This window comes from Phyllobates terribilis, unplaced genomic scaffold (assembly GCF_046119375.1).
Source record: "Phyllobates terribilis strain yellow unplaced genomic scaffold, ASM4611937v1 Scaffold_51__1_contigs__length_9155689, whole genome shotgun sequence".
NCBI classification, from domain to species: domain Eukaryota; kingdom Metazoa; phylum Chordata; class Amphibia; order Anura; family Dendrobatidae; genus Phyllobates; species Phyllobates terribilis.
Genome location: NW_027362811.1, coordinates 27,364 through 171,542, shown reverse-complemented (window position 1 = coordinate 171,542; position 144,179 = coordinate 27,364).

The window sequence follows — 144,179 nt, the reverse complement described above, 5'->3', positions numbered from 1 at the left end:
CGCCACTTTCCCGTTGGCTTGCCACCGGAGCACGCCACTTTCCCGTTGGCTTGCCACCGGAGCACGCCACTTTCCCGTTGGCTTGCCACCGGAGCACGCCACTTTCCCGTTGGCTTGCCACCGGAGCACGCCACTTTCCCGTTGGCTTGCCACCGGAGCACGCCACAGTCCCGTTGGCTTGCCACCGGAGCACGCCACTTTCCCGTTGGCTTGCCACCGGAGCACGCCACTTTCCCGTTGGCTTGCCACCGGAGCACGCCACTTTCCCGTTGGCTTGCCACCGGAGCACGCCACTTTCCCGTTGGCTTGCCACCGGAGCACGCCACTTTCCCGTTGGCTTGCCACCGGAGCACGCCACTTTCCCGTTGGCTTGCCACCGGAGCACGCCACTTTCCCGTTGGCTTGCCACCGGAGCACGCCACTTTCCCGTTGGCTTGCCACCGGAGCACGCCACTTTCCCGTTGGCTTGCCACCGGAGCACGCCACAGTCCCGTTGGCTTGCCACCGGAGCACGCCACAGTCCCGTTGGCTTGCCACCGGAGCACGCCACAGTCCCGTTGGCTTGCCACCGGAGCACGCCACTTTCCCGTTGGCTTGCCACCGGAGCACGCCACTTTCCCGTTGGCTTGCCACCGGAGCACGCCACTTTCCCGTTGGCTTGCCACCGGAGCACGCCACTTTCCCGTTGGCTTGCCACCGGAGCACGCCACTTTTCCCGTTGGCTTGCCACCGGAGCACGCCACTTTCCCGTTGGCTTGCCACCGGAGCACGCCACTTTCCCGTTGGCTTGCCACCGGAGCACGCCACTTTCCCGTTGGCTTGCCACCGGAGCACGCCACTTTCCCGTTGGCTTGCCACCGGAGCACGCCACTTTCCCGTTGGCTTGCCACCGGAGCACGCCACAGTCCCGTTGGCTTGCCACCGGAGCACGCCACAGTCCCGTTGGCTTGCCACCGGAGCACGCCACAGTCCCGTTGGCTTGCCACCGGAGCACGCCACTTTCCCGTTGGCTTGCCACCGGAGCACGCCACTTTCCCGTTGGCTTGCCACCGGAGCACGCCACTGTCCCGTTGGCTTGCCACCGGAGCACACCACTGTCCCGTTGGCTTGCCACCGGAGCACGCCACTGTCCCGTTGGCTTGCCACCGGAGCACGCCACTTTCCCGTTGGCTTGCCACCGGAGCACGCCACTTTCCCGTTGTCTTGCCACCGGAGCACGACACAGTCCCGTTGGCTTGCCACCGGAGCACGCCACTTTCCCGTTGGCTTGCCACCGGAGCACGCCACTTTCCCGTTGGCTTGCCACCGGAGCACGCCACTTTCCCGTTGGCTTGCCACCGGAGCACGCCACTTTCCCGTTGGCTTGCCACCGGAGCACGCCACTTTCCCGCTGGCTTGCCACCGGAGCACGCCACTTTCCCGCTGGCTTGCCACCGGAGCACGCCACTTTCCCGTTGGCTTGCCACCGGAGCACGCCACTTTCCCGTTGGCTTGCCACCGGAGCACGCCACTTTCCCGTTGGCTTGCCACCGGAGCACGCCACTTTCCCGCTGGCTTGCCACCGGAGCACGCCACTTTCCCGCTGGCTTGCCACCGGAGCACGCCACTTTCCCGCTGGCTTGCCACCGGAGCACGCCACTTTCCCGCTGGCTTGCCACCGGAGCACGCCACTTTCCCGTTGGCTTGCCACCGGAGCACGCCACTTTCCCGTTGGCGTGCCACCGGAGCACGCCACTTTCCCGTTGGCTTGCCACCGGAGCACGCCACTTTCCCGTTGGCTTGCCACCGGAGCACGCCACTTTCCCGTTGGCTTGCCACCGGAGCACGCCACAGTCCCGTTGGCTTGCCACCGGAGCACGCCACTTTCCCGTTGGCTTGCCACCGGAGCACGCCACTTTCCCGTTGGCTTGCCACCGGAGCACGCCACTTTCCCGTTGGCTTGCCACCGGAGCACGCCACTTTCCCGTTGGCTTGCCACCGGAGCACGCCACAGTCCCGTTGGCTTGCCACCGGAGCACGCCACTTTCCCGTTGGCTTGCCACCGGAGCACGCCACTTTCCCGCTGGCTTGCCACCGGAGCACGCCACTTTCCCGTTGGCTTGCCACCGGAGCACGCCACTTTCCCGTTGGCTTGCCACCGGAGCACGCCACTTTCCCGTTGGCTTGCCACCGGAGCACGCCACTTTCCCGTTGGCTTGCCACCGGAGCACGCCACTTTCCCGTTGGCTTGCCTCCGGAGCACGCCACTTTCCCGTTGGCTTGCCACCGGAGCACGCCACTTTCCCGTTGGCTTGCCACCGGAGCACGCCACTTTCCCGTTGGCTTGCCACCGGAGCACGCCACTTTCCCGTTGGCTTGCCACCGGAGCACGCCACTTTCCCGCTGGCTTGCCACCGGAGCACGCCACTTTCCCGCTGGCTTGCCACCGGAGCACGCCACTTTCCCGTTGGCTTGCCACCGGAGCATGCCACTTTCCCGTTGGCTTGCCACCGGAGCACGCCACTTTCCCGTTGGCTTGCCACCGGAGCACGCCACTTTCCCGTTGGCTTGCCACCGGAGCACGCCACTTTCCCGTTGGCTTGCCACCGGAGCACGCCACTTTCCCGTTGGCTTGCCACCGGAGCACGCCACTTTCCCGTTGGCTTGCCACCGGAGCACGCCACAGTCCTGTTGGCTTGCCCCCGGAGCACGCCACTTTCCCGTTGGCTTGCCACCGGAGCACGCCACAGTCCTGTTGGCTTGCCCCCGGAGCACGCCACTTTCCCGTTGGCTTGCCACCGGAGCACGCCACTTTCCCGTTGGCTTGCCACCGGAGCACGCCACTTTCCCGTTGGCTTGCCACCGGAGCACGCCACTTTCCCGTTGGCTTGCCACCGGAGCACGCCACTTTCCCGTTGGCTTGCCACCGGAGCACGCCACTTTCCCGTTGGCTTGCCACCGGAGCACGCCACTTTCCCGTTGGCTTGCCACCGGAGCACGCCACAGTCCCGTTGGCTTGCCACCGGAGCACGCCACAGTCCCGTTGGCTTGCCACCGGAGCACGCCACAGTCCCTTTGGCTTGCCACCGGAGCACGCCACTTTCCCGTTGGCTTGCCACCGGAGCACGCCACTTTCCCGTTGGCTTGCCACCGGAGCACGCCACTTTCCCGTTGGCTTGCCACCGGAGCACGCCACTTTCTTGTTGGCTTGCCACCGGAGCACGCCACTTTTCCCGTTGGCTTGCCACCGGAGCACGCCACTTTCCCGTTGGCTTGCCACCGGAGCACGCCACTTTCCCGTTGGCTTGCCACCGGAGCACGCCACTTTCCCGTTGGCTTGCCACCGGAGCACGCCACTTTCCCGTTGGCTTGCCACCGGAGCACGCCACTTTCCCGTTGGCTTGCCACCGGAGCACGCCACAGTCCCGTTGGCTTGCCACCGGAGCACGCCACAGTCCCGTTGGCTTGCCACCGGAGCACGCCACTTTCCCGTTGGCTTGCCACCGGAGCACGCCACTTTCCCGTTGGCTTGCCACCGGAGCACGCCACTTTCCCGTTGGCTTGCCACCGGAGCACGCCACTGTCCCGTTGGCTTGCCACCGGAGCACGCCACTGTCCCGTTGGCTTGCCACCGGAGCACGCCACTGTCCCGTTGGCTTGCCCCCGGAGCACGCCACTGTCCCGTTGGCTTGCCACCGGAGCACGCCACTTTCCCGTTGGCTTGCCACCGGAGCACGCCACTTTCCCGTTGGCTTGCCACCGGAGCACGCCACTTTCCCGTTGGCTTGCCACCGGAGCACGACACAGTCCCGTTGGCTTGCCACCGGAGCACGCCACTTTCCCGTTGGCTTGCCACCGGAGCACGCCACTTTCCCGTTGGCTTGCCACCGGAGCACGCCACTTTCCCGTTGACTTGCCACCGGAGCACGCCACTTTCCCGTTGGCTTGCCACCGGAGCACGCCACTTTCCCGTTGGCTTGCCACCGGAGCACGCCACTTTCCCGTTGGCTTGCCACCGGAGCACGCCACAGTCCCATTGGCTTGCCACCGGAGCATGCCACTTTCCCGTTGGCTTGCCACCGGAGCACGCCACTTTCCCGTTGGCTTGCCACCGGAGCACGCCACAGTCCCATTGGCTTGCCACCGGAGCACGCCACTTTCCCGTTGGCTTGCCACCGGAGCACGCCACTTTCCCGTTGGCTTGCCACCGGAGCACGCCACTTTCCCGTTGGCTTGCCACCGGAGCACGCCACAGTCCCGTTGGCTTGCCACCGGAGCACGCCACTTTCCCGTTGGCTTGCCACCGGAGCACGCCACTTTCCCGTTGGCTTGCCACCGGAGCACGCCACTTTCCCGTTGGCTTGCCACCGGAGCATGCCACTTTCCCGTTGGCTTGCCACCGGAGCACGCCACTTTCCCGTTGGCTTGCCACCGGAGCACGCCACTTTCCCGTTGGCTTGCCACCGGAGCACGCCACTTTCCCGTTGGCTTGCCACCGGAGCATGCCACTTTCCCGTTGGCTTGCCACCGGAGCACGCCACAGTCCCGTTGGCTTGCCACCGGAGCACGCCACAGTCCCGTTGGCTTGCCACCGGAGCACGCCACAGTCCCTTTGGCTTGCCACCGGAGCACGCCACTTTCCCGTTGGCTTGCCACCGGAGCACGCCACTTTCCCGTTGGCTTGCCACCGGAGCACGCCACTTTCCCGTTGGCTTGCCACCGGAGCACGCCACTTTCCCGTTGGCTTGCCACCGGAGCACGCCACTTTTCCCGTTGGCTTGCCACCGGAGCACGCCACTTTCCCGTTGGCTTGCCACCGGAGCACGCCACTTTCCCGTTGGCTTGCCACCGGAGCACGCCACTTTCCCGTTGGCTTTCCACCGGAGCACGCCACTTTCCCGTTGGCTTGCCACCGGAGCACGCCACTTTCCCGTTGGCTTGCCACCGGAGCACGCCACAGTCCTGTTGGCTTGCCACCGGAGCACGCCACAGTCCCGTTGACTTGCCACCGGAGCACGCCACTTTCCCGTTGGCTTGCCACCGGAGTACGCCAATTTCCCGTTGGCTTGCCACCGGAGCACGCCACTTTCCCGTTGGCTTGCCACCGGAGCACGCCACTGTCCCGTTGGCTTGCCACCGGAGCACGCCACTGTCCCGTTGGCTTGCCACCGGAGCACGCCACTGTCCCGTTGGCTTGCCACTGGAGCACGCCACTTTCCCGTTGGCTTGCCACCGGAGCACGCCACTTTCCCGTTGGCTTGCCACCGGAGCACGCCACTTTCCCGTTGGCTTGCCACCGGAGCACGACACAGTCCCGTTGGCTTGCCACCGGAGCACGCCACTTTCCCGTTGGCTTGCCACCGGAGCACGCCACTTTCCCGTTGGCTTGCCACCGGAGCACGCCACTTTCCCGTTGACTTGCCACCGGAGCACGCCACTTTCCCGTTGGCTTGCCACCGGAGCACGCCACTTTCCCGTTGGCTTGCCACCGGAGCACGCCACTTTCCCGTTGGCTTGCCACCGGAGCACGCCACAGTCCCATTGGCTTGCCACCGGAGCATGCCACTTTCCCGTTGGCTTGCCACCGGAGCACGCCACTTTCCCGTTGGCTTGCCACCGGAGCACGCCACAGTCCCATTGGCTTGCCACCGGAGCACGCCACTTTCCCGTTGGCTTGCCACCGGAGCATGCCACTTTCCCGTTGGCTTGCCACCGGAGCACGCCACTTTCCCGTTGGCTTGCTACCGGAGCACGCCACTTTCCCGTTAACTTGCCACCGGAGCACGCCACTTTCCCGTTGGCTTGCCACCGGAGCACGCCACTGTCCCGTTGGCTTGCCACCGGAGCACGCCACAGTCCCGTTGGCTTGCCACCGGAGCACGCCACAGTCCCGTTGGCTTGCCACCGGAGCACGCCACAGTCCTGTTGGCTTGCCACCGGAGCAAGCCACTTTCCCGTTGGCTTGCCACCGGAGCACGCCACTTTCCCGTTGGCTTGCCACCGGAGCACGCCACTTTCCCGTTGGCTTGCCACTGGAGCACGCCACTTTCCCGTTGGCTTGCCACCGGAGCACGCCCCTTTTCCCGTTGGCTTGCCACCGGAGCACGCCACTTTCCCGTTGGCTTGCCACCGGAGCACGCCACTTTCCCGTTGGCTTGCCACCGGAGCACGCCACTTTCCCGTTGGCTTGCCACCGGAGCACGCCACTTTCCCGTTGGCTTGCCACCGGAGCACGCCACAGTCCCGTTGGCTTGCCACCGGAGCACGCCACAGTCCCGTTGGCTTGCCACCGGAGCACGCCACTTTCCCGTTGGCTTGCCACCGGAGCACGCCACTTTCTCGTTGGCTTGCCACCGGAGCACGCCACTTTCCCGTTGGCTTGCCACCGGAGCACGCCACTGTCCTGTTGGCTTGCCACCGGAGCACGCCACTGTCCCGTTGGCTTGCCACCGGAGCACGCCACTGTCCCGTTGGCTTGCCACCGGAGCACGCCACTGTCCCGTTGGCTTGCCACCGGAGCACGCCACTGTCCCGTTGGCTTGCCACCGGAGCACGCCACTGTCCCGTTGGCTTGCCACCGGAGCACGCCACTTTCCCGTTGGCTTGCCACCGGAGCACGCCACTTTCCCGTTGGCTTGCCACCGGAGCACGCCACTTTCCCGTTGGCTTGCCACCGGAGCACGCCATAGTCCCGTTGGCTTGCCACCGGAGCACGCCACTTTCCCGTTGGCTTGCCACCGGAGCACGCCACTTTCCCGTTGGCTTGCCACCGGAGCACGCCACTTTCCCGTTGGCTTGCCACCGGAGCACGCCACTTTCCCGTTGGCTTGCCACCGGAGCACGCCACTTTCCCGTTGGCTTGCCACCGGAGCACGCCACTTTCCCGTTGGCTTGCCACCGGAGCAGACCACAGTCCCGTTGGCTTGCCACCGGAGCACGCCACAGTCCCGTTGGCTTGACACCGGAGCACGCCACTTTCCCGTTGGCTTGCCACCGGAGCACGCCACTTTCCCGTTGGCTTGCCACCGGAGCACGCCACTTTCCCGTTGGCTTGCCACCGGAGCACGCCACTTTCCCGTTGGCTTGCCACCGGAGCACGCCACTTTCCCGTTGGCTTGCCACCGGAGCACGCCACTTTCCCGTTGGCTTGCCACCGGAGCACGCCACAGTCCCGTTGGCTTGCCACCGGAGCATGCCACTTTCCCGTTGGCTTGCCACCGGAGCACGCCACTTTCCCGTTGGCTTGCCACCGGAGCACGCCACAGTCCCATTGGCTTGCCACCGGAGCACGCCACTTTCCCGTTGGCTTGCCACCGGAGCACGCCACTTTCCCGTTGGCTTGCCACCGGAGCACGCCACTTTCCCGTTGGCTTGCTACCGGAGCACGCCACTTTCCCGTTAACTTGCCACCGGAGCACGCCACTTTCCCGTTGGCTTGCCACCGGAGCACGCCACTGTCCCGTTGGCTTGCCACCGGAGCACGCCACAGTCCCGTTGGCTTGCCACCGGAGCACGCCACAGTCCCGTTGGCTTGCCACCGGAGCACGCCACAGTCCCGTTGGCTTGCCACCGGAGCAAGCCACTTTCCCGTTGGCTTGCCACCGGAGCACGCCACTTTCCCGTTGGCTTGCCACCGGAGCACGCCACTTTCCCGTTGGCTTGCCACTGGAGCACGCCACTTTCCCGTTGGCTTGCCACCGGAGCACGCCCCTTTTCCCGTTGGCTTGCCACCGGAGCACGCCACTTTCCCGTTGGCTTGCCACCGGAGCACGCCACTTTCCCGTTGGCTTGCCACCGGAGCACGCCACTTTCCCGTTGGCTTGCCACCGGAGCACGCCACTTTCCCGTTGGCTTGCCACCGGAGCACGCCACAGTCCCGTTGGCTTGCCACCGGAGCACGCCACAGTCCCGTTGGCTTGCCACCGGAGCACGCCACTTTCCCGTTGGCTTGCCACCGGAGCACGCCACTTTCTCGTTGGCTTGCCACCGGAGCACGCCACTTTCCCGTTGGCTTGCCACCGGAGCACGCCACTGTCCTGTTGGCTTGCCACCGGAGCACGCCACTGTCCCGTTGGCTTGCCACCGGAGCACGCCACTGTCCCGTTGGCTTGCCACCGGAGCACGCCACTGTCCCGTTGGCTTGCCACCGGAGCACGCCACTGTCCCGTTGGCTTGCCACCGGAGCACGCCACTGTCCCGTTGGCTTGCCACCGGAGCACGCCACTTTCCCGTTGGCTTGCCACCGGAGCACGCCACTTTCCCGTTGGCTTGCCACCGGAGCACGCCACTTTCCCGTTGGCTTGCCACCGGAGCACGCCATAGTCCCGTTGGCTTGCCACCGGAGCACGCCACTTTCCCGTTGGCTTGCCACCGGAGCACGCCACTTTCCCGTTGGCTTGCCACCGGAGCACGCCACTTTCCCGTTGGCTTGCCACCGGAGCACGCCACTTTCCCGTTGGCTTGCCACCGGAGCACGCCACTTTCTCGTTGGCTTGCCACCGGAGCACGCCACTTTCCCGTTGGCTTGCCACCGGAGCACGCCACAGTCCCGTTGGCTTGCCACCGGAGCACGCCACAGTCCCGTTGGCTTGACACCGGAGCACGCCACTTTCCCGTTGGCTTGCCACCGGAGCACGCCACTTTCCCGTTGGCTTGCCACCGGAGCACGCCACTTTCCCGTTGGCTTGCCACCGGAGCACGCCACTTTCCCGTTGGCTTGCCACCGGAGCACGCCACTTTCCCGTTGGCTTGCCACCGGAGCACGCCACTTTCCCGTTGGCTTGCCACCGGAGCACGCCACAGTCCCGTTGGCTTGCCACCGGAGCATGCCACTTTCCCGTTGGCTTGCCACCGGAGCACGCCACTTTCCCGTTGGCTTGCCACCGGAGCACGCCACTTTCCCGTTGGCTTGCCACCGGAGCACGCCACAGTCCCGTTGGCTTGCCACCGGAGCACGCCACAGTCCTGTTGGCTTGCCACCGGAGCACGCCACTTTCCCGTTGGCTTGCCACCGGAGCACGCCACTTTCCCGTTGGCTTGCCACCGGAGCACGCCACTTTCCCGTTGGCTTGCCACCGGAGCACGCCACTTTCCCGTTGGCTTGCCACCGGAGCATGCCACTTTCCCGTTGGCTTGCCATCGGAGCACGCCACAGTCCCGTTGGCTTGCCACCGGAGCACGCCACTTTCCCGTTGGCTTGCCACCGGAGCACGCCACTTTCCCGTTGGCTTGCCACCGGAGCACGCCACTTTCCCGCTGGCTTGCCACCGGAGCACGCCACTTTCCCGCTGGCTTGCCACCGGAGCACGCCACTTTCCCGTTGGCTTGCCACCGGAGCACGCCACTTTCCCGTTGGCTTGCCACCGGAGCACGCCACTTTCCCGTTGGCTTGCCACCGGAGCACGCCACTTTCCCGTTGGCTTGCCACCGGAGCACGCCACTTTCCCGTTGGCTTGCCACCGGAGCACGCCACTTTCCCGCTGGCTTGCCACCGGAGCACGCCACTGTCCCGCTGGCTTGCCACCGGAGCACGCCACTTTCCCGCTGGCTTGCCACCGGAGCACGCCACTTTCCCGCTGGCTTGCCACCGGAGCACACCACTGTCCCGCTGGCTTGCCACCGGAAGCACGCCACTTTCCCGCTGGCTTGCCAAGGGAGCACGCCATCATCCATTTAATAAAATGGGCCACACTTAGCTTTTTCTTTTATATAATGGGTCCATATAGTTTTTCATTGAATATATTGGGCCCTACATAACCTTACATTTAATATATATAATCGTCTTATCATGTCTGTCTGTCCTTCTGTCCAGGAAGTCCTGCGTCGCTGATTGGTCCGAACGTGGTCAATCAGCGACGTGGGATTTCAAAAAAAGATGGCGGCCATTAGCAGCTCATCTGCCGCACGGAGGTCAGCGGCGATGTAGCCGGGAGATGACCGGCGCTAGCAGCAGAAGTACCCCGACCAGCGGCGCCGCTGACCTCCATGCGGCTACCGTCGGGAGATCAGCGGTTAGGGCCGCTGATCTTCCGACGGAAAGTGTGAAGGGAGAACCGGGGAGCGGCGCCACCGGTCGGGATACTTCTGCTGCGAGCAGCCGGTCATTTCCCGGCTGCTCGCAGTGGAAGTACCCGCACAGGCAGCGACGCTCCCCTGTCCTCACTAATACGATTCGGCGGCCACGACCAATCAGCGATATTGGCTCCAAATTTAAACACCGCTCTGCACAGAGGTCAGTGGCGATGCAGCCGGTCATCTCCCGGCTGCTCGCAGCAGAAGTACCCCGACCTGCGGCGCCGCTGACCTTCATGCGGCTACCTTCGCTAGATCAGCGGCTAGGGCCGCTGATCTCCCGACGGCAAGTGTGAAGGGAGGACCGGGGAGCGGCGCCGCCGGTTGGGATACTTCTGCTGCGAGCAGCCGGTCATCTCCCGGCTGCTCACAGTGGAAGTACCCGCTCCCCGGTTCTCACTAATACGATTCGCTGATTGGTCGTGGCCGCCAGCCGTGACCAATCACCGGTTTTGGCGCCAAATTTAAACATGCTCTCCGGTCCTCACTAACACGGTTCGCTGATTGGTCGCGGCCGGCCGCATACATATTCTAGAATACCCGATGAGTTAGAATCGGGCCACCATCTAGTTTAATATAATGGGCCACAAATTGCCTTCTAGTTATTACAAGAGGTCCTGCATAGTCTTCCATTTATTTTAATAGGCCCCATATAACCTTTCAGCATCTGAAACAACGGATACTGAAAGCCTGTGCTAGCATTTCTTCTGCGGTGTTGCTATCAGTGTGTCAAGAGTGGGAGAAGAGGGTTGCATTGACAATCCAACACAATGGGCAGCACTTTAAACACATTTTATAAGTGGTCATAAACTTGTAAAAAATTCATGAAAGAATAAAGTTATGTTAAAACCAAGCACACCATTGTATTTTCTTATGAAATTCTCAATGAGTTTGATGTGTCACATCACCCTCTTCCCATTGAAAAAAATAAAGTTAGATCCAAAATGGCCGACTTCAAAATGGCCGCCATAGTCACCACCCATCTGGAAAAGTTTCCCCCTCCCATATACTAATGTGCCATAAACAGGAAGTTGACATCACCAACCATTCCATTTAATTTAGGTGTATCCATATAAATAGCCCACCCTGTATTATTACCATTTTTATTATTGCTGTACATACTGTAGCTTTTCATTTAATTTATTGGGCCCCATATAGGCTTCCATTTAATATAATGGGCCCCACATAGCCTTCCATTTAATTTAATGGGGTCCACATAGCCTTCCATTTAATTTAATGGGGTCCACATAGCCTTCCATTTTATTTAATGGGGCCCACATATGTTTTTATTTAATATAAAGAGCCCCACATAAGCCCCTAATTAATATAATGGGCCCCACCTTGCTTTCCATATAAAATAATGGGTCCCACATAGCCCTCCCTTTTGTTATGATGAGCCTTACATATCACACCATTTCCCGATGGTCTGCCACCGAAGTACACCATTGGCTGCTGGGGTGCCACTGGAACACACTCTTTACAGTTGGGGTGCCAAAAGAGCACACCTTTCACCATTAGCATGCCACCGGAGTACACTTTTTGCCACTGGCATGCCACTGAAGCACACCCTTTACCATTGGAGTACCATCGGGCACACCCTTTACCGTTGGTGTGCCATCGGAGAACTCTATTTCCCGTAGGCCTACCAGAGGGGCCCAATATGTGACCTTTTTTGCTTACCACCGGGGCACCCATCTTGGGCTTTTTAGCTTACACCGGGGTGCACTCTTTGGCCTTTTAGCTTACCACTGGGGCACCCAACTTGGGCTTTTTAACTGCGACCGGGGTACACTCTGACCATTTTGCTTACCACCGGTTCACTCATTTTAGGCTTTTTTAGCCTGCCACCGGGGTGCACTTTTTGGCCTCATTGCTTACCACTGGGGCGCACTCTAGGGCTTTTTAGCCTACCACCAGGGTACATTCTTTGGCCTTATTGCTTATCACTGGGGTGCACTCTAGGGCTGCTCAGTCTGCCACCAGAGTCTACTCTTTGGCCTTTTTGCCATTGGTGTGCCACCAGAGCACACCCTATGACGTTGGAGTGCCACCGGAGCACACCCTTTACCTTTGGAGTGCCACCGGAACACACAATTTGCCATTGGCAAAAGTATAATGGACCCCCACATAGAATTCTATAAAGTATAATGGCCCCCACATAGCCCTCTATATAGTATAATGAGCCGCACATTGCCTTCCATGTACTATAATTTAATTTATTGGGCTCCACATAGCTTTTCATTTAATCTATTGAACCCCACATAACCGTCAATTTAATATAATAGGCCGCACTGGACTCCATTTAATATATTGGACCTGACATAGCCTTCCATTTAATAAAATGGGGCCAAAATATCCCTCTATTTAATATAATGGGCACCAAAAAGCCTTCCATGTTTTATATTGGGCACCACATAGCCCTCTATTTAATACAATTGGCCTCACTTAACCTTCCATTTAAAATATTGGGCCCCACATAGCTTTACATTTAATTTACTGGGCTCCATATAGGCTTCCATTTAATATAATGGGCCCCACATAACCCTCCATTTAATATAATGGTCCCCACATTGCCTTCCATTTATTATAATGGAGCCAAGATACATCTCTATTTAATATAATGGACAAAACACAGGCTTCCATTTAATATAATTGGCGCTACATAGCCCTTTATTTGATAAATGCGCCTCACATAGCCCTCCATATAATATTATGGGCCCCGCAACGCTTTCCATTTAATTTAATAGGCCTCACATAGCTTTAATATAATGGGCCCCACATAGCTTTCTCTTTAATATAATGGGTCCCACATAGCTTTCTCTTTAATAAAATGGGCCCCACATAGCTTTCTCTTTAATATAATGGGCCGCACATAGCTTTCCCTTTAATATAATGGGCCCCACATAGCTTTCCCTTTAATATAATGGGCCCCACATAGCTTTCCCTTTAATATAATGGGTCCCACATAACTTTTTCTTTAATATAATGGGCCCCACATAGCTTTCTCTTTAATATAATGGGCCGCACATAGCTTTCTCTTTAATATAATGGGCCCCACATAGCTTTCTCTTTAATATAATGGGCCCCACATAGCTTTCTCTTTAATATAATGGGCCCCATATAGCTTTCTCTTTAATATAATGGGCCCCATATAGCTTTCTCTTTAATATAATGGGCCCCACACAGCTTTCTCTTTAATATAATGGGCTCCACATAGCTTTCTCTTTAATATAATGGGCCCCACATAGCTTTCTCTTTAACATAATGGGCCCCACATAGCTTTCCCTTCAATATAATGGGCCCCACATAGCTTTCTCTTTAATATAATGGGCCCCACATAGCTTTCTCTTTAATATAATGGGCCCCACATAGCTTTCCCTTTAATATAATGGGCCCCACATAGCTTTCTCTTTAATATAATGGGCCCCACATAGCTTTCTCTTTAATATAATGGGCCCCACATAGCTCTCTCTTTAATATAATGGGCCCCACATAGACATCCATTTAATATAATGGGCCCTACGTAGATGTCCCTTTAAGATAACGGGCCCCACATAGCTTTCCCTTTAATATAATGGGCCCCACATAGCTTTCCCTTTAATATAATGGGCCCCACATAGCTTTCTCTTTAATATAATGGGCCCCACATAGCTTTCTCTTTAATAAAATGGGCCCCACATAGCTTTCTCTTTAATATAATGGGCCGCACATAGCTTTCCCTTTAATATAATGGGCCCCACATAGCTTTCCCTTTAATATAATGGGCCCCACATAGCTTTCCCTTTAATATAATGGGTCCCACATAACTTTTTCTTTAATATAATGGGCCCCACATAGCTTTTTCTTTAATATAATGGGCCCCACATAGCTTTCTCTTTAATATAATGGGCCCCACATAGCTTTCTCTTTAATATAATGGGCCGCACATAGCTTTCTCTTTAATATAATGGGCCCCACATAGCTTTCTCTTTAATATAATGGGCCCCACATAGCTTTCTCTTTAATATAATGGGCCCCATATAGCTTTCTCTTTAATATAATGGGCCCCATATAGCTTTCTCTTTAATATAATGGGCCCCACACAGCTTTCTCTTTAATATAATGGGCCCCACATAGCTTTCTCTTTAATATAATGGGCCCCACATAGCTTTCTCTTTAACATAATGGGTCCCACATAGCTTTCCCTTTAATATAATGGGCCCCACATAGCTTTCTCTTTAATATAATGGGCCCCACATAGCTTTCTCTTTAATATAATGGGCCCCACATAGCTTTCTCTTTAATATAATGGGCCCCACATAGCTTTCTCTTTAATATAATGGGCCCCACATAGCTTTCTCTTTAATATAATGGGCCCCACATAGCTTTCTCTTTAATATAATGGGCCCCACATAGCTTTCCCTTTAATATAACGGGCCCCACATAGCTTTCCCCTTAATATAATTGGCCCCACATAGCTTTCCCTTTAATATAATTGGCCCCACATAGCTTTCCCTTTAATATAATGGGCACCACATAGATTTATTATAATATAATGGGCCCCACATATCCGTCCCTTTAATATTATGGACCCCACATAGATTTATTATAATATTATGGACCCCACATAGATTTATTATAATATAATGGGCCCCACATAGATTTATTATAATATAATGGGCCCCACATATCCGTCCCTTTAATATTATGGACCCCACATAGATTTGTTATAATATAATGGGCCGCACATAGATTTATTATAATATAATGGGCCCCACCTAACCCTCCAGTTTATACACTGCAGTCGCTCTCTTTCTTCTCTTCTTTACCTAGTCCAGTCTTTCGTGACGACTTCCCGCCATGATTCGTCTTTGCAGTTTGCTGTCCAGGTTTCGGCACCTCCGCACTTTTCAGCAGATCACCGCACTCCTGAAAAACAAAAATGTTACAAATATAAGCGACTTAAATAAATAATGCCGCCCACTGTGCCACCAAATGCAAATATGTGCCACACTGTGCCCATGAGTATTTCATTCACCACAATGAATCCTGCTCCACTGAGAATATAAATCAGTCACTAGCTTGTGCCCCCGTTATAAATAGTGTTGAGCGAGCACTAAAATGCTCGGGTGCTCGAAGCTCGGCCCGAGCTCGCCGTGATACTCGGGTGCTCGACCTGAGCAACGAGCCCATGTTAGTCTATGGGAGACCCGAGCATTTTTGCGGCGGCACCCCCGGCAGTCTGTAGAAAGCCTAAAAAGTGCCCAAAATGATAGTGACAGTGCTCAGATGACATTGGGACAGCATGGGGATCGCCCCAGGAAGCATTTCTGACCCCCAAGGTCACTGTTGTCAACAACGTGGTCAGAGGTATTAAGCCACTTTTACAGGCTCATAAGAAAATGTTCAAAAACGAAAGTGAAACTTTTTTCCTGTGAAATATGTTAAGGAATTTCTTTTCCAGGGTAAAGACTTGTGTATAAGGTAAAATAAATAACCAAAAACAAAAATACTCCTCCACACCTTGGGCTATGTTCACAAGTAGCATTTTTTATGCGTTTTTGCACTTTTGTATTGCTTTCAACTGTGACAAATGCATTCACCGGGAAATGTCATTTTAACATTTTACAACCTTATCTGGCCATGTGCTGTGTGACACATGCATATAGTGCTGAAAAGACATGGGAACAGCATGGGGAAGACCCCTGGAAGGATCTCTGACTCCCAGGTCACTGCCTAAAAGTGTGCCCATCAGAAGTGATCCTTGCCGCATCAGAAGATGCAGACTTGCAACTATCCCCGTGCAAGTCCTTGTCCCAGGGCAGTGTTCAATTATACCTCCCCCATTCCTTGCAATGCAAGCGCAAATATGCAGCCAACAACCCACCCACCCCCAGGCTGCAATACCATACTGCTAGCTTGCAGTTGAAATTGGGCCTTTTAGTTTTGAGGAGGCCGAAGCTGGCCACTACCTCATGGCTGCTTCGGCAGCGAGGTATCCATACTCAGTCCCCAGCCGCCCGGCGGCCGGGTTTCCATGCTCGGTCCCCAGCCGCCAGGGGGCGGCCGGGTGTCCACACTCGGTCCCCAGCCGCCCCGCGGCCAGGTGTCAATAAACGGTTCCAAGCCGCCCCGATTTCTCCGCGGAACATCCCCACACACTTTTCTTAGACTGGCCTGCTTTAGGGCAGCATTGGACGAGCCCACCAAAGAACCCGACTTCTCCGGTGGGCCCTGGCTTCTTTATCAGGGGAGTTGAGAGTGCCAAGGTGAGGAGCATGATGAGGATGATAGAAGTTAGCATCTGCTTTGTTTTCAAGGAATGCAAGCGCATGTATGTAGTAGCGGCTAGGCCTGAGGTGGTCATATCCTACCTCCTCCGAGGATTGCTGGATGTTTTCCTGCTACTATCCAAGTTCTATGACTCTCGTTAAAACAAAGCTTCAAGTGATAAATGATGGATGAGGTAGTGGCAAAGGAGAAAGAGCAGGAGGAACAGGGACCATTCACATCAATATCAGGCCAGTCAACCACATATGTCTTGTAGGATATGTTTCTGTAACAAAAGGAGCGGTTTGGCTACACAGTTATAGGGCATACAGTGAGTGCAATGCCTACCAAAACTTTTGAGGCACTCCAATGCCCCTTGGAAATGACATGGAGGTCAGAGGGCCTTAACTAAACCTTTTTTTCCATTTATGGCAACTGGGTCTCCTGTGCACTGTTGGCCTAAGCAGTGAATGGAAGGCTTTCCAAAAATTATAAGGAACTGCAATGCCCCTGGAAACAGATGTGGATTACAGCGTACTAAAAACCTTCTACCCATTATTGGGGAGTGTGTCTCCCTTAGTTTTCACCTTTGCATTGAAAAGCAAAAGCTGACTAAAATTAGGAGGAAATGCAATGCCCGTTGGAAGAGTCATGGAGATTAGAGGTAAGGTAATTAAAAACAACATTTCAATGCCCCTTGGAAGAGCTGTGGAGTTCAGAGTGGCTTAAGAAGACGCTTTTAATGCCCCTTTGAAGAGACATGGAGGTCACAGTAGCTTAACAAGACGGTTTTAATGCCCCTTACAAGAGCCATACAGTACAGCATCTTAAAAACATTATTCCCATTATTGGGGAGTGGGTCTCCCATAGTATTTGCTTATGCCTTCCAAGCAAAAGCTTCCAAAAATTATGAGGAAATGCAATGCCCGTTCGAAGAGTCGTGGAGGTCCCAGTAGCTTAACAAGACGCTTTTAATGCCCCTCAGAAGAGACGTGGAGGTCAGAGTGGCATAACAAGACGGTTTTAATGCCCCTTACAAGACACGTGGAGGTCAGAGTGGTATAACAAGACGCTTTTAATGCCCCTCAGAAGAGACGTGGAGGTCAGAGTGGTATAACAAGACGGTTTTAATGCCCCTTACAAGAGACGTGGAGGTCAGAGTGGTATAACAAGATGGTTTTAATGCCCCTCAGAAGAGACGTGGAGGTCAGAGTGGTATAACAAGACGGTTTTAATGCCCCTCTGAAGAGACATGGGGGTCAGAGTGGTATAACAAGACGGTTTTAATGCCCCTTACAAGACACGTGGAGGTCAGAGTGGTATAACAAGACGGTTTTAATGCCCCTTACAAGACACGTGGAGGTCAGAGTGATATAACAAGACTCTTTTAATGCCCCTTACAAGAGACGCTCATTATTCTGGCATTTGGCAAATATTAAAAATGATGGTAATCCTAATTGACCTAAAATGGGAAAGGTTTATTCTGATTTCATGTCAGATATTGAGAAAAACCTGCAGATGTGTCTATTTATACAGTGTATGGAAACTTCTGATTTCAACTCTGTATATATATGTATATGTGTGTATATTATATACACGGCGAAGCTCACACACCACAACACCCACAGCAGAGGAACGGGCTGCACACACACCTGCTCCTGTCAGTGCTGTGAGCGCTCCTCATGTCGCTGCTGGCTCCGCCCCTCATATCGCTGCTGGCTCCGCCTCTCATATCACTGCTGGCTCCGTCCCTCATATCGCTGCTGGCTCCGCTCCTCACATCGCTGCTGGCTCCGTCCCTCACATCGCTGCTGGCTCCGCCCCTCACATCGCTGCTGGCTCCGTCCCTCATATCGCTGCTGGCTCCGCCCCTCACATCGCTGCTGGCTCCGTCCCTCATATCGCTGCTGGCTCCGCTCCTCACATCGCTGCTGGCTCCGCATCTCATATCACTGCTGGCTCCGCCCCTCATGTCGCTGCTGGCTCCGCCCCTCATATCGCTGCTGGCTCTGCCCCTCACATCGCTGCTGGCTCCGCCCATCAGCCGCTCACAGTCCTCAGCAATATGGAGACATCCGCACTGATCAGAATCCTCGGGGGCGTGGCCTGTCACTGTAGTCACACAAGGGTTGTCATGGAGATCTCAAGGGAAGGCAGGTGGGCGGGGCTTAGAGCAGGAAGTAGAAGCCGTGCAGTGTGATTGGCTCCTTACCTTCTGCCAGTAATGGAGCAGATATATGGCTCCTATATACTGGAGGGGGCTCAGGAGGGGTTCCCCACCCTAAAGGTCAGGGGATAAATAATACTGGACATGAGCGAGGGCAGGAGGACATTATTCTATATTGTAAGAAATCTGATTTCTTCTTTCCTCACAGTTTTTCCTGTGCAAGGCCACATGTATTGTGCGATAATCTGTGAATATGGGGGGGATCTGCTCCTCACATCCACATCAATCCCCCCACGTCTGAGCTCTCCCTTACAGGGGTCTTCTGCTCTGCACATTGATGGCGTATCCATGGAGATGACATCATGGCCGGTACATGCGGATCTCCCCGATGGGACCCTCATGTATCTGGAGGACGAGGCACTGCTGCTCCTCGGGGAGAGGGGGCACAATTCCTGTACACATGATACAGGGGCTTCTGCCATCTCTGGGCTGAGAATAATGCTGGCAGCGCGCAGTCTACATGATGTGAGGATTACAAGTCTGCAGTCACAGAGAGTCACACAGATGACTGCAGCCTTCAGCTTCACACCGGACAATCCCTTTAAATACATGTATATTGGTCTAAAAAGACTTTTTACTATTTTGCTTCTTGTAACATTTGCTCTGTTCGGCCTTTACCAGCTTTTTGTTTCCCAGCAGCACATTGATGGCTGCAGAATGAGTTAACTTGAGATTCAGTCAGTGAGCTCCTTATGATGTGGAGTTTCTAGCGCTTTTATTTCTGCGATGATTTATGACCGGATCAGAGATCAGCCCAACTTTCATGCTGGTCTGTGAACATAATCAGCACAGAGAAGGTCAGAATGAGCTCACTGATAAATTCTCAGTGAGCTCATTCTGCAACTAGCAATGCAAAGGAAATAAAAAAGCCAAATTGTTTATGAAACGTTATTGAAAAAATATTTGTATGTATATATTTAGCCCAAAATGTCTGAGTGTCCATATCCTTAGTACCAGCACAGCTGAGGATTTGGTATAATCAGGGGCGTACATAGGACGCAGAAATTCTAATTGGGCCCCCCACCCCAGCAATAAAAATGTAAATAATTGTCGGGGTCGCAGAAGATCAGATCTCACAACCTTCCAGCCTTTACATAGTAATTTTCCTCCTGCTGAAGTCCTAGATCCCTTTTTCATTGCCCATAAAGTGTGGTGCCAACAAAAGTGCCCCCCAAACACGGTATGATACCCCCATGGTGAATTCCTCCATATGCGCAGTACAATCACCCTACTGTACCCGACCTCAACTCCCAGGGTAAAGTATGATCCCCCAACTGCCCCACACCTCTCCACACTCCATAGAGTATAATGCACTCAGTATAAGACTCTCGCCATGGTTCTCCACACAGTATAAGGCACTCGCCATGGTCCTCCACGCAGTATAATGCACTCCCTCGTGGTCCTCCACACAGTATAATACACTCCCACGTGGTCCTCCACACAGTACAATGCACTCCCCGTGGTCCTCCACACAGTATAATGCACTCCCACATGGTCCTCCACGCAGTATAATGCACTCCCACGTGGTCCTCCACACAGTACAATGCACTCCCCGTGGTCCTCCACACAGTATAATGCACTCCCCCATGGTCCTCCACACAGTACAATGCACTCCCCGTGGTCCTCCACACAGTATAATGCACTCCCCCATGGTCCTCCACACAGTACAATGCACTCCCCCATGGTCCTCCACACTGTACAATGTACTCCCCCATGGTCCTCCACACAGTATAAAGCCCCCGTCTCACATAGCAATATCGCTAGCGAGATCGCTGCTGTGTCACGGTTTTGGTGACACAACAGCGACCTCACCAGCGATGTCGCTATGTGTGACACTTTGCAACGATCAGGCCCCTGCTGTGAGGTTGCTGATCGCTGCAAAGTGTCCTGGACCATTTTTTGGTCGTTGGCCTCCCGCTGGCCAGCACACATCGCTGTGTGTGACCAGCGGGACCGACGATCTGGCTGGTAACCATGGTAAACATCGGGTTACTAGGGGCACGCGCGCACTTAGTAACCCGCTGTTTACCATGGATACCACTCTGCTACGGTGCGCGGAGGCTACCGTTCACCTTAGCAGAGTGGTATCCATGATAAACAGCGGGTTACTAGGGGCACACGCGCACTTAGTAACCCGATGTTTACCATAGTTACCAGCCTGCTCCTGCTTAAGCAGCAGGCTGGTAACAGGAGCAGGACATCGTGGAACGATTCTTTCCACGATATCGCTGCTCCCCTGATCGCTGGTGAGCCTGCCTGTTTGACAGCTCACCAGCGATGTATTAGCGATGCAGCAACGATCCCTGACAGGTCGTATCGTTGTCGGGATCGCTGCTGCATCGCTTAGTGTGACGGGGCCTTAAGACACTCGCCATGGTTCTCCACTCAGTATAATGCATTCCCCCATGGTCCTGTACGCAGTATAATGCAGCCCCCCATAGGGTAAAATGCAGCCCCCCCCACCCGTAGGGTAAAATGCAGCCCCAGTCCTCCAGTATTATCAGTACACAATGATTTAAAAAATAAATACATACTTACCGCTCCTCGTTCCCCGCTGCTTCAGTCTCTGCAGCTGATCACCTCAGCAGCTGCCAGCTCCACTGTCTGACACAGCGCGGCGCGTCATCATGCTGCTGCGTCAGACGCAGAGGAGGAATGATGGGAGAGGGAGTGTCACATGATGCTCCCTCCTCCAGGTTTTCTTGGGCCCGGGCGAAAGAGTCTCAGTGGCCCCTTTAACACATTCAACCATTCATGATGCACAGATACAGCAGAGAAATTATAGATATAGGTATAGTACAATGCCAAAAATTTCACTGACTTCTTACATTTCATGAGTGATATCTATTGTAAATTCTACAATAGCTCAGAAACCGGTGAATCCTCACAGCGCACAGTGCAGACCGGACAGTATAGTCCTCCATACAGTGTTATTGCACCACATAGTCCTCCATACAGTATTATGAGCCCTATATAATGCTCCATACAAAATACTGGATCCCATATAATTCACCATAGAGAATACTGCCTGGTCCCCATGTAATGCCATATGCAGGCTAGACCCCATACAGAGGCCCCACAAGCCCGCTGCATCCTCCCCGGGGCCCCCACAAGCCGGCTGCATCCCCCCAGGGCCCCCCTCAAGCCTGCATCACTCCCCCCAGAGCCCCCACATGCCTGCAGCATCCCCCCCATAGACCCCACAAGCCTGCAGCATCCCCCCCAGAGCACCCACAAGCCCACAGCATCCCCTCCAGGGCCCCACAAGCCCGCAGAATCCCCTCCAGGGCCCCACAAGCCCGCAGCATCCCCTTAGGGCCCCCACAAGCCCGCAGCATCCCCCCGGGGCCCCCACAAGCCCTGGACCGTACCTGCATCACCACCAGTAAAGGTATTGAAGTTTACCCTTGTGTGTGTGCCTGTACTTCCTCTGGGACCGTCCTGCCGTCTCCCTCCTGCTTCCACCATCTTTCTACACCTCTACACTGCCCTGAGGCCTGCTCTACCTGTGGGGAGCCGTTCCATCATAGCTGCCCCTAACATCAGCCTCAGTGGACTGTCGCAGCGCTGGTAACCTCTTACCAGAATCCACAGGTGGCGTCACGACAATTTCCCCTATAAGCATTCCCCCCCCCTTTGAGTGACCGCCCTGGGCCACGGACTGGGCCAGCCACCGTGATATCCCCCGGCAACCAGAGGCCCGGCTGCCGAGTGCCCCACGGCCCTGGGGGCGAGTCACTATGCACAGTGGTTCATGAATTAATATTCACAGTGACCCTCCATCCTGTGATTAAAAGGGTCCGTACATTTGACACCTCCGTCTGACTCCCACAGTCTCCTCCGCACAGATCGATATTAAGATGGCCACCGCAATGGCATGGGGAGTGCAGCGGTGAGTCCAGAGCGCAGCTCCTCGCTCTAAAATGCCCATCAGAAAGAAGAGGTCAGACATTTATTTTCTATGTGCGCTCTATTATCCTATTTATCAAACATCAGCACTACAAGAATCCGTCCTGAGCCGTGCTGGGATCTTTGAACGTGGGCCCCCGGGAGGATCGGGCCCCTCATGGTGGAGCAGATCACACTCATTATAATCCATTACTGATAGAAGATACATAAACAACAACACAGGATGATTGTAAAACAGTGAGGTAATATTTTATTGAGCCACCAAACACACAATAAACATATCGAACAGTCCCAGCAAATACCTAATATGGTGCAAATTACAGAGTCTCACCCTTCCGCTGACTCGCTGGGATTACAGCAGCTGCCAATCCGAGGGGCTTCTGGGGCTGACTACCCCCACCAATGGCACCCCCACCAAAGAGCACCCACAAAGAGGAGGTAACAACAAGCTTAGAAAGCTGACAGTCCATTGAGGTACGTGGCCAGGAGACCAGAAAGTTCCAACCTGGCTTCTCCGAACATATCCATGGAACTAGGTGACCGGAAGGTCCCGACTTGGCTTTTTCCGAGCATATTCACGAGTTCCAGGTGTCCGGAGTGTCCCAACCTGGCTACTCCAAACATCTCCATGGGACCAGGTGACTGGTGGGTCCCAACCTGGTTTTCCCAGATGTATCCATGGGTTCTATAGTAGTCAATGGAGCAGATCTGTATTCCTCCAGCCAGGGCTGTGGTCCCTTAAGCTGGCATCCTGTAGAAACCAAATCTGTGTCCCTCTTAATGGATTCATGGTGTTCTGTAGAGCTGTCCCATAGAGTGTTCCTGACAGTGGTTTTGTAAAAAGACTCCTTTATGTAGTTCACAACTGTCCTTCTTCATGACTTCATTCACAGGTCAAGAGAAAGGGGTGGTGTTACTAATTCCCATTACTGGAGCATCCACAGTTCATCCCCCAATGTTGACTTGCAAACATTGCAAACATTGAAGGATAAACTATAAATTCCGAAACAATGCAAGTCAACAAATTGCATGGACTTATAAAATGGTAATCAACATATTTAGCAAACATCCATTGTTCAAAGAGCCTGCGTCCCTGTATTGCAAAGATAACAGTACAATAAACCAGAAGAGTTGATATAAGAGGTAAATAACCATTTATCAATGAACAAATATCACCTCAACCTAAAAGATGAGTCAACATTCAGACTCATGACAAAAGATCATGTGCGTTGACCAACCGAAGAAAGAAACACATAAATTCAATAGTTAATAATTCAGGCAATAGTCTATCATTCTGGGCCTATGGAATTTACATCTGGATAATTACGATTAAATGCTGTGTCGTCACAGGCCCCTTTAGTTTTAGGGACTGGCAGGGGTCCTTTACAGTTGCTCTCCCGCTAGTTCATCCTTCTTTCCTTTACTCCGTTTCAATAAAATATTTGGAAATATACAAAGTAAAAACTCAAATATAATTTTTTTTCTTACATTAAAACTTGATTTTATTAAAATAAACCCCCAAAAAACAAGAACAAAAAAACTAAACCTGATTAACATCGCAGAGAACAACAATCCAAACTGTACAACGATCACATGATTTATCCGGCACGAAAAACAGCATCAAGAATAAAATAGTAAGAATTAATGGCAAAACTGTAGCTTTTGTTCATTTTGTCTCTATACTGCACAATAAACGCTGGAAAGAAAAAATATAAGAACCATTCCTGGGGTTTAGCCATTGAATGCTGGAAAAAATAAAAAAACATCAGCAGAATTGTTTTTTATTAATCTCACGCAAAAGAAAAATGGAATAAAAATTATAAAAACTTTGTCTGTTCCCCAAAATGTTCCCAGTGAATCCTATAGCTGCTCCGCATGGACCCAAACTGGTAAACTAAAAACTCCTGCATGCCCCGTGTGTGTGTGTGTATGTGTGTATATGTATATATATATATACATACACATATATATATACTCCTCTGTACTATATACACGGCAGAGCTCAAACACCACAACACGCTCCGCTGCGGCGCCACAAAAAGAGCGGACCTGGCTGCACACACACCTGCTCCTGTCACCTGTATACACGGTTGAAACCAGAAATTTACATACACTATATAAATGTTAGAACCCTCCTGTTTGTTTTTTCCATCTTGTGTTTTGCGGTCACGTGACCATCTGCCTTTATATTCCAGCTCCGCCCTTTTGGCTGTGTTGGACTTCAGTGTTGTTTGACTGCTTTGCTAGCCAGGTGCTTCTGTGCCTTTCTCTGTCAGTTCGCTTGGTCCTTCTGGGACCTCTAGTACCTTTTTGTCAGTTTATCTTTTTGTGTTCTGTAACAACTTCTCTGTTTAGGAGATGTCCCATTTTTGTTCCAGTCCTTAGTTCTTTTAGGGACCCCTCTCCTTTATGCTATAGGTCTTCGTTCAGACTAGCCGAGGACTAAGGCGGGTCTGTTCGCTAGGAACAGGCAGCCCGCTACATCGTAGGGATTCAGCTTAGTCTTACTGTAGGGATAGCTTTCTCCTTTCTTTCCTTAGTACTTGTTGCAGATCATAACAATAAAAAGACACATCTGCAGGTTTTTCTCAATATCTGACATGAAATCAGAATAAACCTTCCCGTTTTAGGTCAATTAGGATTACCATCATTTTTAAGATTTGCCAAATGCCAGAATAATAAGAGAGAGAGAATGTTTTAAAGCATTTTTATTACTTACTGCAAAGTCATAAGTTTACATACACTAATATTGCTATACCTTTAAAAAATTCTGGACTGCCCATATGATGATGTCATGTGTTTGGAAACTTCTGATAGCTTTTTTGGCAACATCTCAGTTAATTAGAGACACACCAGTGGATGTATTTTAATGCACACCTGAAACACACTGCTTCTTTGTGTAGCATCATGGGAAAGTCTAAATAAATCAACCAAGATATCAGGAAGAGAATTGTGGACTTGCACAAGTCTGGCTCATCCTTGGGTACAATTTCAAGATACCTGAAGGTGTCTCGTTAATCTGTACAAACAATTATATGCAATTACAAACAAGATGGGAATGTCCAGCCATCATACCGCTCAGGAAGGAGACAGGTTCTGTGTCCCAGAGATGAACGTGCTTTGGTCCGATATGTGCATATCAAGGACAAAAGCAAAAGATCTTGTGAAGATGAAAGGGGAAGCTGATAAGATTGTGTCAATATCCACAGAGAAATGAGTACTGTATGAATATAGGCTGAAAGGCCACTGTGCCAGGAAGAAGCCATTACTCCAAAAGAAAGATAAAAAAGCCAGATTAATGTTTGCAAATGCACACAGGAACAAAGACCTTAATTTTTGGAGACATGTCCCGTGGTCTGATGAAACTAAAATTGAACTTTTTGGGCATAGTGACCATCGTTACTTTTGTAAGGAAAAAGGAGAAGCTTGGAAGCCTAAGAACACCATCCCAACTGTGAAACATGGGGGTGGCAGCATCATGTGGGGTTGATTTCCTGTAGAAGGGACTGGCGATAGCGCCCCTCACAGGCATCACGTGACCTCCCGGCTGCAGCCGGCTCTTTCTTCCGCCGATGTCACGTCAAATGAGGCGTGACATTAGTGTCGCGGACCCCGCGGTGGATGCTGGGCTGTGGGCGGGGGTTACCCCGCGCGTCCCACCCAGCATCCTCCGCGCCCCACTCCCAATGAATGAGGAGAGGGAAAGAGGTAAACTTTTGACTTAGCAGTAAGTAATAAAAATGTCCTAAAACATTCTCTCTCTCTCATTATTCTGGCATTTGGCAAATATTAAAAATGATGGTAATCCTAATTGTCCTAAAACGGGAAAGGTTTATTCTGATTTCATGTCAGATATTGAGAAAAACCTGCAGATGTGTCTATTTATACAGTGTATGGAAACTTCTGATTTCAACTCTGTATATATATATATATATATATATGTGTGTATAATATATACACGGCGAAGCTCACACACCACAACACCCACAGCAGAGGAACTGGCTGCACACACACCTGCTCCTGTCAGTGCTGTGAGCGCCCCTCATATCGCTGCTGGCTCCGCCCCTCATATCGCTGCTGGCTCCGCCCATCATATCGCTGCTGGCTCTGCCCCTCATATCGCTGCTGGCTCCGCCCCTCATATCACTGCTGCCTCTGCCCCTCATATCGCTGCTGGCTCTGCCCCTCATGTCGCTGCTGGCTCTGCCCCTCATGTCGCTGCTGGCTCCGCCCCTCATGTCGCTGCTGGCTCCGCCCCTCATGTCGCTGCTGGCTCCGCCCTTCATATTGCTGCTGGCTCCGCCCCTCATATCGCTGCTGGCTCCGCCCCTCATGTCGCTGCTGGCTCCACCCCTCATATCGCTGCTGGCTCCGCCCCTCACATCGCTGCTGGCTCCGCTCCTCATGTCGCTGCTGGCTCCGCTCCTCATGTCGCTGCTGGCTCCGCCCCTCATATCGCTGCTGGCTCCGCCCCTCATGTTGCTGCTGGCTCCGCCCCTCATGTCGCTGCTGGCTCCGCCCCTCATATCGCTGCTGGCTCTGCCCCTCACATCGCTGCTGGCTCCGCCCCTCATGTCGCTGCTGGCTCCGCCCCTCATGTCGCTGCTGGCTCCGCCCCTCATGTCGCTGCTGGCTCCGCCCCTCACATTGCTGCTGGCTCCGCCCCTCATATCGCTGCTGGCTCCGCCCCTCACATTGCTGCTGGCTCCGCCCATCAGCCGCTCACAGTCCTCAGCAATATGGAGACATCCGCACTGATCAGAATCCTCGGGGGCGTGGCCTGTCACTGTAGTCACACAAGGGTTGTCATGGAGATCTCAAGGGAAGGCAGGTGGGCGGGGCTTAGAGCAGGAAGTAGAAGCCGTGCAGTGTGATTGGCTCCTTACCTTCTGCCAGTAATGGAGCAGATATATGGCTCCTATATAATGGAGGGGGCTCAGGAGGGGTTCCCCACCCAAAAGGTCAGGGGATAAATAATACTGGACATGAGCGAGGTCAGGAGGACATTATTCTATATTGTAAGAAATCTGATTTCTTCTTTCCTCACAGTTTTTCCTGTGCAAGGCCACATGTATTGTGCGATAATCTGTGAATATGGGGGGATCTGCTCCTCACCTCCACATCAATCCCCCCACGTCTGAGCTCTCCCTTACAGGGGTCTTCTGCTCTGCACATTGATGCCGTATCCATGGAGATGACATCATGGCCGGTACATGCGGATCTCCCCGATGGGACCCTCATGTATCTGGAGGACGAGGCACTGCTGCTCCTCGGGGAGAGGGGGCACAATTCCTGTACACATGATACAGGGGCTTCTGCCATCTCTGGGCTGAGAATAATGCTGGCAGCGCGCAGTCTACATGATGTGAGGATTACAAGTCTGCAGTCACAGAGAGTCACACAGATGACTGCAGCCTTCAGCTTCACACCGGACAATCCCTTTAAATACATGTATATTGGTCTAAAAATACTTTTTACTATTTCTCTTCATGTAACATTTGCTCTGTTCGGCCTTTACCCGCTTTTTGTTTCCCAGCAGCACATTGATGGCTGCAGAATGAGTTAACTTGAGATTCAGTCAGTGAGCTCCTTATGATGTGGTGTTTCCAGCTCTTTTATTTCTGCGATGATTTATGACTGAATCAGAGATCAGCCCAACTTTCATGCTGGTCTGTGAACATAATCAGCACAGAGAAGGTCAGAATGAGCTCACTGATAAATTCTCAGTGAGCTCAATCTGCAACTAGCAATGCAAAGGAAATAAAAAAGCCAAATTGTTTATGAAACGTTATTGAAAAAATATTTGTATGTATATATTTAGCCCAAAATGTCTGAGTGTCCATATCCTTAGTACCAGCACAGCTGAGGATTTGGTACAATCAGGGGCGGACATAGGAATCATGGGGCCCCATAGCAGAAGTTCTAATTGGGCCCCCCCCCCAACAAAAATATGTAAAAATGTAAATAATTGTCGGGGTCACAGAAGAGCAGATCTCACAACCTTCCAGCCTTTACATAGTAATTTTCCTCCTGCTGAAGTCCTAGATCCCTTTTTCATTGCCCATAAAGTGTGGTGCCAACAAAAGTGCCCCCCAAACACGGTATGATACCCCCATGGTGAATTCCTCCATATGCGCAGTATAATGACCCTACTGTACCCCACCTCAACTCACAGGGTAAAGTATGACACCAACACAGTATGATCCCCCAACTGCCCCACACCTCTCCATACTCCATAGAGTATAATGCACTCGCCATGGTCCTCCACACAGTATAAGACTTTCGCCATGGTCCTCCACACAGTATAAGGCACTCGCCATGGTCCTCCACGCAGTATAATACACTCCCCATGGTCCTCCACGCAGTATAATGCACTCCCTCGTGGTCCTCCACGCAGTATAATGCACTCCCTCGTGGTCCTCCACGCAGTATAATGCACTCCCACGTGGTCCTCCACACAGTACAATGCACACTCCGTGGTCCTCCACACAGCACAATGCACTCCTCCATGGTCCTCCACACAGTACAATGCACTCCCCCATGGTCCTCCACACAGTACAATACACTCCCCCATGGTCCTCCACACAGTACAATGTACTCCCCCATTGTCCTCCACACAGTATAAGACACTCGCCATGGTTCTCCACTCAGTATAATGCATTCCCCCATTTTCCTGTACGCAGTATAATGCAGCCCCCCATAGGGTAAAATGCAGCCCCCCCCCCACCCGTAGGGTAAAATGCAGCCCCAGTCCTCCAGTATTATCAGTACACACTGATTTAAAAAATAAATACATACTTACCGCTCCTCGTTCCCCGCTGCTTCAGTCTCTGCAGCTGATCACCTCAGCAGCTGCCAGCTCCACTGTCTGACACAGCGTGGCGCGTCATCATGCCGCTGCGTCAGACGCAGAGGAGGAATGATGGGAGAGGGAGTGTCACATGATGCTCCCTCCTCCAGGTTTTCGTGGGCCCCGGGCGAAAGAGTCTCAGTGGCCCCTTTAACACATCCAACCATTCATGATGCAGAGATACAGCAGAGAAATTATAGATATAGATATAGTACAATGCCAAACATTTCACTGACTTCTTACATTTCATGAGTGATATCTATTGTAAATTCTACAATAGCTCAGAAACCGGTGAATCCTCACAGCGCACAGTGCAGACCGGACAGTATAGTCCTCCATACAGTGTTATGGCACCACTAAGTCCTCCATACAATATTATGGGCACAACATAGAACTCCATACAGTATTATGAGCCCCATATAATGCTCCATACAAAATACTGGATCTCATATAATTCACCATAGAGAATACTGCCTGGTCCCCATGTAATGCCATATGCAGGCTGGACCCCATACAGAGGCCCCACAAGCCCCCCACAAGCCTGCAGCATCCCCCCCAGAGCCCCCACAAGCCCGCAGCATCCCCCCCCAGAGCACCCACAAGCCGGCAGCATCCCCCCCAGAGCACCCACAAGCCCGCTGCATCCCCCCCAGAGCACCCACAAGCCCGATGCATCCCCCCCAGGGCCCCCACAAGCCTGCTGCATCCCCCCGGGGCCCCCACAAGCCTGCAGCACACCCCCCCAGAGCTCCCACAAGCCCGCAGTATCCCCCAAGGGCCCCCACAAGCCCACAGCATCCCCCCCAGGGCCCCCACAAGCCCACAGCATCCCCCCACCAGATCCCCCACAAGCTCACAGCATCCCCCCCCCAGAGCCCCCACAAGCTCGCAGCATCCCCGCCAGAGCCTCCACAAGCCCGCAGCATCCCCCCAGAGCACCCACAAGCCCACAGCATCCCCCCAGGGCCCCACAAGCCCGCAGCATCCCCCCCAGAGCACCCACAAGCCCACAGCATCCCCCCAGGGCCCCACAAGCCCACAGCATCCCCCCAGGGCCCCACAAGCCTGCAGCATCCCCCCCAGGGCCCCACAAGCCCACAGCATTCCCGCCCCAGAGCCCCCACAAGCCCACAGCATCCCCCCCAGGGCCCCACAAGCCCGCAGCATCCCCCCCAGAGCACCCACAAGCCCACAGCATCCCCCCAGGGCCCCACAAGCCCGCAGCATCCCCCCCAGGGCCCCACAAGCCCACAGCATTCACCCCCCCAGAGCCCCCACAAGCTCGCAGCATCCCCCCCAGAGCCCCCACAAGACCGCAGAATCCCCCTTAGGGCCCCCCTAAGCCCGCAGCATCCCCCCCAGAGCCCTCACAACCCCGTAGCATCCCCTTAGGGCCCCCACAAGCACGCATTATCCCTGCATTATTCCCCAGAGCCCCCTAAGATCTCCACAAGCATTAATTAACCCCACCAGACTGCCCTCCAGCATTAACCCCCCCAAATCCCTCACTCGCAAGTATCAAGCCCCCTCACCCCAAAAACAACGAGAAGAAAAGACATCAGACCAGCAATTAATAGAACAATCTCCTGTTTCTCAGCTTAGGATACTGACCTCCTCCTGCAGCTTCACCGGCAGCTCTGTCTCTGCATCAGACTCTGGCGTCTGGTGCTGAACTAGAACACGCCCTCGGAAATGACATCACACCTGGAAGAATCCCATACATTCTAGTGTCTAGGGCACAGGAAGAGGTAATTATTGTGACGGCCGGGGCCCTGAGCAGGCGGGGGGGTCCATAGTGCGCCGGGATGCCTGACGGCGAGTAAGCCCCCCGCCTGCTCAGGGCCCCGCCGCTTGCCTGGGTGCAGGAGGGGGACCCGATGCGGGGGTACACAGTGCAGGCGACTGCTATGGGGCCCCCCCAGCTCACGGGCCCCATAGCAGTCGCGTGGCCTGCCGCCATTGGCGGGACGCCACTGGGTACAATGGTGTCTGGCCTGGACAATCCTCTGTAAGGGAAACCAAGTCCGAACTGATAGATTTTCCCTGCACTGATACATTGTAGCAAATGGTCAGGACAGGAGGGGGATCGTCTAGACTGAATACCATTGTAATAAATGCTCCGCTGCTGTCAGGATTAGATTTTTTTCAGGTTCTGGTTATTAACAAGAATGTTTTTATTCTCAGACAACAAGCAGAGATCTTACAAATGGCAGAAAAGTTGAATAATCCTTCATTGCAGACAGGAGAACTTTCCTCCTGTATCCGGCGGATCGTCCTGTGGCTGAGAACAGTCTTTGCGGAGCGATTCCTCCCTATGAGGGGAACGTCGGCGCGGTGGAGCTGCTGTATCAGCCACGGAGGGGAATGAAGAGCAAGAAAGATTTATCCCTCATCCTGGAGGATCCGGAGCTGAAGACTGCGGAGATCAAAGCTGAAGGTGAAGCAACATGTGATCTGTATACATCGGCAGAGGGGTCGTCACATGAGGAAATCCCCCCATATATATGGAGATGGCGATCTGTGGGGGCCGGACACAGAATGGGTGTGTGGTGTACCCAAAGAGAACACTAAGTCAGCACAGGAGCTGTGTACACAAAACGGAAGCATTCTGCAAAGTTACTTTATTCTCTTTATCCCCTTCCCGACAGCCGCAGAATTTAAGTGTCGCAATTCCAATGAGTTGTGGATTTTTGGTTCAAGTTGCCCAACGGGACCAAAAAATAATGTGATAGAAAAGGATTAAAATTGAAATTTATATATATAAAAAAAAATCCTTTTAAATTTCCTACCTCCATTTGTCAATACAAAGCAAGACTAAACGATTATATATATATATTTATTTATTTAGTATTGACACACTGACAAAAAGTCCGATCTATCAAATCATAAATATATTAACCCCTACAGCAAATGCCCAACAGCAAAGATAATCTAAACACCCAATTTTTTTTTCTTTTTGGGTAATTTTACCTCCCAAAAAATGCATCAAAAAGAGATGAAAAGTTTGTAGACAGCAGAGAATGGCATCAATAACCCCCGCAGGTCGGCGAGCAGAAAGCGAACCTCGCCCAGATTCATCAGCAGAAACATGGAACAAATGCTGGGTCTCACAAAATGGTGACACAATACCGGGTTATTTATTACTGTTTGGTGACACCATAATACGGCAATTCTGGCTTCTTCATTTATTTTTCTGCTATTTAACGTGCGGTTTAAATAATTTGGGCTTTGATAGGTCGGACTTTTACAGACATGACAATATAAAATGTTTCTTTTTTAATTTCTTTTTTTTTACCTCGGAAAATAGGGGTGATTTAACATTTTTGTTTATTTTTTTTCCTTTATAAAACTTTTTTCTTTTTTTTCCATTTTTACTTTATTTTTTTATGTCCCCTTAGGGCACTTGAACCTGCGATCTCTTGACTGCTTATTCTATATACAGTAATCCTCTAGTAATGCAGTATACAGTTTATAAGATTAAGTTCAGACTGTGGATGAACTTCACAGGAGTACCAAGATGGCAGCCATGCAGGCCTTCACCATTCCCCTGACTGCCATTGTCATCCATTTCCTGGCGATAGCTCAATTTAAATGCCGCTGTTGGCTCAGGTGGCCACAGTCTACTCAAGTCGCTGCTGTCGGCTCAGGTCACCGCTGTTCTGGGCTGGCTGGCAAATTGCACACAGTAGCAACCCATCCTTATTGAGTTTTATCTGTGGCTGATTCATAAAGTGAGTAAAGGTTACAAAGCTTTAAAAAGATAAAGCCGGTGTTATGATGTAATAGTTGAGGTCAAATGCCGACTAGATTCTCATCCGCTTCTATCAGTGGGCTACTCAGAGAGGTGTCTGAGACTCTAGTCAGCATGTGACCAGGCTCGGACTGGCCTGCTGGGGAATTCCCCGGTGGGCCCCACTGCAGGGCCAGCACTGACAAGAGAAGGAAGGCTCCTCCCACTCTTACCCTAGCACAGCTATGCACTTGTCTATACATCGTATGCTGTGTGTGTGGGGGTGTGTGGTTTGACTTGTCTATATACCGTATGCTGTGTGGGGGACTTGTCTATATACTGTATGCTGTGTGGGGGGGGACTTGTCTATATACCGTATGCTGTGTGTGTGGGGGGGGGCTTGTCTATATACTGTATACTGTGTGTGGGGGACTTGTCTATATACTGTATGCTGTGTGTGGGGGACTTGTCTATATACCGTATGCTGTGTGTGGGGGACTTGTCTATATACCGTATGCTGTGTGTGGGGGACTTGTCTATATACCGTATGCTGTGTGTGGGGGACTTGTCTATATACTGTATGCTGTGTGTGGGGGACTTGTCTATATACCATATGCTGTGTGTGGGGGACTTGTCTATATACCGTATGCTGTGTGTGGGGGACTTGTCTATATACCGTATGCTGTGTGTGGGGGACTTGTCTATATACCGTATGCTGTGTGTGGGGGACTTGTCTATATACTGTATGCTGTGTGGGGGGACTTGTCTATATACTGTATGCTGTGTGTGGGGGACTTGTCTATATACTGTATGCTGTGTGTGGGGGACTTGTCTATATACCGTATGCTGTGTGTGGGGGACTTGTCTATATACCGTATGCTGTGTGTGGGGGACTTGTCTATATACCGTATGCTGTGTGTGGGGGACTTGTCTATATACCGTATGCTGTGTGTGGGGACTTGTCCATATACTGTATGCTGTGTGTGGGGGACTTGTCTATATACCGTATGCTGTGTGTGGGGGACTTGTCTATATACCGTATGCTGTGTGTGGGGGACTTGTCTATATACCGTATGCTGTGTGGGGGGGACTTGTCTATATACCGTATGCTGTGTGGGGGACTTGTCTATATACTGTATGCTGTGTGTGGGGGACTTGTCTATATACCGTATGCTGTGTGTGGGGGACTTGTCTATATACCGTATGCTGTGTGTGGGGGACTTGTCTATATACCGTATGCTGTGTGTGGGGGACTTGTCTATATACCGTATGCTGTGTGTGGAGGACTTGTCTATATACCGTATGCTGTGTGTGGGGGACTTGTCTATATACCGTATGCTGTGTGTGGGGGACTTGTCTATATACCGTATGCTGTGTGTGGGGGACTTGTCTATATACCTTATGCTGTGTGTGGGGGACTTGTCTATATACCGTATGCTGTGTGTGGGGGACTTGTCTATATACCGTATGCTGTGTGTGGGGGACTTGTCTATATACCGTATGCTGTGTGTGGGGGACTTGTCTATATACCGTATGCTGTGTGTGGGGGACTTGTCTATATACCGTATGCTGTGTGTGGGGGACTTGTCTATATACTGTATGCTGTGTGTGGGGGACTTGTCTATATACTGTATGCTGTGTGGGGGGGACTTGTCTATATACCGTATGCTGTGTGGGGGACTTGTCTATATATTGTATGCTGTGTGTGGGGGACTTGTCTATATACTGTATGCTGTGTGGGGGGGACTTGTCTATATACCGTATGCTGTGTGGGGGACTTGTCTATATACTGTATGCTTTGTGGGGGGACTTGTCTATATACCGTATGCTGTGTGGGGGCGACTTGTCTATATACTGTATGCTGTGTGTGGGGGGGACTTGTCTATATACCGTAAGCTGTGTGTGGGGGGGACTTGTCTATATACTGTATGCTGTGTATGGGGGACTTGTCTATATACCTTATGCTGTGTATGGGGGACTTGTCTATATACCTTATGCTGTGTGTGGGGGGACTTGTCTATATACCTTATGCTGTGTATGGGGGACTTGTCTATATACTGTATGCTGTGTGGGGGACTTGTCTATATACCGTATGCTGTGTGGGGGGGACTTGTCTATATACTGTATGCTGTGTGTGGGGGGGACTTGTCTATATACCGTATGCTGTGTGGGGGGACTTGTCTATATACTGTATGCTGTGTGGGGGACTTGTCTATATATTGTATGCTGTGTGTGGGGGACTTGTCTATATACTGTATGCTGTGTGTGGGGGACTTGTCTATATACTGTATGCTGTGTGGGGGGGACTTGTCTATATACCGTATGCTGTGTGGGGGGACTTGTCTATATATTGCATGCTGTGTGGGGGACTTGTCTATATACCGTATGCTGTGTGGGGGGACTTGTCTATATACCGTATGCTGTGGTGGGGGGGACTTGTCTATATACTGTATGCTGTGTGTGGGGGGGACTTGTCTATATACCGTATGCTGTGTGGGGGACTTGTCTATATCTTGTATGCTGTGTGTGGGGGACTTGTCTATATACTGTATGCTGTGTGGGGGGGACTTGTCTATATACCGTATGCTGTGTGGGGGACTTGTCTATATACTGTATGCTTTGTGGGGGGACTTGTCTATATACCGTATGCTGTGTGGGGGGGACTTGTCTATATACTGTATGCTGTGTGTGGGGGGGACTTGTCTATATACCGTAAGCTGTGTGTGGGGGGGACTTGTCTATATACTGTATGCTGTGTATGGGGGACTTGTCTATATACCTTATGCTGTGTATGGGGGACTTGTCTATATACCTTATGCTGTGTGTGGGGGGACTTGTCTATATACCTTATGCTGTGTATGGGGGACTTGTCTATATACTGTATGCTGTGTGGGGGACTTGTCTATATACCGTATGCTGTGTGGGGGGGACTTGTCTATATACTGTATGCTGTGTGTGGGGGGGACTTGTCTATATACCGTATGCTGTGTGGGGGGACTTGTCTATATACTGTATGCTGTGTGGGGGACTTGTCTATATATTGTATGCTGTGTGTGGGGGACTTGTCTATATACTGTATGCTGTGTGGGGGGGACTTGTCTATATACTGTATGCTGTGTGGGGGGACTTGTCTATATATTGTATGCTGTGTGGGGGACTTGTCTATATACCGTATGCTGTGTGGGGGGACTTGTCTATATACCGTATGCTGTGTGGGGGGGACTTGTCTATATACTGTATGCTGTGTGTGGGGGGGACTTGTCTATATACCGTATGCTGTGTGGGGGGACTTGTCTATATACTGTATGCTGTGTGTGGGGGGGACTTGTCTATATACCGTATGCTGTGTGGGGGGACTTGACTATATACTGTATGCTGTGTGGGGGACTTGTCTATATATTGTATGCTGTGTGTGGGGGACTTGTCTATATACCGTATGCTGTGTGTGGGGGACTTGTCTATATACTGTATGCTGTGTGGGGGACTTGTCTATATACTGTATGCTGTGTGTGGGGGGGACTTGTCTATATACCGTATGCTGTGTGGGGGGGACTTGTCTATATACTGTATGCTGTGTGTGGGGGACTTGTCTATATACCGTATGCTGTGTGTGGGGGACTTGTCTATATACCGTATGCTGTGTGTGGGGGACTTGTCTATATACCGTATGCTGTGTGTGGGGGACTTGTCTATATACCGTATGCTGTGTGTGGGGGACTTGTCTATATACCGTATTCTGTGTATGGGGGACATGTCTATATACTGTATGCTGTGTGGGGGGGACTTGTCTATATACTGTATGCTGTGTGTGGGGGACTTGTCTATATACCGTATGCTGTGTGGGGGGGACTTGTCTATATACTGTATGCTGTGTGGGGGGGACTTGTCTATATACCGTATGCTGTGTGGGGGGGACTTGTCTATATACCATATGCTGTGTGTGGGAGACTTGTCTATATACCGTATGCTGTGTGTGGGGGGACTTGTCTATATACCGTATGCTGTGTGTGGGGGACTTGTCTATATACCGTATGCTGTGTGTGGGGGACTTGTCTATATACCGTATTCTGTATATGGGGGACATGTCTATATACTGTATGCTGTGTGGGGGGGACTTGTCTATATACTGTATGCTGTGTGTGGGGGACTTGTCTATATACCGTATGCTGTGTGTGGGAGACTTGTCTATATACCTTATGCTGTGTGTGGGGGGACTTGTCTATATACCGTATGCTGTGTGTGGGGGACTTGTCTATATACTGTCTGCTGTGTGTGGGGGACTTGTCTATATACTGTATGCTGTGTGTGGGGGACTTGTCTATATACCGTATGCTGTGTGTGGGGGACTTGTCTATATACTGTATGCTGTGTATGGGGGACTTGTCTATATACTGTATGCTGTGTGTGTGTGTGGGGGACTTGTCTATATACCGTATGCTGTGTGTGGGGGACTTGTCTATATACTGTATGCTGTGTGTGGGGACTTGTCTATATACTGTATGCTGTGTGTGGGGGACTTGTCTATATACCGTATGCTGTGTGTGGGGGACTTGTCTATATACCGTATGCTGTGTGTGGGGGACTTGTCTATATACCGTATGCTGTGTATGGGGGACTTGTCTATATACCGTATGCTGTGTGTGGGGGGCTTGTCTATATACCGTATGCTGTGTATGGGGGACTTGTCTATACACTGTATGCTGTGTGTGGGGGGACTTGTCTATATACCGTATGCTGTGTGTGGGGGGCTTGTCTATATACCGTATGCTGTGTATGCGGGACTTGTCTATACACTGTATGCTGTGTGTGGGGGGACTTGTCTATATACCGTATGCTGTGTGTGGGGGACTTGTCTATATACCGTATGCTGTGTGTGGGGGACTTGTCTATATACCGTATGCTGTGTGGGGGACTTGTCTATATATTGTATGCTGTGTGTGGGGGACTTGTCTATATACTGTATGCTGTGTGTGGGGACTTGTCTATATACTGTATGCTGTGTGGGGGGGACTTGTCTATATACCGTATGCTGTGTGGGGGGACTTGTCTATATATTGTATGCTGTGTGGGGGACTTGTCTATATACCGTATGCTGTGTGGGGGGACTTGTCTATATACCGTATGCTGTGTGGGGGGGACTTGTCTATATACTGTATGCTGTGTGTGGGGGGGACTTGTCTATATACCGTATGCTGTGTGGGGGGACTTGTCTATATACTGTATGCTGTGTGTGGGGGGGACTTGTCTATATACCGTATGCTGTGTGGGGGGACTTGTCTATATACTGTATGCTGTGTGGGGGACTTGTCTATATATTGTATGCTGTGTGTGGGGGACTTGTCTATATACTGTATGCTGTGTGTCGGGGACTTGTCTATATACTGTATGCTGTGTGGGGGACTTGTCTATATATTGTATGCTGTGTGTGGGGGACTTGTCTATATACCGTATGCTGTGTGGGGGGGACTTGTCTATATACTGTATGCTGTGTGTGGGGGACTTGTCTATATACCGTATGCTGTGTGTGGGGGACTTGTCTATATACCGTATGCTGTGTGGGGGGGACTTGTCTATATACCGTATGCTGTGTGTGGGGGACTTGTCTATATACCGTATGCTGTGTGTGGGGGACTTGTCTATATACCGTATGCTGTGTGTGGGGGACTTGTCTATATACCGTATGCTGTGTGTGGGGGACTTGTCTATATACCGTATTCTGTGTATGGGGGACATGTCTATATACTGTATGCTGTGTGGGGGGGACTTGTCTATATACTGTATGCTGTGTGTGGGGGACTTGTCTATATACCGTATGCTGTGTGGGGGGGACTTGTCTATATACTGTATGCTGTGTGGGGGGGACTTGTCTATATACCGTATGCTGTGTGGGGGGGACTTTTCTATATACCGTATGCTGTGTGTGGGAGACTTGTCTATATACCGTATGCTGTGTGTGGGGGGACTTGTCTATATACCGTATGCTGTGTGTGGGAGACTTGTCTATATACCGTATGCTGTGTGTGGGGGATTTGTCTATATACCGTATTCTGTGTATGGGGGACATGTCTATATACTGTATGCTGTGTGGGGGGGACTTGTCTATATACTGTATGCTGTGTGTGGGGGACTTGTCTATATACCGTATGCTGTGTGTGGGAGACTTGTCTATATACCTTATGCTGTGTGTGGGGGGACTTGTCTATATACCGTATGCTGTGTGTGGGGGACTTGTCTATATACTGTCTGCTGTGTGTGGGGGACTTGTCTATATACTGTATGCTGTGTGTGGGGGACTTGTCTATATACCATATGCTGTGTGTGGGGGACTTGTCTATATACTGTATGCTGTGTATGGGGGACTTGTCTATATACTGTATGCTGTGTGTGGGGGACTTGTCTATATACTGTATGCTGTGCGTGGGGACTTGTCTATATACTGTATGCTGTGTGTGGGGGACTTGTCTATATACTGTATGCTGTGTGTGGGGGACTTGTCTATATACCGTATGCTGTGTGTGGGGGACTTGTCTATATACCGTATGCTGTGTATGGGGGACTTGTCTATATACCGTATGCTGTGTGTGGGGGTCTTGTCTATATACCGTATGCTGTGTATGGGGGACTTGTCTATACACTGTATGCTGTGTGTGGGGGGACTTGTCTATATACCGTATGCTGTGTGTGGGGGGCTTGTCTATATACCGTATGCTGTGTATGGGGGACTTGTCTATACACTGTATGCTGTGTGTGGGGGGACTTGTCTATATACCGTATGCTGTGTGTGGGGGACTTGTCTATATACCGTATGCTGTGTGTGGGGGACTTGTCTATATACCGTATGCTGTGTGTGGGGGACTTGTCTATATACTGTATGCTGTGTATGGGGGACTTGTCTATATACCGTATGCTGTGTATGGGGGACTTGTCTATATACCGTATGCTGTGTGTGGGGGGACTTGTCTATATACCGTATGCTGTGTGTGGGGGACTTGTCTATATACCGTATGCTGTGTGTGGGGGACTTGTCTATATACCGTATGCTGTGTGGGGGGACTTGTCTATATACTGTATGCTGTGTGGGGGGACTTGTCTATATACTGCATGCTGTGTGGGGGACTTGTCTATATATTGTATGCTGTGTGTGGGGGACTTGTCTATATATTGTATGCTGTGTGTGGGGGACTTGTCTATATACTGTATGCTGTGTGTGGGGGACTTGTCTATATACCGTATGCTGTGTGGGGGACTTGTCTATATACTGTATGCTTTGTGGGGGGACTTGTCTATATACCGTATGCTGTGTGGGGGGGACTTGTCTATATACTGTATGCTGTGTGTGGGGGGGACTTGTCTATATACCGTAAGCTGTGTGTGGGGGGAGACTTGTCTATATACTGTATGCTGTGTATGGGGGACTTGTCTATATACCGTATGCTGTGTGTGGGGGGACTTGTCTATATACTGTATGCTGTGTATGGGGGACTTGTCTATATATTGTATGCTGTGTGTGGGGGACTTGTCTATATATTGTATGCTGTGTGTGGGGGACTTGTCTATATACTGTATGCTGTGTGGGGGGGACTTGTCTATATACTGTATGCTGTGTGTGGGGGGGACTTGTCTATATACCGTAAGCTGTGTGTGGGGGGAGACTTGTCTATATACTGTATGCTGTGTATGGGGGACTTGTCTATATACCGTATGCTGTGTGTGGGGGGACTTGTCTATATACTGTATGCTGCGTATGGGGGACTTGTCTATATATTGTATGCTGTGTGTGGGGGACTTGTCTATATATGGTATGCTGTGTGTGGGGGACTTGTCTATATACCGTATGCTGTCTGTGGGGGGACTTGTCTATATACTGTATGCTGTGTGGGGGGGACTTGTCTATATACCGTATGCTGTGTGTGGGGGACTTGTCTATATACCGTATGCTGTGTGTGGGGGACTTGTCTATATACTGTATGCTGTGTATGGGGGACTTGTCTATATACCGTATGCTGTGTATGGGGGACTTGTCTATATACCGTATGCTGTGTGTGGGGGGACTTGTCTATATACCGTATGCTGTGTGTGGGGGACTTGTCTATATACCGTATGCTGTGTGTGGGGGACTTGTCTATATACCGTATGCTGTGTGGGGGGACTTGTCTATATACCGTATGCTGTGTGGGGGGGACTTGTCTATATCCTGTATGCTGTGTGTGGGGGGGACTTGTCTATATACCGTATGCTGTGTGGGGGGACTTCTCTATATACCGTATGCTGTGTGTGGGGGACTTGTCTATATACCGTATGGGGGGGACTTGTCTATATACCGTAAGCTGTGTGTGGGGGACTTGTCTATATACTGTATGCTGTGTGTGGGGGACTTGTCTATATACTGTATGCTGTGTGGGGGGACTTGTCTATATACCGTATGCTGTGTGGGGGGGACTTGTCTATATACTGTATGCTGTGTGTGGGGGGGGACTTGTCTATATACCGTATGCTGTGTGGGGGGACTTGTCTATATACTGTATGCTGTGTGGGGGGACTTGTCTATATACTGTATGCTGTGTGGGGGGGACTTGTCTATATACCGTATGCTGTGTGTGGGGGACTTGTCTATATACCGTAAGCTGTGTGTGGGGGACTTGTCTATATACTGTATGCTGTGTGTGGGGGACTTGTCTATATACTGTATGCTGTGGGGGGGGACTTGTCTATATACCGTAAGCTGTGTGTGGGGGACTTGTCTATATACTGTATGCTGTGTATGGGGGACTTGTCTATATACCGTATGCTGTGTGTGGGGGACTTGTCTATATACCGTATGCTGTGTGTGGGGGACTTGTCTATATACCGTATGCTGTGTGTGGGGGGGACTTGTCTATATACCGTATGCTGTGTGGGGGGACTTGTCTATATACTGTATGCTGTGTGGGGGGACTTGTCTATATACTGTATGCTGTGTGGGGGGGACTTGTCTATATACCGTATGCTGTATGTGGGGGACTTGTCTATATACCGTATGCTGTGTGGGGGGGACTTGTCTATATACTGTATGCTGTGTATGGGGGTGGGGACTTGTCTATATACCGTATGCTGTGTGTGGGGGACTTGTCTATATACCGTATGCTGTATGTGGGGGACTTGTCTATATACCGTATGCTGTGTGGGGGGGACTTGTCTATATACTGTATGCTGTGTATGGGGGACTTGTCTATATACTGTATGCTGTGTGGGGGGGACTTGTCTATATACCGTATGCTGTGTGTGGGGGACTTGTCTATATACCGTATGCTGTGTGGGGGGCTTGTCTATATACCGTATGCTGTGTGTGGGGGACTTGTCTATATACTGTATGCTGTTTGTGGGGGACTTGTCTATATACTGCATGTTGTGTGTGGTGGACTTGTCTATATACTGTATGCTGTGTGTGGGGGACTTGTCTATATACTGTATGCTGTGTGTGGGGGACTTGTCTATATACTCTATGCTGTGTGTGGGGGACTTGTCTATATACTCTATGCTGTGTGTGGGGGACTTGTCTATATACTATATGCTGTGTGTGGGGGACTTGTCTATATACTCTATGCTGTGTGTGGGGGACTTGTCTATATACTATATGCTGTGTGGGGGGGACTTGTCTATATACCGTATGCTGTGTGTGGGGGACTTGTCTATATACCGTATGCTGTGTGGGGGACTTGTCTATATACCGTATGCTGTGTGTGGGGGACTTGTCTATATACCGTATGCTGTGTGGGGGGCTCATCTATATACCGTATGCTGTGTGTGGGGGACTTGTCTATATACTCTATGCTGTGTGTGGGGGACTTGTCTATATACTGTATGTTGTGTGTGGTGGGACTTGTCTATATACCGTATGCTGTGTGGGGGACTTGTCTATATACCGTATGCTGTGTGTGGGGGCTTGTCTATATACCGTATGCTGTGTGTGGGGGCTTGTCTATATACCGTATGCTGTGTGGGGGACTTGTCTATATACCATATGCTGTGTGTGGGGGACTTGTCTATATACTGTATGCTGTGTGGGGGACTTGTCTATATACCGTATGCTGTGTGGGGGGGACTTGTCTATATACTGTATGCTGTGTGTGGGGGGGACATGTCTATATACCGTATGCTGTGTGGGGGGACTTGTCTATATACTGTATGCTGTGTGGGGGACTTGTCTATATATTGTATGCTGTGTGTGGGGGACTTGTCTATATACTGTATGCTGTGTGTGGGGGACTTGTCTATATACTGTATGCTGTGTGGGGGGGACTTGTCTATATACCGTATGCTGTGTGGGGGGACTTGTCTATATATTGTATGCTGTGTGGGGGACTTGTCTATATACCGTATGCTGTGTGGGGGGGACTTGTCTATATACTGTATGCTGTGTGTGGGGGGGACTTGTCTATATACCGTATGCTGTGTGGGGGGACTTGTCTATATACTGTATGCTGTGTGTGGGGGGACTTGTCTATATACCGTATGCTGTGTGGGGGGACTTGTCTATATACTGTATGCTGTGTGGGGGACTTGTCTATATATTGTATGCTGTGTGTGGGGGACTTGTCTATATACTGTATGCTGTGTGGGGGACTTGTCTATCTATTGTATGCTGTGTGTGGGGGACTTGTCTATATACTGTATGCTGTGTGTGGGGGACTTGTCTATATACCGTATGCTGTGTGGGGGGGACTTGTCTATATACTGTATGCTGTGTGGGGGGGACTTGTCTATATACCGTATGCTGTGTGGGGGGGACTTGTCTACATACCGTATGCTGTGTGTGGGGGACTTGTCTATATACCGTATGCTGTGTGTGGGGGACTTGTCTATATACTGTATGCTGTGTGTGGGGGACTTGTCTATATACTGTATGCTGTGTGGGGGGGACTTGTCTATATACCGTATGCTGTGTGGGGGGACTTGTCTATATATTGTATGCTGTGTGGGGGACTTGTCTATATACCGTATGCTGTGTGGGGGGGACTTGTCTATATACTGTATGCTGTGTGTGGGGGGGACTTGTCTATATACCGTATGCTGTGTGGGGGGACTTGTCTATATACTGTATGCTGTGTGTGGGGGGACTTGTCTATATACCGTATGCTGTGTGGGGGGACTTGTCTATATACTGTATGCTGTGTGGGGGACTTGTCTATATATTGTATGCTGTGTGTGGGGGACTTGTCTATATACTGTATGCTGTGTGGGGGACTTGTCTATATATTGTATGCTGTGTGTGGGGGACTTGTCTATATACTGTATGCTGTGTGTGGGGGACTTGTCTATATACCGTATGCTGTGTGGGGGGGACTTGTCTATATACTGTATGCTGTGTGGGGGGGACTTGTCTATATACCGTATGCTGTGTGGGGGGGACTTGTCTACATACCGTATGCTGTGTGTGGGGGACTTGTCTATATACCGTATGCTGTGTGTGGGGGACTTGTCTATATACCGTATGCTGTGTGGGGGGGACTTGTCTATATACTGTATGCTGTGTGTGGGGGACTTGTCTATATACTGTATGCTGTGTGTGGGGGACTTGTCTATATACCGTATGCTGTGTGTGGGGGACTTGTCTATATACCGTATGCTGTGTGTGGGGGACTTGTCTATATACCGTATTCTGTGTATGGGGGACATGTCTATATACTGTATGCTGTGTGGGGGGGACTTGTCTATATACTGTATGCTGTGTGTGGGGGACTTGTCTATATACCGTATGCTGTGTGGGGGGGACTTGTCTATATACTGTATGCTGTGTGGGGGGGACTTGTCTATATACCGTATGCTGTGTGGGGGGGACTTGTCTATATACCGTATGCTGTGTGTGGGAGACTTGTCTATATACCGTATGCTGTGTGTGCGGGGACTTGTCTATATACCGTATGCTGTGTGTGGGGGACTTGTCTATATACCGTATGCAGTGTGTGGGGGACTTGTCTATATACCGTATGCTGTGTGTGGGGGACTTGTCTATATACCGTATGCTGTGTGTGGGGGACTTGTCTATATACCGTATGCTGTGTGTGGGGGGACTTGTCTATATACTGTATGCTGTGTGGGGGGGACTTGTCTATATACCGTATGCTGTGTGTGGGGGACTTGTCTATATACCGTATGCTGTGTGTGGGGGACTTGTCTATATACTGTGTATGGGGGACTTGTCTATATACCGTATGCTGTGTGTGGGGGACTTGTCTATATACCGTTTGCTGTGTGGGGGGGACTTGTCTATATACCGTATGCTGTGTGGGGGGGACTTGTCTACATACCGTATGCTGTGTGTGGGGGACTTGTCTATATACCGTATGCTGTGTGTGGGGGACTTGTCTATATACCGTATGCTGTGTGGGGGGGACTTGTCTATATACTGTATGCTGTGTGTGGGGGACTTGTCTATATACTGTATGCTGTGTGTGGGGGACTTGTCTATATACCGTATGCTGTGTGTGGGGGACTTCTCTATATACCGTATGCTGTGTGTGGGGGACTTGTCTATATACCGTATTCTGTGTATGGGGGACATGTCTATATACTGTATGCTGTGTGGGGGGGACTTGTCTATATACTGTATGCTGTGTGTGGGGGACTTGTCTATATACCGTATGCTGTGTGGGGGGGACTTGTCTATATACTGTATGCTGTGTGGGGGGGACTTGTCTATATACCGTATGCTGTGTGGGGGGGACTTGTCTATATACCGTATGCTGTGTGTGGGAGACTTGTCTATATACCGTATGCTGTGTGTGCGGGGACTTGTCTATATACCGTATGCTGTGTGTGGGGGACTTGTCTATATACTGTATGCAGTGTGTGGGGGACTTGTCTATATACCGTATGCTGTGTGTGGGGGACTTGTCTATATACCGTATGCTGTGTGTGGGGGACTTGTCTATATACCGTATGCTGTGTGTGGGGGGACTTGTCTATATACTGTATGCTGTGTGGGGGGGACTTGTCTATATACCGTATGCTGTGTGTGGGGGACTTGTCTATATACCGTATGCTGTGTGTGGGGGACTTGTCTATATACTGTGTATGGGGGACTTGTCTATATACCGTATGCTGTGTGTGGGGGACTTGTCTATATACCGTTTGCTGTGTGGGGGGGACTTGTCTATATACTGTATGCTGTGTGTGGGGGACTTGTCTATATACCGTATGCTGTGTGTGGGGGACTTGTCTATATACCGTATGCTGTGTGTGGGGGACTTGTCTATATACTGTATGCTGTGTGGGGGGGACTTGTCTATATACTGTATGCTGTGTGTGGGGGACTTGTCTATATACTGTATGCTGTGTGTGGGGGACTTGTCTATATACTGTATGCTGTGTGGGGGACTTGTCTATATACTGTATGCTGTGTGTGGGGGACTTGTCTATATACCGTATGCTGTGTGTGGGGGACTTGTCTATATACCGTATGCTGTGTGTGGGGGACTTGTCTATATACCGTATGCTGTGTGTGGGGGACTTGTGTATATACCGTATGCTGTGTGTGGGGGACTTGTCTATATACCGTATGCTGTGTGTGGGGGGACTTGTCTATATACCGTATGCTGTGTGGTGGGGACTTGTCTATATACCGTATGCTGTGTGTGGGGGACTTGTCTATATACCGTATGCTGTGTGTGGGGGGACTTGTCTATATACCGTATGCTGTGTGGTGGGGACTTGTCTATATACCGTATGCTGTGTGGGGGACTTGTCTATATATTGTATGCTGTGTGTGGGGGACTTGTCTATATACTGTTTGCTGTGTGTGGGGGACTTGTCTATATACTGTATGCTGTGTGGGGGGGACTTGTCTATATACCGTATGCTGTGTGGGGGGGACTTGTCTATATACCGTATGCTGTGTGGGGGGACTTGTCTATATACTGTATGCTGTGTGGGGGGACTTGTCTATATACTGTATGCTGTGTGTGGGGGACTTGTCTATATACCGTATGCTGTGTGGGGGGGACTTGTCTATATACCGTATGCTGTGTGGGGGGGACTTGTCTATATACCGTATGCTGTGTGTGGGGGGGGCACTTGTCTATATACTGTATGCTGTGTATGGGGGACTTGTCTATATACCGTATGCTGTGTGTGGGGGACTTGTCTATATACCGTATGCTGTGTGGGGGGCTTGTCTATATACCGTATGCTGTGTGTGGGGGGACTTGTCTATATACCGTATGCTGTGTGTGGGGGGGGCACTTGTCTATATACTGTATGCTGTGTGTGGGGGACTTGTCTATATACCGTATGCTGTGTGTGGGGGGACTTGTCTATATACCGTATGCTGTGTGGGGGACTTGTCTATATACCGTATGCTGTGTGTGGGGGGACTTGTCTATATACCGTATGCTGTGTGGGGGACTTGTCTATATACCGTATGCTGTGTGTGGGGGACTTGTCTATATACCGTATGCTGTGTGGGGGGCTCGTCTATATACCGTATGCTGTGTGTGGGGGACTTTTCTATATACTCTATTCTGTGTGTGGGGGACTTGTCTATATACTGTATGTTGTGTGTGGTGGGACTTGTCTATATACCGTATGCTGTGTGGGGGACTTGTCTATATACCGTATGCTGTGTGGGGGACTTGTCTATATACTGTATGCTGTGTGTGGGGGACTTGTCTATATACTGTATGCTGTGTGTGTGGGGGACTTGTCTATATACTGTATGCTGTGTGGTAGGGACTTGTCTATATACCGTATGCTGTGTGGTAGGGACTTGTCTATATACCGTATGCTGTGTGTGGGGGGACTTGTCTATATACCGTATGCTGTGTGTGGGGGGACTTGTCTATATACTGTATGCTGTGTATGGGCGACTTGTCTATATACTGTATGCTGTGTATGGGCGACTTGTCTATATACTGTATGCTGTGTGTGGGGGACTTGTCTATATACTGTATGCTGTGTGTGGGCGACTTGTCTATATACTGTATGCTGTGTGTGGGGGACTTGTCTATATACTGTATGCTGTGTGTGGGCGACTTGTCTATATACCGTATGCTGTGTGGGGGACTTGTCTATATACCGTATGCTGTGTGGGGGGCTCATCTATATACCGTATGCTGTGTGTGGGGGACTTGTCTATATACTCTATGCTGTGTGTGGGGGACTTGTCTATATACTGTATGTTGTGTGTGGTGGGACTTGTCTATATACCGTATGCTGTGTGGGGGACTTGTCTATATACCGTATGCTGTGTGTGGGGGCTTGTCTATATACCGTATGCTGTGTGGGGGACTTGTCTATATACCATATGCTGTGTGTGGGGGACTTGTCTATATACTGTATGCTGTGTGGGGGACTTGTCTATATACCGTATGCTGTGTGGGGGGGACTTGTCTATATACTGTATGCTGTGTGTGGGGGGGACTTGTCTATATACCGTATGCTGTGTGGGGGGACTTGTCTATATACCGTATGCTGTGTGGGGGACTTGTCTATATATTGTATGCTGTGTATGGGGGACATGTCTATATACTGTATGCTGTGTGGGGGGAACTTGTCTATATACTGTATGCTTTGTGGGGGGACTTGTCTATATACCGTATGCTGTGTGGGGGGGACTTGTCTATATACTGTATGCTGTGTGTGGGGGGGACTTGTCTATATACCGTATGCTGTGTGGGGGGGACTTGTCTATATACTGTAAGCTGTGTGTGGGGGGAGACTTGTCTATATACTGTATGCTGTGTATGGGGGACTTGTCTATATACCTTATGCTGTGTATGGGGGACTTGTCTATATACCTTATGCTGTGTGTGGGGGGACTTGTCTATATACCGTATGCTGTGTGTGGGGGACTTGTCTATATACTGTATGCTGTGTGTGGGGGACTTGTCTATATACTGTATGCTGTGTGTGGGGGACTTGTCTATATACCGTATGCTGTGTGTGGGGGACTTGTCTATATACCGTATGCTGTGTATGGGGGACTTGTCTATATACCTTATGCTGTGTGTGGGGGGACTTGTCTATATACCGTATGCTGTGTGTGGGTGACTTGTCTATATACTGTATGCTGTATGGGGGACTTGTCTATATACTGTATGCTGTGTGTGGGGGACTTGTCTATATACTGTATGCTGTGTATGGGGGACTTGTCTATATACCGTATGCTGTGTATGGGGGACTTGTCTATATACCGTATGCTGTGTGTGGGGGGACTTGTCTATATGCTGTATGCTGTGTGTTGGGGACTTGTCTATATACCGTATGCTGCGTGTGGGGGACTTGTCTATATACCGTATGCTGTGTGTGGGGGATTTGTCTATATACTGTATGCTGTGTATGGGGGACTTGTCTATATACCGTATGCTGTGTATGGGGGACTTGTCTATATACCGTAAGCTGTGTGTGGGGGGACTTGTCTATATACCGTATGCTGTGTGTGGGGGACTTGTCTATATACCGTATGCTGTGTGTGGGGGACTTGTCTATATACCGTATGCTGTGTGTGGGGGACTTGTCTATATACTGTATGCTGTGTGGGGGGACTTGTCTATATACCGTATGCTGTGTGGGGGGGACTTGTCTATATCCTGTATGCTGTGTGTGGGGGGGACTTGTCTATATACCGTATGCTGTGTGTGGGGGACTTGTCTATATACTGTATGGGGGGGACTTGTCTATATACCGTAAGCTGTGTGTGGGGGACTTGTCTATATACTGTATGCTGTGTGTGGGGGACTTGTCTATATACTGTATGCTGTGTGGGGGGGACTTGTCTATATACCGTATGCTGTGTGGGGGGACTTGTCTATATACTGTATGCTGTGTGGGGGACTTGTCTATATACCGTATGCTGTGTGGGGGGACTTGTCTATATACCGTATGCTGTGTGGGGGGGACTTGTCTATATACTGTATGCTGTGTGTGGGGGGGACTTGTCTATATACCGTATGCTGTGTGGGGGGACTTGTCTATATACTGTATGCTGTGTGTGGGGGGGACTTGTCTATATACCGTATGCTGTGTGGGGGGACTTGTCTATATACTGTATGCTGTGTGGGGGACTTGTCTATATATTGTATGCTGTGTGTGGGGGACTTGTCTATATACTGTATGCTGTGTGTGGGGGACTTGTCTATATACTGTATGCTGTGTGGGGGACTTGTCTATATATTGTATGCTGTGTGTGGGGGACTTGTCTATATACTGTATGCTGTGTGTGGGGGACTTGTCTATATACCGTATGCTGTGTGGGGGGGACTTGTCTATATACTGTATGCTGTGTGGGGGGGACTTGTCTATATACCGTATGCTGTGTGGGGGGACTTGTCTATATACTGTATGCTGTGTGTGGGGGACTTGTCTATATACCGTATGCTGTGTGTGGGGGACTTGTCTATATACCGTATGCTGTGTGGGGGGGACTTGTCTATATACTGTATGCTGTGTGTGGGGGACTTGTCTATATACCGTATGCTGTGTGTGGGGGACTTGTCTATATACCGTATGCTGTGTGTGGGGGACTTGTCTATATACCGTATGCTGTGTGTGGGGGACTTGTCTATATACCGTATGCTGTGTATGGGGGACATGTCTATATACTGTATGCTGTGTTTGGGGGACTTGTCTATATACTGTATGCTGTGTGTGGGGGACTTGTCTATATACCATATGCTGTGTGGGGGAGACTTGTCTATATACCGTATGCTGTGTGGGGGGGACTTGTCTATATACCGTATGCAGTGTGTGGGGGACTTGTCTATATACCGTATGCTGTGTGTGGGGGACTTGTCTATATACCGTATGCTGTGTGTGGGGGACTTGTCTATATACCGTATGCTGTGTGTGGGGGGACTTGTCTATATACTGTATGCTGTGTGGGGGGGACTTGTCTATATACCGTATGCTGTGTGTGGGGGACTTGTCTATATACCGTATGCTGTGTGTGGGGGACTTGTCTATATACTGTGTATGGGGGACTTGTCTATATACCGTATGCTGTGTGTGGGGGACTTGTCTATATACCGTATGCTGTGTGGGGGGGACTTGTCTATATACCGTATGCTGTGTGTGGGGGACTTGTCTATATACCGTATGCTGTGTGTGGGGGACTTGTCTATATACTGTGTATGGGGGACTTGTCTATATACCGTATGCTGTGTGTGGGGGGACTTGTCTATATACTGTATGCTGTGTATGGGCGACTTGTCTATATACTGTATGCTGTGTATGGGCGACTTGTCTATATACTGTATGCTGTGTGTGGGGGACTTGTCTATATACTGTATGCTGTGTGTGGGCGACTTGTCTATATACTGTATGCTGTGTGTGGGGGACTTGTCTATATACTGTATGCTGTGTGTGGGCGACTTGTCTATATACCGTATGCTGTGTGTGGGGGACTTGTCTATATACCGTATGCTGTGTGGGGGACTTGTCTATATACCGTATGCTGTGTGGGGGGCTCATCTATATACCGTATGCTGTGTGTGGGGGACTTGTCTATATACTCTATGCTGTGTGTGGGGGACTTGTCTATATACTGTATGTTGTGTGTGGTGGGACTTGTCTATATACCGTATGCTGTGTGGGGGACTTGTCTATATACCGTATGCTGTGTGTGGGGGCTTGTCTATATACCGTATGCTGTGTGGGGGACTTGTCTATATACCATATGCTGTGTGTGGGGGACTTGTCTATATACTGTATGCTGTGTGGGGGACTTGTCTATATACCGTATGCTGTGTGGGGGGGACTTGTCTATATACTGTATGCTGTGTGGGGGGACTTGTCTATATACCGTATGCTGTGTGTGGGGGGACTTGTCTATATACTGTTTGCTGTGTGGGGGACTTGTCTATATATTGTATGCTGTGTATGGGGGACATGTCTATATACTGTATGCTGTGTGGGGGGAACTTGTCTATATACTGTATGCTTTGTGGGGGGACTTGTCTATATACCGTATGCTGTGTGGGGGGGACTTGTCTATATACTGTATGCTGTGTGTGGGGGGGACTTGTCTATATACCGTATGCTGTGTGGGGGGGACTTGTCTATATACTGTAAGCTGTGTGTGGGGGGAGACTTGTCTATATACTGTATGCTGTGTATGGGGGACTTGTCTATATACCTTATGCTGTGTATGGGGGACTTGTCTATATACCTTATGCTGTATGTGGGGGGACTTGTCTATATACCGTATGCTGTGTGTGGGGGACTTGTCTATATACTGTATGCTGTGTGTGGGGGACTTGTCTATATACTGTATGCTGTGTGTGGGGGACTTGTCTATATACCGTATGCTGTGTGTTTGGGACTTGTCTATATACCGTATGCTGTGTATGGGGGACTTGTCTATATACCTTATGCTGTGTGTGGGGGGACTTGTCTATATACCGTATGCTGTGTGTGGGGGACTTGTCTATATACTGTATGCTGTATGGGGGACTTGTCTATATACTGTATGCTGTGTGTGGGGGACTTGTCTATATACTGTATGCTGTGTATGGGGGACTTGTCTATATACCGTATGCTGTGTATGGGGGACTTGTCTATATACCGTATGCTGTGTGTGGGGGGACTTGTCTATATACTGTATGCTGTGTGTTGGGGACTTGTCTATATACCGTATGCTGCGTGTGGGGGACTTGTCTATATACCGTATGCTGTGTGTGGGGGATTTGTCTATATACTGTATGCTGTGTATGGGGGACTTGTCTATATACCGTATGCTGTGTATGGGGGACTTGTCTATATACCGTAAGCTGTGTGTGGGGGGACTTGTCTATATACCGTATGCTGTGTGTGGGGGACTTGTCTATATACCGTATGCTGTGTGTGGGGGACTTGTCTATATACCGTATGCTGTGTGTGGGGGACTTGTCTATATACTGTATGCTGTGTGGGGGGACTTGTCTATATACCGTATGCTGTGTGGGGGGGACTTGTCTTTATCCTGTATGCTGTGTGTGGGGGGGACTTGTCTATATACCGTATGCTGTGTGTGGGGGACTTGTCTATATACCGTATGGGGGGGACTTGTCTATATACCGTAAGCTGTGTGTGGGGGACTTGTCTATATACTGTATGCTGTGTGTGGGGGACTTGTCTATATACTGTATGCTGTGTGGGGGGGACTTGTCTATATACCGTATGCTGTGTGGGGGGACTTGTCTATATACTGTATGCTGTGTGGGGGACTTGTCTATATACCGTATGCTGTGTGGGGGGACTTGTCTATATACCGTATGCTGTGTGGGGGGGACTTGTCTATATACTGTATGCTGTGTGTGGGGGGGACTTGTCTATATACCGTATGCTGTGTGGGGGGACTTGTCTATATACTGTATGCTGTGTGTGGGGGGGACTTGTCTATATACCGTATGCTGTGTGGGGGGACTTGTCTATATACTGTATGCTGTGTGGGGGACTTGTCTATATATTGTATGCTGTGTGTGGGGGACTTGTCTATATACTGTATGCTGTGTGTGGGGGACTTGTCTATATACTGTATGCTGTGTGGGGGACTTGTCTATATATTGTATGCTGTGTGTGGGGGACTTGTCTATATACTGTATGCTGTGTGTGGGGGACTTGTCTATATACCGTATGCTGTGTGGGGGGGACTTGTCTATATACTGTATGCTGTGTGGGGGGACTTGTCTATATACCGTATGCTGTGTGGGGGGACTTGTCTATATACTGTATGCTGTGTGTGGGGGACTTGTCTATATACCGTATGCTGTGTGTGGGGGACTTGTCTATATACCGTATGCTGTGTGGGGGGGACTTGTCTATATACTGTATGCTGTGTGTGGGGGACTTGTCTATATACCGTATGCTGTGTGTGGGGGACTTGTCTATATACCGTATGCTGTGTGTGGGGGACTTGTCTATATACCGTATGCTGTGTGTGGGGGACTTGTCTATATACCGTATGCTGTGTATGGGGGACATGTCTATATACTGTATGCTGTGTGGGGGGGACTTGTCTATATATTGTATGCTGTGTGTGGGGGACTTGTCTATATACCATATGCTGTGTGGGGGAGACTTGTCTATATACCGTATGCTGTGTGGGGGGGACTTGTCTATATACCGTATGCAGTGTGTGGGGGACTTGTCTATATACCGTATGCTGTGTGTGGGGGACTTGTCTATATACCGTATGCTGTGTGTGGGGGACTTGTCTATATACCGTATGCTGTGTGTGGGGGGACTTGTCTATATACTGTATGCTGTGTGGGGGGGACTTGTCTATATACCGTATGCTGTGTGTGGGGGACTTGTCTATATACCGTATGCTGTGTGTGGGGGACTTGTCTATATACTGTGTATGGGGGACTTGTCTATATACCGTATGCTGTGTGTGGGGGACTTGTCTATATACTGTATGCTGTGTGGGGGGGACTTGTCTATATACCGTATGCTGTGTGTGGGGGACTTGTCTATATACCGTATGCTGTGTGTGGGGGACTTGTCTATATACCGTATGCTGTGTGGGGGGGACTTGTCTATATACCGTATGCTGTGTGTGGGGGACTTGTCTATATACAGTATGCTGCGTGTGGGGGACTTGTCTATATACCGTATGCTGTGTGTGGGGGACTTGTCTATATACTGTATGCTGTGTGGGGGGGACTTGTCTATATACCGTATGCTGTGTGTGGGGGACTTGTCTATATACTGTATGCTGTGTGTGGGGGACTTGTCTATATACTGTATGCTGTGTGGGGGACTTGTCTATATACTGTATGCTGTATGTGGGGGACTTGTCTATATACCGTATGCTGTGTGTGGGGGACTTGTCTATATACTGTATGCTGTGTGTGGGGGACTTGTCTATATACCGTATGCTGTGTGTGGGGGACTTGTCTATATACCGTATGCTGTGTGTGGGGGACTTGTGTATATACCGTATGCTGTGTGTGGGGGACTTGTCTATATACCGTATGCTGTGTGTGGGGGGACTTGTCTATATACCGTATGCTGTGTGGTGGGGACTTGTCTATATACCGTATGCTGTGTGTGGGGGACTTGTCTATATACCGTATGCTGTGTGTGGGGGGACTTGTCTATATACCGTATGCTGTGTGGGGGGGACTTGTCTATATACCGTATGCTGTGTGTGGGGGACTTGTCTATATACTGTATGCTGTGTGTGGGGGACTTGTCTATATACTGTTTGCTGTGTGTGGGGGACTTGTCTATATACTGTATGCTGTGTGGGGGGGACTTGTCTATATACCGTATGCTGTGTGGGGGGACTTGTCTATATACTGTATGCTGTGTGGGGGGACTTGTCTATATACCGTATGCTGTGTGTGGGGGACTTGTCTATATACCGTATGCTGTGTGGGGGGGACTTGTCTATATACCGTATGCTGTGTGTGGGGGTGGGACTTGTCTATATACTGTATGCTGTGTATGGGGGACTTGTCTATATACCGTATGCTGTGTGTGGGGGACTTGTCTATATACCGTATGCTGTGTGGGGGGCTTGTCTATATACCGTATGCTGTGTGTGGGGGACTTGTCTATATACTGTATGCTGTGTGTGGGGGACTTGTCTATATACTGTATGCTGTTTGAGGGGGGACTTGTCTATATACCGTATGCTGTGTGGGGGACTTGTCTATATACCGTATGCTGTGTGTGGGGGACTTGTCTATATGCTGTATGCTGTGTGTGGGGGGGACTTGTCTATATGCTGTATGCTGTGTGTGGGGGACTTGTCTGTGTGCTGTATGCTGTGTGGGGGGACTTGTCTATATACTGTATGCTGTGTGGTGGGACTTGTCTATATACTGTATGCTGTGTGGGGGGGACTTGTCTATATACCGTATGCTGTGTGTGGGGGACTTGTCTATATACTGTATGCTGTGTGGGGGGACTTGTCTATATACTGTATGCTGTGTGGGGGGACTTGTCTATATACCGTATGCTGTGTATGGGGGACTTGTCTATATACTGTATGCTGTGTGTGGGGGGGGGGACTTGTCTATATACTGTATGCTGTGTATGGGGGACTTGTCTATATACCGTATGCTGTGTGTGGGGGACTTGTCTATATACCGTATGCTGTGTGGGGGGCTTGTCTATATACCGTATGCTGTGTGGGGGGGACTTGTCTATATACTGTATGCTGTGTGTGGGGGACTTGTCTATATACTCTATGCTGTGTGTGGGGGACTTGTCTATATACTGTATGTTGTGTGTGGTGGGACTTGTCTATATACCGTATGCTGTGTGGGGGACTTGTCTATATACCGTATGCTGTGTGGGGGACTTGTCTATATACCGTATGCTGTGTGTGGGGGACTTGTCTATATACCATATGCTGTGTGTGGGGGACTTGTCTATATACTGTATGCTGTGTGGGGGACTTGTCTATATACCGTATGCTGTGTGGGGGGGACTTGTCTATATACTGTATGCTGTGTGTGGGGGGGACTTGTCTATATACTGTATGCTGTGTGTGGGGGACTTGTCTATATACTGTATGCTGTGTGGGGGGACTTGTCTATATACTGTATGCTGTGTGGGGGGACTTGTCTATATACTGTATGCTGTGTGGGGGGGACTTGTCTATATACCGTATGCTGTGTGGGGGGGACTTGTCTATATACCGTATGCTGTGTGGGGGGACTTGTCTATATACTGTATGCTGTGTGTGTGGGGGGGGGACTTGTCTATATACTGTATGCTGTGTATGGGGGACTTGTCTATATACCGTATGCTGTGTGTGGGGGACTTGTCTATATACCGTATGCTGTGTGGGGGGCTTGTCTATATACCGTATGCTGTGTGGGGGGGACTTGTCTATATACTGTATGCTGTGTGTGGGGGACTTGTCTATATACTGTATGTTGTGTGTGGGGGGACTTGTCTATATACCGTATGCTGTGTGGGGTACTTGTCTATATATCGTATGCTGTGTGGGGGACTTGTCTATATACTGTATGCTGTGTGTGGGGGACTTGTCTATATACCGTATGCTGTGTGTGGGGGACTTGTCTATATACTGTATGCTGTGTGTGGGGGACTTGTCTATATACCGTATGCTGTGTGTGTGGGGGGGGGACTTGTTTATATACTGTATGCTGTGTGTGGTGGACTTGTCTATATACTGTATGCTGTGTGTGGGGGACTTGTCTATATACTGTATGCTGTGTGTGGGGGACTTGTCTATATACAGTATGCTGTGTGTGGGGGACTTGTCTATATACCGTATGCTGTGTGTGGGGGACTTGTCTATATACCGTATGCTGTATGGGGGACTTGTCTATATACTGTATGTTGTGTGTGGGGGACTTGTCTATATACTGTATGCTGTGTGTGGGGGACTTGTCTATATACTGTATGCTGTGTGTGGGGGACTTGTCTATATACTGTATGCTGTGTGGGGGGACTTGTCTATATACTGTATGCTGTGTGGGGGGGACTTGTCTATATACCGTATGCTGTGTGTGGGGGACTTGTCTATATACTGTATGCTGTGTGTGGGGGACTTGTCTATATACTGTATGCTGTGTGGGGGGACTTGTCTATATACTGTATGCTGTGTGGGGGGGACTTGTTTATATACCGTATGCTGTGTGTGGGGGACTTGTCTATATACCGTATGCTGTGTGTGGGGGACTTGTCTATATACTGTATGCTGTGTGTGGGGGACTTGTCTATATACTGTATGCTGTGTGGGGGGACTTGTCTATATACTGTATGCTGTGTGGGGGGGACTTGTCTATATACCGTATGCTGTGTGTGGGGGACTTGTCTATATACTGTATGCTGTGTGGGGGGGACTTGTCTATATACTGTATGCTGTGTGTGGGGGGGGGGACTTGTCTATATACTGTATGCTGTGTATGGGGGACTTGTCTATATACCGTATGCTGTGTGTGGGGGACTTGTCTATATACCGTATGCTGTGTGGGGGGCTTGTCTATATACCGTATGCTGTGTGTGGGGGACTTGTCTATATACCGTATGCTGTGTGTGGGGGACTTGTCTATATACCGTATGCTGTGTGTGGGGGACTTGTCTATATACCGTATGCTGTGTGTGGGGGACTTGTCTATATACCGTATGCTGTGTGGGGGGGACTTGTCTATATACCGTATGCTGTGTGGGGGGGACTTGTCTATATACTGTATGCTGTGTATGGGGGACTTGTCTATATACCGTATGCTGTGTGGGGGGGACTTGTCTATATACCGTATGCTGTGTGTGGGGGACTTGTCTATATACCGTATGCTGTGTGTGGGGGACTTGTCTATATACCGTATGCTGTGTGGGGGGGACTTGTCTATATACCGTATGCTGTGTGTGGGGGACTTGTCTATATACCGTATGCTGTGTGTGGGGGACTTGTCTATATACTGTATGCTGTGTGTGGGGGACTTGTCTATATACTGTATGCTGTGTGGGGGACTTGTCTATATACCGTATGCTGTGTGTGGGGGACTTGTCTATATAAAGTATGCTGTGTGGGGGGGACTTGTCTATATACCGTATGCTGTGTGTGGGGGACTTGTCTATATACCGTATGCTGTGTGTGGGGGACTTGTCTATATACCGTATGCTGTGTGGGGGGGACTTGTCTATATACCGTATGCTGTGTGTGGGGGACTTGTCTATATACCGTATGCTGTGTGTGGGGGACTTGTCTATATACCGTATGCTGTGTGTGGGGGACTTGTCTATATACTGTATGCTGTGTGGGGGACTTGTCTATATACTGTATGCTGTGTGTGGGGGACTTGTCTATATACTGTATGCTGTGTGTGGGGGACTTGTCTATATACTGTATGCTGTGTGTGGGGGACTTGTCTATATACTGTATGCTGTGTGGGGGGACTTGTCTATATACCGTATGCTGTGTGGGGGGGACTTGTCTATATACCGTATGCTGTGTGTGGGGGGGACTTGTCTATATACCGTATGCTGTGTGGGGGGACTTGTCTATATACTGTATGCTGTGTGGGGGACTTGTCTATATACTGTATGCTGTGTGGGGGGGACTGGTCTATAAACCGTATGCTGTGTGTGGGGGACTTGTCTATATACCGTATGCTGTGTGGGGGGGACTTGTCTATATACCGTATGCTGTGTGTGGGGGGGGGACTTGTCTATATACTGTATGCTGTGTATGGGGGACTTGTCTATATACTGTATGCTGTGTGGGGGACTTGTCTATATACTGTATGCTGTGTGTGGGGGACTTGTCTATATACCGTATGCTGTGTGGGGGGCTTGTCTATATACCGTATGCTGTGTGTGGGGTACTTGTCTATATACTGTATGCTGTGTGTGGGGGACTTGTCTATATACTGTATGTTGTGTGTGGGGGGACTTGTCTATATACCGTATGCTGTGTGGGGGACTTGTCTATATACCGTATGCTGTGTGTGGGGGACTTGTCTATATACCGTATGCTGTGTGGGGGGCTCGTCTATATACCGTATGCTGTGTGTGGGGGACTTGTCTATATACTCTATGCTGTGTGTGGGGGACTTGTCTATATACTGTATGCTGTGTGGGGGACTTGTCTATATACTGTATGCTGTGTGGGGGACTTGTCTATATACTGTATGCTGTGTGTGGGGGACTTTTCTATATACTGTATGCTGTGTGTGGGGGACTTGTCTATATACTGTATGCTGTGTGGGGGACTTGTCTATATACTGTATGCTGTGTGGGGGACTTGTCTATATACCGTATGCTGTGTGTGGGGGACTTGTCTATATACTGTATGCTGTGTGTGGGGGACTTGTCTATATACTGTATGCTGTGTGGGGGACTTGTCTATATACTGTATGCTGTGTGTGGGGGACTTGTCTATATACTGTATGCTGTGTATGGGGGACTTGTCTATATACTGTATGCTGTGTGGGGGGACTTGTCTATATACTGTATGCTGTGTGGGGGGACTTGTCTATATACTGTATGCTGTGTGGGGGACTTGTCTATATACTGTATGCTGTGTGTGGGGGACTTTTCTATATACTGTATGCTGTGTGTGGGGGACTTGTCTATATACTGTATGCTGTGTGGGGGACTTGTCTATATACTGTATGCTGTGTGGGGGACTTGTCTATATACTGTATGCTGTGTGTGGGGGACTGGTCTATATACTGTATGCTGTGTGTGGGGGACTTGTCTATATACTGTATGCTGTGTGTGGGGGACTTGTCTATATACTGTATGCTGTGTATGGGGGACTTGTCTATATACTGTATGCTGTGTGGGGGGACTTGTCTATATACTGTATGCTGTGTGGGGGACTTGTCTATATACTGTATGCTGTGTATGGGGGACTTGTCTATATACTGTATGCTGTGTGGGGGGACTTGTCTATATACTGTATGCTGTGTGTGGGGGACTTGTCTATATACTGTATGCTGTGTGGGGGACTTGTCTATATACTGTATGCTGTGTGTGGGGGACTTGTCTATATACTGTATGCTGTGTATGGGGGACTTGTCTATATACTGTATGCTTTGTGGGGGGACTTGTCTATATACCGTATGCTGTGTGTGGGGGACTTGTCTATATACCGTATGCTGTGTGGGGGGGACTTGTCTATATACTGTATGCTGTGTGGGGGGACTTGTCTATATACCGTATGCTGTGTGGGGGGACTTGTCTATATACCGTATGCTGTGTGTGTGGGGGGGACTTGTTTATATACTGTATGCTGTGTGTGGGGGACTTGTCTATATACTGTATGCTGTGTGTGGGGGACTTGTCTATATACCGTATGCTGTGTATGTGGGGGACTTGTCTATATACCGTATGCTGTATGGGGGACTTGTCTATATACTGTATGTTGTGTGTGGGTGACTTGTCTATATACTGTATGCTGTGTGTGGGGGACTTGTCTATATACTGTATGCTGTGTGTGGGGGACTTGTCTATATACCGTATGCTGTGTGTGGGGGACTTGTCTATATACCGTATGCTGTGTGTGGGGGACTTGTCTATATACCGTATGCTGTGTGTGGGGGACTTGTCTATATACTGTATGCTGTGTGGGGGGACTTGTCTATATACTGTATGCTGTGTGGGGGGGACTTGTCTATATACTGTATGCTGTGTGTGGGGGGGGGACTTGTCTATATACTGTATGCTGTGTATGGGGGACTTGTCTATATACCGTATGCTGTGTGTGGGGGACTTATCTATATACCGTATGCTGTGTGGGGGGCTTGTCTATATACTGTATGCTGTGTGTGGGGGACTTGTCTATATACCGTATGCTGTGTGTGGGGGACTTGTCTATATACCGTATGCTGTGTGTGGGGGACTTGTCTATATACCGTATGCTGTGTGTGGGGGACTTGTCTATATACCGTATGCTGTGTGTGGGGGGACTTGTCTATATACTGTATGCTGTGTGGGGGGGACTTGTCTATATACCGTATGCTGTGTGTGGGGGACTTGTCTATATACCGTATGCTGTGTGTGGGGGACTTGTCTATATACCGTATGCTGTGTGGGGGGGACTTGTCTATATACCGTATGCTGTGTGTGGGGGACTTGTCTATATACCGTATGCTGTGTGTGGGGGACTTGTCTATATACTGTATGCTGTGTGTGGGGGACTTGTCTATATACTGTATGCTGTGTGGGGGACTTGTCTATATACTGTATGCTGTGTGTGGGGGACTTGTCTATATACCGTATGCTGTGTGTGGGGGACTTGTCTATATACTGTATGCTGTGTGTGGGGGACTTGTCTATATACCGTATGCTGTGTGGGGGGGACTTGTCTATATACCGTATGCTGTGTGTGGGGGACTTGTCTATATACCGTATGCTGTGTGTGGGGGACTTGTCTATATACTGTATGCTGTGTGTGGGGGACTTGTCTATATACCGTATGCTGTGTGTGGGGGACTTGTGTATATACTGTATGCTGTGTGTGGGGGACTTGTCTATATACCGTATGCTGTGTGTGGGGACTTGTCTATATACCGTATGCTGTGTGTGGGGGGACTTGTCTATATACTGTATGCTGTGTGTGGGGGACTTGTCTATATACCGTATGCTGAGTGTGGGGGACTTGTGTATATACTGTATGCTGTGTGTGGGGGACTTGTGTATATACCGTATGCTGTTTGTGGGGGACTTGTCTATATACCGTATGCTGTGTGTGGGGGACTTGTCTATATACCGTATGCTGTGTGTGGGGGGACTTGTCTATATACTGTATGCTGTGTGGGGGGGACTTGTCTATATACCGTATGCTGTGTGTGGGGGACTTGTCTATATACCGTATGCTGTGTGTGGGGGACTTGTCTATATACCGTATGCTGTGTGGGGGGGACTTGTCTATATACCGTATGCTGTGTGTGGGGGACTTGTCTATATACCGTATGCTGTGTGTGGGGGACTTGTCTATATACTGTATGCTGTGTGTGGGGGACTTGTCTATATACTGTATGCTGTGTGGGGGACTTGTCTATATACTGTATGCTGTGTGTGGGGGACTTGTCTATATACCGTATGCTGTGTGTGGGGGACTTGTCTATATACTGTATGCTGTGTGTGGGGGACTTGTCTATATACCGTATGCTGTGTGGGGGGGACTTGTCTATATACCGTATGCTGTGTGTGGGGGACTTGTCTATATACCGTATGCTGTGTGTGGGGGACTTGTCTATATACTGTATGCTGTGTGTGGGGGACTTGTCTATATACTGTATGCTGTGTGTGGGGGACTTGTCTATATACCGTATGCTGTGTGTGGGGGACTTGTGTATATACTGTATGCTGTGTGTGGGGGACTTGTCTATATACCGTATGCTGTGTGTGGGGGGACTTGTCTATATACCGTATGCTGTGTGGTGGGGAGTTGTCTATATACCGTATGCTGTGTGTGGGGGACTTGTCTATATACCGTATGCTGTGTGTGGGGGACTTGTCTATATACCGTATGCTGTGTGTTGGGGACTTGTCTATATACCGTATGCTGTGTGTGGGGGACTTGTCTATATACCGTATGCTGTGTGTGGGGGACTTGTCTATATACTGTATGCTGTGTGTGGGGGACTTGTCTATATACCGTATGCTGTGTGTGGGGGACTTGTCTATATATTGTATGCTGTGTGTGGGGGACTTGTCTATATACTGTATGCTGTGTGGGGGGGACTTGTCTATATACTGTATGCGGTGTGTGGGGGGGACTTGTCTATATACCGTATGCTGTGTGGGGGGACTTGTCTATATACCGTATGCTGTGTGTGGGGGACTTGTCTATATACCGTATGCTGTGTGTGGGAGACTTGTCTATATACCGTATGCTGTGTGTGGGGGACTTGTCTATATACCGTATGCTGTGTGTGGGGGACTTGTCTATATACCGTATGCTGTGTGGGGGGACTTCTCTATATACCGTATGCTGTGTGTGCGGGACTTGTCTATATACCGTATGGGGGGGACTTGTCTATATACCGTATGCTGTGTGTGGGGGACTTGTCTATATACTGTATGCTGTGTGGGGGACTTGTCTATATACTGTATGCTGTGTTGGGGACTTGTCTATATACTGTATGCTGTGTGTGGGGGACTTGTCTATATACTGTATGCTGTGTGTGGGGGACTTGTCTATATACCGTATGCTGTGTGGGGGGACTTGTCTATATACTGTATGCTGTGTGGGGGGGACTTGTCTATATACCGTATGCTGTGTGGGGGGACTTGTCTATATACTGTATGCTGTGTGTGGGGGGGGGGACTTGTCTATATACTGTATGCTGTGTATGGGGGACTTGTCTATATACCGTATGCTGTGTGTGGGGGACTTGTCTATATACCGTATGCTGTGTGGGGGACTTGTCTATATACTGTATGCTGTGTGTGGGGGACTTGTCTATATACTGTATGTTGTGTGTGGGGGGACTTGTCTATATACCGTATGCTGTGTGGGGTACTTGTCTATATACCATATGCTGTGTGGGGGACTTGTCTATATACTGTATGCTGTGTGTGGGGGACTTGTCTATATACCGTATGCTGTGTGTGGGGGACTTGTCTATATACCGTATGCTGTGTGTGGGGGACTTGTCTATATACTGTATGCTGTGTGTGGGGGACTTGTCTATATACTGTATGCTGTGTGTGGGGGACTTGTCTATATACCGTATGCTGTGTGTGTGGGGGGGGGACTTGTTTATATACTGTATGCTGTGTGGGGGGGACTTGTCTATATACTGTATGCTGTGTGTGGGGGACTTGTCTATATACCGTATGCTGTGTATGTGGGGGACTTGTCTATATACCGTATGCTGTGTGGGGGGGACTTGTCTATATACTGTATGTTGTGTGTGGGGGACTTGTCTATATACTGTATGCTGTGTGTGGGGGACTTGTCTATATACTGTATGCTGTGTGTGGGGGACTTGTCTATATACAGTATGCTGTGTGTGGGGGACTTGTCTATATACTGTATGCTGTGTGTGGGGGATTTGTCTATATACCGTATGCTGTGTGTGGGGGACTTGTCTATATACCGTATGCTGTGTGTGGGGGACTTGTCTATATACTGTATGCTGTGTGTCGGGGACTTGTCTATATACTGTATGCTGTGTGGGGGGACTTGTCTATATACTGTATGCTGTGTGGGGAGAACTTGTCTATATACCGTATGCTGTGTGTGGGGGACTTGTCTATATACTGTATGCTGTGTGGGGGGGACTTGTCTATATACTGTATGCTGTGTGTGGGGGGGGGGACTTGTCTATATACTGTATGCTGTGTATGGGGGACTTGTCTATATACCGTATGCTGTGTGTGGGGGACTTGTCTATATACCGTATGCTGTGTGGGGGGCTTGTCTATATACTGTATGCTGTGTGTGGGGGACTTGTCTATATACCGTATGCTGTGTGTGGGGGACTTGTCTACATACCGTATGCTGTGTGTGGGGGACTTGTCTATATACCGTATGCTGTGTGTGGGGGGGACTTGTCTATATAGCGTAAGTTGTGTGTGGGGGACTTGTCTATATACTGTATGCTGTGTATGGGGGACTTGTCTATATACCTTATGCTGTGTATGGGGGACTTGTCTATATACCTTATGCTGTGTATGGGGGACTTGTCTATATACCTTATGCTGTGTGTGGGGGACTTGTCTATATACCGTATGCTGTGTGTGGGGGACTTGTCTATATACTGTATGCTGTGTGTGGGGGGGACTTGTCTATATACCGTAAGCTGTGTGTGGGGGACTTGTCTATATACCGTATGCTGTGTGTGTGGGGGACTTGTCTATATACCTTATGCTGTGTGTGGGGGGCTTGTCTATATACTGTATGCTGTGTGTGGGGGGGACTTGTCTATATACCGTAAGCTGTGTGTGGGGGACTTGTCTATATACTGTATGCTGTGTATGGGGGACTTGTCTATATACCTTATGCTGTGTATGGGGGACTTGTCTATATACCTTATGCTGTGTATGGGGGACTTGTCTATATACTGTATGCTGTGTGGGGGGACTTGTCTATATACCGTATGCTGTGTGGGGGGGACTTGTCTATATACCGTATGCTGTGTGTGGGGGACTTGTCTATATACCATATGCTGTGTGTCGGGGACTTGTCTATATACTGTATGCTGTGTGTGGGGGGGACTTGTCTATATACCGTATGCTGTGTGGGGGGACTTCTCTATATACCGTATGCTGTGTGTGGGGGACTTGTCTATATACCGTATGGGGGGGACTTGTCTATATACCGTAAGCTGTGTGTGGGGGACTTGTCTATATACTGTATGCTGTGTGGGGGACTTGTCTATATACTGTATGCTGTGTGGGGGACTTGTCTATATACTGTATGCTGTGTGTGGGGGACTTGTCTATATACTGTATGCTGTGTGGGGGACTTGTCTATATACTGTATGCTGTGTGTGGGGGACTTGTCTATATACTGTATGCTGTGTGTGGGGGACTTGTCTATATACCGTATGCTGTGTGGGGGGACTTGTCTATATACCGTATGCTGTGTGGGGGGGACTTGTCTATATACCGTATTCTGTGTGTGGGAGGGACTTGTCTATATACCGTATGCTGTGTGGGGGGACTTGTCTATATACTGTATGCTGTGTGGGGGGACTTGTCTATATACTGTATGCTGTGTGGGGGGGACTTGTCTATAAACCGTATGCTGTGTGTCGGGGACTTGTCTATATACCGTATGCTGTGTGGGGGGGACTTGTCTATATACCGTATGCTGTGTGTGGGGGGGGGACTTGTCTATATACTGTATGTTGTGTATGGGGGACTTGTCTATGTACCGTATGCTGTGTGTGGGGGACTTGTCTATATACCGTATGCTGTGTGGGGGGCTTGTCTATATACCGTATGCTGTGTGTGGGGGACTTGTCTATATACTGTATGCTGTGTGTGGGGGACTTGTCTATATACTGTATGTTGTGTGTGGGGGGACTTGTCTATATACCGTATGCTGTGTGTGGGGGACTTGTCTATATACCGTATGCTGTGTGGGGGGCTCGTCTATATACCGTATGCTGTGTGTGGGGGACTTGTCTATATACTCTATGCTGTGTGTGGGGGACTTGTCTATATACTGTATGCTGTGTGGGGGACTTGTCTATATACTGTATGCTGTGTGGGGGACTTGTCTATATACTGTATGCTGTGTGTGGGGGACTTGTCTATATACTGTATGCTGTGTGGGGGGACTTGTCTATATACCGTATGCTGTGTGGGGGGACTTGTCTATATACCGTATGCTGTGTGGGGGGGACTTGTCTATATACCGTATGCTGTGTGTGGGGGGGACTTGTCTATATACCGTATGCTGTGTGGGGGGACTTGTCTATATACTGTATGCTGTGTGGGGGGGACTTGTCTATATACTGTATGCTGTGTGGGGGGGACTTGTCTATATACCGTATGCTGTGTGTGGGGGAGGGACTTGTCTATATACTGTATGCTGTGTATGGGGGACTTGTCTATATACCGTATGCTGTGTGTGGGGGACTTGTCTATATACCGTATGCTGTGTGTGGGGGACTTGTCTATATACCGTATGCTGTGTGTGGGGTACTTGTCTATATACTGTATGCTGTGTGTGGGGTACTTGTCTATATACCGTATGCTGTGTGTGGGGGACTTGTCTATATACCGTATGCTGTGTGGGGGGGACTTGTCTATATACCGTATGCTGTGTGGGGGGGACTTGTCTATATACTGTATGCTGTGTGTGGGGAACTTGTGTATATACTGTATGCTGTGTGGGGGGGACTTGTCTATATACTGTATGCTGTGTGGGGGACTTGTCTATATACCGTATGCTGTGTGGGGGACTTGTCTATATACTGTATGCTGTGTGTGGGGGACATGTCTATATACTGTATGCTGTCTGGGGGGGACTTGTCTATATACTGTATGCTGTCTGGGGGGGACTTGTCTATATACTGTATGCTGTGTGGGGGGGACTTGTCTATATACCGTATGCTGTGTGGGGGGGACTTGTCTATATACCGTATGCTGTGTGGGGGGGACTTGTCTATATACCGTATGCTGTGTGTGGGGGACTTGTCTATATACTGTATGCTGTGTGTGGGGGACATGTCTATATACTGTATGCTGTTTGGGGGGGACTTGTCTATATACCGTATGCTGTGTGTGGGGGACTTGTCTATATACCATATGCTGTGTGTGGGGGACTTGTCTATATACCGTATGCTGTGTGTGGGGGACTTGTCTATATACCGTATGCTGTGTGTGGGGGACTTGCCTATATACCGTATGCTGTGTGTGGGGGACTTGTCTATATACCGTATGCTGTGTGTGGGGGACTTGTCTATATACCGTATGCTATGTGTGGGGGACTTGTCTATATACCGTATGCTGTGTGTGGGGGGACTTGTCTATATACCGTATGCTGTGTGTGGGGGGACTTGTCTATATACTGTATGCTGTGTGGGGGGGACTTGTCTATATACCGTATGCTGTGTGTGGGGGACTTGTCTATATACCGTATGCTGTGTGGGGGGGACTTGTCTATATACCGTATGCTGTGTGTGGGGGACTTGTCTATATACCGTATGCTGTGTGTGGGGGACTTGTCTATATACTGTATGCTGTGTGGGGGACTTGTCTATACACCGTATGCTGTGTGTGGGGGACTTGTCTATATACCGTATGCTGTGTGTGGGGGACTTGTCTATATACCGTATGCTGTGTATGGGGGACTTGTCTATATACTGTATGCTGTGTGTGAGGGACTTGTCTATATACCGTATGCTGTGTGGGGGGGACTTGTCTATATACTGTATGCTGTGTGTGGGGGACTTGTCTATATACCGTATGCTGTGTGTGGGGGGGACTTGTCTATATACCGTATGCTGTGTGTGGGGGACTTGTCTATATACTGTATGCTGTGTGTGGGGGACTTGTCTATATACCGTATGCTGTGTGTGGGGGACTTGTCTATATACCGTATGCTGTGTGTGGGGGACTTGTCTATATACCGTATGCTGTGTGTGGGGGACTTGTCTATATACCGTATGCTGTGTGTGAGGGACTTGTCTATATACCGTATGCTGTGTGGGGGGGACTTGTCTATATACTGTATGCTGTGTGTGGGGGACTTGTCTATCTACCGTATGCTGTGTGTGGGGGGGACTTGTCTATATACTGTATGCTGTGTGTGGGGGACTTGTCTATATACCGTATGCTGTGTGTGGGGGACTTGTCTATATACTGTATGCTGTGTGTGGGGGACTTGTCTATATACCGTATGCTGTGTGTGGGGGACTTGTCTATATACTGTATGCTGTGTGTGTGGGGGACTTGTCTATATATCGTATGCTGTGTGTGTGGGGGACTTGTCTATATACCGTATGCTGTGTGTGGGGGACTTGTCTATATACTGTATGCTGTGTGTGGGGGACTTGTCTATATACTGTATGCTGTGTGTGGGGGACTTGTCTATATACTGTATGCTGTGTGTAGGGGACTTGTCTATATACCGTATGCTGTGTGTGGGGGACTTGTCTATATACCGTATGCTGTGTGTAGGGGACTTGTCTATATACCGTATGCTGTGTGTGGGGGACTTGTCTATATACCGTACGCTGTGTGTGGTGGACTTGTCTATATACCGTATGCTGTGTGTGGGGGACTTGTCTATATACTGTATGCTGTGTGGGTGGGACTTGTCTATATACCGTATGCTGTGTGTGGGGGTCTTGTCTATATACCGTATGCTGTGTGGTGGCGGAGGGGGTGCTGGACTTGGTTCTCTTTGCTATATGTGGGGGAGGGAGACCTGGATAAATATGCTATACATGGAGGAGGGGATCTTGGCTATATACTTTGTGTGGGGGAGCGGGGACCTGGCTATATACTTTGTGTGGGGGAGCGGGGACCTGGCTATATACTTTGTGTGGGGGAGCGGGGACCTGGCTATATACTTTGTGTGGGGGAGCGGGGACCTGGCTATATACTTTGTGTGGGGGAGCGGGGACCTGGCTATATACTTTGTGTGGGGGAGCGGGGACCTGGCTATATACTGTGTGTGGGGGAGCGGGGACCTGGCTATATACTGTGTGTGGGGGAGCGGGGACTTGTCTATATACCGTATGCTGTGTGTGGGGGTCTTGTCTATATACCGTATGCTGTGTGGTGGGGGAGGGGGTGCTGGACTTGGTTCTCTTTGCTATATGTGGGGGAGCGGGGACCTGGATAAATATGCTATACATGGAGGAGGGGATCTTTCTATATACTTTGTGTGGGGGAGCGGGGACCTGGCTATATACTTTGTGTGGGGGAGCGGGGACCTGGCTATATACTTTGTGTGGGGGAGCGGGGACCTGGCTATATACTTTGTGTGGGGGAGCGGGGACCTGGCTATATACTTTGTGTGGGGGAGCGGGGACCTGGCTATATACGCTATACATGGAGGAGGGGACCTTGGCTCTATACTTTGTGTGGGGGAGCGGGGACCTGGCTATATACTTTGTGTGGGGGAGCGGGGACCTGGCTTTATACTTTGTGTGGGGGAGCGGGGACCTGGCTATATACTTTGTGTGGGGGAGCGGGGACCTTGGCTATATACTTTGTGTGGGGGAGCGGGGACCTTGGCTATATACTGTGTGTGGGGGAGCGGGGACCTGGCTATATACTGTGTGTGGGGGAGCGGGGACCTGGCTATATACTTTGTGTGGGGGAGCGGGGACCTGGCTATATACTTTGTGTGGGGGAGCGGGGACCTGGCTATATACTTTGTGTGGGGGAGCGGGGACCTGGCTTTATACTTTGTGTGGGGGAGCGGGGACCTGGCTATATACTTTGTGTGGGGGAGCGGGGACCTTGGCTATATACTTTGTGTGGGGGAGCGGGGACCTTGGCTATATACTGTGTGTGGGGGAGCGGGGACCTGGCTATATACTGTGTGTGGGGGAGCGGGGACCTGGCTATATACTTTGTGTGGGGGAGCGGGGACCTGGCTATATACTTTGTGTGGGGGAGCGGGGACCTGGCTATATACTTTGTGTGGGGGAGCGGGGACCTGGCTATATACTGTGTGTGGGGGAGCGGGGACCTGGCTATATACTTTGTGTGGGGGAGCGGGGACCTGGCTATATACTTTGTGTGGGGGAGCGGGGACCTGGCTATATACTTTGTGTGGGGGAGCGGGGACCTGGCTATATACTTTGTGTGGGGGAGCGGGGACCTGGCTATATACTTTGTGTGGGGGAGCGGGGACCTGGCTATATACTGTGTGTGGGGGAGCGGGGACCTGGCTATATACTTTGTGTGGGGGAGCGGGGACCTGGATAAATATGCTATACATGGAGGAGGGGAGCTTGGCTATATACTTTGTGTGGGGGAGCGGGGACCTGGCTATATACTTTGTGTGGGGGAGCGGGGACCTGGCTATATACTTTGTGTGGGGGAGGGAGACCTGGATAAATATGCTATACATGGAGGAGGGGACCTTGTCTATATACTTTGTGTGGGGGAGCGGGGACCTGGCTATATACTTTGTGTAGGGGAGCGGGGACCTTGGCTATATACTTTGTGTGGGGGAGCGGGGACCTGGCTATATACTTTGTGTCGGGGAGCGGGGACCTTGGCTATATACTTTGTGTGGGGGAGCGGGGACCTGGCTATATACTTTGTGTGGGGGAGCGGGGACCTGGCTATATACTTTGTGTGGGGGAGCGGGGACCTGGCTATATACTTTGTGTGGGGGAGCGGGGACCTGGCTATATACTTTGTGTGGGGGAGCGGGGACCTGGCTATATACTTTGTGTGGGGGAGCGGGGACCTGGCTATATAATTTGTGTGGGGGAGCGGGGACCTGGCTATATACTTTGTGTGGGGGAGCGGGGACCTGGCTATATACTTTGTGTGGGGGAGCGGGGACCTGGCTATATACTTTGTGTAGGGGAGCGGGGACCTTGACTATATACTTTGTGTGGGGGAGCGGGGACCTGGCTATATACTTTGTGTGGGGGGAGCGGGGACCTGGCTATTTACTTTGTGTGGGGGAGCGGGGACCTTGGCTATATACTTTGTGTGGGGGAGCGGGGACCTGGCTATATACTTTGTGTGGGGGAGCGGGGACCTGGCTATATACTTTGTGTGGGGGAGCGGGGACCTGGCTATATACTTTGTGTGGGGGAGGGAGACCTGGATAAATATGCTATACATGGAGGAGGGGACCTTGTCTATATACTTTGTGTGGGGGAGCGGGGACCTGGCTATATACTTTGTGTGGGGGAGCGGGGACCTGGCTATATACTTTGTGTGGGGGAGGGAGACCTGGATAAATATGCTATGCATGGAGGAGGGGAGCTTGGCTATATACTTTGTGTGGGGGAGCGGGGACCTGGCTATATACTTTGTGTGGGGGAGCGGGGACCTGGCTATATACTTTGTGTGGGGGAGGGAGACCTGGATAAATATGCTATACATGGAGGAGGGGACCTTGTCTATATACTTTGTGTGAGGGAGCGGGGACCTGGCTATATACTTTGTGTAGGGGAGCGGGGACCTTGGCTATATACTTTGTGTGGGGGAGCGGGGGCCTGGCTTTATACTTTGTGTAGGGGAGCGGGGACCTTGGCTATATACTTTGTGTGGGGGAGCGGGGACCTGGCTATATACTTTGTGTGGGGGAGCGGGGACCTGGCTATATACTTTGTGTGGGGGAGCGGGGACCTGGCTATATACTTTGTGTGGGGGAGCGGGGACCTGGCTATATACTTTGTGTGGGGGAGCGGGGACCTGGCTATATAATTTGTGTGGGGGAGCGGGGACCTGGCTATATACTTTGTGTGGGGGAGCGGGGACCTGGCTATATACTTTGTGTGGGGGAGCGGGGACCTGGCTATATACTTTGTGTAGGGGAGCGGGGACCTTGACTATATACTTTGTGTGGGGGAGCGGGGACCTGGCTATATACTTTGTGTGGGGGAGCGGGGACCTGGCTATTTACTTTGTGTGGGGGAGCGGGGACCTTGGCTATATACTTTGTGTGGGGGAGCGGGGACCTGGCTATATACTTTGTGTGGGGGAGCGGGGACCTGGCTATATACTGTGTGTGGGGGAGCGGGGACCTGGCTATATACTTTGTGTGGGGGAGCGGGGACCTGGCTATATACTTTGTGTGGGGGAGCGGGGACCTGGCTATATACTTTGTGTGGGGGAGCGGGGACCTGGCTATATACTTTGTGTGGGGGAGCGGGGACCTGGCTATATACTGTGTGTGGGGGAGCGGGGACCTGGCTATATACTGTGTGTAGGGGAGCGGGGACCTTGGCTATATACTTTGTGTGGGGGAGCGGGGACCTGGCTATATACTTTGTGTAGGGGAGCGGGGACCTGGCTATATACTTTGTGTGGGGGAGCGGGGACCTGGCTATATACTGTGTGTGGGGGAGCGGGGACCTGGCTATATACTTTGTGTGGGGGAGCGGGGACCTTGGCTATATACTTTGTGTAGGGGAGCGGGGACCTGGCTATATACTTTGTGTGGGGGAGCGGGGACCTGGCTATATACTTTGTGTAGGGGAGCGGGGACCTGGCTATATACTGTGTGGGGGGGAGCGGGGACCTGGCTATATTCTGTGTGTAGGGGAGCGGGGACCTTGGCTATATACTTTGTGTGGGGGAGCGGGGACCTGGCTATATACTTTGTGTGGGGGAGCGGGGACCTGGCTATATACTTTGTGTGGGGGAGCGGGGACCTGGCTATATACTTTGTGTGGGGGAGCGGGGACCTGGCTATATACTGTGTGTGGGGGAGCGGGGACCTGGCTATATACTTTGTGTGGGGGAGCGGGGACCTGGCTATATACTTTGTGTGGGGGAGCGGGGACCTGGCTATATACTTTGTGTGGGGGAGCGGGGACCTGGCTATATACTTTGTGTGGGGGAGCGGGGACCTGGCTATATACTTTGTGTGGGGGAGCGGGGACCTGGCTATATACTGTGTGTGGGGGAGCGGGGACCTGGCTATATACTTTGTGTGGGGGAGCGGGGACCTGGATAAATATGCTATACATGGAGGAGGGGAGCTTGGCTATATACTTTGTGTGGGGGAGCGGGGACCTGGCTATATACTTTGTGTGGGGGAGCGGGGACCTGGCTATATACTTTGTGTGGGGGAGGGAGACCTGGATAAATATGCTATACATGGAGGAGGGGACCTTGTCTATATACTTTGTGTGGGGGAGCGGGGACCTGGCTATATACTTTGTGTAGGGGAGCGGGGACCTTGGCTATATACTTTGTGTGGGGGAGCGGGGACCTGGCTATATACTTTGTGTCGGGGAGCGGGGACCTTGGCTATATACTTTGTGTGGGGGAGCGGGGACCTGGCTATATACTTTGTGTGGGGGAGCGGGGACCTGGCTATATACTTTGTGTGGGGGAGCGGGGACCTGGCTATATACTTTGTGTGGGGGAGCGGGGACCTGGCTATATACTTTGTGTGGGGGAGCGGGGACCTGGCTATATACTTTGTGTGGGGGAGCGGGGACCTGGCTATATAATTTGTGTGGGGGAGCGGGGACATGGCTATATACTTTGTGTGGGGGAGCGGGGACCTGGCTATATACTTTGTGTGGGGGAGCGGGGACCTGGCTATATACTTTGTGTAGGGGAGCGGGGACCTTGACTATATACTTTGTGTGGGGGAGCGGGGACCTGGCTATATACTTTGTGTGGGGGGAGCGGGGACCTGGCTATTTACTTTGTGTGGGGGAGCGGGGACCTTGGCTATATACTTTGTGTGGGGGAGCGGGGACCTGGCTATATACTTTGTGTGGGGGAGCGGGGACCTGGCTATATACTTTGTGTGGGGGAGCGGGGACCTGGATAAATATGCTATACATGGAGGAGGGGAGCTTGGCTATATACTTTGTGTGGGGGAGCGGGGACCTGGCTATATACTTTGTGTGGGGGAGCGGGGACCTGGCTATATACTTTGTGTGGGGGAGGGAGACCTGGATAAATATGCTATACATGGAGGAGGGGACCTTGTCTATATACTTTGTGTGGGGGAGCGGGGACCTGGCTATATACTTTGTGTAGGGGAGCGGGGACCTTGGCTATATACTTTGTGTGGGGGAGCGGGGGCCTGGCTATATACTTTGTGTAGGGGAGCGGGGACCTTGGCTATATACTTTGTGTGGGGGAGCGGGGACCTGGCTATATACTTTGTGTGGGGGAGCGGGGACCTGGCTATATACTTTGTGTGGGGGAGCGGGGACCTGGCTATATACTTTGTGTGGGGGAGCGGGGACCTGGCTATATACTTTGTGTGGGGGAGCGGGGACCTGGCTATATAATTTGTGTGGGGGAGCGGGGACCTGGCTATATACTTTGTGTGGGGGAGCGGGGACCTGGCTATATACTTTGTGTGGGGGAGCGGGGACCTGGCTATATACTTTGTGTAGGGGAGCGGGGACCTTGACTATATACTTTGTGTGGGGGAGCGGGGACCTGGCTATATACTTTGTGTGGGGGAGCGGGGACCTGGCTATTTACTTTGTGTGGGGGAGCGGGGACCTTGGCTATATACTTTGTGTGGGGGAGCGGGGACCTGGCTATATACTTTGTGTGGGGGAGCGGGGACCTGGCTATATACTGTGTGTGGGGGAGCGGGGACCTGGCTATATACTTTGTGTGGGGGAGCGGGGACCTGGCTATATACTTTGTGTGGGGGAGCGGGGACCTGGCTATATACTTTGTGTGGGGGAGCGGGGACCTGGCTATATACTTTGTGTGGGGGAGCGGGGACCTGGCTATATACTGTGTGTGGGGGAGCGGGGACCTGGCTATATACTGTGTGTAGGGGAGCGGGGACCTTGGCTATATACTTTGTGTGGGGGAGCGGGGACCTGGCTATATACTTTGTGTAGGGGAGCGGGGACCTGGCTATATACTTTGTGTGGGGGAGCGGGGACCTGGCTATATACTGTGTGTGGGGGAGCGGGGACCTGGCTATATACTTTGTGTGGGGGAGCGGGGACCTTGGCTATATACTTTGTGTAGGGGAGCGGGGACCTGGCTATATACTTTGTGTGGGGGAGCGGGGACCTGGCTATATACTTTGTGTAGGGGAGCGGGGACCTGGCTATATACTGTGTGGGGGGGAGCGGGGACCTGGCTATATTCTGTGTGTAGGGGAGCGGGGACCTTGGCTATATACTTTGTGTGGGGGAGCGGGGACCTGGCTATATACTTTGTGTGGGGCAGCGGGGACCTGGCTATATACTGTGTGGGGGGGAGCGGGGACCTGGCTATATTCTGTGTGTGGGGGTGCGGGGACCTTGGCTATATACTTTGTGTGGGGGAGCGGGGGCCTGGCTATATACTTTGTGTGGGGGAGCGGGGACCTGGCTATATACTTTGTGTGGTGGAGCGGGGACCTGGCTATATACTGTGTGTGGGGGAGCGGGGACCTGGCTATATACTTTGTGTGGGGGAGCGGGGACCTGGCTATATACTTTGTGTGGGGGAGCGGGGACCTGGCTATATACTTTGTGTGGGGGAGCGGGGACCTGGCTGTATACTTTGTGTGGGGGAGCGGGGACCTGGCTATATACTTTGTGTGGGGGAGCGGGGACCTGGCTATATACTGTGTGTGGGGGAGCGGGGACCTGGCTATATACTTTGTGTGGGGGAGCGGGGACCTGGCTATATACTTTGTGTAGGGGAGCGGGGACCTGGCTATATACTTTGTGTAGGGGAGCGGGGACCTGGCTATATACTTTGTGTGGGGGAGCGGGGACCTGGCTATATACTTTGTGTGGGGGAGCGGGGACCTGGCTATATACTTTGTGTGGGGGAGCGGGGACCTTGGCTATATACTTTGTGTGGGGGAGCGGGGACCTTGGCTATATACTTTGTGTGGGGGAGCGGGGACCTGGCTATATACTTTGTGTGGGGGAGCGGGGACCTGGCTATATACTGTGTGTGGGGGAGCGGGGACCTGGCTATATACTTTGTGTGGGGGAGCGGGGACCTTGTCTATATACTTTGTGTAGGGGAGCGGGGACCTGGCTATATACTTTGTGTGGGGGAGCGGGGACCTGGCTATATACTTTGTGTGGGGGAGCGGGGACCTGGCTATATACTTTGTGTGGGGGAGCGGGGACCTGGCTATATACTTTGTGTGGGGGAGCGGGGACCTTGTCTATAAACTTTGTGTGGGGGAGCGGGGACCTGGCTATATACTTTGTGTGGGGGAACGGGGACCTGGCTATATACTTTGTGTGGGGGAGCGGGGACCTGGCTATATACTGTGTGTGGGGGAGCGGGGACCTGGCTATATACTTTGTGTGGGGGAGCGGGGACCTGGCTATATACTGTGTGTGGGGCAGCGGGTACCTGGCTATATACTTTGTGTGGGGGAGCGGGGACCTGGCTATATACTTTGTGTGGGGGAGCGGGGACCTGGCTATATACTTTGTGTGGGGGAGCGGGGACCTGGCTATATACTTTGTGTGGGGTAGCGGGGACCTTGTCTATATACTTTGTGTAGGGGAGCGGGGACCTGGCTATATACTTTGTGTGGGGGAGCGGGGACCTGGCTATATACTTTGTGTGGGGGAGCGGGGACCTGGCTATATACTTTGTGTGGGGGAGCGGGGACCTGGCTATATACTGTGTGTGGGGGAGCGGGGACCTGGCTATATACTTTGTGTGGGGGAGCGGGGACCTTGTCTATATACTTTGTGTAGGGGAGCGGGGACCTGGCTATATACTTTATGTGGGGGAGCGGGGACCTGGCTATATACTTTGTGTGGGGGAGCGGGGACCTGGCTATATACTTTGTGTGGGGGAGCGGGGACCTGGCTATATACTTTGTGTGGGGGAGCGGGGACCTTGTCTATATACTTTGTGTAGGGGAGCGGGGACCTGGCTATATACTTTGTGTGGGGGAGCGGGGACCTGGCTATATACTTTGTGTAGGGGAGCGGGGACCTGGCTATATACTTTGTGTGGGGGAGCGGGGACCTTGTCTATATACTTTGTGTAGGGGAGCGGGGACCTGGCTATATACTTTGTGTGGGGGAGCGGGGACCTGGCTATATACTTTGTGTGGGGGAGCGGGGACCTGGCTATATACTTTGTGTGGGGGAGCGGGGACCTGGCTATATACTTTGTGTGGGGGAGCGGGGACCTGGCTATATACTGTGTGTGGGGGAGCGGGGACCTGGCTATATACTTTGTGTGGGGGAGCGGGGACCTGGCTATATACTTTGTGTGGGGGAGCGGGGACCTGGCTATATACTTTGTGTGGGGGAGCGGGGACCTGGCTATATACTTTGTGTGGGGGAGTGGGGACCTTGTCTATATACTTTGTGTGGGGGAGCGGGGACCTTGGCTATATACTTTGTGTGGGGGAGCGGGGACCTTGTCTATATACTTTGTGTGGGGGAGCGGGGACCTTGGCTATATACTTTGTGTGGGGGAGCGGGGACCTGGCTATATACTTTGTGTGGGGGAGCGGGGACCTGGCTATATACTGTGTGTGGGGGAGCGGGGACCTGGCTATATACTGTGTGTGGGGGAGCGGGGACCTGGCTATATACTTTGTGTGGGGGAGCGGGGACCTGGCTATATACTTTGTGTGGGGGAGCGGGGACCTTGTCTATATACTTTGTGTGGGGGAGCGGGGACCTGGCTATATACTTTGTGTGGGGGAGCGGGGACCTTGGCTATATACTTTGTGTGGGGGAGCGGGGACCTGGCTATATACTTTGTGTAGGGGAGCGGGGACCTGGCTATATACTTTGTGTGGGGGAGCGGGGACCTGGCTATATACTTTGTGTGGGGGAGCGGGGACCTGGCTATATACTTTGTGTGGGGGAGCGGGGACCTGGCTATATACTTTGTGTAGGGGAGCGGGGACCTGGCTATATACTTTGTGTGGGGGAGCGGGGACCTGGCTATATACTTTGTGTGGGGGAGCGGGGACCTGGCTATATACTTTGTGTAGGGGAGCGGGGACCTGGCTATATACTTTGTGTAGGGGAGCGGGGACCTTGTCTATATACTTTGTGTGGGGGAGCGGGGACCTGGCTATATACTTTGTGTGGGGGAGCGGGGACCTGGCTATATACTGTGTGTGGGGGAGCGGGGACCTGGCTATATACTTTGTGTAGGGGAGCGGGGACCTGGCTATATACTTTGTGTAGGGGAGCGGGGACCTTGTCTATATACTTTGTGTGGGGGAGCGGGGACCTGGCTATATACTTTGTGTGGGGGAGCGGGGACCTGGCTATATACTTTGTGTAGGGGAGCGGGGACCTGGCTATATACTGTGTGTGGGGGAGCGGGGACCTTGGCTATATACTTTGTGTGGGGGAGCGGGGACCTGGCTATATACTTTGTGTGGGGGAGTGGGGACCTGGCTATATACTTTGTGTGGGGGAGCGGGGACCTCGCTATATACTTTGTGTGGGGGAGCGGGGACCTGGCTACATACTGTGTGTGGGGGAGCGGGGATCTTGGCTATATACTTTGTGTGGGGGAGCGGGGACCTGGCTATATACTTTGTGTGGGGGAGCGGGGACCTGGCTATATACTTTGTGTGGGGGAGCGGGGACCTGGCTATATACTGTGTGTGGGGGAGCGGGGACCTGGCTATATACTGTGTGTGGGGGAGCGGGGATCTTGGCTATATACTGTGTGTGGGGGAGCGGGGACCTGGCTATATACTTTGTGTGGGGGAGCGGGGACCTGGCTCTATACTGTGTGTGGGGGAGCGGGGACCTGGCTATATACTTTGTGTGGGGGAGCGGGGATCTTGGCTATATACTGTGTGTGGGGGAGCGGGGACCTGGCTATATACTTTGTGTGGGGGAGCGGGGAACTGGCTATATACTTTGTGTGGGGGAGCGGGGATCTTGGCTATATACTGTGTGTGGGGGAGCGGGGACCTGGCTATATACTTTGTGTGGGGGAGCGGGGACCTGGCTATATACTTTGTGTGGGGGAGCGGGGACCTGGCTATATACTTTGTGTGGGGGAGCGGGGACCTGGCTATATACTTTGTGTGGGGGAGCGGGGACCTGGCTATATACTGTGTGTGGGGGAGCGGGGATCTTGGCTATATACTGTGTGTGGGGGAGCGGGGACCTGGCTATATACTGTGTGTGGGGGAGCTGGGACCTGGCTATATGTGGTAGGTGTGGGGCAGTTGATGTTACGGGGGCAGCTTTATTGTGAATGTATATGTAGTGGGTACAATGTGGAGGACTCTTTATAGATCACAGACATCATATGTGCTGATCAGGAGCCTTTCTGTGAATGCGATGTGTCAGGTCAGAGCTGCACTATTGCTAGATGATCTTGTGGGGTGAACGTCTCCTTCAGACGTCTGTTTTTTTACATCCATGTTATTGACAGACATAATACGCTCCTTTATCATCTATGGGGCAGTTCACATATCCATATATATATATTTTTTATTTGCATATAGTAACAAACATTGATACAATTCGGATCGATCTCTTTGATGAAAATCAGTTTTGTTTTTTTTGCTTTTTTTTTAATGTACCAGAAAACTACAGATGTCTGAATGAGGCCTGAAGATCTGATCAAATGTGGCAGATTGTTCCTGGAGGATTTCCATAGAAAATCAGAGCAAATTAGCAAGAATCCGCAAGTAAATCCATAACAGCAAATTTGCACTCCATGATTTTGGTGCAGATCTTTCTGGTAATTCACTGTGGAAAACAGCAGCGTGTAAATTAAAAAGAAATAAACTTGCTGGGAGTTGTAGTCCCTCACCACATACTGCAGTGCTATTATGACGCAGTGATGGTTTAGTTACATGATCGGTGCCTGCGCTGTCAATTGCTGGGAGTTGTAGTCCCTCACCACATACTGCAGTGCTATTATGACGCAGTGATGGTGAACTGTGTATCTAATCCTCTCCTGTGTGATACTGTCTGCTGAGCCGTGTATCTAATCCTCTCTTGTGTGATACTGTCTGCTGAGCCGTGTATCTAATCCTATGCTGTGTGATACTGTCTTCTGAGCTGTGTATCTAATCCTCTCCTGTGTGATACTGTCTGCTGAGCTGTGTATCTAATCCTCTCCTGTGTGATACTGTCTGCTGAGCCATGTATCTAATCCTCTCCTGTGTGATGCTGTCTGATGAACTGTGTATCTAATCCCATCCTGTGTGATACTGTCTGCTGAGCTGTGTATCTAATCCTCTCCTGTGTGATACTGTCTGCTGAGCTGTGTATCTAATCTTCTCCTGTGTGACACTGTCTGATGAACTGTGTATCTAATGCTATCCAGTGTGATACTGTCAGCTGAGCCGTGTATCTAATCCCGCCCTGTGAGATACTGTCTGCTGAGCTGTGTATCTAATCCTATGCTTTGTGATACTGTCTGCTGAGCTGTGTATCTAATCCTCTCCTGTGTGATACTGTCTGCTGAGCCGTGTATCTAATCCTCTCCTGTGTGATGCTGTCTGATGAACTGTGTATCTAATCCCATCCTGTGTGATACTGTCTGCTGAGCTGTGTATCTAATCCTCTCCTGTGTGATACTGTCTGCTGAGCTGTGTATCTAATCTTCTCCTGTGTGACACTGTCTGATGAACTGTGTATCTAATGCTATCCAGTGTGATACTGTCAGCTGAGCCGTGTATCTAATCCCGCCCTGTGAGATACTGTCTGCTGAGCTGTGTATCTAATCCTATGCTTTGTGATACTGTCTGCTGAGCTGTGTATCTAATCCTCTCCTGTGTGATACTGTCTGCTGATCTGTGTATCTAATCGTATACTGTGTGATACTATCTGCTGAGCTTTGTATCTAATACTATCCTGTGTGATACTATCTGCTGATCTGTGTATCTAATCCTCTCCTGTGTGATACTATCTGCTGAGCTTTGTATCTAATACTATCCTGTGTGATACTATCTGCTGATCTGTGTATCTAATTCTTTCCTGTGTGATACTGTCTGCTGAGCTGTGTATGTATCTAATCCCCTCCTGTGTGATAATGTCTGATGAACTGTGTATCTAATCCTCTCCTGTGTGATACTGTCTGCTGAGCCCTGTATCTAACCCCGCCCTGTGCGATACTGTTTGCTGAGCCGTGTATCTAATCCTCTCCTGTGTGATACTGTGTTCTGAGCTGTGTATCTAATCCTCTCCTGTGTGATGCTGTCTGCTGAGCCATGTATCTAATCCTCTCCTGTGTGATGCTGTCTGCTGAGCTGTTTATCTAATCCTATCCATTGTGATACTGTCTGCTGAGCTGTGTATCTAATCCTCTCCTGTGTGATACTGTCTGATGAGCTGTGTATCTAATCCTCTCCTGTGTGATACTGTCTGATGAGCTGTGTATCTAATCCTCTCCTGTGTGATACTGGCTGATGAACTGTGTATCTAATCCTATCCTGTGTGATACTGTCTGCTGAGCTGTGTATCTAATCCCGCCCTGTGCGATACTGTCAGCTGAGCCATGTATCTAATCCACTCCTGTGCGATACTGTCTGCTGAGCTGTGTATCTAATCCTATGCTGTGTGATACTGTCTGCTGAGCTGTGTATCTAATCCTCTCGTGTGTGATACTGTCTGCTGAGCTGTGTATCTAATCCTCTCCTGTGTGATACTGTCTGCTGAGCTGTGTATCTAATCCTCTCCTGTGTGATACTGTCTGCTGAGCTGTGTATCTAATCCTCTCCTGTGTGATACCGTCTGCTGAGCTATGTATCTAATCCCCTCCTGTGTGATACTGTCTGCTGAGCTGTGTATCTAATCCTATGCTGTGTGATACTGTCTGCTGAGCTGTGTATCTAATCCTATGCTGTGTATCTAATCCTCTCCTGTGTGATAATGTCTGCTAAGCCATGTATCTAATCCTCTCCTGTGTGATACTGTCTGCTGAGCCGTGTATCTAATCCTATCCTGTGTGATACTGTCTGCTGAGCTGTGTATCTAATCCTATCCTGTGTGATACTGTCTGCTGAGCTGTGTATCTAATCCTCTCCTGTGTGATACTGTCTGCTGAGCCGTGTATCTAATCCTCTCCTGTGTGATACTGTGTGCTGAGCTGTGTATCTAATCCTATCGTGTGTGATACTGTCTGCTGAGCCGTGTATCTAATCCCGCCCTGTGCGATACTGTCTGCTGAGCCGTGTATCTAATCCACTCCTGTGCGATACTGTCTGCTGAGCTGTGTATCTAATCCTCTCCTGTGTGATACTGTCTGATGAGCTGTGTATCTAATCCTCTCCTGTGTGATACTGTGTGCTGAGCTGTGTATCTAATCCTATCGTGTGTGATACTGTCTGCTGAGCCGTGTATCTAATCCCGCCCTGTGCGATACTGTCAGCTGAGCCGTGTATCTAATCCACTCCTGTGCGATACTGTCTGCTGAGCTGTGTATCTAATCCTATGCTGTGTGATACTGTCTGCTGAGCCGTGTACCTAATCCTATGCTGTGTGATACTGTCTGCTGAGCTGTGTATCTAATCCTCTTCTGTGTGATACTGTCTGCTGAGCTGTGTATCTAATCCTCTCCTGTGTGATACCGTCTGCTGAGCTATGTATCTAATCCCCTCCTGTGTGATACTGTCTGCTGAGCCGTGTATCTAATCCTATGCTGTGTGATACTGTCTGCTGAGCTGTGTATCTAATCCTATGCTGTGTATCTAATCCTCTCCGGTGTGATAATGTCTGCTGAGCCATGTATCTAATCCTATCCTGTGTGATACTGTCTGCTGAGCCGTGTATCTAATCCTATCCTGTGTGATACTGTCTGCTGAGCTGTGTATCTAATCCTCTCCTGTGTGATACTGTCTGCTGAGCTGTGTATCTAATCCTCTCCTGTGTGATACTGTCAGCTGAGCCGTGCATCTAATCCACTCCTGTGCGATACTGTCTGCTGAGCCGTGTATCTAATCCTCTCCTGTGTGATACTGTCTGCTAAGCCGTGTATCTAATCCTCTCGTGTGTGATACTGTCTGATGAACTGTTTATCTAATCCTCTCCTGTGTGATACTGTCTGCTGAGCTGTGTATCTAATCCTCTCCTGTGTGATACTGTCTGCTGAGCCGTGTATCTAATACTCTCCTGTGTGATTCTGTCTGCTGAGCAGTGTATCTAATCTTATCCTGTGTGATACTGTCTGCTGAGCTGTGTATCTAATCCCCTCCTGTGTGATACTGTCTGCTGAGCTATGTATCTAATCCTCTCCTGTGTGATACTGTCTGCTGAGCTGTGTATCTAATCTTCTCCTGTGTGATACTGTCTGCTGAGCTGTGTATCTAATCCTCTCCTGTGTGATACTGTCTGCTGAGCTGTGTATCTAGTCCTCTCCTGTGTGATACTGTCTGCTGAGCTGTGTATCTAATCTTCTCCTGTGTGATACTGTCTGCTGAGCTGTGTATCTAATCCCCTCCTGTGTGATACTGTCTGCTGAGCTATGTATCTAATCCTCTCCTGTGTGATACTGTCTGCTGAGCTGTGTATCTAATCTTCTCCTGTGTGATACTGTCTGCTGAGCTGTGTATCTAGTCCTCTCCTGTGTGATACTGTCTGCTGAGTCGTGTATCTAATCCTCTCCTGTGTGATACTGTCTGCTGAGCTGTGTATCTAATCCTCTCCTGTGTGATACTGTCTGCTGAGCTGTGTATCTAGTCCTCTCCTGTGTGATACTGTCTGCTGAGCTGTGTATCTAGTCCTCTCCTGTGTGATACTGTCTGCTGAGCTGTGTATCTAGTCCTCTCCTGTGTGATACTGTCTGCTGAGCTATGTATCTAATCATATCCTGTGTGATACTGTCTGCTGAGCTGTGTATCTAATCCTCCCTGTGTGATACCGTCTGCTGAGCTATGTATCTAATCCCCTCCTGTGTGATACTGTCTGCTGAGCCGTGTATCTAATCCTATGCTGTGTGATACTGTCTGCTGAGCTGTGTATCTAATCCTATGCTGTGTATCTAAACCTCTCCGGTGTGATAATGTCTGCTGAGCCGTGTATCTAATCCTCTCCTGTGTGATACTGTCTGCTGAGCCGTGTATCTAATCCTATCCTGTGTGATACTGTCTGCTGAGCTGTGGATCTAATCCTATCCTGTGTGATACTGTCTGCTGAGCAGTGTATCTAATCTTATACTGTGTGATACTGTCTGCTGAGCTGTGTATCTAATCCTATCCTGTGTGACACTGTCTGCTGAGCAGTGTATCTAATCCGGCCCTGTGTGATACTGTCTGCTGAGCAGTGTATCTAATCCTATGCTGTGTGATACTGTCTGCTGAGCTGTGTAACTAATCCTCTCCTGTGTGATACTGTCTGCTGAGCCGTGTATCTAATCCTCTCCTGTGTGATACTGTCTGCTGAGCTGTATATCTAATCCTCTCCTGTGTGATACTGTCTGTTGAGCCGTGTATCTAATCCTCTCCTGTGTGATACTGTCTGCTGAGCTGTGTATCTAATCCTCTCCTGTGTGATACTGTCTGCTGAGCTGTGTATCTAATCCTCTCCTGTGTGATACTGTCTGCTGAGCTGTGTATCTAATCCTCTCCTGTGTGATACTGTCTGCTGAGCTGTGTATCTAATCCTCTCCTGTGTGATACTGTCTGCTGAGCTGTGTATCTAATCCTCTCCTGTGTGATATTGTCTGCAGAGCAGTGTATCTAATCCTCTCATGTGTGATACTGTCTGCTGAGCTATGTATCTAATCCTGTCCTGTGTGATACTGTCTGTTGAGCAGTGTATCTAATCCAATCCTGTGTGATACTGTCTGCTGAGCTGTGTATCTAATCCTCTCCTGTGTGAAACTGTCTGCTGAGCTGTGTATCTAATCCTCTCCTGTGCGATACTGTCTGCTGAGCTGTGCATCTAATCCTATCCTATGTGATACTGTCTGCTGAGCTGTGTATCTAATCCTATGCTGTGTGATACTCTCTGCTGAGCTGTATCTCTAATCCTCTCCTGTGTGATATCGTCTGCTGAGCTATGTATCTAATCTTCTCCTGTGTGGTACTGTCTGCAGAGCCGTGTATCTAATCCTCTCCTGTGTGATACCGTCTGCTGAGCTGTGTATCTAATCCTCTCCTGTGTGATACCATCTGCTGAGCTGTGTATCTCATCCTCTCCTGTGTGATACCGTCTGCTGAGTCATGTATCTAATCCTCTCCTGTGTGATACTGTCTGCTGAGCTGTGTATCTCATCCTCTCCTGTGTGATATCGTCTGCTGAGTCATGTATCTAATCCTATCCTGTGTGATACTGTCTGCTGAGCTGTGTATCTAATCCTCTCCTGTGTGATGCTGTCTGCTGAGCTGTGTATCCAATCCTCTCCTGTGTGATACCGGCTGCTGAGCTGTGTATCTAATCCTCTCCTGTGTGATACCATCTGCTGAGCTGTGTATCTCATCCTCTCCTGTGTGATACCGTCTGCTGAGTCATGTATCTAATCCTCTCCTGTGTGATACTGTCTGCTGAGCTGTGTATCTCATCCTCTCCTGTGTGATACTGTCTGCTGAGCTGTGTATCTAATCCTATCCTGTGTGATACTGTCTGCTGAGCTGTGTATCTAATCCTCTCCTGTGTGATACTGTCTGCTGAGCTGTGTATCTAATCCTCTCCTGTGTGATGCTGTCTGCTGAGCTGTGTATCTAATCCTCTCCTGTGTGATACTGTCTGTTGAGCTGTGTATCTAATCCTCTAATGTGTGATACTGTCTGCTGAGCTGTGTATCAAATCATCTCCTGAGTGATACTGTCTGCTGAGCTGTGTATCTAATCCTCTAATGTGTGATACTGTCTGCTGAGCTGTGTATCTAATCATCTCCAGAGTGATACTGTCTGCTGAGCCGTGTATCTAATCCTCTCCTGTGTGATACTGTCTGATGAACTGTGTATCTAATCCTATCTTGCGTGATACTGTCTGCTGAGTCATGTATCTAATCCCCTCCTGTGTGATACTGTCTGCTGAGCTGTGTATCTAATCCTCTCCTGTGTGATACTGTCTGCTGAGCTGTGTATCTAATCCTCTCCTGTGTGAAACTGTCTGCTGAGCTGTGTATCTAATCCTCTCCTGTGTGATACTGTGTGCTGAGCTGTGTATCTAATCCTCTCCTGTGCGATACTGTTTGCTGAGCCGTGTATCTAATCCACTCATGTGTGATACTGTGTGCTGAGCTGTGTATCTAATCCTCTCCTGTGTGATGCTGTCATCTGAGCCATGTATCTAATCCTCTCCTGTGTGATACTGTGTTCTGAGCTGTGTATCTAATCCTCTCCTGTGTGATGCTGTCTGCTGAGCCATGTATCTAATCCTCTCCTGTGTGATACTGTCTGCTGAGCTGTGTATCTAATCCTCTCCTGTGTGATGCTGTCTGCTGAGCCATGTATCTAATCCTCTCCTGTGTGATACTGTCTGCTGAGCTGTGTATCTAATTCTATCCATTGTGATACTGTCTGCTGAGTCATGTATCTAATCCCCTCCTGTGTGATACTGTCTGCTGAGCTGTGTATCTAATCCTCTCCTGTGTGATACTGTCTGCTGAGCTGTGTATCTAATCCTCTCCTGTGTGATACTGTCTGCTGAGCTGTGTATCTAATCCTCTCCTGTGTGATACTGTCTGCTGAGCTGTGTATCTAATCCTCTCCTGTGTGATACTGTCTGATGAGCTGTGTATCTAATCCTCTCCTGTGTGATACTGTCTGATGAGCTGTGTATCTAATCCTCTCCTGTGTGATACTGGCTGATGAACTGTGTATCTAATCCTATCGTGTGTGATACTGTCTGCTGAGCTGTGTATCTAATCCCGCCCTGTGCGATACTGTCAGCTGAGCCATGTATCTAATCCACTCCTGTGCGATACTGTCTGCTGAGCTGTGTATCTAATCCTATGCTGTGTGATACTGTCTGCTGAGCTGTGTATCTAATCCTCTCGTGTGTGATACTGTCTGCTGAGCTGTGTATCTAATCCTCTCCTGTGTGATACTGTCTGCTGAGCTGTGTATCTAATCCTCTCCTGTGTGATACTGTCTGCTGAGCTGTGTATCTATTCCTCTCCTGTGTGATACTGTCTGCTGAGCTATGTATCTAATCCCCTCCTGTGTGATACTGTCTGCTGAGCTGTGTATCTAATCCTATGCTGTGTGATACTGTCTGCTGAGCTGTGTATCTAATCCTATCCTGTGTGATACTGTCTGCTGAGCTGTGGATCTAATCCTATCCTGTGTGATACTGTCTGCTGAGCTGTGTATCTAATCCTCTCCTGTGTGATACTGTCTGCTGAGCCGTGTATCTAATCCTATCCTGTGTGATACTGTCTGCTGAGCTGTGGATCTAATCCTATCCTGTGTGATACTGTCTGCTGAGCTGTGTATCTAATCCTCTCCTGTGTGATACTGTCTGCTGAGCCGTGTATCTAATCCTATGCTGTGTGATACTGTCTGCTGAGCTGTGTATCTAATCATCTCCTGTGTGATACTGTCTGCTGAGCTGTGTATCTAATCCTCTCCTGTGTGATACTGTCTGCTGAGCCGTGTATCTAATCCTATGCTGTGTGATACTGTCTGCTGAGCTGTGTATCTAATCCTATCCTGTGTGATACTGTCTGCTGAGCTGTGGATCTAATCCTATCCTGTGTGATACTGTCTGCTGAGCTGTGTATCTAATCCTCTCCTGTGTGATACTGTCTGCTGAGCCGTGTATCTAATCCTATGCTGTGTGATACTGTCTGCTGAGCTGTGTAACTAATGTTCTCCTGTGTGATACTGTCTGCTGAGCTGTGTATCTAATCATCTCCTGTGTGATACTGTCTGCTGAGCTGTGTATCTAATCCTCTCCTGTGTGATACTGTCTGCTGAGCAGTGTATCTAATCTTATCCTGTGTGATACTGTCTGCTGAGCTGTGTATCTAATCCTCTCCTGTGTGATACTGTCTGCTGAGCCGTGTATCTAATCCTATGCTGTGTGATACTGTCTGCTGAGCTGTGTATCTAATCATCTCCTGTGTGATACTGTCTGCTGAGCTGTGTATCTAATCCTCTCCTGTGTGATACTGTCTGCTGAGCCGTGTATCTAATCCTCTCCTGTGTGATACTGTCTGCTGAGCTGTGTATCTAATCCTATCCTGTGTGATACTGTCTGCTGAGCAGTGTATCTAATCTTATACTGTGTGATACTGTCTGCTGAGCTGTGTATCTAATCCTATCCTGTGTGACACTGTCTGCTGAGCAGTGTATCTAATCCGGCCCTGTGTGATACTGTCTGCTGAGCAGTGTATCTAATCCTATGCTGTGTGATACTGTCTGCTGAGCTGTGTAACTAATCCTCTCCTGTGTGATACTGTCTGCTGAGCCGTGTATCTAATCCTCTCCTGTGTGATACTGTCTGCTGAGCTGTATATCTAATCCTCTCCTGTGTGATACTGTCTGTTGAGCCGTGTATCTAATCCTCTCCTGTGTGATACTGTCTGCTGAGCTGTGTATCTAATCCTCTCCTGTGTGATACTGTCTGCTGAGCTGTGTATCTAATCCTCTCCTGTGTGATACTGTCTGCTGAGCTGTGTATCTAATCCTCTCCTGTGTGATACTGTCTGCTGAGCTGTGTATCTAATCCTCTCCTGTGTGATACTGTCTGCTGAGCTGTGTATCTAATCCTCTCCTGTGTGATATTGTCTGCAGAGCAGCGTATCTAATCCTCTCATGTGTGATACTGTCTGCTGAGCTATGTATCTAATCCTGTCCTGTGTGATACTGTCTGTTGAGCAGTGTATCTAATCCAATCCTGTGTGATACTGTCTGCTGAGCTGTGTATCTAATCCTCTCCTGTGTGAAACTGTCTGCTGAGCTGTGTATCTAATCCTCTCCTGTGTGATACTGTCTGCTGAGCGGTGTATCTAATCCTGTCCTGTGTGATACTGTCTGCTGAGCAGTGTTTCTAATCCTCTCCTGTGTGATACTGTCTGCTGAGCAGTGTATCTAATCCTCTCCTGTGCGATACTGTCTGCTGAGCTGTGCATCTAATCCTATCCTATGTGATACTGTCTGCTGAGCTGTGTATCTAATCCTATGCTGTGTGATACTCTCTGCTGAGCTGTATCTCTAATCCTCTCCTGTGTGATATCGTCTGCTGAGCTATGTATCTAATCTTCTCCTGTGTGATACCATCTGCTGAGCTGTGTATCTAATCCTCTCCTGTGTGATACCATCTGCTGAGCTGTGTATCTAATCCTCTCCTGTGTGATACCATCTGCTGAGCTGTGTATCTCATCCTCTCCTGTGTGATACCGTCTGCTGAGTCATGTATCTAATCCTCTCCTGTGTGATACTGTCTGCAGAGCCGTGTATCTAATCCTCTCCTGTGTGATACCGTCTGCTGAGCTGTGTATCTAATCCTCTCCTGTGTGATACCATCTGCTGAGCTGTGTATCTCATCCTCTCCTGTGTGATACCGTCTGCTGAGTCATGTATCTAATCCTCTCCTGTGTGATACTGTCTGCTGAGCTGTGTATCTCATCCTCTCCTGTGTGATATCGTCTGCTGAGTCATGTATCTAATCCTATCCTGTGTGATACTGTCTGCTGAGCTGTGTATCTAATCCTCTCCTGTGTGATGCTGTCTGCTGAGCTGTGTATCCAATCCTCTCCTGTGTGATACCGGCTGCTGAGCTGTGTATCTAATCCTCTCCTGTGTGATACCATCTGCTGAGCTGTGTATCTCATCCTCTCCTGTGTGATACCGTCTGCTGAGTCATGTATCTAATCCTCTCCTGTGTGATACTGTCTGCTGAGCTGTGTATCTCATCCTCTCCTGTGTGATACTGTCTGCTGAGCTGTGTATCTAATCCTATCCTGTGTGATACTGTCTGCTGAGCTGTGTATCTAATCCTCTCCTGTGTGATGCTGTCTGCTGAGCTGTGTATCTAATCCTCTCCTGTGTGATACTGTCTGTTGAGCTGTGTATCTAATCCTCTAATGTGTGATACTGTCTGCTGAGCTGTGTATCAAATCATCTCCTGAGTGATACTGTCTGCTGAGCTGTGTATCTAATCCTCTAATGTGTGATACTGTCTGCTGAGCTGTGTATCTAATCATCTCCTGAGTGATACTGTCTGCTGAGCCGTGTATCTAATCCTCTCCTGTGTGATACTGTCTGATGAACTGTGTATCTAATCCTATCTTGCGTGATACTGTCTGCTGAGTCATGTATCTAATCCCCTCCTGTGTGATACTGTCTGCTGAGCTGTGTATCTAATCCTCTCCTGTGTGATACTGTCTGCTGAGCTGTGTATCTAATCCTCTCCTGTGTGATACTGTCTGCTGAGCTGTGTATCTAATCCTCTCCTGTGTGATACTGTGTGCTGAGCTGTGTATCTAATCCTCTCCTGTGCGATACTGTTTGCTGAGCCGTGTATCTAATCCACTCATGTGTGATACTGTGTGCTGAGCTGTGTATCTAATCCTCTCCTGTGTGATGCTGTCTTCTGAGCCATGTATCTAATCCTCTCCTGTGTGATACTGTGTTCTGAGCTGTGTATCTAATCCTCTCCTGTGTGATGCTGTCTGCTGAGCCATGTATCTAATCCTCTCCTGTGTGATACTGTCTGCTGAGCTGTGTATCTAATCCTCTCCTGTGTGATACTGTCTGCTGAGCTGTGTATCTAATTCTATCCATTGTGATACTGTCTGCTGAGCTGTGTATCTAATCCTCTCCTGTGTGATACTGTCTGATGAGCTGTGTATCTAATCCTCTCCTGTGTGATACTGTCTGATGAGCTGTGTATCTAATCCTCTCCTGTGTGATACTGGCTGATGAACTGTGTATCTAATCCTATCGTGTGTGATACTGTCTGCTGAGCTGTGTATCTAATCCCGCCCTGTGCGATACTGTCAGCTGAGCCATGTATCTAATCCACTCCTGTGCGATACTGTCTGCTGAGCTGTGTATCTAATCCTATGCTGTGTGATACTGTCTGCTGAGCTGTGTATCTAATCCTCTCCTGTGTGATACTGTCTGCTGAGCTGTGTATCTAATCCTCTCCTGTGTGATACTGTCTGCTGAGCTGTGTATCTATTCCTCTCCTGTGTGATACCGTCTGCTGAGCTATGTATCTAATCCCCTCCTGTGTGATACTGTCTGCTGAGCTGTGTATCTAATCCTATGCTGTGTGATACTGTCTGCTGAGCTGTGTATCTAATCCTATCCTGTGTGATACTGTCTGCTGAGCTGTGTATCTAATCCTCTCCTGTGTGATACTGTCTGCTGAGCCGTGTATCTAATCCTATGCTGTGTGATACTGTCTGCTGAGCTGTGTAACTAATCTTCTCCTGTGTGATACTGTCTGCTGAGCTGTGTATCTAATCATCTCCTGTGTGATACTGTCTGCTGAGCTGTGTATCTAATCCTCTCCTGTGTGATACTGTCTGCTGAGCCGTGTATCTAATCCTATCCTGTGTGATACTGTCTGCTGAGCTGTGGATCTAATCCTATCCTGTGTGATACTGTCTGCTGAGCTGTGTATCTAATCCTCTCCTGTGTGATACTGTCTGCTGAGCCGTGTATCTAATCCTATGCTGTGTGATACTGTCTGCTGAGCTGTGTATCTAATCATCTCCTGTGTGATACTGTCTGCTGAGCTGTGTATCTAATCCTCTCCTGTGTGATACTGTCTGCTGAGCCGTGTATCTAATCCTATGCTGTGTGATACTGTCTGCTGAGCTGTGTATCTAATCCTATCCTGTGTGATACTGTCTGCTGAGCTGTGTATCTAATCCTATCCTGTGTGATACTGTCTGCTGAGCTGTGTATCTAATCCTCTCCTGTGTGATACTGTCTGCTGAGCCGTGTATCTAATCCTATGCTGTGTGATACTGTCTGCTGAGCTGTGTAACTAATCTTCTCCTGTGTGATACTGTCTGCTGAGCTGTGTATCTAATCATCTCCTGTGTGATACTGTCTGCTGAGCTGTGTATCTAATCCTCTCCTGTGTGATACTGTCTGCTGAGCCGTGTATCTAATCCTATGCTGTGCGTTACTGTCTGCTGAGCTGTGTAACTAATCTTCTCCTGTGTGATACTGTCTGCTGAGCTGTGTATCTAATCATCTCCTGTGTGATACTGTCTGCTGAGTTGTGTATCTAATCCTCTCCTGTGTGATACTATCTGCTGAGCTGTGTATCTAATCCTCTCCTGTGTGATACTGTCTGCTGAGCCGTGTATCTAATCCTATGCTGTGTGATACTGTCTGCTGAGCTGTGTAACTAATCCTCTCCTGTGTGATACTGTCTGCTGAGCAGTGTATCTAATCCTATCCTGTGTGATACTGTCTGCTGAGCTATGTATCTAATCATATCCTGTGTGATACTGTCTGCTGAGCTGTGTATCTAATCCTCTCCTGTGTGATACCGTCTGCTGAGCTATGTATCTAATCCCCTCCTGTGTGATACTGTCTGCTGAGCCGTGTATCTAATCCTATGCTGTGTGATACTGTCTGCTGAGCTGTGTATCTAATCCTATGCTGTGTATCTAAACCTCTCCGGTGTGATAATGTCTGCTGAGCCGTGTATCTAATCCTCTCCTGTGTGATACTGTCTGCTGAGCCGTGGATCTAATCCTATCCTGTGTGATACTGTCTGCTGAGCTGTGGATCTAATCCTATCCTGTGTGATACTGTCTGCTGTGCTGTGTATCTAATCTTATACTGTGTGATACTGTCTGCTGAGCTGTGTATCTAATCCTATCCTGTGTGACACTGTCTGCTGAGCAGTGTATCTAATCTTATACTGTGTGATACTGTCTGCTGAGCTGTGTATCTAATCCTATCCTGTGTGACACTGTCTGCTGAGCAGTGTATCTAATCCGGCCCTGTGTGATACTGTCTGCTGAGCAGTGTATCTAATCCTATGCTGTGTGATACTGTCTGCTGAGCTGTGTAACTAATCCTCTCCTGTGTGATACTGTCTGCTGAGCCGTGTATCTAATCCTCTCCTGTGTGATACTGTCTGCTGAGCTGTATATCTAATCCTCTCCTGTGTGATACTGTCTGTTGAGCCGTGTATCTAATCCTCTCCTGTGTGATACTGTCTGCTGAGATGTGTATCTAATCCTCTCCTGTGTGATACTGTCTGCTGAGCTGTGTATCTAATCCTCTCCTGTGTGATACTGTCTGCTGAGCTGTGTATCTAATCCTCTCCTGTGTGATACTGTCTGCTGAGCTGTGTATCTAATCCTCTCCTGTGTGATACTGTCTGCTGAGCTGTGTATCTAATCCTCTCCTGTGTGATATTGTCTGCAGAGCAGTGTATCTAATCCTCTCATGTGTGATACTGTCTGCTGAGCTATGTATCTAATCCTGTCCTGTGTGATACTGTCTGTTGAGCAGTGTATCTAATCCAATCCTGTGTGATACTGTCTGCTGAGCTGTGTATCTAATCCTCTCCTGTGTGAAACTGTCTGCTGAGCTGTGTATCTAATCCTATGCTGTTTATCTAATCCTCTCCTGTATGATACTGTCTGCTGAGCAGTGTATCTAATCCTCTCCTGTGTGATACTGTCTGTTGAGCTGTGTATCTAATCCTCTAATGTGTGATACTGTCTGCTGAGCTGTGTATCAAATCATCTCCTGAGTGATACTGTCTGCTGAGCTGTGTATCTAATCCTCTAATGTGTGATACTGTCTGCTGAGCTGTGTATCTAATCATCTCCTGAGTGATACTGTCTGCTGAGCCGTGTATCTAATCCTCTCCTGTGTGATACTGTCTGATGAACTGTGTATCTAATCCTATCTTGCGTGATACTGTCTGCTGAGTCATGTATCTAATCCCCTCCTGTGTGATACTGTCTGCTGAGCTGTGTATCTAATCCTCTCCTGTGTGATACTGTCTGCTGAGCAGTGTATCTAATCCTCTCCTGTGTGATACTGTCTGCTGAGCTGTGTATCTAATCCTCTCCTGTGTGATACTGTGTGCTGAGCTGTGTATCTAATCCTCTCCTGTGCGTTACTGTCTGCTGAGCTGTGTATCTAATCCTCTCCTGTGTGATACTGTCTGCTGAGCCGTGTATCTAATCCCCTCCTGTGTGATACTGTCTGCTGAGCTGTGTATCTAATCCTCTCCTGTGTGATACCGTCTGCTGAGTCATGTATCTAATCCTATCCTGTGTGATACTGTCTGCTGAGCTGTGGATCTAATCCTATCCTGTGTGATACTGTCTGCTGAGCTGTGTATCTAATCCTCTCCTGTGTGATACTGTCTGCTGAGCTGTGTATCTAATCCTCTAATGTGTGATACTGTCTGCTGAGCTGTGTATCTAATCTTCTCCTGTGTGACACTGTCTGATGAACTGTGTATCTAATCCTCTCCTGTGTGATACTGTCTGCTGAGCTGTGTATCTAATCCTCTCCTGTGTGATACTGTCTGCTGAGCTGTGTATCTAATCCTCTCCTGTGTGATACTGTCTGCTGAGCTGTGTATCTAATCCTCTAATGTGTGATACTGTCAGCTGAGCCGTGTATCTAATCCCGCCCTGTGAGATACTGTCTGCTGAGCTGTGTATCTAATCCTATGCTTTGTGATACTGTCTGCTGAGCTGTGTATCTAATCCTCTCCTGTGTGATACTGTCTGCTGAGCTGTGTATCTAATCCTCTCCTGTGTGATACTATCTGCTGAGCTTTGTATCTAATACTATCCTGTGTGATACTATCTGCTGATCTGTGTATCTAATTCTTTCCTGTGTGATACTGTCTGCTGAGCTGTGTATCTAATCGTCTCCTGTGTGATACTGTCTGATGAACTGTGTATCTAATCCTCTCCTGTGTGATACTGTCTGCTGAGCCGTGTATCTAACCCCGCCCTGTGCGATACTGTTTGCTGAGCCGTGTATCTAATCCACTCATGTGTGATACTGTGTGCTGAGCTGTGTATCTAATCCTCTCCTGTGTGATGCTGTCTTCTGAGCCATGTATCTAATCCTCTCCTGTGTGATACTGTGTTCTGAGCTGTGTATCTAATCATCTCCTGTGTGATGCTGTCTGCTGAGCCATGTATCTAATCCTCTCCTGTGTGATACTGTCTGCTGAGCTGTGTATCTAATCCTCTCCTGTGTGATGCTGTCTGCTGAGCCATGTATCTAATCCTCTCCTGTGTGATACTGTCTGCTGAGCTGTGTATCTAATCCTATCCATTGTGATACTGTCTGCTGAGCTGTGTATCTAATCCTCTCCTGTGTGATACTGTCTGATGAGCTGTGTATCTAATCCTCTCCTGTGTGATACTGTCTGATGAGCTGTGTATCTAATCCTCTCCTGTGTGATACTGGCTGATGAACTGTGTATCTAATCCTATCGTGTGTGATACTGTCTGCTGAGCTGTGTATCTAATCCCGCCCTGTGCGATACTGTCAGCTGAGCCATGTATCTAATCCACTCCTGTGCGATACTGTCTGCTGAGCTGTGTATCTAATCCTATGCTGTGTGATACTGTCTGCTGAGCTGTGTATCTAATCCTCTCGTGTGTGATACTGTCTGCTGAGCTGTGTATCTAATCCTCTCCTGTGTGATACTGTCTGCTGAGCTGTGTATCTAATCCTCTCCTGTGTGATACTGTCTGCTGAGCTGTGTATCTATTCCTCTCCTGTGTGATACCGTCTGCTGAGCTATGTATCTAATCCCCTCCTGTGTGATACTGTCTGCTGAGCTGTGTATCTAATCCTATGCTGTGTGATACTGTCTGCTGAGCTGTGTATCTAATCCTATGCTGTGTATCTAATCCTCTCCTGTGTGATAATGTCTGCTGAGCCATGTATCTAATCCTCTCCTGTGTGATACTGTCTGCTGAGCCGTGTATCTAATCCTATCCTGTGTGATACTGTCTGCTGAGCTGTGGATCTAATCCTATCCTGTGTGATACTGTCTGCTGAGCTGTGTATCTAATCCTCTCCTGTGTGATACTGTCTGCTGAGCCGTGTATCTAATCCTCTCCTGTGTGATACTGTGTGCTGAGCTGTGTATCTAATCCTATGCTGTGTGATACTGTCTGCTGAGCTGTGTATCTAATCCTCTCCTGTGTGATACTGTCTGCTGAGCTGTGTATCTAATCCTCTCCTGTGTGATACCGTCTGCTGAGCTATGTATCTAATCCCCTCCTGTGTGATACTGTCTGCTGAGCCGTGTATCTAATCCTATGCTGTGTGATACTGTCTGCTGAGCTGTGTATCTAATCCTATGCTGTGTATCTAATCCTCTCCGGTGTGATAATGTCTGCTGAGCCATGTATCTAATCCTATCCTGTGTGATACTGTCTGCTGAGCCGTGTATCTAATCCTATCCTGTGTGATACTGTCTGCTGAGCTGTGTATCTAATCCTCTCCTGTGTGATACTGTCTGCTGAGCTGTGTATCTAATCCTCTCCTGTGTGATACTGTCAGCTGAGCCGTGTATCTAATCCACTCCTGTGCGATACTGTCTGCTGAGCTGTGTATCTAATCCTATACTGTGTGATACTGTCTGCTGAGCTGTGTATCTAATCCTCTCGTGTGTGATACTGTCTGATGAACTGTTTATCTAATCCTCTCCTGTGTGATACTGTCTGCTGAGCTGTGTATCTAATCCTCTCCTGTGTGATACTGTCTGCTGAGCCGTGTATCTAATACTCTCCTGTGTGATTCTGTCTGCTGAGCAGTGTATCTAATCTTATCCTGTGTGATACTGTCTGCTGAGCTGTGTATCTAATCCCCTCCTGTGTGATACTGTCTGCTGAGCTGTGTATCTAATCCTCTCCTGTGTGATACTGTCTGCTGAGCTGTGTATCTAATCTTCTCCTGTGTGATACTGTCTGCTGAGCTGTGTATCTAATCCTCTCCTGTGTGATACTGTCTGCTGAGCTGTGTATCTAATCCTCTCCTGTGTGATACTGTCTGCTGAGCTGTGTATCTAATCCTATGCTGTGTGATACTGTCTGCTGAGATGTGTATCTAATCCTATGCTGTGTATCTAATCCTCTCCTGTGTGATCATGTCTGCTGAGCCATGTATCTAATCCTCTTCTGTGTGATACTGTGTGCTGAGCTGTGTATCTAATCCTATGCTGTGTATCTAATCCCCTCCTGTGTGATACTGTCTGCTGAGCCGTGTATCTAATCCTCTCCTGTGAGATACTGTCTGCTGAGCCGTGTATCTAATCCTATCCTGTGTGATACTGTCTGCTGAGCCGTGTATCTAATCCTATGCTGTGTGATACTGTCTGCTGAGCTGTGTATCTAATCCTCTCCTGTGTGATGCTGTCTGCTGAGCCATGTATCTAATCCTCTTCTGTGTGATACTGTGTGCTGAGCTGTGTATCTAATCCTATGCTGTGTATCTAATCCTCTCCTGTGTAATACTGTCTGCTGAGCTGTGTATCTAATCCTATGCTGTGTGATACTGTCTGCTGAGCTGTGTATCTAATCCTATGCTGTGTATCTAATCCTCTCCTGTGTGATACTCTCTGCTGAGCTGTATCTCTAATCCTCTCCTGTGTAATACTGTCTGCTGAGATGTGTATCTAATCCTATCCTGTGTGATACTGTCTGCTGAGCGGTGTATCTAATCCTCTCCTGTGTGATACTGTCTGCTGAGCCGTGTATCTAATCCTATCCTGTGTGATACTGTCTGCTGAGCGGTGTATCTAATCCTCTCCTGTGTAATACTGTCTGCTGAGTGGTGTATCTAATCCTCTCCTGTGTGATACTGTCTGCTGAGCTGTGTATCTAATCCTATCCTGTGTGATACTGTCTGCTGAGCTGTGTATCTATTCCTCCCCTGTGTGATACTGTCTGCTGAACCATGTATCTAATCCTCCCCTGTGTGATACTGTCTGCTGAGCTGTGTATCTCATCCTCTCCTGTGTGATACTGTCTGCTGAGCCGTGTATCTAATCCTCTCCTGTGTGATACTGTCTGCTGAGCTGTGTATCTAATCCTATCCTGTGTGATACTGTCTGCTGAGCGGTGTATCTAATCCTCTCCTGTGTGATACTGTCTGCTGAGCGGTGTATCTAATCCTCTCCTGTGTGATACTGTCTGCTGAGCAGTGTATCTAATCTTATACGGTGTTATACTGTCTGCTGAGCTATGTGTGTATCTAATCCTATGCTGTGTGATACTATCTGCTGAGCCAAGTATCTAATCCTCTCCTGTGTGATACTGTCTGCTGAGCTGTGTATCTAATCCTCTACTGTGTGATACTGTCTGCTGAGCTGTGTATCTAATCCTCCCCAGTGTGATACTATCTGCTGAGCCGTGTATCTAATCCTATCCTGTGAGATACAGTCTGCAGAGCCGTGTATCTAATCCTCTCCTGTGCGATACTGTCTGCTGAGCTGTGTATCTAATCCTCTCCTGTGTGATACTGTCTGCTGAGCTGTGTATCTAATCCTATGCTGTGTGATACTGTCTGCTGAGCAGTGTATCTAATCTTTTACTGTGTGATACTGTCTGCTGAGCCGTGTATCTAATCTTCTCCTGTGTGACACTGTCTGCTGAGCTGTGTATCTAATCCTCTCCTGTGTGATACTTTCTGCTGAGCCGTGTATCTAATCCTATCCTGTGTGATACTGTCTGCTGAGCTGTGTATCTAATCATATCCTGTGTGATACTGTCTGCTGAGCTGTGTAACTAATCCTCTCCTCTGTGATACTGTCTGCTGAGCTGTGTATCTAATCCTGTCCTGTGTGATACTGTCTGCTGAGCTGTGTATCTAATCTTATACTGTGTGATACTGTCTGCTGAGCTGTGTATCTAATCTTATACTGTGTGATACTGTCTACTGAGCTGTGTAACTAATCCTCTCCTGTGTGATACTGTCTGCTGAGCTGTGTACCTAATCCTGTCCTGTGTGATACTGTCTGCTGAGCAGTGTATCTAATCCTATCCTGTGTGATACTGTCTGCTGAGCTGTGTATCTAATCATATCCTGTGTGATACTGTCTACTGAGCTGTGTATCTAATCCTCTCCTGTGTGATACTGTCTGCTGAGCTGTGTATCTAATCCTCTCCTGTGTGATACCGTCTGCTGAGCTATGTATCTAATCCTCTCCTGTGTGATACTGTCTGCTGAGCCGTGTATCTAATCCTATGCTGTGTGATACTGTCTGCTGAGCTGTGTATCTAATCTTATGCTGTGTATCTAATCCTCTCCGGTGTGATAATGTCTGCTGAGCCGTGTATCTAATCCTCTCCTGTGTGATACTGTCTGCTGAGCTGTGGATCTAATCCTATCCTGTGTGATACTGTCTGCTGAGCTGTGTATCTAATCCTCTCCTGTGTGATACTGTCTACTGAGCTGTGTATCTAATCTTATACTGTGTGATACTGTCTGCTGAGCTGTGTATCTAATCCTATGCTGTGTGATACTGTCTGCTGAGCTGTGTATCTAATCCTATGCTGTGTGATACTGTCTGCTGAGCTGTGTATCTAATCCTATCCTGTGTGATACTGTCTGCTGAGCAGTGTATCTAATCTTATACTGTGTGATACTGTCTGCTGAGCAGTGTATCTAATCTTATACTGTGTGATACTGTCTGCTGAGCTGTGTATCTAATCCTATGCTGTGTGATACTGTCTGCTGAGCCGTGTATCTAATCTTTTACTGTGTGATACTGTCTGCTGAGCCGTGTAACTAATCCTCTCCTGTGTGATACTGTCTGCTGAGCAGTGTATCTAATCTTTTACTGTGTGATACTGTCTGCTGAGCCGTGTATCTAATCCCCTCCTGTGTGATACTGTCTGCTGAGCAGTGTATCTAATCTTATACTGTGTGATACTATCTGCTGAGCTGTGTATCTAATCCTATGCTGTGTGATACTGTCTGCTGAGCCGTGTATCTAATCTTTTACTGTGTGATACTGTCTGCTGAGCCGTGTAACTAATCCTCTCCTGTGTGATACTGTCTGCTGAGCTGTGTATCTAATCCTATCCTGTGTGATATTGTCTGCAGAGCAGTGTATCTAATCCTCTCATGTGTGATACCGTCTGCTGAGCTATGTATCTAATCCTGTCCTGTGTGATACTGTCTGTTGAGCAGTGTATCTAATCCAATCCTGTGTGATACTGTCTGCTGAGCTGTGTATCTAATCCTCTCCTGTGTGAAACTGTCTGCTGAGCTGTGTATCTAATCCTATGCTGTTTATCTAATCCTCTGCTGTGTGATACTGTCTGCTAAGCCATGTATCTAATCCTCTCCTGTGTGATACTGTCTGCTGAGCCGTGTATCTAATCCTCTCCTGTGCGATACTGTCTGCTGAGCTGTGCATCTAATCCTATCCTATGTGATACTGTCTGCTGAGCTGTGTATCTAATCCTATGCTGTGTGATACTCTCTGCTGAGCTGTATCTCTAATACTCTCCTGTGTGATACCGTCTGCTGAGCTATGTATCTAATCTTCTCCTGTGTGGTACTGTCTGCTGAGCTGTGTATCTAATCCTCTCCTGTGTGATACTGTCTGCTGAGCTGTGTATCTAATCCTCTCCTGTGTGATACTGTCTGCTGAGCCGTGTATCTAATCCTCTCCTGTGCGATACTGTCTGCTGAGCTGTGTATCTAATCCTTTCCTGTGTAATACTGTCTGCTGAGCTGTGTATCTAATCCTCTCCTGTGTGATACTGTCTGCTGAGCTGTGTATCTAATCCTCTCCTGTGTGATACTGTCTGCTGAGCTGTGTATCTAATCCTTTCCTGTGTAATACTGTCTGCTGAGCTGTGTATCTAATCCTCTCCTGTGTGATACTGTCTGCTGAGCTGTGTATCTAATCCTCTCCTGTGTGATACTGTCTGCTGAGCCGTGTATCTAATCCTCTCCTGTGCGATACTGTCTGCTGAGCTGTGTATCTAATCCTTTCCTGTGTAATACTGTCTGCTGAGCTGTGTATCTAATCCTCTCCTGTGTGATACTGTCTGATGAGCTGTGTATCTAATCCTCTCCTGTGTGATACTGTCTGCAGAGCCGTGTATCTAATCCTCTCCTGTGCGATACTGTCTGCAGAGCCGTGTATCTAATTGTCTCCTGTGCGATACTGTCTGCTGAGCTGTGTATCTAATCCTATGCTGTGTGATACTGTCTGCTGAGCAGTGTATCTAATCTTTTACTGTGTGATACTGTCTGCTGAGCCGTGTAACTAATCCTATGCTGTGTGATACTGTCTGCTGAGCCGTGTATCTAATCCTCTCCTGTGCGATACTGTCTGCTGAGCTGTGTATCTAATCCTTTCCTGTGTAATACTGTCTGCTGAGCTGTGTATCTAATCCTCTCCTGTGTGATACTGTCTGATGAGCTGTGTATCTAATCCTCTCCTGTGTGATACTGTCTGCTGAGCTGTGTATCTAATCCTTTCCTGTGTGATACTGTCTGCAGAGCCGTGTATCTAATCCTCTCCTGTGCGATACTGTCTGCTGAGCTGTGTATCTAATCCTTTCCTGTGTAATACTGTCTGCTGAGCTGTGTATCTAATCCTCTCCTGTGTGATACTGTCTGCTGAGCTGTGTATCTAATCCTCTCCTGTGTGATACTGTCTGCAGAGCCGTGTATCTAATCCTCTCCTGTGTGATACCGTCTGCTGAGCTGTGTATCCAATTCTCTCCTGTGTGATACCATCTGCTGAGCTGTGTATCTCATCCTCTCCTGTGTGATACCGTCTGCTGAGTCATGTATCTAATCCTCTCCTGTGTGATACTGTCTGCTGAGCCGTGTAACTAATCCTATGCTGTGTGATACTGTCTACTGAGCTGTGTATCTAATCCTCTCCTGTGTGATACTGTCTGCTGAGCTGTGTATCTAATCCTCTCCTGTGTGATACTGTCTGCTGAGCTGTGTATCTTATCCACTCCTGTGTGATACTGTCTGCTGAGCTGTGTATCTAATCCTCTCCTGTGTGATACTGTCTGCTGAGCTGTGTATCTAATCCTATCCTGTGTGATACTGTCTGCTGAGCTGTGTATCTAATCCTCTCCTGTGTGATACTGTCTGCTGAGCTGTGTATCTTATCCACTCCTGTGTGATACTGTCTGCTGAGCTGTGTATCTAATCCTATCCTGTGTGATACTGTCTGCTGAGCCGTGTTTCTAATCCTTTCCTGTGTGATACTGTCTGCTTAGCTGTGTAACTAATCTTCTCCTGTGTGATACCGTCTGCTGAGCTGTGTATCTTATCCACTCCTGTGTGATACTGTCTGCTGAGCTGTGTATCTAATCCTCTCCTGTGTGATACTGTCTGCTGAGCTGTATATCTAATCCTCTCATGTGTGATACCGTCTGCTGAGCTATGCATCTAATCCTGTCCTGTGTGATACTGTCTGTTGAGCAGTGTATCTAATCCAATCCTGTGAGATACTGTGTGCTGAGCTGTGTATCTAATCCTCTTCTGTGTGATACTGTCTGCTGAGCTGTGTATCTAATCCTCTCCTGTGTGATGCTGTCTGCTGAGCCGTGTATCTAATCCTTTCCTGTGTGATACTGTCTGCTGAGCTGTGTTTCTAATCCTCTCCTGTGTGATACTGTCTACTGAGCTGTGTATCTAATCCTCTCCTGTGTGATACTGTCTGCTGAGCTGTGTTTCTAATCCTCTCCTGTGTGATACTGTCTACTGAGCTGTGTATCTAATCCTATCCTGTGTGATACTGTCTGCTGAGCAGTGTATCTAATCCTATCCTGTGTGATACTGTCTGCTGAGCCGTGTATCTAATCCTCTCCTGTGTGATACTGTCAGCTGAGCTGTATATCTAATCCTCTCATGTGTGATACCGTCTGCTGAGCTATGCATCTAATCCTGTCCTGTGTGATACTGTCTGTTGAGCAGTGTATCTAATCCAATCCTGTGAGATACTGTGTGCTGAGCTGTGTATCTAATCCTCTTCTGTGTGATACTGTCTGCTGAGCTGTGTATCTAATCCTCTCCTGTGTGATACTGTCTTCTGAGCTGTGTATCTAAACCTATCCTGTGTGATACTGTCTGCTGAGCTGTGTATCTAATCCTGTCCTGTGTGATACTGTCTGCTGAGCCGTGTATCTAATCCTCTACTGTGTGATACTGTCTGCTGAGCAATGTATCTAATCCTACCCTGTGTGATACTGTCTGCTGAACCGTGTATCTAATCCTCTCTTGTGTGATACTGTCTGCTGAGCTGTGTATCTAATCCTATTCTGTGTGATACCGTCTGCTGAGCTGTGTATCTAATCCTGTCCTGTGTGATACCGTCTGCTGAGCTGTGTATCTAATCCTGTCCTGTGTGATACTGTCTGCTGAGCTGTGTATCTAATCCTATTCTGTGTGATACCGTCTGCTGAGCAGTGTATCTAATCCTGTCCTGTGTGATACTGTCTGCTGAGCTGTGTATCTAATCCTCTCCTCTGCGATACTGTCTGCTGAGCTGTGTATCTAATCCTCTCCTCTGCGATACTGTCTGCTGAGTTGTGTATCTAATTCTCTCCTGTGAGATACTGTCTGCTGAGCCGTGTATCTAATCCTCTCCTGTGTGATAATGTCTGCTGAGTCATGTATCTAATTCTCTCCTGTGTGATACTGTCTGCTGAACTATGTATCTAATCCTATCCTGTGTGATACTGTCTGCTGAGCTGTGTATCTAATCCCCTACTGTGTAATACTGTCTGCTGAGCCGTGTATCTAATCCTATGCTGTGTGATACTGTCTGCTGAGCTGGGTATCTAATCCTATGCTGTGTATCTAATACTCTCCTGTGTGATAATGTCTGCTGAGCGATGTATCTAATCCTCAACTGTGTGATACTGTCTGCTGAGCCGTGTATCTAATCCTATCCTGTGTGATACTGTCTACTGAGCTGTGTATCTAATCCTATGCTGTGTATCTAATCCTATCCTGCAGTGCACACAAACTATGAATCTCAGTACAGCAACTCTGATCTTGTCACCTCTGTGCTGAGACAACTAGACTGAAGTTACTGTACAGAGGACGTCCTTATACACAGTACAGTGCACACAAACTATGAATCTCAGTACAGCAACTCTGATCTTGTTACCTCTGTACTGAGACATCTAGACTGAAGTTACTGTACAGAGGACGTCCTTATACACAGTACAGTGCACAGAGATCATGGACCTCAGTACAGCAACTCCGATCTAGTCACCTCTGTACTGAGACATCTAGACTGAAGTTACTGTACAGAGGACGTCCTTATACACAGTACGGTGCACACAAACTATGAATCTCACTACAGCAACTCTGATCTAGTCACCTCTGTACTGAGACATCTAGACTGAAGTTACTGTACAGAGGACGTCCTTATACACAGTACAGTGCACACAAACTATGAATCTCAGTACAGCAACTCTGATCTAGTCACCTCTGTACTGAGACATCTAGACTGAAGTTACTGTACAGAGGACGTCCTTATACACGGTACAGTGCACACAAACTATGAATCTCAGTACAGCAACTCTGATCTAGTCACCTCTGTACTGAGACATCTAGACTGAAGTTACTGTATAGAGGACGTCCTTATACACAGTACAGTGCACAGAGATCATGAACCTTACTACAGCAACTCTGATCTAGTCATCTCTGTACTGAGACATCTAGACTGAAGTTACTGTACAGAGGACGTCCTTATACACAGTACGGTGCACACAAACTATGAATCTCACTACAGCAACTCTGATCTAGTCACCTCTGTACTGAGACATCTAGACTGAAGTTACTGTATAGAGGACGTCCTTATACACAGTACAGTGCACAGAGATCATGAACCTTACTACAGCAACTCTGATCTAGTCATCTCTGTACTGAGACATCTAGACTGAAGTTACTGTACAGAGGACGTCCTTATACACAGTACGGTGCACACAAACTATGAATCTCACTACAGCAACTCTGATCTAGTTACCTCTGTACTGAGACAACTAAATTGAAGTTACTGTACAGAGGACGTCCTTATACACAGTACAGTGCACAGAGATCATGGACCTCAGTACAGCAACTCTGATCTAATCACCTCTGTACTGAGACATCTAGATTGAGGTTACTGTACAGAGGACGTCCTTATACACAGTACGGTGCACACAAACTAGGAATCTCAGTACAGCAACTCTGATCTAGTTACCTCTGTACTGAGACATCTAGAATGGAGTTACTGTACAGAGGACGTCCTTATACACAGTACAGTGCACAGATATCATGGACCTCAGTGCTGCAACTCCGATCTAGTCACCTCTGTACTGAGACATCTATACTGAAGTTACTGTACAGAGGACGTCCTTATACACAGTACAGTGCCCAGAGATCATGAACCTTACTGCAGCAACTCTGATCTAGTCACCTCTGTACTGAGATATCTAGATTGAATTTACTGTACAGAGGACGTCCTTATACACAGTACAGTGCACACAAACTATGAATATCAGTACAGCAACTCTGATCTAGTCACCTCTGTACTGAGACATCTAGACTGAAGTTACTGTATAGAGGACGTCCTTATACACAGTACAGTGCACAGAGATCATGAACCTTACTGCAGCAACTCTGATCTAGTCACCTCTGTACTGAGACATCTAGACTGAAGTTACTGTACAGAGGACGTCCTTATACACAGTACGGTGCACACAAACTATGAATCTCACTACAGCAACTCTGATCTAGTCACCTCTGTACTGAGACATCTAGACTGAAGTTACTGTACAGAGGACGTCCTTAAACACAGTACGGTGCACAGAGATCATGGACCTCAGTACAGCAACTCTGATCTAGTCACCTCTGTACTGAGACATCTAGATTGAGGTTACTGTACAGAGGACGTCCTTATACACAGTACGGTGCACACAAACTAGGAATCTCAGTACAGCAACTCTGATCTAGTTGCCTCTGTACTGAGACATCTAGAATGGAGTTACTGTACAGAGGACGTCCTTATACACAGTACAGTGCACAGATATCATGGACCTCAGTGCTGCAACTCCGATCTAGTCACCTCTGTACTGAGACATCTATACTGAAGTTACTGTACAGAGGACGTCCTTATACACAGTACAGTGCACACAAACTATGAATCTCAGTACAGCAACTCTGATCTAGTCACCTCTGTACTGAGACATCTAGATTGAGGTTACTGTACAGAGGACGTCCTTATACACAGTACAGTGCACAGAAATCATGAACCTCAGTACAGCAACTCCGATCTAGTCACCTCTGTACTGAGACATCTAGACTGAAGTTACTGTATAGAGGAAGTCCTTATACATCGTACAGTGCACAGAAATCATGGACCTCAGTACAGCAACTCTGATCTAGTTACCTCTGTACTAAGACAACTAGACTGAAGTTACTGTACAGAGGACGTCCTTATACACAGTACATTGCACAGAAACTATGAATCTCACTACAGCAACTCCCATCTAGTCACCTCTGTACTGAGACATCTAGATTGAGGTTACCATACAGAGGACGTTCTTATACACAGTACAGTGCACAGAGATCATGAACCTTACTGCAGCAACTCTGATGTAGTCACCTCTGTACTGAGACATCTAGATTGAGGTTACTGTACAGAGGACGTCCTTATACACAGTACGGTGCACACAAACTATGAATCTCAGTACAGCAACTCCCAACTAGTCACCTCTGTACTGAGACATCTAGACTGAAGTTACTGTACAGAGGACTTCCTTATACACAGTACAGTGCACACAAACTATGAATCTCAGTACAGCAACTCTGATCTAGTAACCTCTGTACTGAGACAACTAGACTGAAGTTACTGTACAGAGGACGTCCTTATACACAGTACAGTGCACACAAACTATGAATCTCAGTACAGCAACTCTGATCTAGTCACCTCTGTACTGAGACATCTATACTGAAGTTACCGTACAGAGGACGTCCTTATACACAGTACAGTGCACAGAGATCATGGACCTCAGTGCTGCAACTCTGATCTAGTCACCTCTGTACTGAGACATCTAAATTGAAGTTACTGTACAGAGGACGTCCTTATACACAGTACGGTGCACACAAACTATGAATCTCAGTACAGCAACTCTGATCTAGTTACCTCTGTACTTAGACATCTAGACTGAAGTTACTGCACAGAGGACGTCCTTATACACAGTACAGTGCACAGAAATCATGAAACTTACTGCAGCAACTCTGATCTAGTCACCTCTGTACTGAGACATCTAGACTGAAGTTACTGTACAGAGGACGTCCTTATACACAGTACAGTGCACACAAACTATGAATCTCAGTACAGCAACTCTGATCTAGTTACCTCTGTACTGAGACATCTAGACTGAAGTTACTGTACAGAGGACGTCCTTATACACAGTACAGTGCACACAAACTATGAATCTCAGTACAGCAACTCTGATCTAGTTACCTCTGTACTGAGACATCTAGACTGAGGTTACTTTACAGAGGATGTCCTTATACACAGTACAGTGCACACAAACTATGAATCTCAGTACAGGAACTCTGATCTAGTCACCTCTTTACTAAGACAACTAGACTGAAGTTACTGTACAGAGGACGTCCTTATACACAGTACAGTGCACACAAACTATGAATCTCAGTACAGGAACTCTGATCTAGTCACCTCTTTACTAAGACAACTAGACTGAAGTTACTGTACAGAGGACGTCCTTATACACAGTAAGGTGCACACAAACTATGAATCTCAGTACAGCAACTCTGATCTAGTCACCTCTGTACTGAGACATCTAAATTGAAGTTACCGTACAGAGGACGTCCTTATACACAGTACGGCAGAGGTCCCCAACCGCCGGTCCGCGGACCAGGACCGGGCCGTTGGGGTTTTTCAGCCGGTCCGCGGGGAGAGGGGGCCCCTCCAGCCTCCAGCAGGGCCGCCATCAGGGCATGACTGCCCTGACTCCAGTATGGGGCCCGGCCGGTAGGAGCCCCCTCGGAGCCCCCCTCTTGTGCGTCTCTCTCCTCATGGGGCCCCCGGCCGCATGCTAAGCGCCGGGCCCGGGACATCTTAGCGCTGCGCTGCTGCGGCAGCACCTTCATGATTCCCCTGACTTCCGGTCATGTGACGGCGCCGTCACATGGCCGGAAGTCAGGAGAACCTGGTGTCAGCGATTTGGACGAGCGCCAGGATTCTGCAGGGATCGCATGGGGGTAAGTATAACAAGTTTTATTTTTTTTTAAATACAATTAACTAGGAGTGGGGGGAATGGGAGATGCACATGGGGGGAGGGGAGAGATGAGAGATGCACATGGGGGAGGGGAGAGATGAGAGATCCACATGGGGGGAGGGGAGAGATGAGAGATGCACATGGGGGAGGGTAGAGATGAGAGATTCACATGGGGGGAGGGGAGAGATGAGAGATGCACATGGGGGAGGGGAGAGATGAGAGATGCACATGGGGGGAGGGGAGAGATGAGAGATGCACATGGGGGGAGGGGAGAGATGAGAGATGCACATGGGGGGAGGGGAGAGATGAGAGATGCACATGGGGGGAGGGGAGAGATGAGAGATGCACATGGGAGGGAGGGGAGAGATGAGAGATGCACGGGGGGGTGAGAGATGCACGGGGGGGATGAGAGATGCACGGGGGGGATGAGAGATGCACGGGGGGGTGAGAGATGCACGGGGGGGATGAGAGATGCACGGGGGGTGGATGAGAGATGCACGGGGGGGGTGAGAGATGCACGGGGGGTGGATGAGAGATGCACGGGGGGGGTGAGAGATGCACGGGGGGGATGAGAGATGCACGGAGGGGGATGAGAGATGCACGGAGGCGGATGAGAGATGCACGGGGGTGAGCTGCACATGGGGGGTGAGAGATGCACATGGGGGGGTTATGTTTACATAACTTTGTTGCCTTATGAAGGGCGGGGGGGGCCCCCAAAAATTTCTTGCACAGGGGCCCACTACAGTCTGTGTCCGCCCCTGGGATGAAGTAAATGCAGCTGAACAGCAGCTGTCAGGACAGCTGCCCTGTCCTGCTGCAGGGCGTGATGGGGCCTCAGTGATGCGGCTCCTGGCACAGCACATTATGTGGGGCTCCTGGCATAGCTCCTGGCGGGGACCTGGTCTACACTATATGATAAGTATGCACTAAACTCCAAATCCCTCCATTACCCCGCCCCCATATGACCAAAGCCCCGCCCACCCCACCCCCTCCTTGCTGGGCCATGGAAAAATGATCTTGCTTCAAGCCGATCCCTGGTGCAAAAAAGGTTGGGGACCACTGCAGTACGGTGCACAGAGATCATGGACCTCAGTACAGCAACTCTGATCTAGTCACCTCTGTACTGAGACATCTAGACTTAAGTTACTGCACAGAGGACGTCCTTATACACAGTACGGTGCACACAAACTAGGAATCTCAGTACAGCAACTCTGATCTAGTTACCTCTGTACTGAGACATCTAGAATGGAGTTACTGTACAGAGGACGTCCTTATACACAGTACAGTGCACACAAACTATGAATCTCAGTACAGCAACTCTGATCTAGTCACCTCTGTACTGAGACATCTAGACTGAAGTTACTGTATAGAGGACGTCCTTATACATAGTACAGTGCACAGAAATCATGGACCTCAGTACAGCAACTCTGATCTAGTCACCTCTGTACTGAAACAACTAGACTGAAGTTGCTGTACAGAGGATGTCCTTATACACAGTACAGTGCACAGAAACTATGAATCTCACTACAGCAACTCCCATCTAGTCACCTCTGTACTGAGACATCTAGATTGAGGTTACCATACAGAGGACGTCCTTATACACAGTACAGTGCACACAAACTATGAATCTCAGTACAGCAACTCTGATCTAGTTACCTCTGTACTGAGACAACTAGACTGAAGTTACTGTACAGAGGACGTCCTTATACACAGTACGGTGCACACAAACTATGAATCTCAGTACAGCAACTCTGATCTAGTTACCTCTGTACTGAGACAACTAGACTGAAGTTACTGTACAGAGGACGTCCTTATACACAGTACAGTGCACAGAAATCATGGACCTCAGTGCAGCAACTCTGATCTAGTCACCTCTGTACTGAGACATCTAGATTGAGGTTACTGTACAGAGGACGTCCTTATACACAGTACGGTGCACACAAACTATGAATCTCAGTACAGCAACTCCCAACTAGTCACTTCTGTACTGAGACATCTAGACTGAAGTTACTGTACAGAGGACGTCCTTATACACAGTACAGTGCACACAAACTATGAATCTCAGTACAGCAACTCTGATCTAGTTACCTCTGTACTGAGACAACTAGACTGAAGTTACTGTACAGAGGACGTCCTTATACACAGTACGGTGCACACAAACTATGAATCTCAGTACAGCAACTCCCAACTAGTCACTTCTGTACTGAGACATCTAGACTGAAGTTACTGTACAGAGGACGTCCTTATACACAGTACAGTGCACACAAACTATGAATCTCACTACAGCAACTCTGATCTAGTCACCTCTGTACTGAGACATCTATACTGAAGTTACTGTATAGAGGACGTCCTTATACACAGTACGGTGCACACAAACTATGAATCTCAGTACAGCAACTCTGATCTTGTTACCTCTGTAATGAGACAACTTGACTGAAGTTACTGTACAGAGGACGTCCTTATACACAGTACGGTGCACACAAACTATGAATCTCAGTACAGCAACTCTGATCTAGCCACCTCTGTACTGAGACAACTAGACTGAAGTTACTGTACAGAGGACGTCCTTATACACAGTACAGTGCACACAAACTATGAATCCCAGTACAGCAACTCTGATCTAGTCACCTCTGTACTGAGACATCTAGACTGGAGTTACTGTACAGAGGACGTCCTTATACACAGTACGGTGCACAGAGATCATGAACCTTACTGCAGCAACTCTGATCTAGTCACCTCTGTACTGAGACATCTAGACTGGAGTTACTGTACAGAGGACGTCCTTATACACAGTACGGTGCACAGAGATCATGAACCTTACTGCAGCAACTCTGATCTAGTCACCTCTGTACTGAGACATCTAGATTTAGGTTACTGTACAGAGGACGTCCTTATACACAGTACGGTGCACACAAACTTGGAATCTCAGTACAGCAACTCTGATCTAGTCACCTCTGTACTGAGACATCTAAATTGAAGTTACTGTACAGAGGACGTCCTTATACACAGTAGGGTGCACAGAAATCATGAACCTTACTGCAGCAACTCTGTTCTAGTCACCTCTGTACTGAGACATCTAGACTGAAGTTACTGTACAGAGGACGTCCTTATACACAGTACAGTGCACAGAAATCATGGACCTCAGAGCAGCAACTCCGATCTAGTCACCTCTGTACTGAGACATCTAGACTGAAGTTACTGTACAGAGGACGTCCTTACACACAGTACAGTGCACAGAGATCATGAACCTTACTGCAGCAACTCTGATCTAGTCACCTCTGTACTGAGACATCTAGATTGAGGTTACTGTACAGAGGACGTCCTAGTACAGTGCACAGAGATCATGGACCTCAGTGCTGCAACTCTGATCTAGTCACCTCTGTACTGAGACATCTAAATTGAAGTTACTGTACAGAGGACGTCCTTATACATAGTAAGGTGCACACAAACTATGAATCTCAGTACAGCAACTCTGATCTTGTTACCTCTGTGCTGAGACATCTAGACTGAAGTTACTGTACAGAGGACGTCCTTATACACAGTACAGTGCACACAAACTATGAATCTCAGTACAGAAACTCTGATCTAGTTACCTCTGTAATGAGAAAACTTGACTGAAGTTACTGTACAGAGGACGTCCTTATACACAGTACGGTGCACACAAACTATGAATCTCAGTACAGAAACTCTGATCTAGTTACCTCTGTAATGAGACAACTTGACTGAAGTTACTGTACAGAGGACGTCCTTATACACAGTACGGTGCACACAAACTATGAATCTCAGTACAGAAACTCTGATCTTGTTACCTCTGTAATGAGACAACTTGACTGAAGTTACTGTACAGAGTACGTCCTTATGCACAGTACGGTGCACACAAACTATGAATCTCAGTACAGAAACTCTGATCTTGTTACCTCTGTAATGAGACAACTTGACTGAAGTTACTGTACAGAGGACGTCCTTATACACAGTACAGTGCACACAAACTATGAATCTCACTACAGCAACTCTGATCTTGTTACCTCTGTACTGAGACATCTATACTGAAGTTACTGTACAGAGGACGTCCTTATACACAGTACGGTGCACACAAACTATGAATCTCAGTACAGCAACTCTGATCTTGTTACCTATGTAATGAGACAACTTGACTGAAGTTACTGTACAGAGGACGTCCTTATACACAGTACGGTGCACAGAAACTATGAATCTCAGTACAGCAACTCCGATCTAGTCACCTCTGTACTGAGACATCTAGATTGAGGTTACTGTACAGAGGACGTCCTTATACAAAGTACGGTGCACACAAACTATGAATCTCACTACAGCAACTCTGATCTAGTCACCTCTGTACTGAGACATCTAGACTGAAGTTACTGCACAGAGGACATCCTTATACACAGTACAGTGCACAGACATCATGAAACTTACTGCAGCAACTCTGATCTAGTCACCTCTGTACTGAGACATCTAGATTGAGGTTACCATACAGAGGACGTCCTTATACACAGTACAGTGCACACAAACTTTGAATCTCAGTAAAGCAGCTCTGATCTAGTCACCTCTGTACTGAGACATCTAGAATGGAGTTTCTGTACAGAGGACGTCCTTATACACAGTACAGTGCACAGAGATCATGGACCTTAGTGCAGCAACTCTGATCTAGTCACCTCTTTACTAAGACAACTAGACTGAAGTTACTGTACAGAGGACGTCCTTATACACAGTACGGTGCACACAAACTATGAATCTCAGTACAGCAACTCTGATCTTGTCACCTCTGTACTGAGACATCTAGAATGGAGTTTCTGTACAGAGGACGTCCTTATACACAGTACAGTGCACAGAGATCATGGACCTTAGTGCAGCAACTCTGATCTAGTCACCTCTGTACTGAGACATCTAGACTGAAGTTACTGTATAGAGGACGTCCTTATACACAGTACGGTGCACACAAACTTTGAATCTCCGTACTGCAACTCCCATCTAGCCACCTCAGTAATGAGACAACTAGACTGAAGTTACTGTACAGAGGACGTCCTTATACACAGTACAGTGCACACAAATTATGAATCTCAGTACAGCAACTCTGATCTAGTTTCCTCTGTACTGAGACATCTAGACTGTAGTTACTGTACAGAGGATGTCCTTATACACAGTACGGTGCACACAAATTGTGAATCTCAGTACAGCAACTCTGATCTAGTTACCTCTGGACTGAGACATCTAAATTGAAGTTACTGTACAGAGGACGTCCTTATACACAGTACGGTGCACACAAACTATGAATCTCAGTACAGCAACTCTGATCTTGTTACCTCTGTACTGAGACATCTATACTGAAGTTACTGTACAGAGGACGTCCTTATACACAGTACGGTGCACACAAACTATGAATCTCAGTACAGCAACTCTGATCTAGTCACCTCTGTACTGAGACAACTAGACTGAAGTTACTGTACAGAGGATGTCCTTATACACAGTACAGTGCACAGAGATCATGGACCTCAGTGCTGCAACTCCGATCTTGTCACCTCTGTACTGAGACATCTAAATTGAAGTTACCGTACAGAGGACGTCCTTATACACAGTACAGTGCACAGAGATCATGGACCTCAATGCTCCAACTCTGATCTAGTCACCTCTGTACTGAGACATCTAAATTGAAGTTACCGTACAGAGGACGTCCTTATACACAGTACGGTGCACACAAACTATGAATCTCAATACAGCAACTCTGATCTAGTCACCTCTGTACTGAGACATCTAAATTGAAGTTACTGTACAGAGGACGTCCTTATACACAGTACAGTGCACAGAAACTATGAATCTCAGTACAGCAACTCCGATCTAGTCACCTCTGTACTGAGACATCTAGAATGGAGTTACTGTACAGAGGACGTCTTATACACAGTACGGTGCACACAAACTATGAATCTCAGTACAGCAACTCTGATCTAGTCACCTCTGTACTGAGACATCTAGAATGGAGTTACTGTACAGAGGACGTCCTTATACACAGTACAGTGCACAGAAATCATGAACCTTACTGCAACAACTCTGATCTAGTCACCTCTGTACTGAGACATCTAGACTGAAGTTACTGTACAGAGGATGTTCTTATACACAGTACAGTGCACAGAGATCATGGACCTTACTGCAGCAACTCTGTTCTAGACACCTCTGTACTGAGACATCTAGATTGAGGTTACTGTACAGAGGACGTCCTTATACACAGTACAGTGCACAGAAATCATGAACCTTACTGCAGCAACTCTGTTCTAGACACCTCTGTACTGAGACATCTAGATTGAGGTTACTGTACAGAGGACGTCCTTATACACAGTACAGTGCACAGAGATCATGGACCTCAGTGCTGCAACTCTCATCTAGTCACCTCTGTACTGAGACATCTAAATTGAAGTTACTGTACAGAGGACGTCCTTATACACAGTACAGTGCACAGAGATCATGAACCTTACTGCAGCAACTCTGATCTAGTCACCTCTGTACTGAGACATCTAGATTGAGGTTACTGTACAGAGGACGTCCTTATACACAGTACGGTGCACACAAACTATGAATCTCAGTACAGCAACTCCCATCTAGTCACCTCTGTACTGAGACATCTAGACTGAAGTTACTGCACAGAGGATGTCCTTATACACAGTACAGTGCACAGAGATCATGAACCTTACTGCAGCAACTCTGATCTAGTCACCTCTGTACTGAGACATCTAGATTGAGGTTACTGTACAGAGGACGTCCATATACACAGTACAGTGCACACAAACTATGAATCTCAGTACAGCAACTCTGATCTAGTCACCTCTGTACTGAGACATCTAGATTGAGGTTACTGTATAGAGGACGTCCTTATACACAGTACAGTGCACAGAAATCATGAACCTTACTACAGCAACTCTGATCTAGTCACCTCTGTACTGAGACATCTAGAATGGAGTTTCTGTACAGAGGACGTCCTTATACACAGTACAGTGTACAGAGATCATGGACCTTAGTGCTGAAACTCCGATCCAGTCACCTCTGTACTGAGACATCTAGACTAAGGTTACTGTACAGAGGACGTCCTTATACACAGTACAGTGCACACAAACTATGAATCTCACTACAGCAACTCTGATCTAGTCACCTCTGTACTGAGACATCTATACTGAAGTTACTGTACAGAGGACGTCCTTATACACAGTACAGTGCACAGAGATCATGAAACTTACTGCAGCAACTCTGATCTAGTCACCTCTGTACTGAGACATCTAGATTGAGGTTACTGTATAGAGGACGTCCTTATACACAGTACAGTGCACAGAGATCATGAAACTTACTGCAGCAACTCTGATCTAGTCACCTCTGTACTGAGACATCTAGATTGAGGTTACTGTACAGAGGACGTCCTTATACACAGTACAGTGCACACAAACTATGAATCTCAGTACAGCAACTCTGATCTAGTCACCTCTGTACTGAGACATCTACAATGGAGTTTCTGTACAGAGGACGTCCTTATACACAGTACAGTGTACAGAGATCATGGACCTTAGTGCTGAAACTCCGATCTAGTCACCTCTGTACTGAGACATCTAGAATGGAGTTTCTGTACAGAGGACGTCCTTATACACAGTACAGTGTACAGAGATCATGGACCTTAGTGCTGCAACTCTGATCTAGTCACCTCTGTACTGAGACATCTAGATTGAGGTTATTGTACAGAGGACGTCCTTATACACAGTACGGTGCACACAAACTATGAATCTCACTACAGCAACTCTGATCTAGTTACCTCTGTACTAAGACAACTAGACTGAAGTTACTGTACAGAGGACGTCCTTATACACAGTACGGTGCACACAAACTATGAATCTCATTACAGCAACTCTGATCTAGTTACCTCTGTACTAAGACAACTAGACTGAAGTTACTGTACAGAGGACGTCCTTATACACAGTACGGTGCACACAAACTATGAATCTCACTACAGCAACTCTGATCTAGTTACCTCTGTACTAAGACAACTAGACTGAAGTTACTGTACAGAGGACGTCCTTATACACAGTACGGTGCACACAAACTATGAATCTCATTACAGCAACTCTGATCTAGTTACCTCTGTACTAAGACAACTAGACTGAAGTTACTGTACAGAGGACGTCCTTATACACAGTACGGTGCACACAAACTATGAATCTCATTACAGCAACTCTGATCTAGTTACCTCTGTACTAAGACAACTAGACTGAAGTTACTGTACAGAGGACGTCCTTATACACAGTACAGTGCACACAAACTATGAATCTCAGTACAGCAACTCTGATCTAGTCACCTCTGTACTGAGACATCTAGACTGAAGTTACTGTACAGAGGACGTCCTTATACACAGTACAGTGCACACAAACTATGAATCTTATTACAGCAACTCTGATCTAGTTACCTCTGTACTGAGACGACTAGACTGAAGTTACTGTACAGAGGACGTCCTTATACACAGTACGGTGCACACAAACTATGAATCTCAGTACAGCAACTCTGATCTAGATACCTCTTTACTGAGACATCTAGACTGAAGTTACTGTACAGAGGACGTCCTTATACACAGTACAGTGCACAGAGATCATGGACCTCAGTGCTGCAACTCTGATCTTGTCACCTCTGTACTGAGACAACTAGACTGAAGTTACTGTACAGAGGACGTCCTTATACACAGTACGGTGCACACAAACTATGAATCTCAGTACAGCAACTCTGATCTAGTCACCTCTGTACTGAGACAACTAGACTGAAGTTACTGTACAGAGGACGTCCTTATACACAGTACAGTGCACAGAGATCTTGGACCTTACTGCAGCAACTCTGATCTAGTCACCTCTGTACTGAGACATCTAGTTTGAAGTTACTGTACAGAGACGTCCTTATACACAGTACGGTGCAAACAAACTATGAATCTTAGTACAGCAACTCTGATCTAGTCACCTCTGTACTGAGACATCTACAATGGAGTTTCTGTACAGAGGACGTCCTTATACACAGTACAGTGTACAGAGATCATGGACCTTAGTGCTGAAACTCCGATCTAGTCACCTCTGTACTGAGACATCTAGATTGAGGTTATTGTACAGAGGACGTCCTTATACACAGTACAGTGCACACAAACTATGAATCTCACTACAGCAACTCTGATCTAGTTACCTCTGTACTAAGACAACTAGACTGAAGTTACTGTACAGAGGACGTCCTTATACACAGTACGGTGCACACAAACTATGAATCTCACTACAGCAACTCTGATCTAGTTACCTCTGTACTAAGACAACTAGACTGAAGTTACTGTACAGAGGATGTCCTTATACACAGTACGGTGCACACAAACTATGAATCTCAATACAGCAACTCTGATCTAGTTACCTCTGTACTAAGACAACTAGACTGAAGTTACTGTACAGAGGACGTCCTTATACACAGTACGGTGCACACAAACTATGAATCTCATTACAGCAACTCTGATCTAGTTACCTCTGTACTAAGACAACTAGACTGAAGTTACTGTACAGAGGACGTCCTTATACACAGTACGGTGCACACAAACTATGAATCTCACTACAGCAACTCTGATCTAGTTACCTCTGTACTAAGACAACTAGACTGAAGTTACTGTACAGAGGACGTCCTTATACACAGTACGGTGCACACAAACTATGAATCTCATTACAGCAACTCTGATCTAGTTACCTCTGTACTAAGACAACTAGACTGAAGTTACTGTACAGAGGACGTCCTTATACACAGTACGGTGCACACAAACTATGAATCTCATTACAGCAACTCTGATCTAGTTACCTCTGTACTAAGACAACTAGACTGAAGTTACTGTACAGAGGACGTCCTTATACACAGTACAGTGCACACAAACTATGAATCTCAGTACAGCAACTCTGATCTAGTTACCTCTGTACTGAGACATCTAGACTGAAGTTACTGTACAGAGGACGTCCTTATACACAGTACAGTGCACACAAACTATGAATCTCATTACAGCAACTCTGATCTAGTTACCTCTGTACTGAGACCTCTAGACTGAAGTTACTGTACAGAGGACGTCCTTATACACAGTACAGTGCACACAAACTATGAATCTCATTACAGCAACTCTGATCTAGTTACCTCTGTACTGAGACGACTAGACTGAAGTTACTGTACAGAGGACGTCCTTATACACAGTACGGTGCACACAAACTATGAATCTCAGTACAGCAACTCTGATCTAGATACCTCTTTACTGAGACATCTAGACTGAAGTTACTGTACAGAGGACGTCCTTATACACAGTACAGTGCACAGAGATCATGGACCTCAGTGCTGCAACTCTGATCTTGTCACCTCTGTACTGAGACAACTAGACTGAAGTTACTGTACAGAGGACGTCCTTATACACAGTACGGTGCACACAAACTATGAAATTCACTACAGCAACTCTGATCTAGTCACCTCTGTACTGAGACATCTAGACTGAAGTTACTGTACAGAGGACGTCCTTATACACAGTACAGTGCACACAAACTATGAATCTCATTACAGCAACTCTGATCTAGTTACCTCTGTACTGAGACCTCTAGACTGAAGTTACTGTACAGAGGACGTCCTTATACACAGTACAGTGCACACAAACTATGAATCTCAGTACAGCAACTCTGATCTAGATACCTCTTTACTGAGACATCTAGACTGAAGTTACTGTACAGAGGACGTCCTTATACACAGTACAGTGCGCAGAGATCATGGACCTCAGTGCTGCAACTCTGATCTTGTCACCTCTGTACTGAGACAACTAGACTGAAGTTACTGTACAGAGGACGTCCTTATACACAGTACGGTGCACACAAACTATGAATCTCAGTACAGCAACTCCCATCTAGTTACCTCTGTACTGAGACATCTAGACTGAAGTTACTGTACAGAGGACGTCCTTATACACAGTACAGTGCACAGAGATCTTGGACCTTACTGCAGCAACTCTGATCTAGTTACCTCTGTACTGAAACAACTAGACTGAAGTTACTGTACAGAGGACGTCCTTATACACAGTACGGTGCACAGAGATCATGAACCTTACTGCAGCAACTCTGATCTAGTCACCTCTGTACTGAGACATCTAGATTGAGGTTACTGTACAGAGGACGTCCTTATACACAGTACGGTGCACACAAACTATGAATCTCAGTACAGTAACTCTGATCTAGTCACCTCTGTACTGAGACATCTAGACTGGAGTTACTGTACAGAGGACGTCCTTATACACAGTACAGTGCACAGAGATCATGAACCTTACTGCAGCAACTCTGTTCTAGTCACCTCTGTACTGAGACATCTAGACTGAAGTTACTGTATAGAGGACGTCCTTATACACAGTACAGTGCACAGAGATCATGGACGTCAGTGCTGCAACTCCGATCTAGTCACCTCTGTACTGAGACATCTAGACTGGAGTTACTGTACAGAGGACGTCCTTATACACAGTACAGTGCACAGAGATCATGGACCTTACTGCAGCAACTCTGATCTAGTCACCTCTGTACTGAGACATCTAGACTGGAGTTACTGTACAGAGGACGTCCTTATACACAGTACAGTGCACAGAGATCATGGACCTTACTGCAGCAACTCTGTTCTAGTCACCTCTGTACTGAGACATCTAGACTGAAGTTACTGTATAGAGGACGTCCTTATACACAGTACAGTGCACAGAGATCATGGACGTCAGTGCTGCAACTCCGATCTAGTCACCTCTGTACTGAGACATCTAGACTGGAGTTACTGTACAGAGGACGTCCTTATACACAGTACAGTGCACAGAGATCATGGACCTTACTGCAGCAACTCTGATCTAGTCACCTCTGTACTGAGACATCTAGACTGGAGTTACTGTACAGAGGACGTCCTTATACACAGTACAGTGCACAGAGATCATGGACCTTACTGCAGCAACTCTGATCTAGTCACCTCTGTACTAAGACATCTAGACTGGAGTTACTGTACAGAGGACGTCCTTATACACAGTACAGTGCACAGAGATCATGAACCTTACTGCAGCAACTCTGTTCTAGTCACCTCTGTACTGAGACATCTAGACTGAAGTTACTGTACAGAGGACGTCCTTATACACAGTACAGTGCACAGAGATCATGAACCTTACTGCAGCAACTCTGTTCTAGTCACCTCTGTACTGAGACATCTAGACTGAAGTTACTGTACAGAGGACGTCCTTATACACAGTACAGTGCACAGAGATCATGGACCTTACTGCAGCAACTCTGATCTAGTCACCTCTGTACTGAGACATCTAGACTGGAGTTACTGTACAGAGGACGTCCTTATACACAGTACAGTGCACAGAGATCATGAACCTTACTGCAGCAACTCTGATCTAGTCACCTCTGTACTGAGACATCTAGACTGGAGTTACTGTACAGAGGACGTCCTTATACACAGTACAGTGCACAGAGATCATGAACCTTACTGCAGCAACTCTGATCTAGTCACCTCTGTACTGAGACATCTAGACTGAAGTTACTGTACAGAGGACGTCCTTATACACAGTACAGTGCACACAAACTATGAATCTCATTACAGCAACTCTGATCTAGTTACCTCTGTACTGAGACCTCTAGACTGAAGTTACTGTACAGAGGACGTCCTTATACACAGTACAGTGCACACAAACTATGAATCTCAGTACAGCAACTCTGATCTAGATACCTCTTTACTGAGACATCTAGACTGAAGTTACTGTACAGAGGACGTCCTTATACACAGTACAGTGCGCAGAGATCATGGACCTCAGTGCTGCAACTCTGATCTTGTCACCTCTGTACTGAGACAACTAGACTGAAGTTACTGTACAGAGGACGTCCTTATACACAGTACGGTGCACACAAACTATGAATCTCAGTACAGCAACTCCCATCTAGTTACCTCTGTACTGAGACATCTAGACTGAAGTTACTGTACAGAGGACGTCCTTATACACAGTACAGTGCACAGAGATCATGAACCTTACTGCAGCAACTCTGTTCTAGTCACCTCTGTACTGAGACATCTAGACTGAAGTTACTGTACAGAGGACGTCCTTATACACAGTACAGTGCACAGAGATCATGGACCTTACTGCAGCAACTCTGATCTAGTCACCTCTGTACTGAGACATCTAGACTGGAGTTACTGTACAGAGGACGTCCTTATACACAGTACAGTGCACAGAGATCATGAACCTTACTGCAGCAACTCTGATCTAGTCACCTCTGTACTGAGACATCTAGACTGGAGTTACTGTACAGAGGACGTCCTTATACACAGTACAGTGCACAGAGATCATGAACCTTACTGCAGCAACTCTGATCTAGTCACCTCTGTACTGAGACATCTAGACTGGAGTTACTGTACAGAGGACGTCCTTATACACAGTACAGTGCACAGAGATCATGAACCTTACTGCAGCAACTCTGATCTAGTCACCTCTGTACTGAGACATCTAGACTGAAGTTACTGTACAGAGGACGTCCTTATACACAGTACAGTGCACACAAACTATGAATCTCATTACAGCAACTCTGATCTAGTTACCTCTGTACTGAGACCTCTAGACTGAAGTTACTGTACAGAGGACGTCCTTATACACAGTACAGTGCACACAAACTATGAATCTCAGTACAGCAACTCTGATCTAGATACCTCTTTACTGAGACATCTAGACTGAAGTTACTGTACAGAGGACGTCCTTATACACAGTACAGTGCGCAGAGATCATGGACCTCAGTGCTGCAACTCTGATCTTGTCACCTCTGTACTGAGACAACTAGACTGAAGTTACTGTACAGAGGACGTCCTTATACACAGTACGGTGCACACAAACTATGAATCTCAGTACAGCAACTCCCATCTAGTTACCTCTGTACTGAGACATCTAGACTGAAGTTACTGTACAGAGGACGTCCTTATACACAATACAGTGCACAGAGATCTTGGACCTTACTGCAGCAACTCTGATCTAGTCACCTCTGTACTGAGACATCGAAATTGAAGTTACCGTACAGAGGACGTCCTTATACACAGTACAGTGCACAGAAATCATGAACCTTACTGCAGCAACTCTGATCTAGTCACCTCTGTACTGAGACATCTAGATTGAGGTTACTGTACAGAGGACGTCCTTATACACAGTACGGTGCACAGAGATCATGAACCTTACTGCAGCAACTCTGATCTAGTCACCTCTGTACTGAGACATCTAGATTGAGGTTACTGTACAGAGGACGTCCTTATACACAGTACGGTGCACAGAGATCATGAACCTTACTGCAGCAACTCTGTTCTAGTCACCTCTGTACTGAGACATCTAGACTGAAGTTACTGTATAGAGGACGTCCTTATACACAGTACGGTGCACAGAGATCATGAACCTTACTGCAGCAACTCTGTTCTAGTCACCTCTGTACTGAGACATCTAGACTGAAGTTACTGTATAGAGGACGTCCTTATACACAGTACGGTGCACAGAGATCATGAACCTTACTGCAGCAACTCTGTTCTAGTCACCTCTGTACTGAGACATCTAGACTGAAGTTACTGTACAGAGGACGTCCTTATACACAGTACAGTGCACAGAGATCATGGACGTCAGTGCTGCAACTCCGATCTAGTCACCTCTGTACTGAGACATCTAGACTGGAGTTACTGTACAGAGGACGTCCTTATACACAGTACAGTGCACAGAGATCATGGACCTTACTGCAGCAACTCTGATCTAGTCACCTCTGTACTGAGACATCTAGACTGGAGTTACTGTACAGAGGACGTCCTTATACACAGTACAGTGCACAGAGATCATGGACCTTACTGCAGCAACTCTGATCTAGTCACCTCTGTACTGAGACATCTAGACTGGAGTTACTGTACAGAGGACGTCCTTATACACAGTACAGTACACAGAGATCATGAACCTTACTGCAGCAACTCTGATCTAGTCACCTCTGTACTGAGACATCTAGACTGGAGTTACTGTACAGAGGACGTCCTTATACACAGTACGGTGCACAGAGATCATGAACCTTACTGCAGCAACTCTGTTCTAGTCACCTCTGTACTGAGACATCTAGACTGAAGTTACTGTATAGAGGACGTCCTTATACACAGTACAGTGCACAGAGATCATGGACGTCAGTGCTGCAACTCCGATCTAGTCACCTCTGTACTAAGACATCTAGACTGGAGTTACTGTACAGAGGACGTCCTTATACACAGTACAGTGCACAGAGATCATGAACCTTACTGCAGCAACTCTGTTCTAGTCACCTCTGTACTGAGACATCTAGACTGAAGTTACTGTACAGAGGACGTCCTTATACACAGTACAGTGCACAGAGATCATGAACCTTACTGCAGCAACTCTGTTCTAGTCACCTCTGTACTGAGACATCTAGACTGAAGTTACTGTACAGAGGACGTCCTTATACACAGTACAGTGCACAGAGATCATGAACCTTACTGCAGCAACTCTGTTCTAGTCACCTCTGTACTGAGACATCTAGACTGAAGTTACTGTACAGAGGACGTCCTCATACACAGTACAGTGCACAGAGATCATGAACCTTACTGCAGCAACTCTGATCTAGTCACCTCTGTACTGAGACATCTGGACTGAAGTTACTGTATAGAGCAGTGGTCCCCAACCTTTTTTGCACCAGGGACCGGCTTGAAGCAAGATCATTTTTCCATGGCCCAGCAAGGAGGGGGTGGGGTGGGCGGGGCTTTGGTCATATGGGGGCGGGGTAATGGAGGGATTTGGAGTTTAGTGCATACTTATCATATAGTGTAGACCAGGTCCCCGCCAGGAGCTATGCCAGGAGTCCCACATAATGTGCTGTGCCAGGAGCCGCATCACTGAGGCCCCATCACGCCCTGCAGCAGGACAGGGCAGCTGTCCTGACAGCTGCTGTTCAGCTGCATTTACTTCATCCCAGGGGCGGACACAGACTGTAGTGGGCCCCTGTGCAAGAAATTTTTGGGGGCCCCCCCCGCCCTTCATAAGGCAACAAAGTTATGTAAACATAACCCCCCCATGTGCATCTCTCACCCCCCCATGTGCAGCTCACCCCCGTGCATCTCTCATCCACCCCCCGTGCATCTCTCATCCCCCTCCGTGCATCTCTCATCCACCCCCCGTGCATCTCTCATCCCCTCCGTGCATCTCTCACCCCCCGTGCATCTCTCACCCCCCCCGTGCATCTCTCATCTCTCCCCTCCCTCCCATGTGCATCTCTCATCTCTCCCCTCCCCCCATGTGCATCTCTCATCTCTCCCCTCCCCCCATGTGCATCTCTCATCTCTCCCCTCCCCCCATGTGCATCTCTCATCTCTCCCCTCCCCCATGTGCATCTCTCATCTCTCCCCTCCCCCCCATGTGAATCTCTCATCTCTCCCCTCCCCCATGTGCATCTCTCATCTCTCCCCTCCCCCATGTGCATCTCTCATCTCTCCCCTCCCCCCATGTGCATCTCCCATTCCCCCCACTCCTAGTTAATTGTATTTAAAAAAAAATAAAACTTGTTATACTTACCCCCATGCGATCCCTGCAGAATCCTGGCGCTCGTCCAAATCGCTGACACCAGGTTCTCCTGACTTCCGGCCATGTGACGGCGCCGTCACATGACCGGAAGTCAGGGGAATCATGAAGGTGCTGCCGCAGCAGCGCAGCGCTAAGATGTCCCGGGCCCGGCGCTTAGCATGCGGCCGGGGGCCCCATGAGGAGAGAGACGCACAAGAGGGGGGCTCCGAGGGGGCTCCTACCGGCCGGGCCCCATACTGGAGTCAGGGCAGTCATGCCCTGATGGCGGCCCTGCTGGAGGCTGGAGGGGCCCCCTCTCCCCGCGGACCGGCTGAAAAACCCCAACGGCCCGGTCCTGGTCCGCGGACCGGCGGTTGGGGACCTCTGGTATAGAGGATGTCCTTATACACAGTACAGTGCACAGAGATCATGAACCTTACTGCAGCAACTCTGTTCTAGTCACCTCTGTACTGAGACATCTAGACTGGAGTTACTGTACAGAGGACGTCCTTATACACAGTACGGTGCACACAAACTATGAATCTCACTACAGCAACTCTGATCTAGTCACCTCTGTACTGAGACATCTAGACTGAAGTTACTGTACAGAGGACGTCCTTATACACAGTACAGTGCCCAGAGATCATGAACCTTACTGCAGCAACTCTGATCTAGTCACCTCTGTACTGAGACATCTAGACTGAAGTTACTGTACAGAGGACGTCCTTATACACAGTACGGTGCGCACAAACTATGAATCTCAGTACAGCAACTCTGATCTAGTCACCTCTGTACTGAGACATCTAGACTGAGGTTTCTGTACAGAGGACGTCCTTATATACAGTACAGTGCACAGAAATCATGAACCTTACTGCAGCAACTCTGATCTAGTTACCTCTGTACTGAGACATCTTAATTGAAGTTACCGTACAGAGGACGTCCTTATACACAGTACGGTGCACACAAATTATGAATCTCAGTACAGCAACTCCCATCTAGTCACCTCTGTACTGAGACATCTAGACTGAAGTTACTGTACAGAGGACGTCCTTATACACAGTACGGTGCACACAAACTATGAATCTCACTACAGCAACTCTGATCTAGTCACCTCTGTACTGAGACATCTAGACTGAAGTTACTGTACAGAGGACGTCCTTATACACAGTACGGTGCACACAAACTATGAATCTCACTACAGCAACTCTGATCTAGTCACCTCTGTACTGAGACATCTAGACTGAAGTTACTGTACAGAGGACGTCCTTATACACAGTACAGTGCACAGAGATCATGGACCTTACTGCAGCAACTCTGTTCTAGTCACCTCTGTACTGAGACATCTAGACTGAAGTTACTGTACAGAGGACGTCCTTATACACAGTACAGTGTACAGAGATCATGAACCTTACTGCAGCAACTCTGATCTAGTCACCTCTGTACTGAGACATCTAGATTGAGGTTACTGTACAGAGGACGTCCTTATACACAGTACAGTGCACACAAACTATGAATCTCAGTACAGAAACTCCCATCTAGTCACCTCTGTACTGAGACATCTAGACTGAAGTTACTGTACAGAGGACGCAGGGGCGGACACAGACTGTAGTGGGCCCCTGTGCAAGAAATTTTTTGGGCCCCCCCCACCCCTGCCCTTCATAGGGCAACAAAGTTATGTAAACATAACTCCCCCATGTGCAGCTCTCATCCCCCCCCATGTGCATCTCTCATCCCCCCCATGTGCATCTCTCATCCCCCCCCATGTGCATCTCTCATCCCCCCCCATGTGCATCTCTCACCCCCCGTGCATCTCTCATCCCCCCCATGTGCATCTCTCATCCCCCCCCATGTGCATCTCTCATCCCCCCCCATGTGCATCTCTCATCCCCCATGTGCATCTCATCCCCCCCATGTGCATCTCTCATCCCCCCCATGTGCATCTCTCATCCCCCCCATGTGCATCTCTCATCCCCCTGTGCATCTCTGATTCCCCCCACTCCTAGTTAATTGTATTTAAAAAAAATAAAACTTGTTATTCTTACCCCCATGCGATCCCTGCAGAATCCTGGCGCTCGTCCACGTCGCTGCCACCAGGTTCTCCTGACGTTCGGCCATGTGACGGCGCCACATACATAGCCAGCAGCTTTTGTTTTGGCCAAAAGATTTTTAAAGCCGCCACCACGATAAGGTAGACTCTTCTGGCCGGGCCCTACTCTAACCTATTAAAATTTTCTTAAAATATCCAATACTCTTTTTGGATATATTTTTATTTAGTTTTCTTTAAGGGAATGTGTCATATACATTTTTTTTTTAAAATGACCAATAATACCACATACAGGGAATACCGCCACACCATGACCAGACCACATATTACCATAACATAGTGACCGAATAATACCACACAGAAGGGAGAAAAACTGCCACACCATGACCAGACCACATATTACCACCACATTACTAATATTACCACCACATTACTAATATTACCATAAGTGTCATTATACACGGGAGCTCTATACATGGTATACAGCTTATAATGTAAGTGTCCAGGTAATCTAGTGATCACCAGTGACATTATACACAGGAGCTCTGTATATAGTGTCAGTGTACAGGTAATACAGTGATCACCAGTGACATTATACACAGGAGCCCGGTACATAGTATATAGTGTAAGTGTACATGTAATACACTGACTCACTGGTGACGTCTCTAGGTGAAGTCCTTCAGCTACGCTTTTCTCCTTCATCCAGCACAGACCGCCATCACGTCTTCCAGCCAGGACTCGTCTCTGCATAAAATAACACAGTTATCTAGAGCACATTCCCCAACTTCTACATTACGCAGCTGAATACAGACGTGCATCCACCATCAATATATGGTTAGTTATTATGCAATCTACCATTCCAAATATAAATTGTAATCCACCACGGTGCCCCCATTAACTGTAAATAGGCACTTAATATATAATTTAATTAGAACCTCTACTCTTTCCGCCAATTTGTTACCAGTCACACTCCTGCATCCGCAACGCCCCCTACTCTATACTTCCTGCTCCCCGGATTCATTATTTACATGCACCCCCTTCCCCAATTCATTATATCATGTCCGTGCTCTCCCCACCCCATCATCATTTATCATTTACTCTCCCCCACCCCACATTCATTATGTGCAGCTCATTATCCCCATACTCCCAATTCCCCCATGTGCAGCTCATTTTCTCCCAATTCCCCCATGTGCAGCTCTCAAACCCCCCCATGTGCAGCTTTCACCCCCCCATGTGCATCTCTCACCCCCCCATGTGCACATCTCTCATCCTCCTCCCCCACATGTGCACATCTCTCACCCCCCTCCCCCACATGTGCACATCTCTCATCCCCCTCCTCCACATGTGCACATCTCTCATCCCCCTCCCCACATGTGCACATCTCTCATCCCCCTCCCCCACATGTGCACATCTCTCATCCCCCTCCCCCACATGTGCACATCTCTCATCCCCCTCCCCCACATGTGCACATCTCTCATCCCCCTCCCCCACATGTGCACATCTCTCATCCCCCCCCATAGTGTATCTCTCATCCTCCCCACCATAGTGCATCTCTCATCCCCCCCACCATAGTGCATCTCTCATCCCCCCCACCATAGTGCATCTCTCATCCCCCCCACTATAGTGCATCTCTCACCCCCCCCACCATAGTGCATCTCTCATCCCCCCCCACCATAGTGCATCTCTCATCCCCCCCCATAGTGCATCTCTCATCCCCCCCCCATAGTGCATCTCTCATCCCCCCCCACCATAGTGCATCTCTCATGCCCCCCCACCATAGTGCATCTCTCATCTCCCCCCCCACCATAGTGCATCTCTCATCCCCCCCCACCATAGTGCATCTCTCATCTCCCCCCACCATAGTGCATCTCTCATCCCCCCCACCATAGTGCATCTCTCATCTCCCCCCACCATAGTGCATCTCTCATCTCCCCCCACCATAGTGCATCTCTCATCTCCCCCCACCATAGTGCATCTCTCATCTCCCCCCACCATAGTGCATCTCTCATCTCCCCCCACCATAGTGCATCTCTCATCCCCCCCACCATAGTGCATCTCTCATCCCCCCCATAGTGCATCTCTCATCTCCCCCCACCATAGTGCATCTCTCATCCCCCCTACCATAGTGCATCTCTCATCCCCCCCACCATAGTGCATCTCTCATCCCCCCCATAGTGCATCTCTCACCCCCCCATAGTGCATCTCTCACCCCCCCATAGTGCATCTCTCATACCCCCCCATAGTGCATCTCTCATCCCCCCCATAGTGCATCTCTCATCCCCCCCATAGTGCATCTCTCATCCCCCCCATAGTGCATCTCTCATCCCCCCCATAGTGCATCTCTCACCCCCCCCACCATAGTGCATCTCTCATCCCCCCCACCATAGTGCATCTCTCATCCCCCCCACCATAGTGCATCTCTCATCCCCCCCACCATAGTGCATCTCTCACCCCCCCCCATAGTGCATCTCTCATCCCCCCCACCATAGTGCATCTCTCATCCCCCCCACCATAGTGCATCTCTCATCCACCCCACCATAGTGCATCTCTCATCCCCCCCCATAGTGCATCTCTCACCCCCCCCATAGTGCATCTCTCACCCCCCCCCATAGTGCATCTCTCACCCCCCCCCCCCACTCCTAGTTAATTGTATTTAAAAAAAATAAAACTTGTTATACTTACCCCCATACGATCCCTGCAGAATCCTGGCGCTCATCCAAATCGCTGCCACCAGGTTCTCCTGACTTCCGGCCATGTGACGGCGCCGTCACATGACCGGAAATCAGGGGAATCATGAAGGCGCTGCCGGAGCAGCGCAGCGTTGAGATGTCCCGGACCCGGCGCTTAGCATGGGGCCGGGGGCCCCATGAGGAGAGAGACGCACAAGAGGGGGGCCCCCAAGGGGGCCCCGACTGGCCGGACCCCATACTGGAGTCAGGGCAGTCATGCCCTGATGGCGGCCCTGCTGGAGGCTGGAGGGGCCCCCTCTCCCTCGGGGCCCCCGTTCAATGAACGGGCTGCACGGGCGGTAGTTCCGCCCCTGAGAGGACGTCCTAATACACAGTACGGTGCACAGAAATCATGAACCTTACTGCAGCAACTCTGATCTAGTCACCTCTGTACTGAGACATCTAGATTGAAGTTACTGTACAGAGGACGTCCTTATACACAGTACAGTGCACACAAACTATGAATCTCAGTACAGCAACTCTGATCTAGTTACCTCTGTACTGAGACATCTAGACTGAGGTTACTGTACAGAGGATGTCCTTATACACAGTACAGTGCACAGAGATCATGGACCTCAGTGCTGCAACTCTGATCTAGTCACCTCTGTACTGAGACATCTAGACTGAGGTTTCTGTACAGAGGACGTCCTTATACACAGTACAGTGCACAGAAATCATGAACCTTACTGCAGCAACTCTGATCTAGTTACCTCTGTACTGAGACATCTTAATTGAAGTTGCCGTACAGAGGACGTCCTTATACACAGTACGGTGCACACAAATTATGAATCTCAGTACAGCAACTCCCATCTAGTCACCTCTGTACTGAGACATCTAGACTGAAGTTACTGTACAGAGGACGTCCTTATACACAGTACGGTGCACACAAACTATGAATCTCACTACAGCAACTCTGATCTAGTCACCTCTGTATTGAGACATCTAGACTGAAGTTACTGTACAGAGGACGTCCTTATACACAGTACGGTGCACACAAACTATGAATCTCAGTACAGCAACTCCCATCTAGTCACCTCTGTACTGAGACATCTAGACTGAAGTTACTGTACAGAGGACGTCCTTATACACTGTACGGTGCACACAAATTATGAATCTCAGTACAGCAACTCCCATCTAGTCACCTCTGTACTGAGACATCTAGACTGAAGTTACTGTACAGAGGATGTCCTTATACACAGTACAGTGCACAGAAACTATGAATTTCACAACAGCAACTTTGTTCTAATCACCTCTGTACTGAGACATCTAGATTGAGGTTACTGTACAGAGGACGTCCTTATACACAGTACGGTGCACACAAACTATGAATCTAACTACAGGAACTCTTATCTAGTCACCTCTGTACTGAGACATCTAGACTGAAGTTACTGCACAGAGGACGTCCTTATACACAGTAAGGTGCACACAAACTATGAATCTCAGTACAGGAACTCTTATCTAGTCACCTCTGTACTGAGACATCTAGAATGGAGTTACTGTATAGAGGACGTCCTTATACACAGTACAGTGAACACAAACTATGAATCTCAGTACAGCAACTCTGATCTACTCACCTCTGTACTGAGACAACTAGACTGAAGTTACTGTACAGAGGACGTCCTTATACACAGTAGGGTGCACACAAACTATGAATCTCAGTACAGCAACTCTGTTCTAGTCACCTCTGTACTGAGACATCTAGATGGAGGTTACTGTACAGAGGACGTCCTTATACACAGTACAGTGAACACAAACTATGAATCTCAGTACAGCAACTCTGATCTAGTCACCTCTGTACTGAGACAACTAGACTGAAGTTACTGTACAGAGGACGTCCTTATACACAGAACGGTGCACACAAACTATGAATCTCAGTACAGAAACTCTGATCTAGTCACCTCTGAACTGAGATATCTAGATTGAGGTTACTGCCCAGAGGACGTCCTTATACACAGTACGGTGCACACAAACTATGAATCTCAATACAGCAACTCTGATCTAGTCACCTCTGTACTGAGACATCTAGACTGAAGTTACTGTACAGAGGACATCCTTATACACAGTACAGTGCACAGAGATCATGAACCTTACTGCAGCAACTCTGATCTAGTCACCTCTGTATTGAGACATCTAGACTGAGGTTACTGTACAGAGGACGTCCTTATACACAGTACAGTGCACACAAACTATGAATCTCACTACAGCAACTCTGATCTAGTCACCTCTGTACTGAGACATCTAGACTGAAGTTACTGTACAGAGGACGTCCTTATACACAGTACAGTGCACACAAACTATGAATCTCAGTACAGCAACTCTGATCTAGTCACCTCTGTACTGAGACATCTAGACTGAGGTTACTGTACAGAGGACGTCCTTATACACAGTACAGTGCACCGAGATCATGGACCTCAGTGCTGCAACTCCGATCTAGTCACCTCTGTACTGAGACATCTAAATTGAAGTCACCGTACAGAGGACGTCCTAATACACAGTACGGTGCACAGAAATCATGAACCTTACTGCAGCAACTCTGATCTAGTCACCTCTGTACTGAGACATCTAGACTGAAGTTACTGTACAGAGGACGTCCTTATACACAGTACAGTGCACACAAACTATGAATCTCAGTACAGCAACTCTGATCTAGTTACCTCTGTACTGAGACATCTAGACTGAGGTTACTGTACAGAGGATGTCCTTATACACAGTACAGTGCACACAAACTATGAATCTCAGTACAGCAACTCTGATCTAGTTACCTCTGTACTGAGACATCTAGACTGAGGTTACTGTACAGAGGACGTCCTTATACACAGTACAGTGCACAGAAATCATGGACCTCAGTGCTGCAACTCTGATCTAGTCACCTCTGTACTGAGACATCTAGACTGAGGTTTCTGTACAGAGGACGTCTTTATACACAGTACGGTGCACAGAGATCATGAACCTTACTGCAGCAACTCTGATCTAGTTACCTCTGTACTGAGACATCTTAATTGAAGTTACCGTACAGAGGACGTCCTTATACACAGTACGGTGCACACAAATTATGAATCTCAGTACAGCAACTCCCATCTAGTCACCTCTGTACTGAGACATCTAGACTGAAGTTACTGTACAGAGGACGTCCTTATACACAGTACGGTGCACACAAACTATGAATTTCACAACAGCAACTCTGATCTAGTCACCTCTGTACTGAGACATCTAGATTGAGGTTACTGTACAGAGGACGTCCTTATACACAGTACGGTGCACACAAACTATGAATCTCACTACAGCAACTCTGATCTAGTCACCTCTGTACTGAGACATCTAGACTGAAGTTACTGTACAGAGGACGTCCTTATACACAGTACGGTGCACACAAACTATGAATCTCACTACAGCAACTCCCATCTAGTCACCTCTGTACTGAGACATCTAGACTGAAGTTACTGTACAGAGGACGTCCTAATACACAGTACAGTGCACAGAAATCATGAACCTTACTGCAGCAACTCTGATCTAGTCACCTCTGTACTGAGACATCTAGATTGAAGTTACTGTACAGAGGACGTCCTTATACACAGTACAGTGCACACAAACTATGAATCTCAGTACAGCAACTCTGATCTAGTCACCTCTGTACTGAGACATCTAGACTGAAGTTACTGCACAGAGGACGTCCTTATACACAGTACAGTGAACACAAACTATGAATCTCAGTACAGCAACTCTGATCTAGTCACCTCTGTACTGAGACAACTAGACTGAAGTTACTGTACATAGGACGTCCTTATACACAGTAGGGTGCACACAAACTATGAATCTCAGTACAGCAACTCTGATCTAGTCACCTCTGTACTGAGACATCTAGATGGAGGTTACTGTACAGAGGACGTCCTTATACACAGTACAGTGAACACAAACTATGAATCTCAGTACAGCAACTCTGATCTAGTCACCTCTGTACTGAGACAACTAGACTGAAGTTACTGTACAGAGGACGTCCTTATACACAGTACGGTGCACACAAACTATGAATTTCAGTACAGAAACTCTGATCTAGTCACCTCTGAACTGAGATATCTAGACTGAAGTTACTGTACAGAGGACGTCCTTATACACAGTACAGTGCACAGAGATCATGAACCTTACTGCAGCAACTCTGATCTAGTTACCTCTGTATTGAGACATCTTAATTGAAGTTACCGTACAGAGGACGTCCTTATGCACAGTACGGTGCACACAAACTATGAATCTCAGTACAGCAACTCCCATCTAGTCACCTCTGTACTGAGACATCTAGACTGAAGTTACTGTACAGAGGACGTCCTTATACACAGTACGGTGCACACAAACTATGAATTTCACAACAGCAACTCTGATCTAGTCACCTCTGTACTGAGACATCTAGACTGAAGTTACTGTACAGAGGACGTCCTCATACACAGTACAGTGCACACAAACTATGAATCTCAGTACAGCAACTCTGATCTAGTCACCTCTGTACTGAGACATCTAGATGGAGGTTACTGTACAGAGGACGTCCTTATACACAGTACTGTGCACACAAACTATGAATCTCACTACAGCAACTCTGATCTAGTCACCTCTGTACTGAGACATCTAGACTGAAGTTACTGTACAGAAGACGTCCTTATACACTGTACGGTGCACACAAACTATGAATCTCAGTACAGCAACTCCCATCTAGTCACCTCTGTACTGAGACATCTATACTGAAGTTACTGTACAGAGGACGTCCTTATACACAGTACAGTGCACAGAAACTATGAATTTCACAACAGCAACTTTGTTCTAGTCACCTCTGTACTGAGACATCTAGATTGAGGTTACTGTACAGAGGACGTCCTTATACACAGTACGGTGCACACAAACTATGAATCTCACTACAGCAACTCTGATCTAGTCACCTCTGTACTGAGACATCTAGACTGAAGTTACTGCACAGAGGACGTCCTTATACACAGTACAGTGAACACAAACTATGAATCTCAGTACAGCAACTCTGATCTAGTCACCTCTGTACTGAGACATCTAGATGGAGGTTACTGTACAGAGGACGTACTTATACACAGTACAGTGCACACAAACTATGAATCTCAGTACAGAAACTCTGATCTAGTCACCTCTGTACTGAGACAACTAGACTGAAGTTACTGTACAGAGGACGTCCTTATACACAGTACGGTGCACAGAAATCATGAACCTTACTGCAGCAACTCTGATCTAGTCACCTCTGTACTGAGACATCTACATTGAGGCTACTGTACAGAGGACGTCCTTATACACAGTACGGTGCACACAAACTATGAATCTCACTACAGCATCTCTGATCTAGTCACCTCTGTACTGAGACAACTAGACTGAAGTTACTGTACAGAGGACGTCCTTATACACAGTACGCTGCACACAAACTATGAATCTCAGTACAGCAACTCTGATCTAGTCACCTCTGTACTGAGACATCTAGATGGAGGTTACTGTACAGAGGACGTCCTTATACACAGTACAGTGAACACAAACTATGAATCTCAGTACAGCAACTCTGATCTAGTCACCTCTGTACTGAGACAACTAGACTGAAGTTACTGTACAGAGGACGTCCTTATACACAGTACGGTGCACACAAACTATGAATTTCAGTACAGAAACTCTGATCTAGTCACCTCTGAACTGAGATATCTAGACTGAAGTTACTGTACAGAGGACGTCCTTATACACAGTACAGTGCACAGAAATCATGAACCTTACTGCAGCAACTCTGATCTAGTCATCTCTGTACTGAGACATCTACATTGAGGCTACTGTACAGAGGACGTCCTTATACACAGTACGGTGCACACAAACTATGAATCTCACTACAGCAACTCTGATCTAGTCACCTCTGTACTGAGACAACTAGACTGAAGTTACTGTACAGAGGACGTCCTTATACACAGTACAGTGCACAGAGATCATGGACCTCAGTGCTGCGACTCTGATCTAGTCACCTCTGTACTGAGACAACTAGACTGAAGTTACTGTACAGAGGACGTCCTTATACACAGTACGCTGCACACAAACTATGAATCTCAGTACAGCAGCCCTGATCTAGTCACCTCTGTACTGAGATATCTAGACTGAAGTTACTGTACAGAGGATGTCCTTATACACAGTACGGTGCACAGAAATCATGAACCTTACTGCAGCAACTCCGATCTAGTCACCTCTGTACTGAGACATCTAGATTGAAGTTACTGTACTGAGGACGTCCTTATACACAGTACGGTGCACACAAACTATGAATCTCACTACAGCAACTCCCATCTAGTCACCTCTGTACTGAGACATCTAGATGGAGGTTACTGTACAGAGGACGTCCTTATACACAGTACGGTGCACACAAACTATGAATCTAAGTACAGCAACTCTGATCTAGTTACCTCTGTACTTAGACAACTAGACTGAAGTTACTGTACAGAGGACGTCCTTATGCACTGTACGGTGCACACAAAATATGAATCTCAGTACAGCAACTCTGATCTAGTCACCTCTTGTTAAATAGTTAATTATGGATATTCATTTTATTCTTAAATCTGAGTTCTATGCATTAGCCATTGTGTCTAGTTGAAATGCGCTATTTGTGTGTTCACTACCATATGTAGAACAGGTGTGCCATACGACTGGCTATAAAAGCCCATGGTACAGAAAGGGGGGGCTCTCTTGCTCTTCCCACCCCACAAGACACAGAAGAAGGATCTTCATGCTGAGGAGCAGCTGACATGTAGGCCTGGACACGTGTTGGACAAAGACATGATTTACCAGCCAGGATCCAAGGAAAGATGGACACTCATGATTGAATCTCTTTGTAACTACTTCATCTATTTTATATTCAGTTTCAATTATTTTTTAATGGACAATCCAAGAATAAATAGATACATTTTTTATAAGGAAATCTTGATATTGATACTTTGCGAAGTCCTCAGTAGAGAAAAATAATACAGAAAGAAGTATTATTTAACAATGGTGAGCCAGCCAGCCTGATTTTTCGTAAGTGAATTTCTTCCTTGAACAAAGGGGGGGAAAGTCCTGACTAGCTGAACAGCTGTTGTTCACGTGTCAGTAAATTCACTAATTTGTCACGAGAAGCAGAAAGGACCTACAGACTGAGGACTAACAGGAAGCAGAGGTTCTAACAAGGAACAGAATCACACAGGAAATGAATCAGACGAACTGAAGACAGGACGTGCTGATAAAGAGAAGCTAAGGAATCTTAAGGTAAGCAAAATATGGATATAATTTCTTCTTTTGCTAAACAAAGTAATATTAATTTCAAAGTTAATGTAGGAAATGACTTAGACGTTTTGTGGCTCAGTTTATACAAAGAATGTGAATTGCAGAATTTACAGTTAACTTCCAAATTGGTATATAGAGAGAAACAGGGTCGGTCTGGGCTGGCGGGATACCGGAAATTTTCCCGGTGGGCCCCGCTGCAGAGTAGAAGGGGAGAAGAGAACAAAAAAAAAATCCTGCGGTTTTAAGGGGCACGGGCCCTTTAAAAGCGCAGGCACAGTGTATGCAGGGACGCGCGCACGCAGTGTTCATTACCTGAACCACCGCGGCGCACGTCCCAGTGAAGCAGCTGAAGCTGCGTGTCCTCCTTCGCCGTCCGGCGTATGACGTCATCGTCATGCGCCTGCTGTGAAGGAGGCACGCAACTCAGGAGAAGGAGGACACCGCACGGGAGCGCAGGAAGGTAAGAGGTGTGTGTGTGTGTGTGTAATGGTCTGGACCCACTGGCTGGACACACAAGGCGGGGGCCAGATGGACACACAAGGGGGGGGCCCAGCTGGACACACAAGGGGGGGCCCAGCTGGACACACAAGGGGGGGCCCAGCTGGACACACAAGGGGGGGCCCAGCTGGACAGACACACAAGGGGGTAGCCTGGCTGGACACAAAAGGGGGGATCCTGGCTGGACACACAAGGGGCAACCCTGGCTGGACACACAAGGGGGTAGGCTGGCTGGACACACAAGGGGGGAGCCAACTGGACACAAAATGTGGGGTCCTGGATGGACACACAAGGGGGGAACCCTGGCTGGACACACAAGGGGCGGCCCAGCTGGACACACAAGGGGGGGGGCCCTGGATGGACACATAAAGGGGAACCCTGGATGGACACACAAGGGGGGCCCAGCTGGACACACAAGGGGGGGCCCAGCTGGACAGACACACAAGGGGGGGCCCAGCTGGACAGACACACAAGGGGGGGCCCAGCTGGACAGACTCACAAGGGGGTAGCCAGGCTGGACAGACACACAAGGGGGTAGCCAGACTGGACAGACACACAAGGGGGTAGCCAGGCTGGACAGACACACAAGGGGGAACCCTGGCTGGACACACAAGGAGGGAACCCTCGCGGGACACACAAGGGGGGAACCCTGGCTGGACACACAAGGGGGGGAACCCTGGCTGGACACACAAGGGGGGGAGCCCTGGCTGGACACACAAGGGGGGCCCTGGCTGGACACACAAGAGGGGGAACCCTGGCTGGACACACGAGGGGGGGGCCAAGCTGGACACACGAGGGGGGGGCCAAGCTGGACACACGAGGGGGGAGCCCTGGCTTGATACGCAAGGGGGTCCCTGGCTGGACACGCAAGGGGGAACCCTGGCTGGACACGCAAGGGGGGCCCGGCTGGACACACAAGGGGGGGCCCTGGATGGACACACAAGGGGGAACCCTGGCTGGACCCAGGCAAAGGGGGGTGGGCAGGCTGGACACATGGAGGCCAGGATGGATATATGGGGGGCAGGATAGATATATGGGGGGCAGGCTGGACACTTGGAGGCCAGGATGGATATATGGGGGGGCAGGCTGAACACATGGAGGCCAGGATGGATATATGGGGGGGGGGACAGGCTGGACACATGGGGGGCTAGGATGAATATGTGGGGGGGGCGGGCTCGATACACATGGGCTAGCATAAATATATGGAGGGGCACGCTGGATATATGGGGGGTGTCAGGATGGATATATGCAGGGGGTAAGGGCAGTATGGATATATGAGGGGGGAGGTTGGACACATGGAGGCCAGGATGGATATGTAGAGGGCAGGCTGGACACATGGAGGATATATGGGGGGGATATATGGGGGCGCAGGCTGGAAAAATGGAGGCAAGGATGGATATGTGGGGGGGGCCAGACTGGCCACATGGGGGGGACTAGGATGGGTATATAGGAGGGGGCAGGCTCGATACACGTGTGCTAGGATAAATATATGGAGGGGTCACACTAGACAAATGGGGGCCAGAAGGGACATATGGGGGTGCCTGGCTAGACCAGGGACTTAATTACTGTTTGGGAGCCAGATTGAGGAACATACTTTATTAATGGTGACCAGTGGGGAACATTATTACTTTAGATTCCAATTATTATTATTACATTATTACTTCTGTAATACAATTTACTTTTTAGGAAATTGTTTTCCATGGGATGGGACAAAAGAGGGGTCCTGTTACTGTGCAGGACGGCACTATGTTACTTTTTTTCTTCAACTGGTGTAGTGTAGAAGTCGGGGGGAAAAGTGGGAATATTCTCTAGAAGAGATCAGTTATTGATAACTGTGTGTTATTTTCTGCAGAGATGATTCCTGGCTGGAAGAAGTGATGGCTGTCTGTGCCAGATGAAGAAGAAAAGCGAAGATGAAGGACTTCACCTAGAGACATCACTGGTGAGTCAGTGTATTACATGTACACTTACACTACACACGTGGTCAAAATTGTTGGTACCCCTCGTTTAATGAAAGAAAAACCCACAATGGTCACAGAAATAACTTGAATATGATAAATTACAAATTTTTGAAAATGAACAAATGAAAGTCAGACATTGCTTTTCTGCTTCCACAGAATTAAAAAAAAAATTAAACTCATGAAATAGGCCTGGACAGAAATGATGGTACTCTTAACTTAATATTTTGTTGAACAACCTTTTGAGGCAATCACTGCAATCAAAGGATTCCTGTAACTGTCAATGAGACTTCTGCACCTCTCGACAGCTATTTTGGCCGACTCCTCATGAGCAAACTGCTCCAGTTGTCTCGTGTTTGAAGGTTGCCTTCTCCAGACGGCATGTTTCAGCTCTTTCCCAAGATGCTCCATAGGATTTAGGTCAGGGCTCATAGAAGGCCACTTCAGAATAGTCTAATGTTTTCCTCTTAGCCATTCTTGGGTGTTTTTAGCTGTGTGTTTTGGGTCATTATCCTGTTGCAAGTGTGGCACCCCAGGGGTCTGGTTTCCACAGTAATAGCAATATTATGTCTGAGAGCAGGTGGGAGGTCTCTTGGTCAGGAATCCTATGCATGCCACACCTCCTGCCCAGTCCTGGGAGGGGAAGAACTTCCCCTATATAAAACTGGGGCTGAGGCAGGGTTAGAGAGAAAAAGAGTAGAGAGAGAAGAGGAGAAGCAGCTATAGGAAAGAGAGATCAGGAGCTCTGGGGAAGTCGTGCTAAAAGGAATCAGGGGCTGGCAGCTGTAGAGCTCGCCCTGATTGAAGAGTTACCACCGGACCCGGAGTCCGAGGCTGTGGGGACTAATCCTTACCCAGCAGCAGAAACCGACCGGCAGGGGATTTTAGGTCCTCTGGCCAAGAAACCCGAAGGCACGGTCACACGCGTGGGACCAGCACCGCCGTCGTGGAGCGGAAGCCACTAGAAGGCCCCGAGTCACCGGCCATACGGGTGAGCACCACACGGTACACTCAGGGACGTGGGCTACTTTTACCCGCCTCTAGCAAGGTAGCCAGAAGAGTACAATTAGTTGGGGAGGCCTACAACTCCGCCTGGCCAGGGGAAATCCCATCTGCTCAAAGACTGACCAGGCCCCGATCGCTAGCCAGTACTCCGGGAGGGTCTATCTTTATCACCAGTAAAGACCCTGAACTACACCGCATCGTCTCTGAGTGGTTCCTGCTACCCCCATCATCCACGTCGGCTGCCCTGAGGCCATACCCCTCCCGTTGGGGGTTATACCATCTACGCTGCACAATCGTACCACCGGCCTCAGCGGTCTGCCCTGCAGCGGCAGCTCCATAGCTGCATTCAACGGGTGGCGTAGTCGTCCAACATCTACTGCTAATACTCAGCCACACAGTTTGACTCCCTGGGCACGGACCGGGTCACCGCCACGAGACTACTACCACCAACAGGCCCGGCTCCGGGTAGTCCCCGCGTGCGCAACGCTACACCAAGTAGGCCCAGGGGCGCGTCATCTTTTTGGCGTAGTCGGCAGGATTTCGTGCCCGCAACCACCGGGTACTGCGTGCCTGAAAAAGACTGTTCAAACTTACCAGTGGTGAAGATTCCCGCCATCCGGCGCCATCTTCTACCTTCTTCCCGCCATCCGCGAAGTTTTCCCGCCATCCGGCGCCATCTTCTGCCTTCTTCCCGCCATCCGTGGAGTTTTCCCGCCGTTGGACGCCATCTTGAAGACGCCGCGCGGGAAGAAGAGGGGCGTGGACTCTGAAAGCGCGCGAGAACTGAAGCCCCGCCTCACGTCAGGACGTTGCGTAAGGTCCTGGAAGGAGCCCAGCAGACGCCGACGTCACAGGAGTGCGACGGAAGGTCCTCAACCCTGACGATCCACTGCGGAGCCGCGGCCTACGGAAGAGGATCATCGCAAGGTAGGCCACGGTCCACTAGGGGGGGAGAAAGATGTCGGATACGGAGGAGAGCTTCACTGCCTCAACCCCCGCCAGCGCCACCGCTGCTGCAGTCATGCCTTTCACCATGCCCTATATCCCGGGAGCAGCCTGGCTACCCCAGTACTCAGGGGAGTCACATACCCTGAATGACTTTAAAGAAAAGCTGGATAGCCTCTTCCAGGTGTACCCCCTCACAGAAGAGCAAAAAGTGAGCATCCTGGTGGCCCAACTAACCGGGGCAGCCCAAAGGGAGGTAAAGTCCTGGCCACCTGGGAGGAGGACTGTCGCAGGGATACTAACCCGGCTGAGGGACACCTTTGATACCCGCACCTCAGCCGAGATTAAGCTTAGATTCTATGGGTGCAAGCAGCGAGCACATGAGAGTATAAGGGACTATGCACTAAACCTACAAGAGGCCCTGAGAGCCATTAAGCAGGCCGACCCTGACAGCGTGGGAAACGAGGACAGGCTGTTGACCGAGCAATTTATAGAGGGACTATATTGCAATGTCCACCGAACCCAGTTGCGGGCCATAGCCTTACAGGATCCTCATCTGGACTTTGCACAGTTCAAGGACAGAGCCATCCGGGTGCTCCGAGAACCGACACCGGGTGGCGTTGTGACCCACAGGCGCCCAGCTATCACTTACCACCAGGAGGCGGCGCCCTTGTCGGCAGGGCCTGTGGGGGCTGATGCGCAGGCTTTGAACAATGACCCGGCTCCGGACCTGCACCATCAGGTCCAAGAGCTAGCTAAAAGCGTTGCTGCGCTAACCCGAACTATGCAGTCTTTACAGGTTTCCACTCCAGGGAAGATCCAGCTGGCATCCGGACCGGAGGACATCCCGTGGCGTCGACCAAGGAGGACCCCACCGGCCAGAGGAAGACCCAGCGACCGGTACAACGAGGACGGACAACCTATCTGCCGCCGCTGCAATCAACCCGGACATATGGCAAGGTACTGTCCTTTAAACTGGCACAACCTGGGGTAGAGGGCCAACCCCCAGGAAAAAGATCACCAGGCCCATCGAACTGGCGCGACAAATATGTGGGAGGACGTCCAGTCTTGCCTGTGGTACTGGATGGCATCCCTATGAGTGCCCTACTGGACACCGGGTCACAGGTCACCACCATCCCGTACGTGCTCTTCAAGCAGTACTGGAATGACTCGGATATAACCCGCTATCCAGACGACGACTTGAGTATCATCGCCAGTAATGGTCAGCCCGTGCCACAGATCGGATTTAAAGAAATGACCATTAAAATCGGTAGAGTCGAACTGGCAGCACAGGGACTGATCATTGTAGACATTGACAAGCGCGAGAGTCACCCAAAGATAACTCTAGGAACTAATGTGATTGAAAATTGTCTTGCAGAGGTGATTTTCATTTTACAGCAGGTTGCCAAGAACGCCAGCTCCGGCCAGCAGCGAGTGCTCCAGAAAGAGATCCGGGCACTGATGCGACGGCAACAGGTGGAACTCTCCGGTGGTGAGATTGGTAGCGTAAGAATGTGTGACCCTTTCCCTATTTCCATGCCCCCGAAAAGTGAAATGATGATTTGGTGCCGGGCAGCTATTGGTCTGAGAGGTAGAGATTACCAGGCCATGGTAGAACCAGTCTACTCAGACAGTAGGCCCACCATTTTGACAGCACGGGGGGTAGTTGATGTACGCCATGGGAGGGTGCCCGTTCGTATAATAAATATCGGGAAAAGGGAAGTATACCTGCCCCGGTATGCTACGCTAGCCAAATTATATACTATCAACCAAAATTCTATACAGTCTGTGGAACCCTTGCCTCCATCTCACCCGGAGGAAGGTAACGGCTCTACGAAAATAATGGAGGATTGGTGTCAGCAACTACATTTGGGTACTGACTCCACTCCCTCCCACCAGAAACAGGGAGTCTACCGGGTGGTTCGAGAGTACGAGAGAGTGTTTAGTAAACACCCGTTAGACTTCGGGCGAGTCAAGGGGGTAGAACACCACATCCCCACGGGAGACCATCCTCCCATAAAAGAGAGGTATCGACCCGTACCCCCTGCACACTACCAACACGCCAAGGGGATGCTTAGAGACATGAAGGAGGCTGGGGTAATCAGGGATAGCTGTAGCCCCTGGGCAGCTCCACTAGTCTTGGTCAAAAAGAAAGACAACACCATGAGAATGTGTGTAGATTACCGGAAAATTAACCGTATCACACACAAAGATGCGTACCCCTTACCAAGAATAGAGGAGTCTTTGGCTGCTTTAAAATCTGCTAACTTCTTCTCCACCTTGGATCTCACTAGCGGGTACTGGCAGGTTCCTGTAGCAGAGGCGGACCGGGAGAAGACCGCATTCACCACCCCGATGGGACTTAGCGAGTTTACCTGCATGCCGTTCGGACTCTGCAACGCACCAGGAACCTTCCAGCGATTGATGGAATGCTGTCTGGGACACCGAAACTTTGAGACGGTCCTGTTATACCT